The 144,179-nt window shown below is 34.7% G+C and overlaps 12 protein-coding genes across 12 annotated transcripts; 6 read left to right on the top strand and 6 right to left on the bottom strand.

Moving 5' to 3' along the window:
• The first annotated feature begins 56,154 nt into the window (after window positions 1-56,154).
• Window positions 56,155-74,595, top strand: LOC107190439 (CCR4-NOT transcription complex subunit 6-like). The gene is made up of 7 exons (XM_015579237.1): window positions 56,155-56,218; window positions 66,514-66,826; window positions 67,657-67,808; window positions 73,312-73,542; window positions 73,857-74,034; window positions 74,109-74,248; window positions 74,366-74,595. The coding sequence occupies exons 2-7, from the start codon at window positions 66,528-66,530 to the stop codon at window positions 74,440-74,442; spliced, it is 1,077 nt and encodes a 358-aa protein (XP_015434723.1). The 5' UTR covers window positions 56,155-56,218; window positions 66,514-66,527; the 3' UTR covers window positions 74,443-74,595.
• On the top strand, window positions 71,622-72,655 carry LOC107190437 (protein YIPF5 homolog). Its single transcript, XM_015579236.1, has 2 exons — window positions 71,622-71,968; window positions 72,039-72,655. The coding sequence occupies exons 1-2, from the start codon at window positions 71,746-71,748 to the stop codon at window positions 72,596-72,598; spliced, it is 783 nt and encodes a 260-aa protein (XP_015434722.1). The 5' UTR covers window positions 71,622-71,745; the 3' UTR covers window positions 72,599-72,655.
• A 6,218-nt stretch (window positions 74,596-80,813) lies between the features above and the next one.
• LOC107190453 (28S ribosomal protein S24, mitochondrial) lies at window positions 80,814-81,658 on the bottom strand. Its single transcript, XM_015579254.1, has 3 exons — window positions 81,478-81,658; window positions 81,201-81,381; window positions 80,814-81,103 (listed from the first exon to the last, which is right to left on the bottom strand). Exons 1-3 carry the CDS (start codon window positions 81,502-81,504, stop codon window positions 80,814-80,816), a joined length of 498 nt encoding a protein of 165 aa, XP_015434740.1. The 5' UTR covers window positions 81,505-81,658.
• A 1,258-nt stretch (window positions 81,659-82,916) lies between these two features.
• Window positions 82,917-84,145, bottom strand: LOC107190454 (probable small nuclear ribonucleoprotein Sm D1). Its single transcript, XM_015579255.1, has 4 exons — window positions 84,049-84,145; window positions 83,812-83,888; window positions 83,180-83,377; window positions 82,917-83,093 (listed from the first exon to the last, which is right to left on the bottom strand). The coding sequence occupies exons 1-4, from the start codon at window positions 84,060-84,062 to the stop codon at window positions 83,011-83,013; spliced, it is 372 nt and encodes a 123-aa protein (XP_015434741.1). The 5' UTR covers window positions 84,063-84,145; the 3' UTR covers window positions 82,917-83,010.
• Window positions 84,146-85,426: 1,281 nt separating this feature from the next.
• On the bottom strand, window positions 85,427-86,858 carry LOC107190431 (probable malonyl-CoA-acyl carrier protein transacylase, mitochondrial). The gene is made up of 3 exons (XM_015579228.1): window positions 86,837-86,858; window positions 86,068-86,767; window positions 85,427-85,995 (listed from the first exon to the last, which is right to left on the bottom strand). Exons 1-3 carry the CDS (start codon window positions 86,856-86,858, stop codon window positions 85,554-85,556), a joined length of 1,164 nt encoding a protein of 387 aa, XP_015434714.1. The 3' UTR covers window positions 85,427-85,553.
• A 1,409-nt stretch (window positions 86,859-88,267) lies between these two features.
• LOC107190449 (ER lumen protein-retaining receptor) lies at window positions 88,268-89,287 on the top strand. The gene is made up of 3 exons (XM_015579249.1): window positions 88,268-88,472; window positions 88,582-88,771; window positions 88,852-89,287. The coding sequence occupies exons 1-3, from the start codon at window positions 88,382-88,384 to the stop codon at window positions 89,207-89,209; spliced, it is 639 nt and encodes a 212-aa protein (XP_015434735.1). The 5' UTR covers window positions 88,268-88,381; the 3' UTR covers window positions 89,210-89,287.
• A 324-nt stretch (window positions 89,288-89,611) lies between these two features.
• LOC107190451 (DNA polymerase subunit gamma-2, mitochondrial) lies at window positions 89,612-90,741 on the bottom strand. The gene is made up of 2 exons (XM_015579251.1): window positions 90,189-90,741; window positions 89,612-90,106 (listed from the first exon to the last, which is right to left on the bottom strand). Exons 1-2 carry the CDS (start codon window positions 90,729-90,731, stop codon window positions 89,678-89,680), a joined length of 972 nt encoding a protein of 323 aa, XP_015434737.1. The 5' UTR covers window positions 90,732-90,741; the 3' UTR covers window positions 89,612-89,677.
• Window positions 90,742-98,089: 7,348 nt separating this feature from the next.
• On the bottom strand, window positions 98,090-99,109 carry LOC107190429 (TWiK family of potassium channels protein 18). The gene has a single exon (XM_015579227.1). It carries the CDS (start codon window positions 99,107-99,109, stop codon window positions 98,090-98,092), a length of 1,020 nt encoding a protein of 339 aa, XP_015434713.1.
• A 3,663-nt stretch (window positions 99,110-102,772) lies between these two features.
• LOC107190460 (putative carbonic anhydrase 3) lies at window positions 102,773-107,781 on the top strand. The gene is made up of 5 exons (XM_015579261.1): window positions 102,773-102,839; window positions 103,449-103,604; window positions 103,716-103,939; window positions 105,054-105,287; window positions 107,556-107,781. Exons 1-5 carry the CDS (start codon window positions 102,773-102,775, stop codon window positions 107,739-107,741), a joined length of 867 nt encoding a protein of 288 aa, XP_015434747.1. The 3' UTR covers window positions 107,742-107,781.
• A 2,461-nt stretch (window positions 107,782-110,242) lies between these two features.
• On the top strand, window positions 110,243-113,689 carry LOC107190428. The gene is made up of 4 exons (XM_015579226.1): window positions 110,243-110,994; window positions 112,679-112,778; window positions 112,864-112,968; window positions 113,624-113,689. Exons 1-4 carry the CDS (start codon window positions 110,243-110,245, stop codon window positions 113,687-113,689), a joined length of 1,023 nt encoding a protein of 340 aa, XP_015434712.1.
• A 3,167-nt stretch (window positions 113,690-116,856) lies between these two features.
• On the top strand, window positions 116,857-120,193 carry LOC107190427 (odorant receptor 85b-like). The gene is made up of 5 exons (XM_015579225.1): window positions 116,857-117,545; window positions 119,086-119,185; window positions 119,262-119,366; window positions 119,901-120,056; window positions 120,137-120,193. Exons 1-5 carry the CDS (start codon window positions 116,857-116,859, stop codon window positions 120,191-120,193), a joined length of 1,107 nt encoding a protein of 368 aa, XP_015434711.1.
• Window positions 120,194-123,671: 3,478 nt separating this feature from the next.
• On the bottom strand, window positions 123,672-137,864 carry LOC107190426 (anosmin-1). The gene is made up of 8 exons (XM_015579224.1): window positions 137,766-137,864; window positions 135,433-135,627; window positions 130,294-130,486; window positions 128,961-129,269; window positions 126,384-126,580; window positions 125,105-125,249; window positions 124,783-124,997; window positions 123,672-123,908 (listed from the first exon to the last, which is right to left on the bottom strand). The coding sequence occupies exons 1-8, from the start codon at window positions 137,862-137,864 to the stop codon at window positions 123,672-123,674; spliced, it is 1,590 nt and encodes a 529-aa protein (XP_015434710.1).
• Window positions 137,865-144,179: the final 6,315 nt, after the last annotated feature.

Raw genomic sequence — 144,179 nt, 5'->3', positions numbered from 1 at the left:
ATACGATGCTTGATCAGTAAAACTGGAAGGTTGATCTTGCGATTGGATTTTAGTTAGCTTCGAATGGATACAAAATTCATTTGGCAGTTGCAACATTACAGATTACATATATTTTCCATGAACTATACTGCTCAAAAGAATTAGGGGGTCGCTAATGTAGGCGATCCTATTGCACCCACCAAACGGAAAAAACAAAACAAGTGCTATAGGTTTGCTAAATTGATATCTTTTCTGCACAACACCAACACTATTGACACCTAGTTATATTTGTATAGGAAATTTTTCGGGATTATACGTCATATTAACGAACTAGACGACTGTAACACATAATCTTCTAATTAGTTTGAGCAGTGTATAATGTCTTTTGAATCAAAATCTAAAACGAGTATTTTTCCTACGTGATACAGGTGCTTGGACGCATGTATCACCCAGGAACCTTTTGAACTCCTGTTCCAGGAACATCTAACAGAACAAACGCCTGCACGCCTAAGATAGGCGTGGCCAGGCAATAGTACGCTCATGATTTATCTGGTGTACCATCTCGAACATGATTTTCTGCGATATCGCGTCTCTATCGACCGGGAAGCATTTTCTTCAATGGCGTGACGGAAAGAGCAGTTACACGTCGCATTAATGTAGGTAAATTCAATGACGGCTTGGTGAACAGGCCTTCATTTTTATTCGATCGTTAAAATCGTTAAAAATCAAGAAACGAAACTCTTCGACTACAAACCACTCGGAAGCAAGACACTCGCTGTGTACTATCTTACGATGTTCTTTGATAATAATTTAAACAACATTCAAATGTTTGTATAAATTTTATAAAATTTAACTGTATTTATCCCAGAAGAATAGTAATTTCTGAACTTCTTGTTACAACGAATAAAGAACGCCTAAAGGTGCTGTTCGCAGTCAAAGGCTTAATGAATGTCGATCTCATATACCTTTGCGTGTTTTGCAGAGTACACTATATATATATATATATTTCTTTTACATTATTCGAACATTTACATACATACACAACTGGTAAGAGAAGGCCTGATGTATTGCATACTCCCTGATGAATTACTTTTTTTTATTAACTTTTACCGGTAGGTGTAATAATTATTATTCTTCGCATTGCTTTTTATTACGTAACATAAAATTTCATTTGAAATTTTCGATTTAATAAAGATCGTAGTTTCGAGTAGCGGTGTTTGTAAAATTGCCTTTTTGACTTCACCTCGGCACATGCAGCCCCTTAATTGGAACAGTAGCGTGCGCTCGTTTGCGCATAGTTCTCCCATCGGAATCGGCAGATTCCGATGAATCGTGTGTGATACCGCGCCGCGGTGTAATTAACGATTTGCCCGGTGCGTGAACGTTTTCAGTGATTAGAATTGAGTCGTATAAAAGAGACGAGAGACGTCCTTACCCGGCCAACAGATTTATCGAGGGGAGCAACTTAACCCCGGGCAAGCTGGAAATTAAATTTAGTTTCAGTGCTTGCTGGAATTCAATCTCGATACGTGTGTTAATTAGCGCCTGTTATCGTTCGTAACTCGGCCATGCGTTACACGGAACGGATTCTTTAGCTCTTCGATTAGATATGCATACTATATTATATACTGTAAAGCGATGCGACGTATGTATTTGATGAAATTTGTTGCTTTACCATTTTTTTCTTTTTTTTTCATAAATGGTAATTTTGCGGAGACAACGTTTGGACGATTAAATAATTAGTCGGAAATCGTTTTAAAAACATGTGAGCTTTAAGCATATCGTACTTTGTGGTAGTTTTAAACTACTTTAAATATCTATGCCCACTTTTCTAGTCGAAAAAATCCTGTACTTTGTGATACTATCTACAATTGAAAGGAAACATGTATTGACTGTATTATGTTTATTAAAGTAATGAACATTATTAAACGATGTTTTTTTTGTTTAAATTTAAGCCTCTTATATAGTAATCGAATGAGTGGCGAAACTATGCGCTTTATTACGGAAAGAGGATTATTTGATAACAGGATTACGGAAAGAATTCCACGGTGTAATTAAATTCAACAAGGGAATGGCATCGTCCAGTTATTCTATTTTATTGAGTGTTTACATTGAATATCACACATAAAATGAGATATATTTTATGACTGATTGATAATTCGTCGTTTATAGGTTTTTAAATGATAATTAATTTTAGTAAATTGAATAGTTTAAGAAAATTTTAAATCACGATCAATTTAATGGAGAGTTCCATTATAATTTTAAGAAATGAAGAAACAATTCCGTTTACTCTAAGACTACGGATGTCTATGCAAATATAGATCGTTCTTGTCTATTCTACAAAAACTGGCGTGAAACAGAAATTTCTTTACTATGTTAAGAATTCTGTTAAATCCCAAGTACAATGAAGATCTCATCAAACTTCATTACATGTGTTTGTATACTGAGTTTGAAATAATCATGTACGGTATAAATGAATAAAATCCGCAGTCCAACGTACTTATAACGCTATAGATTGACTATTCTATACCGTTGATTAGTAATAATCACGATTGTCTCGTTTTATGTTTCAGGTACGTCCATAATCTCAATGGAACTACACAAGTACACAGACTCGTTGTCTTCTATGAGGTACGTGTCTCTTCCTCTTAATTGATCAGACACCGCGTTGTCGTAATTATAAGCGTGTATGCGGTATATTTGAATGTATTTCACGAAGCAATTAAGACGAGAAGTACGGAAATGCAATAAGAAGCACAAATCTCGATGATCTATGGAACTAAAAGATTAAGGCACTAGAAGCTAGAGAACTGGATGAGTATCGAATTAGGCTTCCAGGTAATTAGAGCAAAAAAAGGTTAACAGAATATGGACATAGAAAACTAGGAAATTATTCTATTAGGATCTGAAAGAACAAGAAACAGGAGAACAAAGTAAACTATAGATCAGAAAAAAGATTAAATATCTATATAAAGCAAGAAACTCTTATAGTAGAGGCAGGGGACTAACGAAGCTAGAATAAAAAACGGTTCCAAAGCAACGTAGTATATGTTAGGTAGCACGGTGTAGCCAAAGATGGCGATGGAATTTGATCAATAACCCTGTAAACAACTCAATGAGATCTTCTAGACAATCAACACGAATTCCCTGCTATCCAGCTCGGTACATCCTTTGTCTACCCAGCAAATGACGTTCGTTTACCTTGGACGTCATTTGGTGTATCAGCCCAAAGATCGTCTTGTCTGTACGATACCGTAAAAATAGATGCATTCCGACAACTGTGATGACATCGCTCTCGGTGGAGCCCCTAAGGCGCGGATAGAATACATCCCTCGATGAAACTACACGCACAATAGCGGCCCGGCGTTGCTACATCCTCGTCATACAGCTTACAAGATCTCTGGGGAGGAACTCGGTCGGGGAGGTAGATGAGCGATGACCGCGAACAATGAACGAACTTCTTCGTGTTTCTCGACCGTCGTGGATCGATGGTCGTTTTCTTTGCTTGCTCCGGTGAGTTGTGAAGTCCTTTGTAGTTCGAATTAGTATTTCGAACGTTTCTGTTATATGTATTTTGTACGGCTATGTCCAGTGAAGAGTTTCTCGGTAATTTTTGTTATGGTACTTTGGATTTTTGTGAATTTCAAGATTAATACTATACACTACACACTTTATGTATCCGGGCAGCTAAATTTCAGATACAATATGTTAGTATGAATAATATTTTTAATACATGAAGGTTTTGTTTTTGCTAGTTACAAGTAAAGCTTCTAGCTAGCTTATTGTTAGTTTAGAATTTTCAGCATTATTTGCAAAAATACAAATTCTTGAAAAATCAGTTACTTTATTAAAGATTTCTTGTTGCTGACAATGGAATGCACATGAAATAAACATTTTTTAAACAAATGTAAGCCATCGTATCTAGAGTCTATTGATAATAGTTCCCCGTTTTTATATCAATCGTTCTTCTTTCGATCTTCTGATAACGATCGCTTAGACTCTGAAACTCAACGCCTGGGTCATGCTTTTCTGTTTTAAGTGACTGCTATTCGTCCAAATCTATAGAAATACTAAATTCCAATCAGAATGTGAGGCAAGGTAATATTAGAACAGAAGTTGAAAAAAGCGTCTGAGAAACTTATTCCTTTTATATCAAATTTATATTGTGGCTTTAATTTATTTTATCGTCGAGAAATTCGACTTTTGCTAGGAATGTGGCAAAAAAATTGTAGAAAACGAGAGAAACTATTTCAAGTGAGAGATGCTGTAGCAATTGTAAATTTCGACGGAGAAATGACCAATGCTTATATCTTATATTAGGTTACGGTGTTACCTTTTCGTTCAACTTGTTTGTAGTGTTCTTATCGATATTATTTGTTAATAAGCATTGGTCATGCTGTTCTATAACAATTGAATATACGTATTTTAACACGTTGAGTGCAGAATCGATTTTGTTGACTGTTCCGTTCAAGCCACGTAATACTACTCTCTACACAACTAGTTGTACAATAATACAAGTAAACGTCGAAAATTGCGTCACTAATTGCACAAAAAAGTGGAAGAGTGTCTGAGGTCAGAGATTTCACAAGAAATGTTACGACGACAATGCGAAACGATTTGGAAAGAGGAGTGCTAGAAGTTGGACTATGAAAGCGACAACATTTTGTAATAATTCTGATGGAAAATCTCATCCCTGCTTGAGATATTTCAACAAGCTTCATCAAAGAACTACTGCAACATTGTGTAGTATTCATTAATTTGTTGCGTGGGCGCGGCATGATATCCAGCAATAAGAAAGCAGAATTTATAAAATGAACAATTATTTATTCTAGAGGAGTACTTACCTTTGACACGTCAACAATATTACTAAAAATGAGGCGATATTTCTACCGTTTTCATAGTGTTACCATTTTTATTTTTAAATACCAAGGTATTATTTCTTACATTTCATGGTGTCAATCACCGATGACCGAAGAGGCCTGAGTCGAAAGTTTACCGTTCTCCATCGGTGACCGACACGGCATTTAACATGTTAATCAGATAGAGATTGATATTTATAACATAAGTTTCAGCAAACATATAAATATACTTTTGACCGGTAATAGTACGTACCTACGTTCATTCTTCGTTCGTTTTTTTTTAAACAGTCTGCGTACGCCCGACGTGTGCTTCACAGAAACTTTTTCTCCGAAAAATCGAACAGTTTTCCTTGAAACGAAACAGAAAAAACGCAGAAACAATGGCGATACATCAAGCGACGTTAAAGTCACGGCAGCATGAAATGCTCGATGTATACGTATTCGAGAATCGGGACAGAATCATTCAAAGTTTCCTCCAAAGTACAATTGCGGCAGATGGTTGGACTTCAACGAACATCCAGGCCGGAAATAGACGACGGGTGGGTGAACGACTTGGGCTAAATGGGACTGGCAGTCGATATTCGCGTTCACGGAAAAAGGGAAAACTTGATATTTTCTTTTTTCCCCTCGAGAGGCGAAAATCGACAGGTTCTATGCAGTATACACCTATTATTATTTTCTCGCGGAGTTAGGTTTTAATAAAATGTCTTCAATTTATATCCGATGTTCAGTTTCATGTTATTACATATAACATATAATGATAAGAACGAACCAGCGATACGATCGAATAGGGGATAATTCTTTATAGAAAAACACATCGTACAGTCTGTGCCACAAGAATGTGTACACCAGAACTTTTAAACGGCTAATAGCAACACCATTTAAGCTAGAATAATGCTCTTTTGTTTAATGTCTATGCAAGTGGACATTTTATACAATGAGTACTAAATATCTCAAGCATTATGAAGCAGTGTTTCTCATTGATAATGCGAATGGATCACAATTACCCTTCAGACAAGCTGCAGAGGCACTTAGGAAGTCAACGGCATTCGTCCAGAAGTGAGCACAGCCTTGTAAAGAAGTTGGACCCACGCACTGTTACTAAACGATGCAGTGATCATTCGCATTTTTCAACGAACCCTTACTCCAACATTACGCCAAGCTCAGGCTCAGCTTCGTAAGAATAGCGTAGACATTGGAATAGACACCATCAGATGCCGTTTGCATGGATTGAAAATGAATTATCGCCCAACAATTGAAAAAAGCATGTCGCAAAACGACTGGCAGGGACACAAGAAAATTTGACCGAAGATTTTGGCAACGTAATCTGCTTGGCCGAAGCTTCCTTCTAGGCATGGACAGTCTTGAGAAAGGCCTGATCATTTCCAGGTGGCAGGGTCGTGCAACGCATAGTTACGCATCCGAACAAAATGCATGTTTGGGAGTGTTTCTGCAAGCGTAGCTTTGGTATTCTTTTCCTCCTTACCGGCCATCTGAATACTAAAAAGGCGTGTCAAATGTATCAGAAGTGCTTGTTGAAGTCTGCTGAGAAATAGTGTAGCCAAGACAAGAGCAACTAGAAACTTCAAAAAGACACCGACCCAAAGCATCGCAACTGTCTTTGTACAGAGTCGAAAACGCAAAATTGCATCACTACGATGGATTGGCCAGCATCGTTTCCAAATGCGAATCCCTTCGAGAATGTTGGATCCTACTTGAAGTTTAAACTCAAGGGAAATGCCATCTACACGATCAAGTAACTATCGTCCAGAATTCTAAAGCTGTGGCACCCCCTACTTTGCGAATACGCAGAAAAACTCGTGGGAAATGTGCGAATAATGTGGCAGGCAATTATCGACAATGAAGGCGAGTGGCCTCACTACTAGGTAGTTGTACCTACAGTACCTTTTTAAGTGTACTTTGAAGTACAAAAGTTCTTTTTTTCCTAGGTCGTGTATTATAGAAATACTGCTGTACACTTTTTGTGGAACTGACTTTGAGAATTATGTTTCGTCGACATTTAGTTTCAATAATTTATGTGTTTACAGAAATAAAATCTTCAGAATATTGCAATATTTATTAGACGAGCAACGATAGCTATATTTCTATTAACAACATGAATTATTAAAAGAAATCACATTACACATTTACTAATCCAGAAATATGAGTTCTAAAAAAATATATAAAGCGTTAAAAAAAGTCTGAAACCGTTAGGTTATACATTAAATATATCTCGCATTTATAGTTCTACAAAATTCCTGACAATCTGTTCGAGACTTCTCGTGTACCTTGTACCACATATTTCGTTACATCAAGGGACGAAACATGAAAGCAAAGTCGAGGATCGATACGTTCTGTGCTATGAACCCATTATTACTTTCCCGTGGCATTTTAATAAAAGTCTTTAACCTTTATCTACCATCGAATTTGATGTTAACACAAGATAAAAACTCGTGATAAAACCGACAGGATTGAAAATAGAGCCTTCCTTTCGACAAAATTTAATTAACAAAAAATTCACTTTTTTCATTTGTGGAAATCATTATTTGAACATATTTTTATAGAATACTTACATATATAGGGACAAAAAGAAAAATACTATACAAAAACGTTAATTTTACTTCAAGTTATATACGTAAAATGTAGGCATAATAACTGCAATGGTTTTAAGGACAGCAAAAAATTAAAAAGTTTATCTTATTTTGTATCACTACAACAATGAATCAATCTGATTGTTGTAATAATAACAGTCGTAAATAAAGCAAACTTTTAAAAAGTCGCTCTCCTGACGCTTATATTTATCGATGGGTGTATGTGAATAAGTATGACATTGCAGGATTACTGTCGCGTCCGTCCGCGTGGATTTCTCTTTCGAATCCGCCTGGAGTTGTAAATTCCAGGCTCGACCGTCGTGGTACGCGTCCGGTTGCGACTGTTGCCCGCCAAATTAATATTAGGCAACTGTTTCAATTTCTCTAGTGAGAAAAACGAATAATTGCTCGACCGTTGGAGCTGGCGAATCGTGATGCGAATGTTGTCGAATGATTGTTCGATTGCGAGTTAATGCGAATGAATTGAGTCCGTGTGACTCTTGTCGAACGAGTGTGTTTTGCGAACGAGTGATTCTAATGAATGTTTTCCGACTGAATGAATCTTTTCGACTGTCTTCGAGTTTCGTGTGACGTCGCGCTTCCTCAAAGTTCCATGAAGGCGTGACCAAAACTCGCCTCCTTATTGGTGATGCCCTGAAGGGGAAGGCAAATTTCTCGGGTTTTCCACGCGACGCGGAGGTGGAATACCTCTCCTTCAGGGCGAAGCGGACGTCAGGAAAATATCGCGCACGTGGTCGCGGTGCGAGTTGACCGCGACGAATTTTCGAGTCTCTCAACGGTAGGGTTTTATGACTATATTGTCTGCGAGTCAGCGCGCCCCGGTAAGGCCCGGCGCGGATGGGTCCCAGGTTACCGAGCGCATGTGGCAGACTGCAGACCAAATGTTCGCTTCTTTTGTATATTATTCTCTTTGTGTTAACGAAATTAAAATTGCTTGAATAAAGGAAATGAAATAATAAAAAGTAACGGTATCGTCTGACTGTATAACCGGCGTTTCGGTCTACGACGGAACAATTACGAAAAGTTATAAAAATTATTAATAATTAGGTTAAATTATACAAATACTAACATAATAATTCTTGTTTTATACAATCACGATTTTCTTGAGATTATCTTCCCTGATAACTTGCTACAACCAGGGTAAGTTTCGCAACCAGTGAATGGTGGTGATTGTTTAGAGGCGAAATTAATAAGTTAACGTAAGGTTGGAAGGTAATGCATTCAAAAGTACACAGACGATTAAAAAGAGGAAACCATGGTTGTAAACGCAAAAGTGGAACCACAACAATACCAGTAGCCTGATTATTCATAATATTTTGTAATATTCTGATTATTCCAACAAAAAGAGGAAAAGCAAATAATTTTAGACCCTTCCAATTGATTGTAAATGCGCCAATTGCAAAGGCATCTGGATCTCTCTCCCATGCGGAATATAAACGGCATTTTGCGTTGGCTCGTGACGCAAATAAATCGATTGAAGGCTTACCAAGTTGATTAATTAGCTTCCTATATGCGTAATCCTCCAATTGCCACTCGGTATCTATATTTCTTATACGTGATTCGCAGTCAGCTTCAATATTCTCTCGAGAAGGTATGTAAGAGGTATAAATCCAAATCCTCCTTCACTCACACCAGCTTCAAATTTCCTTTGCAAGTTTACGAAGAAGGGGGTATTGTGTACCACCTATCTTATTTATATAGGCCCTTGCCGTTGAGTTATCTACTCTAAAGAGTATTTCACATTCCAGAAGATCTGACGCGAAACACTTTAAGGCTAAACCAGATGCTATTATCTCGAATGCATTAATATGCAAACACTGTTAATCTCTTTTCCAGAAACCGTGAGCTCGTTTACCTTTCGGTGTAAGCTCCCCATCCGGTCAAAGATGCTTCTGAGAAAATCTCCCTTACATAATTTACAGATCTAACTTTTCAAGGCGATGAAGGTAATTTTTGTTGCCACCATTGTAAATCTTCAGTTATATACTTAGGCCGCATCGTACAACGTCTGCTACTGGATTCCTGTCCCTCTAGATCACCCTGTAAGAAAAAAGGAATTGAGAGAATTGATTTCATGAAGACTGGTGTTTAGCATCCGTTTCTTTATTTTAATTCGTTTGTTAATATTTCGAAACGTCGGTTTTGGTTTACCTCTCGGGTAAGCTCAACCGTAAACACATATCGATTCTAGACTTATCTCTCGTATAAGTTCGACCGTATTAAATAATATCGGCTTTCGTGCTGTCACGCATAACCTCAACCGTCAATCATTCTTAACATGTTCGCTGTTAGCCGAGTGTCACACGTATATCGCAAAGTTCACAGTCGACGCGGCCTCGCAGCGTCTGCGGACGAGTTAACCCAGATATAGAAAAAATAAAAGGTCTTCATAAACTTACTGTCAGAGAGATCCAGTGTCACTGCAGACCCTGAATCTTCCGATAAAGTAACCGAATGAACTTCTTTATTAATATTGTTAACGATTATGTCGTTGGTTTGGGCCATTAGAGGTTGTGTTGGCTCAGCAGCCTGTCTTAAACGGTCTTTCAACTTTTATAGTATCCTTCATAGTTTCTCATTCTCCTTATCAGCACTCCTACAACTTCGTGACCTCTTTCTCTTTGATTTTCCCATAATTAAAAGACCAGAAATTAGAAATACCAGGAAACAAATTACTCTAGCCTGTGGCATCTTGGGCATGAAGAAATGCTATGACGAGATCACAACAGTGCCACCTCCATAAAACAAAAAAAAAATATTTAAACTCTAAAATGGTGGCATAAGTAGGCTGGAGTAGTGGAACTACAACTGTAATCTCGAGGACGAGACACGACGTATAATTAATATTAGTCTAATTTAGTGCTTACAGTTTCTATTTATCGTAAGCACAAATACTGCACAATGTTTTCAGAAACAAAACTGATCGAAACAAATTTATTCTGCATTTTCAATTTCTTTTTCCATGAAAAATCAAACCCATTCATTTGTACCACTACTGTATAAACATCATGTACAAGTACTCAAAATAGCCGTTAGAAGTTGAAAAGAAAACGTAAAAGCATCGTATTTTCGATGTAAATATTTCCGTGTTGCATTAAAGTGTAGCGAGTTTAACAAAAAACGCATCCAGTGTGCACAACATGGTGGCAAAGTGGACTACTAACGAGTTGTTTGGTGGAACATGAATTCGTTTCTCTTGCCGTTACACCGTTTCTCCCGTCTTTCGTTGTCGCTTTGCATATCTTGAAAGCAACGTAAGTGGTACTAAAACGCGGTTCAAGACAACCCACTGCGAACTATGAAATACATCAAACAGCAGAGAGACATTGTTTTCATACAACGTTTCCACTGTGGCGCGCCAAGCACGGCTGACGTCATTCCGTGTGTTATTTCTGGCAAAATTTTAATACTGTCATGAAATTTAAATTCTATTTGTGAAAATGAGATTCAACGTTAAACTTGGACACGGGCGGAACGGGAGCGGATGTCGACAGAGAGTTTCTCGAAGAGCGGAAACCAGTGTCTTTCGACGGCATTTAACTATTATTCGAAGCGACGATTTGTGTCGCCGTCAGGGCCGTATACTGGAGATTGATATCCCGGCTGTACCGACAAATAGCCACAATTCGTCCCTTGAAAACCGTAATACGCATCCGCTTGGTTGCCTGCCGTGGTTCATGTGCTCTCCGGTTTCATGCGTACAAGCGTATTGGTGCATACATTTCGTACACGTGCACGCTGGGTGGAGGTCTACAGGCTGTCCCATAATAGATGTGAACCACTTTCGGAAATTTGACGTTTACCAGTTTCAACTTGAAGATATTTCGTGGATTTACTGTATTAATTCCGAGGTATCTTTCTTTGTCAATTTAGAAATGCAAAAAAACAATATATTCCAAATAAACATTGATTAGAGAACAATGTTCCAGGAGATTGTAATTATAGTTCTGTGGCCCTAATATAGACAGGGGTTACTATAACATATAATTTAACATATAATTTAACATATAATTTAATATATAATTTTAGATGTTTATGCGCATGTACTATAATACTTTAAGTACTTTTAAGTTTTACATTTGCTCAACATCAAGCTCGTATTTATGTGTAAATATACATAGACTTCGACAAAGAGTCTCACATGCTGGTGCACGCGTTTGAATGTACCTTCTGGGTGGTAAAACGCAATTACCATAAGTCGTGAAATATGACTTCATGATGACGCGACCGTACGACAAATGGAACAGCATGTCCCCATAATGGCGACCGAAATTGCTACCCCTCAGTTTGATCTCCACGTTGATGTCATTCGCGTCTTGTAATTAAAGGATTCATGACAAATAAAGCATTTTTAGGTAGATTGAAAATAGAGCTTTAGTAATACATATTTACATTGGTCGTAGGATATCCTCCAAGTTATAAGTGCATTTTTGTACATGATCACTGAAGAAAAGGTAGCTGCGTGACGAGACGAAGTAATTAATATATTCACAGTATCTCAATAATTTGTCTTATTACAAGAATAAAGTGTCTATAGTTGACCTCACAGTAAAAATTAGCATTTAGTAAGGACGTTTATGTTATAGGAAAAAAAGAAATTAATATTGCTAAGCGACTGCTTTGACCAACTAAGCTCCCAGGCTGTCGGTGATTCTTCTTCTCCTAAGCACATAACCTATACAGATATGGTTGCCACGTTCTGCCGTTTATAGGGTTTGTATGGCATTGCTAGCAATACCTAATCTGCTAAAAACACTGTCATAGTGAAGTAACTGACATTTGTTCCAGATCTAGCAATTCCTGAATAAAAATTCCTGAGGTTATATTCGAATCCAAATCCAAGAATTGGTAACATACTATATTTCTTCTCTTAATAACAATAGGAGTCTACGTTTGTATTACAATATAACTTCAAATAAATGCACAACGGTTGTTCCACCAGCTGAGCTGCCAATCTACCAATCAAAAGCTCAGGCTAAGGTGCCATAGCGTATTTCTGTAAGTGTATGTTAAAAGCACGAATCAAATAAGTCGTTCGTTTCTTAATTTATGTTCGTATCGAGGGGAGGCATTGAGTACATTCTCATGTAACGGAAAATGGACACAGCTTAGTGGACCGCGGTTAATTATTCCGGCTAGCCAGCCAAACATTGCCGCTGCGTGGCGAGCATTAATTAATTCGATACACTCGATAGGAATACACGCAATTGTGGTGGATTCGCGTCAGATATGATCGTGGTCGGGAAACACGCGAGGTGCTCTAAATACCGACGTTGCAACTTCTTCGGGCTTGCTCGATGCTGACTGATTACATCGAACGTCTTCAAGACCTTCCAATGCTGAAACCCACAATACTTAGAAGTGTTTACAAAATAATTGTAACTTTTATATTCTCTAATAATTATTCTCACATTATTTACTGTATGAAAAAATGATGAAGCATAGTATCTGTTAGGATAAAAGAAACATGTTTGTTAATCTGTTTTCAACCTTACATTTTTAACTGCAATGCTATGTTGTCAGCTTAGAACCTTTTTAGACAAAAATGAATTCAATGATGTCCTATAATTGTTGGAGATAAATGTAGATGAAATAATAACACGAGAAATTTTTATGAACGACACTGCTTTATTGTGCAAATCAAGCCTCCCTTATGTTTCATTTTAGTGCTACCTAAAATAATTCTCATCCTATACATCTATGTCGTCGTATCCGATTGTTTTATTAAACCTCATAACAGTAGATTAGGAATCGGTTTAGACTATTTGTGAAACGAAGAGTAGAGGATACACCGATCTACGTAAGCACTGTCAACCATTCAGACAAAGCCTAAAACGATATTTCTCCTAAAAATTTTAAATACTACGATATTACCTATACTTACTTTAATAACATATTATACGCCATCGGTGAATTAACCTTTCTTTTTACTCCTAAAATGATAATATGTAGATGGAATCTAATATAAATGATAAAAAGATGGAAATATAGAATTCCATTGAAAAATTCAAGTCGGTATTTAATAACAGAACAATAAAACCATCTATTTTATTCCAAATTGATTTCGTGTTTTCTATATCCTATTTACGTACAAAATATTTCAAAAATGCTTAAATAATTCCCATATACATTCTATAAGATCTGAAAAGCTTATATGCTGGGTCAAGCATGTCACTGTAGTGTTCAAAGATAACTACCAATGCGTTAAAGTCATTTCACCATTGCGTCCTCTCCAACATCACAGCCACTAGAATATCATAAAAAGATCTTCAGAACGCGTACACGTGGAATTTACCACCTTCGAGAAGTTTTTCGGGCATGAAACGATGAAAGGGAGATAGAATACGACGACCGCCATTACGAAAGTGCCACCACGATATTCCTGTGCTGGAAAGCGTCACTCGTGTGTCCTTTACGACCGCGGAAAACTCATATTTGCAAAATGGTTCCTCCGTCACGTTTTATCCGCACGCTCCATAAAGCACACCGCAAATCATCGAAACAGCTGCGGGCTCCCTTCTTTTCTTCTTACGCTGTTCTTTTTTAGTAGTCAGCTTAGGATTTGATATCGACAGAAATGCATGGGATTTTTTTTAATCAAATGACTAGCGAATCTTCAAATGTCTTTTTGCAATCTTGTTAACTCTCGCCCAGCAAACTCTGAATCCATTTTCACCCATACAGACTGTTTATGTCATAACATGTTATGTCACAGTCGTAATGTATTTTGGTTTACATCGCTAAATATCACACACAGTTATAACCGTCGACCTGATCTCCCCCCTCCCTATCACCGACTATACGATAAACCAAAATGTTTGCGTCAGAAAGATGTCTACTCTAGTCAATATTCATCATCGCAGTGAAGAACCGAAAACCCACAATGGTTTACACTTTGTATTGGCAGTGATAATAAATGTAACCAAAAGTACGACAACTGCCCCATATGTATATTTGTACTATGTAGGGATATCAGTAACTTTGCAGAATGAGGCTGCCATTTTGTTTTACGAAGTCACACTGTGAAGACGATCAATTTACAGAGTAAAGTGAAGTGTTCTTTATTGAATTCCAGAATCTTATTTTAGTACTTGGTTTTATACCATTTAATTGAGTTTGTTTTTTAAATAATGGAAAATCTGAATTTCGATATTGAACAGTTTTGAACGGAACTAGGTTGGAAAACAAGTGATCATCTTACTTACAACTCCTATCTGGCTTCTTCAGAACTTTTTCTTTTTCCTGCGTTAAAAAGAACAATTATGGATAATTTACTGGAGAATCACCTATACCTGTAAAACAGGCTGCTGTAAACTAGTTCAGTTCAAATTATGCTTTCTTCTGCCAGTATGATTTGGAGAGGTGGAAATATAGAATGCAAAAGTGTATTGATAATGGAGGATCATATGTGGAAACATACATCTCTTCTGATTTATACTGTGTTTTTTATTAAAATTTTCCACGAACTTTTTACAATCTCCACGTATAGATGCAATAAATAAAATTTGTATTTTATGCGTTGGCTATAATAATAAATATACCAAGAATAAAAAAGAATGAATTTGTAAAAGTAAACGATGGTAATAAATAAAGAATTTGCAAATACATTGACGCAAAAGACCAGTCAAAAACTTGATATTAAAATGCAATTTAAGGGAAGACCACTGTGAAACTTACAAAAAAATCGATTTCTTTCAAATGCATTTTCTTAAAGTTTAACTAATCCGAAAATTTCAATTCAATATTCGAAGAATTTACAAAGATACAGTGCATTTGGATTACATAAATAATTTCGTCAATCTTTAAATGCGTTTTTTTCGAAACTATCAATTATTAATCAATCGACTTGAAATTTTAACATGATTCTTAAAACAAGATTACCTTCAGTTGCACGTACGAATTTTGTGATCAAAAATAAATTTTGGGAAGTACACTCAAAAAACTGTCCATTTTTTCCATATTTTCGAAAGTTTGTATTCTATAGCGCGCCACTTGTACAACCATAATTTTCCTTAAAAATCCATATATGTAATGGAAACTAATCTCATATAGTTTATAAACATTTTTTCACATTTGATTTTAGGGCTGTTATTTCAAAGTTACACATCCCGCCAGCTACCTATGTTTTTTCATGAGGGGTCTAGAAGATTACTCGTATATTAAAGTTTCTGCATAGTTTTCTATTAATTCTGTTTTTTTTTAAATCTGTTAAGACATTGTATTAAAACTATGTAATAAACGTTTTATATGAAGACTGTAGATTATTCCTGAAAAAAATTCTTGAAGAAGGCTTATTTTTCCGGCCGTCACAGTGGTGTTCCCCCTTAATGAATTTCAGATTTAGATCTGAATGAGCCGGAGTCCGTCGTTCGTATCGCCAAGGAGGTACGCCGATGGAGGGTTAATATGCGCGATAAAAATATTAACGTAGGATGCGTTACTTCGTCTACCCTGTCTCTGAATTGTGACAGATCACCTTTGTCTCCCTATTGAATCTATGCAAATCGACCTTGACAGAAAGATGCAAGATCATTCTTTGATGATCTCCAGGCCCATCATTATCTTGCACGCTGTATTTATATCTTAATTTACGTGACAATGCGCCCACACTTTTTGTATGCAAAGTAGACACGGGGCGAGATACGGTAATGGCGACTTATGTGGTTCCATGCAGGGCCTCGCGTTCGTGTACAATAGGACTGTGGTAGGTAGGCGTTCGTTAGGGTGTTCAATGGCACCCACATTGTTTCCTCGAACCACTGCAAAACAATGTGCGGCTGTTTTATATACTTCATCAGCCACTTCCTTGTGGTTCTACATGCTTCTGGGACGTCTTTCCCGTAATGCGCAAATCGCGATGATAAGTAACTGGAACTTGTACCCAGACCATACCTAAAGCAGATTAAATCTAAACCGAACCTAATATAGACATAATCCAAATATAGCCTACACATACCGAAACTATACTTAACGTGGACTTAACTTGAACTTAAACTAGATATAACTTAAAGATTCCTCCGATTATAATGTGATTCTGTCGCTAGTGGCCTCAAAGACAGTAGCCGCCACCATCGACGTTATAATCTGCTAATCGGTCAACACCACGACATCAAAGGCCTCTTGGCATAACTTTTGTTTGGACCTGTCAATTACGTTAAATACTAAAGTTAATTATTAAGGTAGAGCATTAATCTGAGTTAAATTCGGTCAGCTCTTCCACATTCATTGAAAGATGGACTATTTAGTAACGATAACATTCAGCGAAAAGGTGGCAGCTAAAAGTGTCTTCGAAGAGTCATTTTCAAATTCGGTATAATAATTATCTAATAAATATAGCAGGAATATACCACTTATAACTTTCAGTGAAAAACGTGTATAGAGTCTGTGTAATCTTACTTCGCCTAATAAAATTCGTATAATGTTCAATATTATATCATGTGCCGGTAATAAAGCGGCAATTCATGTGCAACAACTTAATATTTCAAGCCCCGAAACGAAGGAAGATCCCTTAACTTTAAACTATACCTACATAACGTCATTACTTTCTTTATAAACTAAATACAGTAGACTTGCGTCAAAGTAACGGTAGAAACCAGCTCAGTCACACACATATACGCACCCCACTATCGGTCCCTTTCTACAACCAGAGTTCTGATCCAATTGGTGGATCGACCGAACTGCCACGAGATCGTGCGTGCCCATTAGCTCACGTTAAACTAACGTTTCCAGAAAAAAACCCGCCTCGAGAGCCCCGGCAGCGCTACTTTAACGCGAGTCTACTGTATTTAAATAGTTTCAGGAAACTTAGAGGTATAATAAACAATTCCATAGCAGCAGATTATTTATCGTATATAAAACCGTGATGTGTAGTTTTTAAGAGTAATTTGATAATCAGAAAAATGAAATACTTGTCATTTTCTAACGCGACGTAAGTGAGCACGAATTCATTCGTACGAATAAATTCACCGGCGAACAGATAAAAAGATCTGCGTGCGTTGGCCTCGTATTTGCACTTCGATGTTCGCCGCTCTGGAAGAGCATTCCTGGTCGACTTGTATATACGCACCGCGTAAGAATAATAATCACCGGGGGAATAATAACACTTGGCTCGGACGATAACGCTCTCTTTCTCTCGCTTCGAACCCCCGCTGAGATTGCTTGCGGTGAAGTTGCACGCAATTGCTCGCGTATCACTTGACGAACTGCATACTGCATCGTAATAATTATCTCGGAAGATCGCGTGAGCACTCTTGTAATACATAGAGCTGTTAGAGCCCTCGGCAAAAGCGAGTCGAGGATCGCTTGGATCGAATACCCGGGCCGACTGTTCAGTACTTTCGAGTAGCTGGAACAAATTCGATCTGATGGAATTATTTGAATTAACTTGAGATACATTGTGTGTAGCGGTATCACTAAGCTAAAGTCCCTAGGCAACTATTAGTGTTGCGTGTGGGAATAACCCTAGCAACGTCGCGTATTACATATTAAATGTAATTTATTAATTACGTAATATCGATAAGAATTGTATTACCAGGACAGTTTCTTACTCCCCGAACACAGTTCTAAAAGCTATTATTTTACTACTCTCTAAATTAAATCGCACCAAAGTCAAAATTCAATCGAGAAAATGTGTTCACCCAGCTGTAGGTTGTAGTACACGTCACCTGTCGAGTCTAATTAGTTCAAACAATGTTGTAATAAGAACCATAATTGAGAATCGAAGATCAGTTTTGGGTTAGGTAGACCTGAATGGCGTAGTGGAGTTAAATAGACTTTACACTATTGTAGAAACTAGAAGTTACTAAGGACATTTTTCCATAAACAACGTAGATCGAATATATACCTACCTCCACTGCAGGAGTGCGCGACCATTTAAAATAAAATATAATAAAAATTTCAAATATATTTTAATATTTATTATTTTAAGTCTTCTGTTCAACCCGCATTAGGTGTTAGAATTAGATTTTCGCCGACAAAAGCTTTTAATTATTTGTTTTGTTACAGAAATAAAATCTTTAAAAGATGGCAGTATTTGCTGAAAGAAACAGCAGGAGACATGTTTCTGTTAACATGAGCCATTGAAAGAAAAGTACAAACTTCCAACACAATCTCTAGTCCCAAAAGGATATGAGTTTTTAATCGCATATAATGCAATGGCCTGACCGGGTTTTTCTAAAGAAAATATAGGCATCATAAAAGTTTGGAACCATTAGAATATATTAAGTCTACCGATAAGTAATTCTCTATTTTAAGTGGACGGTTTAATTTTTATGAAATCAAAATCTGTGCCGCTGCAGTAATATTCATCCCCATCCTCGAACAGCCCCCAAATTAAAAAAAAGTAAAGACCGCAAAATGTAATAGATTTATACTGTAACATCAGTTTATTAAATGAAATGGCGAGTTACTTATTTGTACACTTCCTACATTAAATATACTCTCATCGACAGTGACAGTTTCACGTGTCCAACCAGGTGCCCCAAAACTGGCCTCAGTTTCCTGACTTTTCGGATACCTTCTATTATACGCATATGTATTTCGTCACATCACAGCATGAACTATGAAATCGTTCACTTTATTTGATTAAAACTCTATTCTGATGCACGCTCTACCATCTACTTAATTATTACTGCGTGACCTTTCCATGAATCGTTGCACTCGCATCCTCTTCCTCGTCGGTCCGCGCGTGATGCACATGTGCATCTGCATATCGGATTACATGAACCTAAGAAGAAGAAAACGGGCCGAGAGGCGCGCATAGAGAAGGCAATTGCTCGCATAAATATGTAACGTTCAGGATATTTTGCGTTCACGCGTAATTGGCCGACTGAATCACCGGTGGTTTTCACTGCATACACCGTGCTGGGCGGCCATCTTGATTTGCAACGGGCGTTTGTAGGCGCGCCGCGGAAAATTTTTTACAATTCACGGTGTAATTTCAGAATTCTGGCCGCGAAAATAGCCGCACATTATTCATTTATTACATAATACATACTGCATAATATTGAGTCACTTCAAAAGATGCAATAGGTTTTGCTTTAAAAGAGAAGACCAATAATAAATTTAAATACAATCTAATCATTATTTTATAATATACATAATGATTGTTTTATAACATAGATATACAGTTGCAATAGAATTTTTTATTTTAAGAAATATATTTTAGGAATATTATTGTTTAGTGAATTTATCTAATTAAATTATATTAGCTAATTTACAGTTTACCACAGAGCTTAATTTAAATTTTATTTAAAACAGTAAATCACACTTAATCGTGTTCATTTTTGTTCTAAGCAACAATTCACTGTGTTACATTGACATCGGCACATAATATATTAATACTATTGTTTATTGTTCCCACAAAACCGTGGCGATCACATCATCTGCCGACAATCCATCAAACCTTTTGTACTGACACAATAGATAGCACTTTCCAACGCGCTTCGCTACGACCACTTTAATTTTTACAAGAATAGAATCAACAAACGTGTAAATAGCTCGTTTACAAAACCGTTTCGATTCTGATGGTTTTTGTGTCGATTAAAGATTTTCTTCTGTACGGTAAATTACAATCATTATAACTTCGAAGTCTGAAAGCAACATTTATTATGCAACGACCTAATACTTACGGCAACTCAAGAATTATTTTATATACTCATCATTTATTTATAATAAAAGTAATAGAGATAATCGCAATATATCGAATTTAACGCACAAAATTTCTAACATAAAATATAAATGACAAGAAATTCCGTCCATGAAATTGTACTAGCATTCAAATTAGCCAATCCATAAATCTATCTCCGGCACAATACACTCAGGAATACAATCAACGAGTTATTAAAAGGGATAGAACGGATGGGGGAACGTGTACGGAAAGAAAAATATGCTGGCGAAGCTTCCTTCTTTTTTTTCTCTTTGAACAGAAAGTTCCGTGAATCGAGTCTCACTTTAAAGAAGAATCTTAACGAGTACCTCTCGACAGAATTGTCCGCCGGTTCCAATTATACTTTTCGCTAAAGCCATGCTCGCGGAAGGGCGTCACGGTACGCTAGACCCGTAACGGAAGTCCCGTAACGGATGCAGTTTGAATCTTTCCCAACCGAATTATACGGTGTCCTGGAGACGGAAGGATTACGCTGAAATCCGAGAGGACATTCTGACTTGGTGTACGGGAGCGTCAGTCGAGTCATCTACTTTAAATGAATGGCACAGACCAGATAGGGAGAAGAGACGAGAACAGGGAGAAGAAAAAAAATGCAAGATCGCCTGTCAGCTTCCGTTTTTAATTTTACGGGCAGTCCCATAATATATGAGCAGAAATTAATCCAACAAGAATACCAAAAAGAATGTTTCGATACATATTTGGGTCTGTTTGAATATGTTCATAAGTAAACTACTTGAAATAGGTTTTATTTTTGCAAACAGAGTATTTATATATGAGAAATCTCTCGACCGCCATCTTGGTTTCCTGTCTATCAAAACATTCGCAGATTTTTTTAGAGATTCCAGTGCATAGCCTCGTCAACTGAAATATTGACATATCTAATTATCTCTGTTGAAATATTCTAAAGTCCACTTCTGTTTCTTAATTACGGATCGCGATGTCAACGTGAGTCCAGCGTGAAAATCATAAATAATCGATGCCAGACTTCCCTCCCTCGACAAATATCAATTCACCATATTGTTAAAATGGCAGACGTTCACCGGAACGCTCTTTCGTCCTCGAATTTTCACTTAGCAGCCACTCGTCACGCCACTCCAATTATTCGCGAGCATTTCGTTTGAATGGAACCCGATATACAGGTTATTTCAAAACGCACGTTTACATGTATCTGTAGACGATATAATGAAAAAGTGAGAGTGAATAAGATTTCAGGTATTCATGGGAATTTGTATTTAAACAAAAATAAACTAAAATTAAACCAAGACCTGTATTTCTCATTTTTATTGGTCTTCTTAGACTAAAAATATTATAAAAACCGTTTTAGATTTTGCTACAGTTTTGAGTTTAACGTATTATGCACATTTATTTATCCTATAGATGTGTGAGCATCTGCATCTGCACATGACTTTCTCGATATTTTCTAATTTTTTTGGATTTTAAGACATGTGTCTTTTTGATTAGACAACGTATATCTTTTTCTGTATAATGGTGCAATAACAACACAGTACGATGTTCGATAGTGCAAAATATGTCTCCCTCGTAAAGTGCCAACAATTTTATCTCTCCTTTCTTGTATAACGTTCCATCCTACATAATCAGTACTGCAGTTTGTCGACCAATAACAAACTCGTAAAATCATGTATGTACATGTAATCCACCCAGTCTTTTGTATTCACGTGTAGAATACATTAATGTTGAATGAACAAATTTTATTCTACACTTTTGATTTGTTTTTGCATAAGGAAACGTCTTCCCCCTTGCTTGTAACATCCTTTCGACCGCACCCTATATAATGTAAATGCAGCAGTATTGTAACTATACATGACGTGGCTCGTAGTGCTAAAGTAAGTCGAATGTGTAAAGTTCTTTTTATACGAGACTTTCTTTCCAAGAAAACTATGTTTCAAACTTCACCCGATACAGATATGTACATCTAACCACTGATGGCACTGATACTGCTTACCTTGAGTAGAAACAGTAAGTAAGGGACAGACAGAATGTGAATATTTACATTCTGTTTACGTATTCTCGAAAACGAAGCCTCATATAAGAAAGCTTCATTTTAAATGTTTGATTTATTTTTGCACGAGGAATCATTCTGTCTCCGTATGTATTCTGTATCATTGCGATCACATCTAACTTAACCTTTATCCGTTCCTCATTAACTCAGTTTAATTTCTCCCTCGGTATCAGATTCATATAATGGTAAAAAATTAATATAACGAAGAGATAGATAGTTACATTTAAATATTTTTTACAATGACATAACAGTATAACTCAATTTTTTAGGAGAAAAATATGTAAAATGTATACGAAGGACGAGTGAAGGTTAAAATAGTCGATAGACTATTTTATTTATTTCCGTGTATTTTTGCAGGACATATCCACAGACAATTTTAGCCAAGATCACGAAGGAGTTTTATGGAGTATTTAGACAAGCTAGATCAAGATTAGCAAAAATGGGCCATTTCAAATTACTAATGCAACATTAAGAAAATGAAAAAAGGAAAAAACCAAAATATCAAAATAAAAAGTACTTACTGTTAACAACATGCTGCATTGAAATTGTAAATTATCATCTCTTCCGCAATAGAAAAATTACAACTCGACTAAAACTTGGACCAAACGTTTCTATAGCCCCAAAAGTAAGATGTCCGGACATGATCGAGATTCATTTATTTACCAACATTTTTCCAATTCTAACAACCATCTCCGAACACGCCTGCAAGGTCCATGAGTACGAATAATAAAGATAGTTTTCTATTTTTGTCACAAAGACAAAACTGTGGAATGGTTTGGATTCCCAATCAGTTTTTTCAGAAAAGTCTTATCATAAGTATTAGGACACATATCAAGTGTGCAATAAACTTGAATAAACACGAAGAAAGTATTAATGATCTCCAATAAATATCATTCAGAGGCTATCAAAATACGATCCACTATGTTTACACTAATGTTAGCTAACGGAATTAGTGCAAAATCTGTAATGTTTAGTATCACATTTTCATAAAATACAGTAAGTATTCCAATACATGAGAACGAGAGTGTACTATCATTAAAAAATGTCAATGTATCACCTTACTTTACCTCTTATCCTTCCCACCGAAAGTTGGAACGTTCAGACCCAAGTACTAACAGTACCAAAACCTACAATGTTAATTCCAATTCACCTACGTTCCCATTACTCTGGACCATTAAAACGGAAGCTTCCCCGTCGTCTATTTCAAAAATTGGCCAACGACCTGTAGTCTACCTTGACGTTGCAAACCCAGTTACGACATATCCAGGTCCCATTTCCGTAGGTGATCCTGCCTGGTCAGCAGGATCGCCATCGGTGCCATTCGTCCCGTAATTAAAAGTAGAGTAGAAGTCCGCTCTAAGACGACGTGTATCCACCCTGTGGTAAATCACCCGATCGTCACCCCCGAGGAAAACCTTCACACGGTCCGGTGGCCCTTCCAAGATTCCGTTCAGACCGCGAAGGAACAAGCAACGGGGATGAGGTTTATCGGTGATCAGGGTACACGGGGGCTGGGTAAGGCGAACTTGCGAGGGGCGGCGATACGAGTTTCTCGCCTCGCAAATCGAATCGATCGTATCGATCGGGGAAAGAAGGGCGATTCGGTTAAGCGGCGCTGGTAGTTAACAGGGAGGGTCCGATGTAATTCATCGATCGGGCACTCTCGACGTTGCTACGGACGCCGAGATATCGATAGCCCTTGGAACGTTGTTCGTGGACAGGGGCTCCACCAGCGGCGGACAGCTTTACGACCGTCTGAAATACCATTACAAGCCACACCGATACAACACCCGTGTCGTGGCTGTCCTTCTCGTACTGTTCGGGAACCACACCGATTCTCTATTCAACGGGGCTAGGATAATTCTTCGCGCCCTTACAATATCAAGTCTCTGCGCATTGCACCGTGGAGAACTCCGTCGGGCCGTTTATCTGTACGCTCGTCGTGTGTCTCACGAATTTAGTGCGGTTTTCCAGGATACCGTTGGCCCGCGGCTGTACGAATGCCTGGTAGTGGACAGTTGTTACTGTTTTTCGGTGAAATATGGACGCTGGTAACAGTGCACGGTGAACAAGTATGTATTACCAATGTGGGTGCAAAGTACTTTAAGGAGATACACCATCCTGAGGTGTGTAAAAATAGGAAAAGTTTGGGAATTGTTTTCATAGGTAATTACTGAATCAGAAGTGTCAAGTTTTCAGAGGATGTAAATGCTGTTTTCTGTTTTATTCTCCAAGTTTCAGAAAGTAAAAATATTACAAAGTGGCGAAGTTATTCGCTAATTCCGGAACCTTTTCTGATAGACCATCGATTGCTGGCCACGTTCGGCGTCAAGGATTGGAACGCCTGAAAGAAAATGTACTTTTTGATTTATAGACAAGAATTTATTACCTAGAATGTAGCACACGATTTTTCAAAAATTTTAATAATCATTGAAATGGCTGCAGCTTGAAGGTGAAAAACTTCTTTTTTACAAAAAAGTAAATTTTAAACGTTTTCACAAAATTAAATATTTGATATATCAACAAATATAAACTATGTTCAGGGTAGATTGGTTTAAAATGATTGCCACTGTTCTCCTGTCTATACGTTTTTAAGAAGTCTATATATTTTTTCAAGATAATAACTTTGTAATTTAATTATTACTAATCGTATATGACCGTGTCAAAGAAAACATTGAAAATTACCTGATTGTCGAATTCAGACTTGTTTTATACATCTGCAAAATATTATCAGAAATTTAACATTAATTTTCAGTGTTATAAACAACTCTGCGGACGGTTGTTTTAAATAAATGTCTACCGATCCAACGATGTAAATTCACCCTTAAAAGCCACGACATGTAATTGTTGTTACAACCTGTACATTATATTTATTCGATATTTCAACTCGATTAAGCAACTAGTTTCCGGGAAGTCGACAGTCGATTTAAAAAATGCAGTTACGAACAAAAGCGACTTTAGAGCTTGCAGTGTAATTCAATCAAAGTTTCGGATACTAAATTGTGAAAGTTTAATTCACTATTCCAGGTGTGCACACAGTGATTCTTCTTCTGATTTAAACAACTCTTTCTCAGCTGTTTCCTCTTTTGCGCGAACAATTCTGTCTTCCATCAGTTCCCTTAATTGTCTCTGAATTTTTTTTCCCACGTTGAAGAGTACCCTTTTAATGCGATCGATAATATAGAAATTAACCGACCCGAGGACAAAGAACTTTTGAAACAATAAACAGTTTGATTAATTTCGAATCTTCCGAACTACAGTTTTCGTCGAAATGAAAATCAATATTATTACTTAAAATCGTATAAAACACGTTCTATCGAAAGTAAGCAAACATCCGCAAATTTTTTAACGATGGTGCGTGTCGTATTACCTTACAGCCGAAGAAGTAATCAGTTTGTCGTTCCAAAGAAAAACGAAAATTAATCGGAATTCTAGTTCCCCGTGTAATCGAAGAAGCGATCCCGAAACGAAATGATATCGTAAAGCCAGTAAACCAACAGAAACGCGCAGAGAGGGAATTAATTATCCGCTAGGGGAGAATACCAGATTTCGCGTCTTGGATAAATCCCCGCTGCGTTATTAAATCGTTTTTTCCTGGCTGAAAGAAGAGCCCGCTTATCGATTAAATTTATCTTCTTTCCATTCCGCTTGCATGGGAAACCAAGCGACTCGTTAGGAGAGGAGTGACCTACGAGACCGACGTACACACGCACCAGATGCGCCATTCAACCTTCCGAGCACGTCCTGTAATGAGAACGTATTACGAGCCGTAATAAAATCTATCGTTATCGCGGGGACCAGCGATACGAATGCTGGTGGATAGGGAGGCTAATACATCGCGTCGAGAGGAATCGATAGAGAAGCGGACGTACGGGCAGAGGAACGAAAAGAATTCAAAGGCGCGCGCGCGCTCTTTTAGTGGAATCTGTAATGGCGCTTCGACGCGCTCTCCAACGGGCCGGATATCCGATACAATGGAATCTTCTTGCATCGCTTGATCGTTCTGAAACGGAATTTGAATACTGAAACGGAGAATTTTTATTTCAGCATTTGAACAGGATTTTCTTTTGAATTTCACGGCTTACAAAACTACAGGGTGTAAGAAAAATGTTGGAGGACCCGGAAATGGGAAACTCGGGAGGTGATTTGACACAAGTTTTTCCTTAGCAAAATTGTTATCCGAGGCTTCGTTAACGAGATATTAACGGAAAACCCCGACCAATCAGAGGGCGAGTCTGCCAGCCGAGTTCCCGCGGTAATCTTGGCTACCAATCGCAACGCGTAGCCAACGTTACCGCGGGAACTCGGCTGTCAAACTCGCGCTCTGATTGGTCGGGGTTCTTCTTTAATATCTTGTAAACAAGGCCTCGGATAACATTTTTGCTAAGGAAAAAGTTGTTTCAAATCACCTCACGAGTCTCCCATTTTCGGGTCCTCCAACATTTTTGTTACACCCTGTATATTTTGTTAAAAGGACTCGTCTATAATGTCTTTAAAATGGTCCATAAACGATACGATTTATCGTACAACTAATTGTACAACATAAGTGGTTTAGACCGTTTGGAAGACAGTTGCAAACGTTTGTGGCGCGGTTGTACTTAAAGTCTGTATACTAAAAATCTTTCGATCTGTCTTTGCAACTGTCTGTGCAACTTGTCGTACAACTTGAAATACGATAGATCACATCGTCTGTGGACCGTTTAAGAAACATGAGATTTTTTCTATCATTTCTCCAAATATTTTCTGACGATCTGTCAAGCCTGGCTGTCAGCACCATGGGATTTAGGAAGGTTCTGCGATAAGGCACTTGCCTGGATTGGGGATCAAGATAACAAGAAGGCTTTTGGCGACTACGTAACAGGAAAGGCATACGTGAATGTATCATTAAGGACGTCACATCTGCGAAGTCTTTATTTTCATACAAAATATTAGATTATTGCATAATAAACGTTGGTTTGAATTCCAGAGTTTGAGCTATTAGACCTGACCTTGAACAGGAATTTTTTAATCGAAAAAAGATCCTTTTGAATCGACAGATTTTTATTAACGAGTTACCTAGTAATCATTTGTAAGTGGACGAAATGAAAAGCGCGTTGAAAAACGACATTTATTATGCAACAACCTAATAAAGTCAATGTCCTTATTTCTAATCATGTAACAGTTTTGCTGTCGCAGTAATTGATTTTTATTAGTTATTTATACAACAATCGACAAAAGAACTTATTAGATATAAAATTTAAACCTCCCTTTACAATTTAATGTAAATTGGAAGTGCCAAAACCAAACTTTGGCGAACAGTATTAAAGATTCCATAAGTTTATTTAGTAAAAACGCAGCGTGTCCACATTTAACTCACGATCGCAACGGAACCGCTCAAATCACGTTTCTTTACGACGGATACACTTATTTTAAATTTATTTCTATTAAAATGATGCCATCTATTGAACAACGGCCTGTATCATTTTGTACGAAAATACTGAACGAATTTAATCAATTTTTTGTATAACTAATTTATAATTTAACTTGTTATATTAAATAACAAACATACGTACTGAGCATAAATCGGCACGTGATTAGAAATAGGGACATTGACCTTACATTTCAGACCATATTATTCCATAACGAAGATATTATTCCTTTGTACATCATCTTGCAATATCAACGAAAGAATTTCGTATTACGATCGAAAGAAGAACCGGAACCGATTATTCTTTGAGGGATCATTAAAGCCTATCTCTGTTACGTAATCAAAAGGACCGTCGGCAGGGGAGCTAGCTGAATCAGCCTGTGCGTGGAGAACACGCGTGCACAGTCGACTCAACCTCACCCTTCGACCAGCCGCCGTAACCACACCAGCATACAATGGCTGATTAAGCCGCTTCGAACCGTTTACAATGTCCACGGGCTGCCACTCGGCGTTAGTTTCAATCGAACGAGCCGACGACCGGATCGACCGGTTGCATCGCCGTCATTCCATCACCAGACACACGCGGACGCCTACGATGTGCATTCGAACCAACGAAGGCTATTCTGTCGTTTTTTTTATTTCGACAGTCTTGAATCTGTTTCAAACATGGACTGATTGGTGATCGTCGAGCACTGTTCAGTGGCGGTCAACGGACGAGCGTTCACACTTTGGCGCGTAAGTTCGATGTAAAGGGTAGTTCTAAATTTCTATCACAGAAGAACCATATTAATACTTTGCACTCGGAATTTTCTAATGCCCCATACATTTTGTCCCTTCAGAGGGGACAATCGAGTGCAGAGGGTTAAACGTTTTATCCCCATTTAGAACAATTTCTTACGAGCTTTTATCTCCGCGACTACAGAGGCAACAGTACCTACACGAATAAGATTCCATTTAACCTAACTCTTTCATATCGACTTTCTAGCCAGTGGAATCATGCTCGAAGTGAACTTAGTGATCCTTTAAATAGTATATTTATGTGAACAGTATGTTTATTTCTACATTTCTTCAATGATACGTGATAAAAAGAATGTGCCAAGTTGTCAGACGAGGAACCCGAGGCTGTCTAAAACATTGCAATTCACTGCTCTTAAGCCAAGCGTTTGGAGGAGTACGCCACAAAGAACTCGGGGAGGGAGGGCAACACAACTCAGCAAATACAGACCGGAGTTCCGAGCAATGGACCTAACTCTCCGATTAAATAAATCCCAGGCCCCTTTCAGTCCGCTCGAACCGGAAACAAAGGTCTGGTCGAAGTGTCGTGGAGTCGTTGGTGGGGCGGCGGCCGAGGATGCATTCAAAGAGGATTTCATCCGGCAGTCTCGGACGATTCGTATCCGACGCGTAATTAAATTCAGCTAAAACAATAGCCGTGGAGGGCGTCGCAGAGAAAGCCGATTTGGAGCGGTAACTGGCCGGCAAGGCTATCGTCGCAAGGAACAACGAAAGAAGGGGGAGGAGGACGGTAAAGGACGGAAGGGGCGGTACAGAGAAAAGGAAAAATAAGAGGGACAGAGAGAAAGGAGAAAGAGGGAGATGTCCTGACGCAACGCGAGGCAAGAACAATGCCAACCCGTGGCAATGGATTAAATGCCTCAGGATAGCAGCAACGGTATTTGCGAGGTCTCTGGCAATGGAATTGCTCCTCTGATGGACGCGAAACGGCTTTTGCATTACCCACATTCGCGTGTGTTGTCGCTTTCACGAACGACCGCGAAACAAAGAGGATAAAGAGGAATCTATAAAAATTCAAATCTCTAAATTCATTTTTTCTTACTGTTACGAGGACATTAAGGTTTACATATACTGTCTGTCTAGTAAGAGCGTGAACAGTAAAATGTTTAGCTGGATGGAGCTCTCATAAAAATTCCGATGAATTTAGGTAGCCTGACGCATTGTAGGTAAAATTTTAGTGATTATCCGACCTTTGTAAGGAAACGACGTTTTCAAGTATAAATACTGTATACGCGACACGTTTCGAAGCAGTATTCTTAAAAAGGAACGTTTGGGCAAACGAAAATATCGACCTGAATTGAGAAAATGTAATCTTTTCTGGTGAAGCTTCTTTTTGGATGCGAATTTCTGTTAATCGTGTTTGGTCAACTTCGTTAAAAGAGAAAATGCCATGAAACACAAACACCCTGCAAAGGTGCACGTTTAGGGGGTGCTTTTCGAAACAGGTATTTGGGAATTTTTCGCTATTTACGGGTAACATGAAGGTAATCAAAATGATAAAAACAGAGCTTTATTATGGTCAGCTGAGAAATGGTTTGGAAGGAAAAATCGATATTGCAAGAGGATAATGATGTGAAACCCATGTGCGTGCAAAGTCGATTCTTCATCATAGACTTATTAGCATTAGAGACAGTGAATTCTTAGTAGATGAAGAAAATGAAAAATGATTGGCTTATGTGAGGATATTTAATTCGAACTGATAATTGTGAATAAGAAATTGTTTGCAGTTCAGTGTTAGACGGAAATTGATTAAGTATGTAACATTAAATGCTTGGGTCTGTATTATCAGTGTAAGTGAAGTTGAAGTAGCTACATATTAACCCCTACGTCACGAGCTAAGAGGAGCCGGGTGAGGAGAAGAGTGCTCGTACACGAGCAGATCCTGCAAGGAAAGGATGCATAGTGGTCACTTGACTTATTGGGCGCCGTTCAGCCAGCGAAGGTGCCATAAAACTTAGCTTGTCATCTTTTTGTAACGATAGCAGTTACACAAGGAAAAGTGGAGTGTCAGCTGCTTCGGAAGTATCGAAATCTGGTAAGCAGACTATAAACGACATACAAATAAGCCTTCCTCGCAACTGCTTATATATCCGTTTTCAGAACGGAACAACAAATGAACATGAATTGTATAAATTAATTGGACGGCGTGGATGTACGGCTAAACAAATTTTCAAACACAGATAACCCCCATATAACAGTGTTTAGGTTGTTAAAAATGACTGTTTCATGCGAATTCATATTTAACGAAACTAAGACCTAATATATACATATACATATACAGAAAACAGGGTTAAATTAAAACTAACAAAACTACACTATTCTACGCAATTCAAACAGTGTTATAAAAATACCGTGTTATTCTAGGGTTTTCCCAATCGTCAAGCCCCGTTAAAGCGAAATCGTGTTATAGGAATGCTGTCTTATACGGAGTTCGCTTGTAGTAATCTTCATATGATTCGAAAAAAGAGACCATTGATTTAAAAATACATTAAATAAAAATAATAAAAATAAGTTTCCGTCTAGAAATTCCGAATTGAATAATAGAAAGTTTGAAGAACAGTGCTCGATAGTTGAGCATTCGTGTAACAGACGTTCGGTTAAGGGAGGCCGTACTGTAATTAAGTCGAAATTGTTAGCAGGGTGTAGGTATATAATTTTTATTGCACGCAGCTCGCGGCGACAGTTGAGCAACGCGGTATCGCGTTACCGATAGTCTGGCCACATTCATTTCCGCTGGGTGTTTGACGACTTGGGCAAATCAAACACACCATCGACAGCTGTGAACGTTCTAGCTAGCGTAAATGGTGTCGATCCTGTCGAAACATTCTCGATTTCTCTGTCGGGATACGTATGCAATATATAGTCCAACGAGAAAGACAGTTATTGTGGGCGTTCGAATCGATATTACATACAACTGCACGAAAATCAAGCGATTTCAGTTACCGACAATTATTAAAAATCGTTAAATTAACTTGCAAAACTTTACACTTGTGGAAAGAGCCTTTCAAGAAACCACCCTGTATCTGAAACGGATCCAGAAAAGAAGGCAGAAATATAATTCTCAAAGCAGAGTACAGTTTACGAAAACTATTCGCTCTGCAAAAATCACGAACGTTCCAGTTTTATATGTATAAAATAAACGAACGACCACGATAACGAATTCGAAGATGGGGAAAATGGGTCGATTCGATCGGATAAAGAGATACGTTTCACCGTGTTGGCCAACATAGTGCTGTTTTAATCTCGGACATGGAATCAGGCTGTTTTACGCGAAGGATATTACAGTAAAGGCGTTTGGGGGGGGGGGGGGTCGTTACTGGTGATGCTCGTATCGTGGAGGTTAACGATTTAATTCCTGCATTATACATGAAAGTTCTTACCTGTCCTTTATTTTATCTGTTCATTCATCAACCCATATCACCCAGTGTTACATGTACATGACATACGTAACTGTAATCACAATGTTAACTGGTCCAAAGAATTTACCGTTTAGAACCTAATGTGTCGATATCAAAGGGTTTCGTTGGGTATCATTTCAGTGGCTCAAAGACTAAGCGACAAACGTTTGCGAGCCCCAGACCCATCGACGTTACGGCGAGATTAATAAATAATCATTACGCGGCAATAAATAGCCCAGATGTCCTGCGAACCAATCGCGTTACGGGTATCCGTAATTATTAATGGGGAGTAGCCACGGTGCACGCTGAAGACCGCACGTGGAGCATCAAGTGCGACCAATGCAGTCGGGGATCGTCACGGGCACCGAGCTTTCAGCTGATCGAGGATTTATGATTTCGCTGCCCGGCCCGAGTTGCAGCTGCATCGCAGCATTATTCGCGAACTGTTACATCTATATACTGGGTGAACCACGCGGCCTGTCCACCGTTATTATTTCTGTAGCTTGGTAAAGCCGATGACATATTTCACGTTGCTTCGGAAAGTGACGTCGATGTACCTTAGAATGGAAATGGGCCAAATTTTAAATTAGTTTTGAAAAAATAATGTTTGGAAATTATAGAACTCCGTGTCCTGCAAACTGAAATACACGGCTTGTCCGGATAGTTTCCGGAATAACTGAATAAATACATTAATTTTGCACATAAACAAAGTTAATAACATTTGAACGCTATAGACTGTACATAAACGGTTATTAAGTTCTGTCACAAATCGACGAATGGCCAGAAAGATTAAGAGCTTGTATAAAAGCAATAGGTGACATTTTGAATAATTTATATAAATATTTTTACGTGAACAATGGTAGAATATCTTCCAATAAATTGTTTTTCCTACACATTGTTATACTCTTGTTAATTGTCAATACCGTATGCGACAGAACTTATTACCTGACTATGTAAATTGAAAGGAGAGACGTTTATTGTAAAAATTCCACCTTCAAAGACCTAGGTAAGCATTCCATTTTACAATGAAATAATCAAATGATTGCTCTAAAGAATCTAACGAATACGACCGAATCTATTCAGAAGTAGATAAGTGGTTATTTCTATATAGCATCGCACCGATACACACTTCGAAAATAGTGAGCCAATTTTTTGATAAAAAACAGGTCAAACATTTTGCATCCACCCTATTCGCCGGATTTAGCTCCAGCAGACTTCTATTTATTCCCAAAAGTCGAATTTCCGATGAAGGGAAAACGATATGAGTCCATTTTCAACATTCATAGAACCATAACGAACTGTTCAAAGAGCTTAACAAAAAATTATTTTCCTAGGGCTTCTGAAAAGCGTTTGAAACGCTGCAAACTGTGTATTGAAAGGAAAAGCGGTAATTAGTGTAGTTTACCTTTTTCGATAGGAGGGCACATATTTATGAGCAGCAGTGTATATGTGTCCAACAAATGACATTGGTAAGGCATGTAGTCGCGCATATGCGTCAAATAAAATGTCCCTATCGGATAATGTCTGGGTAAATTATAGTAAATGATGCAACGATTCAGATGCACCTTACTAATTGCAAAGATTCTTTGTAATGTACCCTATACTCTGTGCAACATATAATGAAATCTTTATTTTGGTCTTCTGTTTTACAAAATTATATATGTATGTTGCACAGAGTATAGGGTACATTACAAAGAATCTTTGTAATTATGTAGTAACGTGCATCCGAATCGTTTGCAGCAATCGTTCCTGTAAAAGAGTATCATGTTTAAATTTCTGTTCCCAGCGAATAATTACTAATTATTTTTTACTCGATCTTTATATACATGGATGTTTTCTGTCAGCTGACATTAAGTGAGACTTTATTGTTGCACAAACGCGTTATTCCTTTTATAGAAGCTTTAAATGTCCACTACTAAGGAAATTGCCCTCGTTTATGGACGCAACGGAATAATTTAAGGAATTCGGGTGCAATTTGGTCCAGCATTTTCCAGAAACAAGAATCCACGCTTGCAAATCGTAAGCATAAATTGTACCCGGGACGACGAAACGAACCACGCTGGTAAATTATTGGATACTCGTAAACGTCGCTGCAGTTGCTCGGAAAAATCGACGGTGGCTCTCGCGTTTTGAAGCATTTCGTTCCACCCTCCATTCCCTCCCCTCCTCTTCCCGAGAGTTTTTCCCGATTTTCCTATTCCTGCCCGTTTTTTGTCTTCTTTTTCCACGCCAGCCGAGTCGCCAAGAGCTCGACACGATAGGTGGTATCGATTATCTATGACCGAAGAGACTCCACCCTGGCGCGATGCCATTAATGTCCGGGAAATCGTTGTCAGTTCGTGACAGGGGGGACGTCGCTTGGTTCAAGAAAAAGAATCCAACGTCCGTCGCTTTGTATCCCGACCCTTCGTTATGCAAATGTCAGACTATACCCCGATACGCCAATCATTCGATCGACCAGAGAAGGGGCAGGTGTGGGGGGGGGGGGGGTAATGTGAACTAAATTTTTGTTTCTTTTCTCTTTTTCTTTTTTTAAATACTTATCTGGTAAACCTATTCGCGTATTCCTCTCGATGTCGTGAATTCCTCGTGCGTATTCACGGATAACGAGTAATTATTGGTATACGCATGAATCGTAACATTTTCGAATGACAAAAAGACACGGGGTTTGTTTACATAAGCGTAGCTACGGGGGGCAGGGGAGAACACTTGGCCCCCCTGGACGGTAAATCGTGGCTTTTGCCCCACCCTACAAGAAAAAAAATTGGATTTTGCCCCCCCCCCCTCACCCTCCCGTCCCAGAGTTACCAAATTTTTGCGTAATATTCAATATTGCAGTAATTTGTAACACGACTAACAGCCTCTGTTAACAAAACGCATACATTTTCAACGATTTATGACTTTGAAAACAAAATATAGCGTGTCTGGCTACGTACAGGCTTTTTCACTGTGGCAGTCGATGTGTTAATATTATTGCCCCCCCCCCCCGACTGATAACCTGGCTACGCCAATGCTGGTTGATTGTTCGAAATGGATTGCGATGGATTTATTCATTGTAGAAAAACTTCGATGTCTGTGAAATCTGCGAAGTAAGTAATAGTAGTGATTATGATTAAACTAAGTAGCAGATGTCCTTTTAGCATTTTTTTTTACTGTGGATCGACGTGAGTGAACAAGAGAAGCACGTATTAGGTACCTGAAAAGTTCGTGCGATTTTTCTGTTGGTAGTGAAGTCAGGTCGAATTTCGTGCAGTAATTTGCAAATGTAATGCATAAAGTTGGTTTCAGCAGAAATTTTGATCTATGTATACCTACTCTGTAGTCTGCAATTGTTTTAATACTCCGTTGTGTATGTAAGATTGAAGATGGATAGCAAATAGTTAAAAATTCGTGCTTTTATACTCTATGATTTTAAACTTGGAAGTACAGCAGCGTATGCAGCAAAACGCATTTATATTATGTGTGGAGAAAGTTCTGCTAGTGTAGGACAGCATAAAAATGGTTTAAGCGGTTTAAGGAAGGTAAAGTCGCTAGACGACGAACCGCATTCTTGACGGCCATCTGTTATCAAAGATGAAGAATTGTGTGAATATATGCTTTCAAATCCATGGAAAAGATGTGCAGATATCGTAGAAGTATTCCAATGTGTAGAATTTACGGCAAGAAAGCGACTTCTCTCGCTTGGTTTCCATGTAACATTGGATAGATGGATCGTTTGATATCCACATGGACTTTTTTCGGTACCTAATATTTGTTGCGCGTTCTTCTAACATGGTATTTCCATTAAAGAAATTAATATACGTTCATAACGTTCCCCCAGCAATGATACTGTAGTAATAAGATTTATTTTTATAATTGAACGACCGTCGTATACTTTTATCCCAAATCAATCTGCTCTTTTCACTTAACGTTAGTCATTAAAAACATCTCTACGGAATCCTGCAAAGTTAACTTTCGCCGATATGACGTCCATTCTTTCCTCTAACACCCAATGAATACGTAAATTCTAATACATAGTAATTGATACATTTCATTTTTTTTATTTCATTTAGAATATATATTTTTTATTTACTAGTAAAAACAATAGGTAAGACAGTACATGAACTATTATAAAAATAACCTAAAACATTGGTCCGTCGTTTCAACAAATAACTAGCATTAAAGATCATCAGGTTAGCTTTAGGGGTTAAATCATCAACCCACTTACCATTAACCCTTCAATGACGGATCATCTGATAGTCGACCTTATGGCGGGTATGCCCGTTTAAATTCCACCTGAACAGTTAAAGGTTAAACACGGACTGTTGTAAAATATATATTTCATATAATATTCCGTCAATAATGTACAAACAGGACTCCCCAGCAAACCAATCATTAAAGATTCGTGGCTTCCACAGCCCGACATCATACCAGCTAACACTATTGAGGATCTCGGGTGCAGGCCTGTCCTCCCATCAAGAATTGAATAGCAGAGTGATATCAATGTATTTCTTGTGGTGGTTCACCATTGAAGTATATTCTGCTATCTGACCAATTAAAATCTCTGGTAGGTGACTATTGAACTAGGACACACCAACATCAGATTGTCATTCGACCCTTGGTAAAGCTATCTGCAATGCTTGCGAAACGTTTAATTACTTAACGCTCCTCAATCGCGATAATTGTAGCAACCAAATCCCTTGGGTCCCCATTTACAATCATACAGTGCTCCAAAGTGATTAATCTCGTCATTGACCCAAAGACCCTGTCCTTTATCTACATATAGGTACTCGCCCGTACTGTTATAGAAAAACAAGTAAACTTGAAAAATCATTATTAGGAAATGAGTAAAACTGTTAGCAACTTTTATTTAGTTTAGATCCTTGGACTACATTCATATATTCAACTTACAAGGGAAGGAACGGAAGTGTACCCCTCCGATTTTGATGAAACTTCGTATGTCTATTGAACAGTCAAAAATAAGGAATACGTATTTTTTTATATCGGCTGAGACGCGACTTTGAGGAGTGAAACCACCGCTCGAAGTTTCAACCCGAATGTACTATCTCGAAAACCAGAGGAGATACATGAAAACTTCTAATGGATGAGGTTTGCGGTTTTCTATGTAGAATAATATGGTGCTAACAAATTTTTCAAAATATAATTTGTTTATAACAAAGAAATTTCGGATTGAAACTTCGAGAGGTGGTTTCACCCCTTAAAGCATCGCCCGATTGGCCGCATCGCGTGGCGTAAACGGGAAGGTTATCAAAATCAACTCGGCATTTAACATGTTAATTCATTATTTCCCTGTAATTCTTGCAAATAGTTAATGATATAAACGTCGAATACATGTACCTCCATATACAGGGTGACCCGTTTGAAGTGTTACATGCAACTATCTCCTAAACTATTTGATATAGAAAAAAATGTTTCAAGCGAAGTCTATTTTGGTTTCAAGGGGGACATCTTGTGGTGATCACAGATCTTATCTAGGTGGACGTGTCTTCGTGATTTCAAGATGACTGTCGTTCTTCTAAATAGAACCACATATTTTCGAAACACCAGCATATTATAGGTAGATGACTTCGCCATGGAACAGACTACACGTCTATCCGAATAAAAATACATGGTTCCCTTAAAAAAGAAACAAAGGTCACCCTGAAATTTCGAAAGAACTTCCACCTATTTAAATAAGATTGTGACCACCCCAAGATATCCTTGAAACCAAGTAAGCTTCGCTTGAACCTTCTTTTCAGAAACAAATATTTTACGATATAATTCCATGTACCATTTCAAATGGGTCACCCTGTATATTTTGTCTAATATAATGTCACAAAATTAGTAAAAGTTACATAATCTGGATCAACTATCACGTTTTGTACGATACCAGGCAGGTGTCCTACGTATGGACAGGGGTGGCTACGCAACTGTTCCCCCAACTATCAAGGTTACATGATGAATGGATTAAAATCCAATTTTAATTATCCGTCTCAGCCAGATTAACATATTTAGGCGGTAAGGAAATTACTTCCGAGTTTGTTTCACGGCACGGAGGAGAAGTGGATGGCAGTAATGCCGCGCGAGGCAGCCTGTAGGGTTCGAGGTGATTTTAAATGAGAGGTGCCTGGCAAATGTGCCGAACAGGCCGCGGATCTCGCCATATAGAAGGAGAGAGGCATACACAGGAGGCGCGTCAGGTGTTATATTCTGGCTTGACGTAATCTAATGGATGGAGGTCAGTCGGGGTGAAGCCGAAACAAGTCCGCGACCGCGGGTGGTACGCACACGGAACGCGGAAATACCGGGTAACTTCCTCGTTCGGATGAAAGAACAACTCCGGTCGCACCGAGTTCGGGAACTTTATGATATTTGCATGTTGTTCCGCGGGATGAAACCGCCACCTCTTGCCCGCGGAAATTTCAAACGGCGAACTGGGTTGGCGGATGAGGAAAGGCTGGGAACCGTCTTTCGCTGGCATCGATCTGTTGCAGCTGGTGATTCATTCTACTCTCTGAGGAATTAAATAATTATTAAATACGTTTCGCTAAAACGTGCATACGGTCAACGCACTTCCTATGGAAATAGAAATGTTAATGACAGGGAAATTTCACCAGAGTAGCGAGCCGAGGTCCGACCTACGACCTTTTGTTCCCAAGCTTGTCATTAGTAGTCGACGATGACTATAACCTGGGATTCTTTGACAGCTAAAAAACATATACAAGGCAATCGCCAATTTTTAACTAATTTATTGCTTTAACCGACGGTTGATTTCCAGAAATTCCACGTCTACGTCGGGAAGGAGAAATTTAGTAGGGGAGACCGGGGGAGGAAGTAACAGTTTTTAGTTTTCATGAAATAAAAATATCTATATTTTAACTAGAAATTTAATGTTAGTTTATAGTAATAGGTTGGGGATTCAAGATTACTTCTATCGCGATGTAGTGTTTTGAGATTAATTGTTTAAAATATTATGGCGTGAAAATTGATCGAGCCGAATCGTTACTTTTTGTCCCACCTTGGGTTAAGAAGTAACAACGGTAGACTGCACTCAGTAGTAGCATACTTTTCGAACTTTTTAGAAGACAAACTGTTCTATCCAACCTTGCGCCTGTGTACATTTTGCCATGTTACTGGAATTCTTTCATACGAACATACTTAATTACAGAGACATAATCTCTGACGCTTGTGATATAAAAGAAGCGTTCATCTTCGAGACATCACTTCAATTCATTCAATAACCTGAAGCAACAAATTTTTACAGATTTGTGAGTATGGTCAGTGTTTTCAATTGAATTAGAGTAAATAAAAAATATTTAAAACTTGAGGAAATGGAGGTTCTCAAAGGGAAAAGAAAAAAAATCAATTTTTCGCTAAAATGTTCATGTTTGACGCTTAAAACAATACCTTAGAAGTGGGATGAAAGATAGAATTCTGATGGAATCGTTAATCGCACGTCAGCATGGTGCTATTTTGATGGAATCGTTAATCGCACGTCAAGATGGTGCTCTTTTAATGGGATCGTTAATGGCACGTCAATATGGTGCTATTTTGAAGGAAAGACGTCAACATTCGCCGAAAAACTTTGGCGTTTAGAAAAATACCTTATATTGTTATTGCAATACTTCAAAGATCCTATTTTAGTTTAAATAGAGGTATTTACGCACGTTACACGATGCATAGAATTCTGATGGAATCGTTAATGCCATGTAGCTGGCTATAATGGACATCATGTCGGGAGTAAAGAGAGAACCGTGAAGAATGTTGCATACAAGGGAAAAGGAACGAACGAACGAAGAAAAAAGAAAGGAGAACGTGCGCTCACCGTAAACAAGTTGGGGTCACGGAAACGGCGAGAGAGGAATTATTCATTGACTTTACAAACAAGTTGTTGCACGGCAATTTGTTGTCAGTAAAATGCCACATACTGCAAAAAGCTTCTGTTTGCTCTGCATACAAAGAGCAGTGCTCACGTTCGCACTGAAAATATTGATACACAAGCACATAGAAGTAGTAAAACTATTCTGCATCAAAGAGTTCCGAACTGGTATTCTGGTAACATTATTGAAAACGTTGAACTAACGTTCGTTATTTTCAACCGTTGAAACAGTTTTTTGGACTTTTTTAAGCCCAGATTACCATTAATATTGTTAACATGTGGATTGTGCTGAATAATTACCGTCTTAATTTTTTATTATTTTTATATCCGACCGTAGTAAATACTTACAACGTAGGTTTCTACCTCGATAAAAATAATATTTTTCTAAAACATTACGTGTCTTCTTTCAGTCGTAATTTTTACGAATAATAATCAGTAGGTAATAACGTAAGTTACAGGGTAGCTTAGTGATCCTCGATTAACAGCCAAGGAATGGAATTACACCATCATGACAGCGGATACTAGTCTGTGCAAGAACAGGAAATGTTTAATGCAAGCCATACCACAATCATGTTGCAACGAGTAAGATACCATGGTTTTGATATTCCACCGTCATCTTGATCTATTTTGTACAACAAGGATGAACAGAACGTTGCAACGTGTCAATTACATGACTTACTACCGGTACCTATGTTGCTAGAATGCGCAGTAGCTGAAGACCACACGCGATTTAAAGGAATGTAATATGTAGCGATGAAACTGCAACACCTTTGTGTGCAAACATTTTAGCAAGACGAGAATGTTCAGCTTCCTATCTCTCTGGATTTTAAGAATAAAATATAACATTGGTTGTCGAACACTAAACGTACATTGTTTTTGAAGCTTTGTTATCTTGAGGATATTACAAAGCACTTAATTATCGAAGAATTTACAATTATCTGAAATTTAAATAAACACTCGAGTAGTGTTTTACAATACTAGAACCCTATTACAAAATGCTCACAAATTACAAAACGTTCACCTGTCCATGATAGAAGATCGATACCAGCGCTTGAATGAACTCAATTTTCCACGGTGTCCATAATCCGTACGAAGTAATCACGGGGCGACCGACAAAACGATCCATCATACGGACTCGAAAAAGACGTTGCTTGTGCGTGCGTGTGGCCGGTGTCTTACAGTGTATCCTTCCCAGATAATTACTTCCACGGTGGAAATGGCTAATTGTAAAAGGAGGAAGAAGAGAGATAGACGGTTTTATCAATCGGTGATATCAAGTCACAAAACCGGGCTAGCTGAAAAACAAGTAACTAGTAACGAGCTTTAATGAGCCGAGCCTCGATTGCTCGACACTTCCATCACCGTGTCATTTCGGTTTGTAATTACATACACGTGTTTGATATTGATACAAGGGTCTACAGGTACATAGTATCAGTAGTCCTACAAATGAACATACAAGGTTTGATAAACAAATACCCGAACTAGTACTTAAACCCTTCATTTATAAAAAATTGTTTTACATAAAAAATTATCACCTTCGACATAATTCTTTATTGCAACTATATACCGCTGTCAATACCTTTTTAATTCTGAAAATATTGCTCTTCGTTCATTTTGGAAGTTGAAGATCTATCAACTTCTATCCTTTTTACAACGCCTAACAATTTCAAACGTGCGGTCTATTGTATAGATTTACCGCATTGTGGTCGTCTTTCAGGAAATACCTTGTTATACTATTTTTTGCGGTTCGAAGGTACAATGTACCACGTATACGTTTACGACTGAAAATTATTTATTAGTCTATCCGAACTACTTGCAAAATAATTTATTTGATTTGACAAAAAATAAACTTACTTCTGAGTTATTGTTAACATACGCAGAGTCACAGCTGGGCCTCGGGGGGGGGGGGGGGAATACCGAAATTCCCCCCTCCCGGGAGAAACGAACTGAACTAAACTAAACTAAACTAAATTAAACTAAACTAAACTAAACTAAACTAAACTAAACTATTGTTAACATACAGGCCAACGAGGTATCACGTTTTAGTTGTTCTGTTTTACTTAATTGATTATTGTCTAAATTAGTATAATTCAATTTGATAATTAAATTATCGTGTTAACCAAACTCTGTGTATAGTTCGTTAATTGAACATTCAGGCGAATGTGGGAAGGCAGATGAAAATAATAATAATACGTGCACAATGTGCTGAACAGTAATAAAACAATTTAAATAATTTATTATTTTCAAATTATTTTTTTATTTTCTGCTTTAAGCCATTTTTGCCAAAGTCAAAAGTGAGATTGTGACTAATCCCCCCATCACCTACTATGAAGCTACGTCCATAGTTATTTTATATCATATCTCGTATTTTCATCTATCCCGTGCTGTGATACAACCACCTTTCTACCACCTATTTTTTGTACGAACCACTCGCTACGAGGACAAAAAGTTCACTATTTATGAGACTGCTCTCGAAAGGGTCGATCCACTTCCAGAACGAGGTCTATGGCATGCCAGAGCACCTTATTATCTGAAAATCCAGGATATCTTCGGATAGATATCCCTTCTGGTTATACATATAGGCCTGCCTTTTTATTGATCCTCCGCTTCGCTGTTACCCACGGTTCCTATTTTCAGTGGGCACGGAGGTGTGCTGGCCTGGGTCATGGCGCGGGCGTTGAAATTTAATCAAATGCAACTGATCAAGGTTTTAATTTAACCAGCGCAATTTAGACGAGTGCAATTCATTTCAACGGGGCGGTTTAAATAACGTTCATAGCTCCCGCAATCCAGCTTTTGCCGTTTGTGTACACGTAAAGCACGGCGTTGAATTTTAATTTATAATCAGAGTTTACAAAGTTATAATTACTAAGGTAAAAACTGTGCTTTTGGACATGTCAATGTATTTTGAAACATTCACGTACAAAGTCAAAGGGATCGTAATTCTTAAACTGAAAAGTGTAGTTTTGGCTCGGGCAGTTATGATTACTGAGAAAGAAATTGTATTTACAGTTACTGACAGAAATACTCGCTCATCTTGTATATGTAATATATTTTACGTGTTTAATCAATATGAAAGTTAGAAGTATTAATTGTATACAGGCACACCCAAAATAGCTTCGAGTCCTGGATATGAGGGGTTCCTGGGACGATTTGAAACAACTTTTTCCTTAGCAAAAATGTTATCCGACACTTTGTTAACGAGATATTAACGAAAAACTCCGGCCGAGATTCCACGGTGGCGTTCGCAGACTCGTGGTCTGATTGGTCGGGGTTTTTCGTTAATATCTCGTTAACAAAGCCTCTGATAACATTTTTGCTAAGGAAAAAGTTGTTTCAAATCGTCCCAGGAACCCCTCATTTCCGGGAGTCGAAGCTATTTTGGGACACCCTGTATAGTAGCTGATTCGTATAATGTAGTACTTTATATTAAGATACATTTAACCGTTAACTGGTTTCCGAGATGAACTTTTTTCGTATAATGAAATCCTAAACCTTTTAAGGTCCATTGAATTTTACTTTCACTGTCACCACCTACCGGAGAATTTCTGAAGCTCTAAGTGTTCGAGACCATGAATTGACAGTAAGTTGCACAGTATTTCCTAAACAATAACGAAAAATAATACTCAGGTGGTTATTAAAAGTGTAAAAAAACAAACGGCAAATTATTCATCTCTGAGACGAGTCGTCTGTAAGGATTAATTGCGAAATTGCACACTGTTTACTTAGAACAAGTATTATCAGTAGACATAATAAAAAAACGTACACAAAAATATGCGTCCAAAGTAAATATTTATTTTAAACAACCTAATGTACAATAATCCCCGCCATATTATTATAAGTTTTAATCTGTTATGCATACATTAAAGTAGTTTCTTTCGTGAAATTCGGTACGTATCATTTTCTACCATTGTCACAAATAACAGTATTTTTCCAAGTAAAGTGCGTATAATTTCTAAGTGGAATGCATTCTAATCCAAAGTGCGTGTGTTAATCGAGGTTTATATCACTATAAACCATAACTGTTAATTTGAACTGTAACATTAGTTGTACACATTATATGTGTAACATGCGCCGCGCATATGGAATGGGCCGATTACTTCTGCGAATAACTGTATAGCTTCACCAATGTGTATTTCATTTTCATTTCGCACACATACACTGACGTTCCAAAGCAATGCACGCACGCTGACTTTGTCGGAATCTGCAAAACTTTTAAGTTCATAATATTATAATAATGTATTTGCAGCCTACGATTAGGGTTGGTACTAGTGAGTTAAATATTTAGTTGGGGGTCGCTGTTTGTAAAAAAGTTATTATCAGAAGATATTTAATATCGTACTTTAGTAGTATTGATAAGTAAAATGACCGACGATCTTGACCTTGACATATGGTGTCAAGGTCACCCTCCTGAGTGACCTTCAGAAAATATCAATTATCAAATATTGTTTATTAAAAAGTTGTTAGAAGAACATTGATACCTTTGTCTTGAACTGTCTCTAACCAACTCTAAATGACTTTTTTTCTTAAACTATGTCTAATGAACTCTGAAGTATTGTACTGATCGTAATCGGGTAGAGATAGTTAAAAAAGAGTAACTTTTTCTTATAATAACTCCCCCAAAACAACAGACTAGGTTTTACTTAAAGTGGTGTACCTGAGACTGATTCTAAAGCGGTGAAGAGGCCAAACTTCCAAATAATTATCCACCTAAACTTTCCTTGATAATAACTTCTTTACAAATGGCAACCCTCAACTAAAACCTTCGCAACACTACTCAGAGTGATGACCTTGACAACATATAGAAAAACTATCGAAATCGGAGGTGGGACCCTTATAGTAAATATTCACCATTAGTGATAAATGATACATAAACATAGGAACCAAAATTAAGAGTTGTCATCGTTTGCTATGCATTTTGTAGTACTTGTGCAATACTTTGGAACACGAATCTAGGTACGGTCTGAAACATTGTAACGACTGGTTTGAAAAGTCCTTTCTCGAAAATCGCTAACCTATTCCAACGTTCAATCGATCGGGATCGTGGTTTGACGAGCTCAAGTTTCAAGAACCGACGGCGATACAAGAGAGTGCTGGAAGAGTTCTGAAAGGCGAGTACTACGGAAATAAACATCGTATCCGTACACTTTTTCCTCCATTTTCGGTCAGGCTTTCGTTCCACTTTGAAGAGCCCGACGACACGATAAATCGGCGAGCGGCGCGGGGCGTGGGGTTTCGAGATGGAGCACGTGCTGGAAGGAGGCTCCGGGGCTTGAAGGGAATGGCATCGGAGCGAGCCATTTGCATTGAAGTATTCGGAAAGGAGGTGTGCGCGGAGAGATGTTGCCTTTGTGAGGCGCCGTTATATTGTTCCTGGGGCCCCCTTGACATCGAACCCCAAGTGTTTCGCGTGCTACAAGCCTTTCACAGTTTCGAGCATCCATGCGTGTCCGCCACCGCGTACTCGTGAAAATGCACACTAATACGCGCCTTAGACGGCACATTTCACCAACAATGCCGCTGAAAATCATACGAGTGCTGTACTTAAGGACAACGCTGGTTACTACGCACTCCCTTACGCCCTTTGGTGTTTAATATACAGGACGGGGAGTGTAATCCGTGTCCGACTATGATGTAGAGGGAAGCAGGATTCTCGATGTGCAGCCCAAATTGAAAAAGGTGAAACAGGAAAATACGGACGGTACGAGACAACAGAGAGCACTAGTGTGGTTGCGGAACACAGTTAACCCTCCATTGTCACACCTAGTTTTTCAAACGTAGTTGTCACACGGGGTCAAATTGAACCAAGCCAATATTCAATCAGCTACTGTTTTAAAACTATTTGCTAAATTAAATCGCAAAAAGTTCTGAGATGAAGTTTGAACATTGTGGATTATATTTTCATGGTTAAAAATTAACATTGGAAGTTGAATCATGTTTAAAAAAATTCTTGAAGGAAACAAAATTTTGAAAAAAAGGTTTTTTTTAGAAATTATTTTTTAACTAATTATTTTACTAATTATTTTTTCATGCGTGTTGTTTACAGTCGTTGGCAGCTCGCGATATACACGGTGTGCTATTTTTTGTTTTCCACAATAATTATATACCTTCAAATTCCTGTAGCGAAAAACAGTGTAATCGCTGAAACAGATACCGTGCCACTGTCAGTGTTTATTGGAAGTAGAATTAGTCGCCAGTGGGCGGACACATCAGTCAGTCATATTCAGAAGCACGCGTGCTCAGCGAAGTTTCAAATTGTATTTCCCCGTAAACCAAGCTTCGCACGAAAAAATTTTACTACACATTTTTCCTTTGTTTTTTTTTTCATTTGGAATCACCGTTCTTTTCATTTATATTGCGAATTGCGCCATGTATACCGAGTGGGCCAGAATTCAGAGTATAATCACGATTGGAATGATTCTACAATCTGTGTAAAAAATATATGAAGAATAATAATAAAACAATAAATATTTATAGAATAAAGCGAGGCTCTGTGTAGAATAGAATCAAATTTGAAAATTTATCAGATACGCCGCCACTTGAGTGTCAATTTTTTGATTTATATAATGACTTCTGTATATAAAAATCAAATGTCTGTCTATTCCTGTCTCTGCACATGTTTTACAGTTTTTTACGCATTTGAAACAATTTAATGACGATTAAAGATAAAAAATTAAACTTTTCTGTGAGAAATACATCTTCTTTCATTGCTAGTTTTGATTCTGCTTCTATGAACTTTTATGAAAAATTGATAATAGCGTTTCGTAATTAAGGTTTTAAAGTGACTATACAATTTACGTCAGATTATAATGTAGATTATTTTTCAAACAGGAACCAAAACACCTTTTTTAGAGGGGGGAAGCAAAATTTGGCCCCCTTACCCTACCGTATCTTTCGCACTTTCTATATCTCGGTAAATGTCTAGGTAATAACTGATAGTAACCTCGTATTAATTACTTTGGAAAGATGACGTATTTCATAATGACTAAGTGCGAATGTTCATGCAAATTTCGATTTCCATAGACTCTTTGAGAGAGACCATGATCAAAGAAAAATCTGCTCCCCCAATTAAAAGTTTCATCCGGACACGGCTTTTATTTCATTGTGCTTTACCTACTCGAATGTGGAATAAATGCATACAATTCGACATTTAATGATCACACACTTTACCTACCAACATATAAAAGTATAATAATTGTAACGTAACATTAAGAATAAGAGGCATTATAAAAGCACCGTAAGTTATGCAAGATAATCGCATCGATGCGGAACATAGTCCTCAGAAATGGATGTTTATAATCCAATCGAACCATTCTGTATCGATATAGATTCGTTTCTTGAGAAATCGTTCGTCTTGCTGTCTTATGGGAAAATGGATCCATGCAAGAAGAGAAAACTTAGGGGCCCTGGAAAGTTTATTAGTACATTTCGGGTTTGTTTCACCGATGAACGAGGGGTCGAAGGGAGACGAAGGGACGGAAATGGAAGCATACTCTTACTTTAAAACTAATCCGAGTTGCTGACAGTTCTAGCAGAAGAAAGCTTCTCTTTCCACGCCTAGAAGATTGCGAAAACTTTTCTGATTTAGCCACTAACCGACGGTAAGCCAGCCGATTATTGTCCGCCGAACATCATTACTGCTTGATTATTCCTGAATAGAATAAAACGATTTCGAGTACACTTCTAGAACTCGTCTCAGTCACTCCCACGTGAGTTCTATGTTCGATGTCGAGCGTTCACGAAATGTCGGATGTTGTCTTCTTAATAAATTGTTGCATAATGAATCTCGTTTTCGGACTGTTAGATTATAATGATCATAACTAGACTGCGGATTTTATGCATTTATAGATTATCCAGTCCTGTAAAAGTCAATACATTCAAAAGATTCTCTTTTTATTTCGAATCTACTGGAACCCTTAACAGAGTAAATATATTTTTAGTTGCCTCCAATTTCGAGAAATTAATCCATAAAATTCTGTATTTGCATAAATGTCCGTAGTCTAATCATAACTTACTGTTCCATCTGTTCAACTGGTAAGTATTATACAGTATACACAGATAAAAAGAATTTTGAACAGTAAAAATTGCTAAAAACGTGCTAGGTACTGCAACGTATAATCCCATAAACTTTGAAGTCGCGCGCGACTGGCCTATCGCGATTAGCCGCGGCTTGACATTGCAGTTGCGCGATTAGTCACATGTGGATATAAGGCCTAAAACAGCTCTGTACAGTATCGATCAAAAGTACCGTATCATGGTACTTATCAAAAGTAAGTAATCACCTTTCGGTTGTTTCAGTATAACTTCGTTCAGACTGTATGGATCCCTATCAAATCATAATATATTTTGATATAAGTTATTAAATAAATGACTTTTCGTAAAGGTTATAAAGGCAGGAATTTATAAAAAGAATAATTTTATTTATAATAGAATCATCAAAATAAGTTAACCTAAGTGGTAAACATCGAGTCACAGAGTGTCGAGTCGAGTGACAGTCGGGATACATATTGTATCAAAACCCTTGGCATCGATCACAGTTTAATAGTGCCTGGGCATGAAGTCGATGAGTGCATCGATTGTCGACTGAGGGATTTTCTTCCACCTTCATCTTTCTTTTTTTCAATCTTCTTCGAAAATTATGGTGTACTTTATCAAACCTCAATACACACCATGTACATGGTATACATACCACTAGGTGTCTACTGTAAAATTTAGACCATCTTCGATTAACTTTGATGAAAGTTACGCTCAAAAAACCTATAAATAAGATATACTTCTGGCCGGTACTGTGTATGTAAGTGTACTGTAACGAAACAGTATCTTCATACATTTACAATTATTTACCATTCTTGCAGAATATTTATTTGCCCGTAATCGACTGTTTCGCGTTAAGTCCCGTTATCGTCTGGTCCAGGTCACATTTCACCGCGACCTGTATCGTAAACCGACGTTCACGATTGTTCCAAAGGATGATTCTTATCGGCCAGGGTGTGGTTCCGTGCTCTGGCAATTAGAGGTACTGGGATTTGCAATTAGTACTTGTCGCACTTGCGTTCCGCGCGTGCGTTAGGCATGCTCGAAACTAACGTTCGTGTTCACCTACGCGTTGAACCAGTGACGAGTTTTTAAACGGTCGATAGTAATTCCTGGCTGCCACTTGGAAGTCGCCTTTTACGACGACGGCGCCGCCTGGATCGGCTTTAGGGAAATGGGATTCGCACATCCGTGACGGAATCTTGGCTCACCGTCACTAAATTTCCGAGCTTCTCGGTTCCACAAGTCTTTGACAAATAAAAGAACACGACCTAATATTCTTTCAGCACAGGACACATAAAGCTTTATTTATAACTCCTTTTTTCTGACTAACACTTGCATGAAAACGTGTCTTTCAACCTTTTTTCAATATTTTCACAATCAAATGTTCCAGGTACAATTTGTGCCTTGTTATTTGATATTGGAGCTGTTCATTTGTAGAAGCGATTAACTTTGTACAATTTTGAAAAGTTAAACACCAATCGAGTGCTTTAAAGAAATTCTAAATATTTCTCTATAAAAAATTATGCAATTTTTCTGTCGAATGTTATTCTTATGGTTTAATTTACCGAATAAAGCTCGAGGGCTTTAATCTTTTTGTTTCGACAATGGTCGCCGAGAAAGTGCATTTGATATATTTGCAATAGAGCTCTTGCAAGTTCTTGTTTGGAAGCACTGAAATCATATTACTTTAAAGTTGTCGACATAGAAAAATGCTTGATCACATCTGAATATACAAAGACAAGTTACTATATGTATGCAATCGATACTTCCAACTGTACGAAATTATGACGAGTGACTGTAGTCATACTTATTGTTAGTAGCAGAAAGGTCAACTATTTTATGGCATTTTTGTTCAAGTAATTGTGAAAACAATTATTACAAAATTTTGTTTAATGTTTCGTACACCCTGTACGTACGATTCGATAGATTGAAAGGTATCATATAAACACCGTAACGGAACATAATAAAAATGTCAAAAATAAACAGATTATGAATAATCGCTCCTTACGTCAAAACGTTTGGAATATTACAACAAAACGGGCAATATACGGCGAGCAAAATGAGTGTAAACAAATTACATCAACTCCCCGTCAACTATACCGAACCGATCATTTGCAATAAATCGTTCGTCGTGAATGTTATTGATCTCCTCCCGGTATCTTTCGATCATGATAATTGTAACTGTATGCCACCGGCAAGATAAATCGAGTTATCCGTTTCTGTTTCGCTATATTCAATCTCACGACGGGAATTTATTGCTCCATATCTCGATAAAACTGGCCACTAGACGAAGTCGTTGCTTTTCCCTCGATATTGCAGCTCCTCCATTCGATTTCGACGCCTGCAGCTTGCAAACATTGACGAAGGATGTTTCGAGAACATAAAACTCCAATGAACTCGCTGAAAAAATTATGAATACTATATTACTCCTTTTTCTTTAAGGATCTATAGCGATGGTTAGCAAAGCGATTGGTTTTCGATAACACTGATTTTCAGAGAAGATCCGTTCGTCGGTCAATTCGTGAAACATAATGTATAAATTAGTGTAATATTAATGGAATTTGCATTTGTATAATTTATATTTAAGTGTTATATGGGTAGATATACAGGATGTTCGATAACAGACGTCAGAAATTTAAAGGGGTGATTCTAGATTTCAAATTGAGATGAAAATCAAGAATAACGAAATTGCGTTGCCGATTTACTAATTGCTGACTGAATTACTAATTGCTAAAAATATGGGTGATGAACGGCTGACGCGAAGGCTTAAAGTTGGATTTGTCAAAAACAATGGAATGACATGAGAAACAAATATAGGTCGCAATTTGTTTAAACGCAGACTCACGCGCCTAAGGCTTGCAAGAAGTCACGCCTTTGGACTACTGTCGAGCGCTCGTTAATTTGGGTCAGTCACCGTATCAGTGCCGTATTCATTTAGATGGTATGATTTTGATACCGGTATTATGCCATTAAAGCTATACCGAAGCCGATATATTACCGAAAACCAAAATAAATACCGGTATTTTTTCGGTTTCTATAAGGGTCGGCCGTATACAGAGTGTAACAAAAATGTTGTCCGACCCGGAAATGGGGCACTCGGGAGGTGAATTGGAACAAGTTTTTCCTTAGCAACAATGTTATCCGAGGCTTTGTTAACGAGATATTAACGAAAAAACCCAACCAATTAGAGCGCGAGTCTGCCAGCCGAGTTCCCGCGGTAACACTGCCTACCAGTCGCAGCGCGTAGCCACCGCTAGCGCGGGAACTCAACTGGCAAACTCGCGCTCTGATTGGTCGGGATTTTTCGTTAATATCTCGTTAACAAAGCCTCGGATAACATTGTTGCTAAGGAAAAACTTGTTCCAATTCACCCCCCGAATGCCCCATTTCCGGGTCGGACAACATTTTTGTTACACCCTGTATAGGGTTATATGCATAGGGCGAAAGTTCAACCGAAAATACCGGTATTTTATGTTTCGGTAGAAGTCCCTGAATTAAAAATATCCACTTACATCGTGGCCGAAGTCGTAACATATGACGGCACGCGATACTGCAGTCGTTTTTTTTTTAAACTTTATAGAAGCTTAAGTACAAATCGATGTGTGAACATTAAACCTGTCTGCTTAATAATTCTCAAGGAACTATCAAAATGCATTTCATCGAATTATCAAGTATAGAATAATCCCTTTATAAGGATATACAGTACTGAACAAATGAATTTGGACACAGACGTTCTTTTTCTTCGTTGTTATGGTGCTGTTACACAAGTTCTGGCCGCCCCAGGAATGTTTACTATTAGTCCGACGGTAGCTTTCGTAAAAGTTACACAGAGATACCTGATTATTACAAAATATAACATAAGTTTTATCTAATGTAGTTGGGCTTTTCATATAGAAGCATAAATTGTAGTCTGCAACGTGAGTTGTATGAGAACATCATATTATATCTTCATTTCATCCATTCTAGAATGGTGCGAGGCAAGAGTATGCCAAAAATTAACAAAGAAAATTCATGGATGACTTCAATAGAGCGTCAATATTCATAGTTTCTGGATGTGTGGATATCTTTAAATAAACTGTATATTTAACAAACAAAAAATTTATTCAACTTTGCCCCTTTTTGCATAAACGACCTACGTCAACTGATAGTCGAATGACCCAACATAATCACTAATCACCACCAGATAACAGAACTGTTTAGTGTTATGCATTGCTATTCAAGAACGCACGCATTCCGAAACCCTACCATAAATCCTTCGAAAGCCAAATAGCACCAGGCCACCCGCCTTCGAAACCGCTCAAAACACGCTTACATGTGCTACTTTCTGATCTGTTGTCTACCATGTATGACATTTTCGTCCTTCGAGCGAAACCCAACGAACATTTCTTTAGTTTAACCGCGATTGTCATCGAGAACAACTCGTCGCGAACAGAGAATAGTGTTTCTTACTATAGTTTTTAATTTAATTCAATAATTTTAGATTTCAATTCACTCGTTGTGCTTTTTAATTTAAAGTAAAAATTTTTTATTTTCATTTTGGCGGTTTAATGATTCTTGTTATTACGTGTGTAGTGTGTAGTACACTGTGTATGCTGCTTTGTGTATTATATTTACATTTGCCCAAATAACTAGATAACGAAGCCTCTAACGCAATTTCGTTATTCTTGATTTTTTTCTTAATATGTTACATATTTTATAATCTGGCCATGTACAAATATATTTCCTCAATTCGATTTTAATTCAGGCCCAATTAAATTTAAATAATAGTACTGCAGTAGTTTATTGAACAGTGCACGAAGGTTAAACATTACACATACACGTGTCTCAGGTATACGACACAGGTATAATAATATTAATAACTGTGCAATATTAACATACACTGAAAGTAATAACTAGACTGCGTATTTTATGCATTTATAGCCTATAGGTGTCTGTAAAATGCAATGAAGGATAAAAGTTTCGTCAGATGCAACGAGTTTTCTATTTTCTTTCGAATCTAATAAAATACTTAAAGGAAAAAAGAACTTCCTACTTTTGTTTTTGTCTTTATGGAGAACCTTCTAAAATGTGATTTTGCATAAAAATACGCAGTCTAGTAATAACTAATATCTTTTATAAAGAAAAAGATTACGAATGGAGATTATCAAAGATTCGTATCGTCACAGTCACGTGATATTATAAAATTTTGTGGGTTATAAGCTCGATATTCAACGTTAATGTTGATAACTAGACTGCGGATTTTTATGCAGAATTGAAATTTTCTAAAGTAATTTAGAAAGACAGGAGCAAATATAAGAGTTTCGTTTTCCTCTTAAGTATCTTATTGGATTCAAAAATAAAATAGAAAACTCGTTGGATCCAATGAAAGTTTTGTCTTCTATTGTATTTCACAGAGCCTTATAGGCTGTAAATTGTATAAAATCCTAGTCTAGTCGTAACAAAGGAACTGACATTCGTTAAACTAATTATCGCGAGTTCCCGTAAGTGAGGCCCATCAGAACAAGCAGGTGTAATGAACTAATTTAATGAACGTTTTCGCAACGGTATCCTTTTGCCATCCTCCATCGTTCTGCAATTGTAATAACCCAGTCAGCACGATCGACTATCTACCGCCGGTAATATCACTGCTACGTTGCACCGTCAGTGCCGCTGATTAGGCTGGCTCAGGTGTAACATTAGCAAAGCCTTGTATCTTGTAGCGTTCGGTTCACACTGCTTTTTATTATATGTAGTCCCTGTACAATCTTTCACGTCATGATCAATCACCATGATGTATTTCAACGTGACTGTTCGTTGTACGAACCACATTTATTATATAATTCAGCAGAATTAGTTGAAAACATGGTAATTTAAATTTAAAAATACGATAAACAGTCGTTGCTGTCTCTAGAAGAAAATTAAAAAAGTAATTCAGAAACAAATTATTCGTGTTATTAATCTATAGACTGCGGATTTTATGCATTTATAGCCTATAGAACTCCGTAAAATACAATGAAACACAAAACATTCATCAGATGCAAAGAATTTTTTATTCCACGCTTAACCCAAAAAAACTAATTACAAGTTTCGGGTCTGTCAAATAATTAATTTAAAAAAAATACTTAAGTGAAGAAAGTAAATCGTACTTTTATTTTTGTCCATAAGAATTACTTTATGAAATGTAATTTTGCATAAAACTCCGCAGTCTATTAATCCCCATGCGTTGAAATCTCCGAACGTTCTACCCTTTGTGTCCCACACGTATTCTAGTTACGTCGATGTAGTGTCAATGGAGAACATTAAGTATATCACCGTAGAATTACTGAAAAATTATTTCAGGTCAGATAATATTATTTATCATCTGAATAATATGCGCACACTATTAAGACGATTTCCTTCAAATAATACCGAAAATTGCTGTGTACAAAGACTCGACTGCAACGGAGAGCGTTCACGGACCCCCGGAAATGGCGGTAACAATCCAGAAATCCTGAGACGTGACTCAACTCTGACACAAATGGCGGTACATTAGATAAGTGGCAGAAGTAAAGTACGCCGGGACGCAAAGGTAATCAGAATTAACAATTCAAAGCCCTCGACGTCGTCGCGAGCTACGGAACGAGTTGAAGACTGCCAAGAGTGCTCCCGCCATCGCCTCCTTACACCCGGGATCCCGCCAGTTGACAGAGTTCGCTGGTAATCTTCTAGTTGGGACCCGGTTTTAACCAACCTACCTTCGTGCACGTGCAACTCGGAACTTGTAATTTGTTCGCGCTGTCATTCGACGCGTTTCGTTTGCTAAATTCACACCGCGTTCCACCGTCGCGACCTCCAACTGCCTTCGTTCGAGCTCAGGAAAACTTTCAAAACGTTTCGTTCGAATTTCCAGGTAAATCAGTATTTGATTTTAGGGGATGTTCCTAGGCAGGTTATATAGTTTTGTTATTTGGATAGTTAAGATGACATTCGCGATATTTGAAAATTCAAGATCGGAGAACTAGTTTCGAAGTGTCTTCGTAAATGTACTAATTTAATTAATTATTTGCACAAGTACTTTCGTATTTCGTGACTATACTACCTTGTAATTAAATCATTAGTACCATTATACATAGTATCATGGGCGTAGCCAGGTTATCAGTCGGGAGGGGGGGCAAAATATTTACAGTGAAAAAGGCTGTACGTAGCCAGACACTCTTTATTTTGTTTTTAAAGTCACAAATCGGTGAAAATGTATATGTTTTGTGAATAGAGGCTGTTGGTCGTGTTTCAAATTATACTGCAATATTAAATATTACGCAAAAAATTTATAACTCTGGGAAGGGAGGGGGGAAATCCAATTTTTGTCTTGTAAGTTGGGGCTAAAGCCACTTTTTTCCATCCCTTGGCTACGCCCATGTATTTAACCCTTAATTACAGACTACTCGTCTCACAATCAGAAACGAATTTGAATTTTTCTGTCACTAGTACAGCCTGGCGGAGAATTTTATAAGCCGTAGCGTTTGAGTACCTTCAATTGACAATAAGTGACACTATATTTTCAAAACGGAAATGAAAAATAACATTCAGTTGGTTATTAAAAGTGTTGCAAAGTAATCGTTGTCGGATTATTCATTTATGAGAAGGGTCGTCTGTAGTTAAAGGTTAAGTACCATGTAATAAACATTCTTTAATATACATATTATATTCATTAACTATCAAATTATCTTTCTCCGTTAGATGTGTTTCACATGCGTTTTGAATAAATGTTATTGTAGAATATAAAATGAAGGATAGAACAATAAATTTGCCACGTATAAGTCAATTATATTTATTGTGACTCTTTACATATTTAGTACATGAAATGAAACGTTTATAGGCAGAATACATAGTACAATTTTTGTTTGAACGGTCATAGATGATGCTGTACTTAGTTTAAGTGTTGTTATTAGTCAAATAATTTATTGAAATCACTCTGATCGCTCAAAGTTATTTTCACTCTGATCCCTCAGAGGTAAATAGTTCAGACATTGTGAACTCATACCTCGTACTGAAGACTTGTAAAGTGTTGAGAAATAATGAAAGAATGAAATTGTATACAAAATAGTTATTCTTCTCGTTACGTAACAAACTTTCCTCTCGGAAGTTGTAGGTTCGGTCGATAAAGTTTGAAACCAATAAAACTTCTCAGTATAGGTGATTGGTTTTCAAATGTAAGGACTGTAAATTATTTACTGCTCTATAAAATCTCGCTTTGACAACCTAACTGCGTGATCTTATAAAGAAAATGCTTTATGATATAGGTGAGACATAATCCGTAGATTTCTCCGATGAGTCACGCGACTTCATGCTTATGGATCTTAAGATCACAGTCTCGATCAGTCAGACTCTACTTTGTCCATCGAAGATCCGATGAAACGATTGGCATTGTACAGCGAAAATAACAAAATGACATTGTCGTATTCATATTTATTCTACAACTGGCCATTCTCCAGTACGACCATGACCCAAAGGTTAAATATCAATACTCTACTGATGATTGTTTTATGTTTTTGCTTGCAGTTACTGCAAATCATCCACCCCAGAGACCATGGATACCGTTGACGAGACCGAACAGGACGAGGCCAACATGTAAGTAAAATAAATACGATTCTCTCTAGAAATCCAAATCTCTTTGATATTCAAATCTTATTTAATGTAGCCATCGACGTGAGTTATAGACTGTGCGAACAAAGTTAGTGAAATAGGTCTTCGATTGGGAAGACTATTTATTGACTCAATAGATAGGTTCAATATTGTATTGTAATGTATTCAGTTACTGTTACTGGAAACATATTGAGCAACCCGAAAATGCGTTCGACGGTCGGAAATAATTTATTACCTCTGCGCCCTATAACATAGCTGTTAAATCGAAATTCAAGATTAAACGGAATTATAAATTGCCGAACAATGCGTAATTTGTAATGATGGGGACATGAACTAGCTTCTTTAGCAGGGTATCTTGAGCTTATGTTAAAGGAAACGTGTCAAACGTAAAATGTGTCGTTATTTGGTGAACTAGTGGCGGGGTGCAAAAAGAATAAGATCCTATCCTCTTTGGTGGAGTGAAGTGGATACTACAATTATTTAGTAAGTTTGGTTTTCACTAAAAAAAAACATGGATGGCCATGGTAAAATTTATTTAAGCGATGATCAAATTACAAAATATAATCCACTAATGATCATTCTCGATCTAACATAAAACTCGTTGAAAGTCTGAACAGTAAAATATGCAAAACCTCAGATAACATGTGCTGTGTGCATTATTACTAAATACTATTTTGTAATATGCGTGAATATACAGAATTTCATCAATTAAGGAACATTAGTAAAATCTGATAACGTTTTTCGTTTTCTTTTAATCTAATAAAACGTTTCATAAAGAACGTAAACTTCTGTTTAATGTTAATTTTCATAAATTCCGTTTCAATAATTTGATTTTGCATAAATATCCACGATCTAATGCTGACAGACTGCATACTGGATATGCAAGAAATGCCACATCTATGAAAACATCATTTTTTATCAAACAGAATTTAATGTAAATATTGTGTGCTTCATAACATCGAATACGCACGAGCGTTCGTGATATTCAAAGGATCAAAGAGACCAAGAACGGATACAACATATGTTTTGCAATTACTCGGCTCCGCGTGGAATACGCAGAAACTGAAACTGATACTTGTGTATGGAACTATCGTAACTAATTATTTAATACTGACTTTCTTACGCACGTATTTTAATTAAAACATGTAATTAATTCTTATACTTTCCGCGCATAATAATGAACTACTACACATGCGTTTTGTAATTATGAGGAACATACAAGTTTATCAATTTTATTCGTAATTATAAAACATTTTACAAAGATTTCTATATTAAGAATAATTTGATACACTGTACGTTCCTATTAACACAGTAACTATCGAAATTTTTAACATTAGAACCATGTCGTGATGAACTGCATTTGTCTAATTAAATGTTTGTTATTAACACTAGAACTACCAAACAAATCAAAATGACTTATCTGTACTGTCTTATAACGGAGATTAAAATATTATAACAATAAGTTTTCTCAGATCTTTTAGAACTTTTATTACGATATAAAAGTGAAGGAATTAGTTAATTACACATTTATAAATTGTTAAAAGTTTGTAATCTATATCGACCGATCGAATAGTTCTTATGTTAACAATACAAATATTTATATGTTAACTTACACACTTATTCTTTAAATCATGACTCTACTATTAATTATATTTACAAGTTTGTAAATGTTACTGACAAAAGCTAAAAGTTTCTTCACATAATATGTATAATGTCGTTGATCACGAGTGACTGCTATAGCAGCCAACATATTAAATATTCCAATATTAAATAACACGTATTGAAATAATCAATAATAATCTATGGCTAATGCAGATAATAATCTATCTTATGAATAAAATTTCACCCATAAAAATATAGAAAAATCGAAAACTACGAACAACAAGTAAAATGTTAGAACTCTTTATAATTTATACGGTGACGGATTTAGACGGGTCTTAATGCTTCAACAGTTACTAAAGAATATCATAAACAAGAACATTAAAGGAAAAATATTGTATTTCAAATTGTTTTCATACTCTTCTGACATCTAGTGATGAAGTCCGCAATGCAGCGGACTCCCCAACAAAGTTAAAATAGTCTTCTGTATTTTGTACCGATTCCCAAACTCTGTTGTCGAAAAAAACTAAATCGACCAATCGAGTTACCGGGCCAACAGTAAAATCCTGATCTTTCAATTGTCGAGTGACTACTTTAATCAGTTGATTATAAACCCGTTAACGATTCTCCTATAAATTCACATAATCGAAACAAATATGGCTGCCGTACTCGACCGCTTACATTACATACACATCGCTCATTTGCTACAATAACGACATAACTCAAAAATCAAGATTTTAAAGAAAACTAGTTTCAATGTTTTGATCGCTGTAATTTTGTACGATCATCATATGGACATGCTGACTGCCACACTTTATTTCGTTTTCTAACCTTCATTTGTCCCTCATTTCCCGAACTTAATTTATGCCTCAGTGTTAAATTGACACAGTGGTGAAAAATTAATATAACGAAGAGATAAACAGTTAAATTTGCAATTTCTAATAAATAAAGTCACGAAGTTTCAGCTAAATTTACCTACACGTGACAGAATGACATCATTTCTTAAGGAAGAAATGTGTCAAATTGACACGAGGATAAGGGTTAAGTCATAAATCGTCCAAAATATATGCGTTTAATTAATAAAGACTGTTGGTCTCGTTTTAAATTATACTGCAATATTAATTTTACGCAAAACTTTTGTAACGGTATTTAAATAATCAGCCTCTTTGCAAAATTGTTATTTGTTAAAGTCACTGTTCCGATGTGGTAAGTCTTGAAAGTTCACTTACAGGATTCGACCGATGAAAAATACCAACAACTGCTTTTCTGTGCTATAATAACTCACAAACTGAAAATTTTCAATTATGTTATTGTTGCAGCAAATGGGCGATAGGATCCAAAAAAATTCAAACGAAAAATATTGTAAAGATAACCGTTTCGATCATCGTACAATCGTTCGATAGAAGCTGCAGACAAATAATCCAAGAAAGAAAGTTTATCAACCCCTTGCCCTATAACATCGAGTCAGACTCGTGTTGACGATTTCAAAATCGATTCAACAAAGAAGGATATTATTCGGTTTTCCTTGAGTCGAAGTGAAATGAGACGTTACTGGTATTAATATTTAATTTTTACAGTAAAAATACAGTTGCGTTAAGTACAGAATTCCTTTCGTTTCTGGGGAACTATTGACAACAATGTAATCCTGAAGTCTGCAGACGTGAAGAAAATCGTAGGGCAAGGAGTTAATGCCATCTCGACCGGAGATTGGTAAATATTAACGGGCCTTCAGGTAGTTTCTATGAATAAAGTGACAGAACGACGCCTAATTGCGTGTTCTAATAAAAGCCACGTAATCCACGGATGAAATTAAACAAATATTAGCCGGTGGCGGATAGGAAGCGCCCAGAGGGGAACCATATTACAGAGGATAAAACGGCAGCGTTAATAAATGTCCCGCGAGACAAGGTGACGTAGCCTGCCTCAACAACGAACACCTTGACCATTGGTCAACGCCGAGCCACCGGACCAAGCGAGTTTCGCTCTCTGGAGATGGTTATACAACGCCATCTGAACAGATTTATTGCGCAACATGAAGAAAGAGGTAGAAAACGGTACAACTGTGAACGGAATAAGAAAAGGCACAGACCAGTCTACCACCAACAGAATGAAAAAAGGGGCTATTGTCAGATCTTTCTATGCTACGACGGAGAGAATCAATCATTTCATTATGGATTACGCTATTCAGTATTTTATTTTATGTTCCTTCTCCTTCCGCGTTTTCTTCCTCTTGATCCGTGTACAGTTAGCAGTATAATTGAACAAATAACGATAGATGTCACTCCTGTTATTATTTATGATAATCTACAAGGTGGTCCGTTATTAATGGTATTAGATTGGTACAAAATAAATGGCCGGTCACTAAAGATGACGTAAACTGCTACTTGTAAGTCACGAGTGATTCGGTCACAGTCGTTCCCAATCGCGGTGATTTTTCACAGTAATTCGTGATTTTTCATGATCGTCTTTGACTGATGGAAAATATAACAACAGTTTTTTGCACGCATGAACATATTTTTGAAACTAATGAATTTATAAACAAAAGTAGAGGTTCGGAAAATTACAACAAATTTTTCTTTTAATTAAACATATTAAATAATAATAAATACAAATAAAGACTTATGTTTTTTGGTCAGTTAATACAACAATTATGCAATAATGTCCGTGTCATTTCTGAAAGTATCAATAGTTCGGTCTTTTACTCTAAGGTAAAGTAGCATAATATGAGACCTTTCCTAATATGAGACCCCAGCCTATCTCCGTTGCGAAGAAGTCTTGAACGTTGCAAACACCTTAAAAAATGCACTACAAGGAAACGCGTAAAAAGTGATAGTTCATCTGATCAAACCTGATGAATGTGAAGAAGACATTGTTCTGAACAATCAGATTGACGACGAAGGAAGTTATGATGCAGAATCCTTGTTTTGTACAGGACTTTATTCTTCAGATGTACATGATGACCAATGGGTTCAGTGTATCAAATGTTACAGCAATTAATTTTTATAGCCAATGTGTGAAAAAAGACAGAAAAAATAAGTTTTGACAATATGAAACCAGGGTGTCATATTAGACGACCAGTTTTTGAATACATCTTTTTGCATACTTTTCACTTTTATTTTATTATAATAGAACTCTATCTGTTTTGTTATAATTTCTAATATGTCGTAAAAGTGTACAGATCTTATATTTAAAACGTGTATCATATTTCAATAAACGTATTTTTAATCGACAATTATGCGTGCTTAAAAAAATGGTTCTCATATACGGCTACTTTACTCTGCCTTAAGTGAACTTGAGGTAGTACGTTCATCAGTTCACAAAAAAGCTCATCACGAACAGCAAACACTACTTTCTCCGAACTAATAACGACTAACGAGACCAACAATAAATTAGGGATACACTTGTGATTACACCTTTCTACCAACAACGAGAATGCGTTAACAAGCGTGCATTGGTGTTGCGGCCTTAACGATCGGCTCGACGAACGAAAGTAAAGCCAAGTCGTGTCATTAATGAAAATCCGACAATCGCGCCAGTCAGTAACGATGAAAGTGACAATAGTAATGGTTACGGCTTGAATAGTCATTCTAATATGAGTCTAATTGTATCGCGGGGGCAAACGTCGGGAACGATAATGACGCATAATTACCGTCTACCAAAGAAGCTGCCCGGCACGTCTGACCATGCACGGTCCATAATGATTATGATTGTCAGGGGCGTCACGAGTGCCGCAAGAAGTAATTTGCACGGTCCTGCTGGCATGGTCGTTAGTCCCATTCCGCGTTACTGCACGTATCAACCCATCACGAGCAACGGATTTCAAATAATTCCACGCGTTCCCTGGGTCGGGTCGGAGGATAGGAAAAAGGGCAGCCAGCGGTATTGTAACGGTGCGGCAACGGTTGAAAAATAATATATTAGGTGACGGCGAAAATGCTGTCGATACCAAGTCACGAAACATAACGACCGTCTAACAGACTTTTATTGTCTACGCTACTAATTGTACCAACGAGCAATCCATTTTTTTTACGGCCGACCAAAATTGAAAATCCAATATTCTAATTTATTAAGAAATTCGGCAATAATCTGGATTTATTAGGATATTTGGCGACAACCCTAATTTAATAGGATTATAAACCCAATTATGTTAGATTTAATTATTATGAACCCAATTATATTAGATTTAATTATTATAAAGCTAATGTATTTATTTAAAACTTGTTAATTTAGTTTACCTTTTATTTCATTTTTTTTTTCACTGTAACTGGTAACTGATTAAAGTGTGTCGTACAGACGACTTCGACGGGCCGCAAGTAAATAATTTGCAGACCGTGGATTGCTCATCACTGATCTACACCATCTGAGGCGCGTAAAGTACAACTGATTACTTTGGAAAAGAGGAATATGAAGAAACTGTTACGTGTGAAGTATTTTTGGGAGGGTTCACAGATATGGTTAGTTTGTCTTTTTTAAGGGTAGTTCGCGTACAGTAATATAGGAAAATTTATTTGAAACTCTTCGAATATTTTGAAGTTTTCGAAGATTAGTAAACTGTTTTGAATCATCCTTGTATGATTAACACCAATTGGTGTTATTGTCATTGTGGGAGAATTAAGCTGCATTACGTTGCAGTTGTAGGAGTGATTCATTTAACTAGTAGATATCCTAGAAGGCCGCTTTTTAATTATTTTTATCGGTATCATTATGATAATGTTTACCCTGTTTTTATTAACTTCTACTACGATTTCTGACGTCGTCACACATCTACTTCGTCTATTCAGTGTTTTCATATATCAGTTTTCTTGTATCAGTTTATCATTTGTTTCAATTTAATAACTGCATACTGCACTGTTGCTTTTATAATTAAAAAATACTACATTTTCCTTTTGCTATAATGCCAATTATTGGTATTAATTATATTCAATGATATTCATATTGCAATAACGATAAGAGACTCTAGGCCAGATTCTGCAAGTATCAAAATACTCATTTAGTTTCTTTCTATAGTTTAAATAATCTCATGCACCGAGCATTATAAAAGATTAAAAGATTAAAGCGGTTGAAGACTCTTGGCCAGATTCTTTAGGTGTCTAAATACTTAGTTAGTTTCTTTCTGCAGCTTTAATTAATCTTAAGCAGAAAATACAAGATAAAAGGTGTACAAATTGTAAAGGACTCTTGGCCAGATTCTTCAAGTATCTAAACACTCATTTAGTTTCGTTCTGTAGTTTTAATTAATTTTGAGCACAAAGTACAAGATTGAAAGATTAAACACGACTGAAAACTCTTGGTCAGATTCTCCAGGTATCTAAATATGTACTTATTTAGTTTCTTTTTGCAATTTTAATTAATCGTAAACACAATATGCAAGATCGAAAACTATATAATGATTTTATAATTATGAAATGCAGTTACAATACAGAATATTTTTACGAACATCTAAAAGTTCGGTTACGTGCCATTGATAAATGACACCTTTTAATTTTCTGCTACGTGTGATCAAACTTATGAGCGTAGTTGTACTGTATCTACATTACGGATTTTCTGCATTCGTATTGGGTCGTTAATGTAAAATGTCTCTTTTATAAATTGGTAGACTATTTGGTTACATTTATACGAATGAAAATCAACATCTATGGATTAAAATTGTTGACTCGCCGTAGGTCCAGAAATCCGATTCTGCATCAGCCGTCGACGACGGTTGAACAAGCTTATCCGGTTCCTGTCAGGCGCAGATTTTAATCCTTGAATCGCGGAAGATCGTTTCTTTCGTCCCGTATTCAACGCGTGGGTGTTTTTGTAGCGCGATTCGCGTAGAAAGCGGTTGTCAATGGCAGCCACAGGAACCGTGAAAACCGGTAACTCCCATTCACGGATACGGGGGCAGCGTTTCTGAGTCCCCGACCTGCCACACGAGCCCGAACCAGTTTCAGAAAATCTGGACAGGTTACTTAATTACGTAAGCCACCTGCCAGTTTTATCCGTTGCCCGATTTAATTTAGTATTCTGCATTTATAGGGTGGTTCTACAAAAAGTAATGTCGGATTTCTGCAGTAGATGATAGTTTTTCTTTTTTTCTTTCTGTACAAACCACTGCTCCTAACTAGCAAAATGTTTACACTCCCGCTGAAAAGTATTAAGACATTTATCAAATAGGGGGAGTTCCCCTAGTGACGGATGCTTAAATTTTTTCTTAAATAAATAAAAAGAAATAATGTTTTAATCTTTTTATTCTGTATTATTTATAAGTTAACAATATTAGAATTCCAAATAAAGGAACAATATAATCAACATTATGATAATAGTTAACTTAAATGAACGTTCAACTTTGATTGTCGCATGATGCAACACTCTCGCTTTAGCGCGATACACACGAGAGCACACGTGATAGAGTGGACAATCGCGAGCGTTCAAAAACGATCGGTGGCCCGACTGACTAATTGACAGCAGTGTGGCCAACTTCACATTTTGTTGACATTCGTATCAACGAAAACGCATATTAAAACACGATATTAAATCGAAAGAACATTTTGAAAAGAGATTTTAAAACAAAAATGGCGTAAAATGTCACCAGATTTTAAACAGATCGCAAGCTGTTATTCATGAAAAGAGTGTAATCCTACAGAATATTAATTGCAATATTAATAAATTAATGATAGTCTATGGATACTTTTGTCTTGATTAAATGTTACCATTCTACGTATTTTCAATTTTTATGAGTTACACAGTGCTGCAGTTAACTTTTCTTTCTTTATATTTGTTACTACTACCTAATGGTAGTGTATAATGTGGGATCATATGTGTGTCAATGTAATTGATAATGTAAAAAATACAGTTTTCTTTATTTTCCTATTCTTACTGTACAATTATCAATATATAAATAAATATCAATATCAATATAAAACAATTAATATAACAAACGTAATACTCGGACACTTAGGGTAAAGGTACCTAATACCGCCACTCGTTATATCTCGCAAAGCAAGCACTTTTAATAATTAAAGAAGGAGACGTATTTTAGTAAATCTTAATAATGTAAAACTTTATTGGACTGTGACAATGTTACATAACATTCGGAGAAAGTAAGTCTAAAAATCTGTCAGTGCATGAATATCTAGTAAAAGTATCTAACTAATTATGTACTTAAGGAATGTAATCGATTCAAACATTTTTCCTGATCGAAATAACGTTTTATCAGTATGCGTGTTCTCAATACCGCCAACGTTTAGTGTTCCCAATTTCGACTTTTTTCCAATACGAAATTTTCGGAGCAACCGAAATTAACTTTGTTTGCCCAATATATACATCCAAACGTAAAAAGTAAAATATTTTAAAATCCTCTTTCTATATTTATTTAATAAACACATTTTTTAAATCAAATCCTAATAAAAAAAACAGTCTCTATTAACAAAACGCATACATTTTCACCGGTTTATGACTTTAAAAACAAAATATAGTGTGTCTGGCTACATACAGCCTTTTTCACTGTGGCAGTCGACGTGTTAATATTTTGCCCCCCCCCCCTCCCCCCTGACTGATAACCTGGCTACGCCCATGTCTGTGTATACATTGAATAGTTTCGAAGCAAATACCAAGTCAAGTTAAGTGAATCACCCTATATATTTACAGACATTCACAGTCGCAATAATGATAAAAGGTTCTTCATCAGTTTCCACCAACTGTCGAAATACTTACGAACCGCAGTGGAAATTCGATACCAGCGGCGACAGATTGTGAACGATTCAATCCCCGTTTAGCAGTAACGTTTCGACAAATTCAGGTCATTGTGCAAAAATTTTAGCCGATGGTCTACGCGCGGGACAATCGATGGCGACAGTATCGGGATTAAACGAGATGGTTTAGTCAAGAGCTATCGTGATTCTCTTGGCGAGGATTTCCGTATATTGCTTTTACCAATGCGCTCGAACTAATTTCAACGCTGGTTCGCGATAGACGGCCGAGTTAAAGCTGTAAATCAGTGGTCCTATTACTGCGAACGGTTGCTAGGAGCCGGGAGCAACTTGCCTGTAGAGAGTGTAAATAATTGAGCTGCGGTATCTGCCGCAATCCAATAAAGTATACAGGTACTGAAGTAAGTAGGGGCTGCACTGTGCATCGACGCCTGTTTCTCGAAAAATAGGGGCACCCGAATTAGTGTGCGAAAAATACCACTGAACTCGAATTCGACTTGCGAAAGTATTAACACCATCGATTGCCACAGTGAAAAAGGTTGTACGTAGCCAGACACCCTTTATTTTGTTTTTAGAGTCATAAATCGTTGAAATTGTATGCGTTTTGTTAATAAAGGCTGTTGGTCGTGTTTCAAATTATACTGCAACATTTAATATTACGCAAAAATTTTGTAACTCTGTGAAGGGTGGGGGGGGGAGGGAAGTCAAAATCTAATTTTTTTTTATAGGGTGGGGCAAAAGCCAGTTTTTTCCGTCCAGGAGGGGCAAGTCCCCCGCCCCCTCCTTGCCTCCCTCAGCTACGCCCATGCCTCTGATTCATGTGTCTTTTATTAAAATTTTCAGCGAACTTTTTGATATACCCACGTAAAAAAAAAAACGTATCAGGATAAATAACGACACAGTTTACATAGTATTACCATACACTCTTCCAAACTGTAATAAATGTCGTTGTTACACTTCTTGTTTACCAAGTAATATTTGTTTCTACAGGTATATTTACAGTAATGTGTTACAACGTGTTGTGCGACAAATACGCAACCCGGCAAATGTACGGTTACTGCCCCAGCTGGGCCCTGGACTGGGAGTACCGGAAAAAAGGGATTCTGGACGAGATTCGACATTACGCCGCGGATATCATTAGCCTGCAGGAGGTGGAGACAGATCAGTTCTACAATTTCTTCCTGCCTGAGCTCAAGCACGAGGGTTACGATGGAATCTTTTCCCCGAAGTCGCGAGCAAAAACAATGGCGGAGAATGACCGGAAATACGTCGATGGTTGCGCCATCTTCTATCGAACAGCCAAGTATGTGTGCAATATTCAAATAAAGTTTCTTTGCATTAACAATAACAAATTAATGTAATTTCGCGACAATACCTGTCTAAATGTGATACTGTAAGTACTATCACATAGGGTGTTCTGTAGCTTATGGTACAAACGGAAAGATAAAAAGTAAGTTGAAAATATAGAATAATATTTTTTCATAACTCGCTTCATTTTCGCAGTAATTGAGATATGAAAAACTCTTATCGTAAATTATCGACATTTTCACGTGGAACCACTATCTTCCCATTTGTATCGACAGTTGCGGAGCAACATGTATACATATACTGTTACAGATATAATAATTGGTAAGACTACTTATAATTGTGGAAGTTGTCATCATCTTAAAAGCAACGCGTGTTGCAGTTAGTCACAGCATTGTCAGTCAGCATTTAAGAAATTTTTTACTCCGAAATAAGAAGTTTGTCCTCCTGATTAGTATTTCCACGAGAGTATTCCCGCGAATCCTTGTCCAGCATCATTTAAACATCTACTAGTGACTTTGATTTAATCTTGTTTACGGATTCGGGAACGTAAGAGGGACGATGGGGAGTAATACATAGATATTCGATGAAGAATATATTTCCCAACATTAGCTGCCGGTCATATCAAAATGAAAGCCTTCTATGTAGCGCACGTAATACGGCACTCTGTGAATTGCCACACAAAAATACTCTAACTGCCCTAATCGCGACGTTTCTTTCACAATGACAGACCCAATTGCAAATTTTATTTAAAAACGACTTTTTCAAAACAAAAACTGACTGTGAGTCACTTTGAATCAATGGTTTTTTCTTCCTTTTTTTCGATAGATTTACCTTGATAAAGGAGCATTTAGTCGAATTCAATCAATTAGCAATGGCCAACGCGGAGGGCTCTGACAATATGCTGAATAGAGTGATGCCCAAGGACAACATTGGACTTGCTGCTCTGCTTAGGACAAAAGAAGCTGCTTGGGACAACGGTAAGTAACGTGATCTGTTAAGATTATAGTAGAACTAATTTAAGTAGTTGTGCTGTAATTTTATATTAACACTGTAGTTTGCATGTGTGAACCAAATTGTTAGAATTCATTTTAATTTTAACAATTCTATTCTTTATCATTAAACTGGGAATGCGCGTGCAAATTCACATTTTTATAGGATAAATTGAAGAAAACAAAAATCAGATAGATGTACAAGGTGGACCAGGACGGTTGGTACAACCGAAAAGGAGATTATTATATACGCAAAAATAAATCGAAAATGTAAAATAAAATTGTTTGGTATGATATTTCCTTTCCGAAATAATTGAATTCGAAAATCTTCTTGACTAGTATGTACGTCTGTTCATTACATTCCGTTTCTACTTACAGTTAGCACGAATGACGTATGTACGCGTTAAATGAATTTTCAAAATTGATTATCTCGGAAACGAAGTATCGAACAAATAATTTTATTCTACATTTTCGGCTAATTTTTGCATCTAGAATAACCTGTCCGCTTGTACCACCCCTCCTGACCCACCCTGTACATTCTTTCTTGGTCTTACAATTACTTTTATATCTTATTGGGACTTTGCAGAAGTCTAGATCAATTTATAATGTACAGCAACATGGGATAAAAATAAAAAATAATAATACATAATAGAAGGAAACTAAATAATCTACTTTCTATAACAATTTGTTTTTTTTTAATGCTAACAAAATCGTATCTAGATTTTTGCGTTAATCTAATAGGTCATATATGTATAAAATGTAAAAATCGTTGAAATTCTTGTTTTGAGAATTTTAAAAGCTCTACGTATGTACTTTATAATTGTAAAAGAACAATAATGACTTTCATACATTTAAGCGACCATTGATTTGCCATCAATTTAATAAAGTGACTCATATCTTTCTTCTCCAACTATGGAGATCTAATACATTTGTTACAGTACCAACGCGCCAATAATATTTTTAGTCTTCCCTGTAACATCTCCAGTCATTAATTTCCCAGCAAGCAGAGAAAAAAAAATTTGCAAAGATGTATGTATCTCGCGTTTCAATAACGATTGGCCACCGTGATTGTGCGTTCGGAACATTCTAACAAGAAGATTGTCGTTGCTCGAGTAAGCATATTAAAGAAGAAATGATACAGGAGCGTCTAAATTACAAAACTAGTCAGGGAAATGAACGTGGCCGGCTCGTTGAGAATCGAGGGGACCACTTAATTAATTGCAAGTGATGCTTGGCGAAGAGCACGTATTCGAAACGTCTGAAGGAGAGATGGAGTGGCGTGAGTTCGTAGACCAGATATACAAGAGCAGTCATATAATTCATGCTGGACTGCCAATCCTATCGCGCGTACCAATCTACCAGACGTCCCTCCATGTGTCACTTGGTCCCCTCATTTTTTTCCAGAGCATATTAACTTGCATCTCAGGATGCAACCACATGAGTGCATTACAACGTGGGTTTGCCACTCTAAATCTTTCCTTTTCCTTTTTCTCTCGTTACTTCAACATTTAACGGTACGCACAGCTGGGTAAAATATATTGAGCTATCCCATAAATAATGCCAAATTTTGAAGATATGCTTTAAATGAACAAACAATTATTATACTTTAATTTTAATCTAAAATGTATTTGCCATTATTTTTTACAACATCGTCCCATCTTAATTAAAAATATTTAATACCCAGGCTATAAAAATTCGTCGACTGGGTGCTAAAAAATCAATCCAGCTCCCTTCAAGCATCATTCTCTGAATAAAACAGTTTCCCACGAATATGCAATAACGGCAAAATATTGCATATGTAATCTGACCAAATCGCAAAAACCTTATGGGATGACCCAATTAATGTGCCAATATACAAATAATGACCCAATTGTAGATACTCTATTTTATTTTAAATCCCGCGTGTAAGTATGAAAATGAAATAGTTTCTTCGTTGCATGAAGTTTTTAAGATAAATAGTATTTAAAAATGATATTTATTTGAACTACAATGAAAATAGTGCTTTTGAATATTTAATGTTCTTTTGAAATATTTTACGTATTTTATTCTGCGTATTTTTTCCTATATTCAGTTTATTCATAACGTTCGACTAATTTTGCTGAAAATAATGATGTACACTCAATACCATAAGTGTTTTTCTTATGTTTTGTTATGTCATTTCCTAGTTTTCTATGTTCTAATACCATTTCTAACCTCAGGTTATTAATAAAAATATTGTATTTGCGCAAATTTTGCTTCCTATTTAAAATATTATTTTATTTGAGTCTAATACATAGCATCTGTTATTTACAATCGTATTGGAAATATTTTTTCTCTAAATTTTACGTTAGTATATCGTTGGAACAATAGATTTAAGGATGGATATGAAACAAGGAGGAAAAATCATAATTTTTTGTTGTTAATACAATATTTTCCGTATATTGTTAAACAGTAGGATACATGTTTTTAAATATACTTTCGTTCTGTTACAAATAAAATTTTTAATTTATTTACAAAGATATCTCGCAAAAGTCAGAGATTAATAAAAACTGTTATTCTTTAAAGTTGCACTTTATTGAAATCATTAAAATTCTGTTAACTTCGAAATGTTTCGAATTTATGAGATCGTGTTAAAAAAATCACATCCAAAAACAAACTATATTGAAAATAGATTAAAGAATTCTCATTCTTCCATAGAAACTTTATGATAAAAAAAAACTTTCAAAAACCATATGTTCCATAATAGAATAAGTTAAAGATCGATTTAACCATCCTCTGCATAAAATTGTCTTTCAAATTAATGGACAGCGACTGTCCATGGAAAACTTCTTATATGTATATCTAATAGAATACCAAATATATCTAACAGAATACGAAATATATTCAGATTTATCTTTATGAAACTGTAAGCCAAAATGCATTATAGTTTTATTTTAAACAGTATAATAATCACTTTCAAGGTTGATACAATCAACTATCGATCCAAGAATTTACACTGTTCTACAAACTTCTTCGTATTTCTCACATGACATATTATTTATACACATTGAAAGAAATTGATTAATAATTAACATAATATAGATCTGCCCTGTATCTTGTTTGTGGTAATAACTGGTGAAATTGTCCACAGCGACACTACGATAAAATACCCAAGCTACTAACCAATTAGTACATCGTCTTCGATGCTAGATGACGCTACAATACATTGTCGACACCATGAAAGGGCCTCCTGCCATGCTTCTATCACTTGGTATTCAGAATTATTGAAATTTATGGCAAATTAACATTCGATTTAACATTTGTTTCAGTACTTGAAATAAATTTACCAAGTGGTAGAAGACTTTTCTTCTACGTCGCTTTTTCCTCTAGCGGAAGCCGAGTTTGCTCGTAAGAGTACATTGACGTGCATACGTATTGAGTAGCCAGCGTTTCCAAAGCTTTTCCAAAAAATTTGAATACTTTGTAAAATAGGTAGATATAAATAATAAATAAAATAAATGAGTAAAACTAAGTGTTAACAAAAACAGCAAACATTTATTCTCAAATGTTAATTACCCATTTAAAACAAAACAGATAAAAATAATTTTTCACGGAACACATTCAATTTCCGTAGAACATTGGTGTTCCGCGGAACATACTTAGTTTTGAAAACGCTAAATTAAAATTCAATGCGTATAGGGAGTAGTAAAGGGAAGGGAGTAATGTATGTGAGAATGCTACATCATGCTTTCGTTCGTATGAGTGGTAGATTAGGTGGTGTGCACGTGCACAAATCGTATCAGTGATATAGCTCTATATGATGTCACTTGTTCCTACGATAGGGAATTCTGCCTGCTTCTGGCATCCTGGCAACGCTGTTCATTGGTGTTATTACTAATGACAACTGTATTTACCAGTGATTATATCTAAATTAGAAAAACAGGAAAATTGCTAATTAATTATAAAAATGTCTGGCTATACTGGTCAAGACAATTACTGGGGCCAACCAGTCCAAGGACAATATAATTTCGAACCCTCTGATTTTGGTCAATCTAACCAACAACTCGAATTCCAAACGTACAGTGACCAACAAACTGAGAATTATTCCTCGTACAATCAAAAACCCTTTCTTAACCACACTCAAAATGCGTACAGTGGTGATATGTTCAATCAAGATGATTTTACAAAAGGTAACCAATCAAATAAAAATGAATACACGTAAATACCTACCTTTTTATAACAATAAATATGAAAGTGTAGGTTCGAATGGATATGTAGATGAAGAGGATGAACCACCGCTCTTGGAAGAACTGGGTATCGACCCCAAACGAATATTGCAAAAAACATTGGCTGTATTAAATCCATTTCATAAAAGAGGAGAGCTCGATGATGCAAACTATCTACTTCAAGATTCTGATCTGGCTGGTCCAGTTGCGTTCTGCTTAATATTTGCTGCATGTCTTTCATTAGCAGACTCAACAGCTAACTTCAGTTATGTTTATGGTTTAGCAGTGACATCTTGTATATTCATGTATATTCTTCTATCGTTAATGAGCCGTAGAAACAATATCACATTTTCTTCTATAGCATCTGTTTTGGGATACTGTCTATTACCTGTAGTAGTTCTTGCTAGTTCCAGTATTTTTATTACGTTGAGAGGCCCTGTGGGATCAATTCTTGCCTTGTTGGCAGTCATTTGGGCAACTCTTTCAGCATCTAGATTGCTTATTGCTATATGTGGAGAAGAAAATCAACGTCCCCTTATCGCTTACCCTTGTATTCTTCTTTATGGTGCTTTCACATTGATAGTAGTATTCTAACATTCAGTAAATTTATGTACATTTGTGTAAAGGAAAACTACATTTTATTAACCATTCCTTGTACAAGGCAAAATTGTCCTTCAAAATTGTTAATTTATGTAACAAGTCTTTTTATATTTATTTTGTAAAAAAATTCTAAATGCTCATCTTTTGAGCCACCGATCCTGTTAGTATTTTTCTGTATATTATCAACATATTTCATGTATTGTGTCTGAAATAACCATATGAGTAATTTACTCAACTGTTTTCTATAATTTCTAAATAAAGTGTGTTATCAGACTTTGTTTGTGTTTTCTTTTTTAATTAATCCTTCATGCCTGCATTAACTTTTATCATTGCATATGGTAATTATTAATGATGTGATCAAGCGCACCATTAATAATTAACTATTGCCATAATGATGTACAACAAATTGTAATATTATTACCTTAAGTATAATGGGTTTATAATAGTTTAAAACTAAAAATTGTACATAGGGTGAGGAAGTCGTCAAACTATAGTTTGTCTATTCTTACACTTTTTTTAACACAACATAAACGATTTCTCTAAAAGTTTATATATAAGAATTTGTTGAACTAAACTAAAATATATTCGTCCCTATTTTTTAGATATAAACATTTTAAGTAATAGGATTTACATACTATTATTTATTAAAGTCTTATCAAAAATATAAGATTGGTTTTTTGTTGTAAAATATAAATTCTTTTTTTCAGGCCTGCCATCTGATCCAGCACAAGTTCAACAACCAATTTTAGTTTGCACAGCACACATCCACTGGGATCCAGAATTTTGTGATGTTAAATTAATCCAAACAATGATGCTCAGTAATGAATTACGTTCCATTTTGGACCAAGCTGGCCAGTCTTTTAGACTTGGTCACAAGCCTGACTCTTCCAATGTTCAACTATTACTTTGTGGTGACTTCAATTCCTTACCTGATTCTGGTAAAAATTTATAAAAATATCCTTAATATAATCTTTGATTTAAGGTGCTTTGTATACTTTTAACAATATAAATTTTAGCCAGACATATGTAGAAAGGCCCCTTTTTAAGTGTTATTGTGTGTTCAAAATTGTTCTTTATATATTCATTAAGAATGCAATGTAAATAATCTAAGAATACAAATAGATAACTAGGAAAATATTAAGCAATGTTACTTGCATATGCAGTACCTTAATGTATAAGAGTAAGAACAATGTAATTTATAAACATTGCATTTGAAAATTCTAAATGTATATTGATATTTATTACAATATAGGTGTAATCGAGTTTCTTACATCGGGACGAGTAGCGGCTGACCACCGTGACTTTAAAGACTTAGCTTATAAATCATGCTTACAAAAGATCTCCGGTTGCGATAAACCTAATGAATTCACCCACTCTTTTAAACTTGCATCTGCCTATAGTGAAGACATCATGCCCTATACTAATTACACGTAAGTTCTACACTAATAAGTCAAGAATATATTTGTATACATAATTTTATATTGTGTAATGTTCAATTTTACAGATTCGATTTCAAAGGCATAATAGATTACATTTTCTACTCAAAGCAAAGTATGGTACCATTAGGACTTTTGGGTCCTTTGAGCGCGGATTGGTTTAGAGAACATAAAGTGGTCGGGTGTCCACATCCTCATGTTCCATCTGGTACATCCATTAATCTTTATAAGATTATATATTATCTGTGAAACTACAAAAAAATTGTTAAAACAAAAAACAGTATGACTTATTAATTTATAATCATATTTTGTACTTCTGTTTCAGATCATTTTCCACTGTTGGTAGAACTAGAAATGACACCAACAGTAGGAACAAGCAATGGATTGATCTCACGAAGGTAGCAGCCGCTGCGTTCTAGGCCCAAGTAACAATAAGGAAATAAACAATAATAAGAAAAAAATCTCCATCACATTTTTCTCTTACTTCTGGCTCTAGCAATATCACTCGCAGTCAACGACTATTCTAATGGCAAATATTACAAATACTCCATATTACCGCACATTCAACAAATTATCAGATATTGATGAATAATTCTAATGACCAGGTGAAGGGAGTCGTGTTGTAATGCGTTTAGCCCATGTATAGTGTATTGCATTTTTAAGACTTAACTTTCCCATATTAAGAGTATCGTAACCTTTATCACCATCGTAATATGTAGATACCTATTTTCCTACAAAAAAATATTCCGATCAAGCCTCTGTGATATTGACATTAACAATTGGAACAATTTCACATATTTATTAACAAGTTAGTATCTACTAGATGAAACCCCTAATCTCTTCCTAAATGTCATTACAACATTCTCCAAGCCAATTTTTTGATAAGAATGCTGCCATCCAACAAGAAATTGTATTTTTAAACAAAACAAAAACAAAAAATAATGAAAACATACACGCTATACTGGGCTGTGCGAAGTGATTGGAGTTGACTTAACAATTTCAATGCAAGTACAAATCTGTTCTTATTGGCCACGTATATTGATAATGATAATGTTATATAAAGAAATAGATGATATTGTAGTGAGTGTATTTGTAAGTATGATAATGTAATGATGTTCATCAATCATAGCATCGTGAAAATCAGTTAATATTCACTTATTAGATTTTGTTCCAGTTATTAATATATACCATACTAATTTACTACTTGTTAATTCAGTTGCACTGGACAATTACTGGTTTTCTTGTACTTATTTTTTAAATGCATATGAAATTCTGTTTTTGTCTCTATAAAATTCTAATTGACATTTAATTACCTGTAACATTTATTAATCTGCACTATATTAAGAGTTTTCATTATAGAAAGATTAACGTAATAGATGTAGTTTGATTTAAAAACACATAAACAAAGATATCAATGTAATATCTTTTACATTGATATATTACTCACAGAAATTTTATTTCCGTAATCATTAATTATATTAAACCCATTATATTAATAAGAAAACATCTAATTTTGTTTGTACCAGAAATGATTTGATGTTTTCTTTTAAATTTTAAAGGCACTTATTTAGATTAGTCATTTATTAGATTTTTTGTCGAATTACTTAAATAACAAAGACAATATTGCAATAAATATTTTTCTATGTTAATATTGCATGCGTAATATGGTAACTGTCACATAAGTTTATTATACATTTCAAATTTTTATGGTATTTTTCTGATAGTACTGTGAGTTTTACATATTTTACTTTTGCTTAATTAAAATATTCATTTTTATTTTTTTACTATTGCTAAAACAAAACATTTATACAGAAGAGTAATATTTCACAAGATGTAAAAAAATTAAATGGGTGCTTTATTTACAATAGTGTTTCTAGATGTCTTTCAAATAAGGCGACCATACATTACAGATACTTGATTGTACATAATAAATGTGATTGGAATAAAATGAGCCTATGTTCCATTTATATTTGGCAAAAACAACAACTGAATTATACAGGTAGTATGCAATTAGTTTATCAAAGTCATGTGTGTAGTAAATGTTGTATAAAGTAGATAATTACATTCTAGTTTTAATTAATGAGAATAGAAATGGCAGTGTCTATTTGTATATGCATTAATGGATTATCCATAAACCATATTATCACTCAATCAAATGAACAATGGATACACAAAATATACTACAACGGTTACTCATAATTTGGGGCCTAAATTGAAATTATACATTATACTTTGTGGTTTTTAAAAATTAATGTCTTAATTCTTTTTACAGTACATGTACCTTTTTTAACATCAATTAGTAATATAATACTAGATGTTAACGCTTCATGTGACAAAATCTTTTCAAGAGCTGAACAGTGAGTAGTTTCAAATTCATACATTTTCTTTTTTTTTTAATTAATTCATTTAATATAATAGGACAAATTAATTGTTGTATTGTAATTGTTTCTCACATAATATGAAATTTCTTAAAATAAAATAAAAATTAGAATTATCAATGATTTTTATATGATATTACGTATTAAGTTTAGAATTTAAACACTTTTTAATCCTGACAATACCTCTACGTTTTTTACAGCAAGGCAGTAACATTATTTTTACATTTTACTACATTTAATTCTTTGTAAAAATAATGTTTGAAAGTTTCATTTAAAAAACTGTACTTTGCTATTTTTGATGGATAAAACAAATAGCATCAATGTATAAAAACAGGTTGTATTGGGATACAATGCACAGCATTTGAACACATTTTTTAAGAGTTTCCATACATAACTTTTTATTATATTTTATCAACAAAGTATGAGTGCTTATAAAATTAATTGTAATTTAAATATTTTAATGTATAAATAGACGACTATATTTCATTTGGAAAATATTAGAGGAATAATATAAATTATTTAAATATTTTCTATACTAAATCCAATCAAAGCAGTTTATTTCAAATGTTAACAAACCAAGCACGTAACACCTTTATCACCCTGTTCGAACAAGTATCAAAGCATTATACAACAAAATGCGTTCTCGTGCATTTTGGCACACAAAGTTTGTGCCATAGTATTCAAAATAACTTTGACAAATAGAAGCTCGAGAAGATTAATGATTAATATAACCATTTAGCTTAGACTTCATATGTGTACTGTATTCTGAACACAGTGGTTCTCAATGTCAACGTTCCTTTCAATGATTGACTTAGTTTTAATACTAAGGACATCAATTTAAAACATCATTGATTCAGTTCTTTTCAATCTGTGTATGTATGATTAAACTAAAAAGGAATGATAAAATAAACATAAATTTTAAATTGATTTAATTATAACATGTGTCTCATCTAAATACTAAGCCGGTTCTTTATTGTTTTGCCACAACAAAAACGAACTTGAGAACTACTGTTCTTTAGTGTGATAACAACACTTTTGCTAATGTAAATTCATATAAACTGTAATACGAAGTACACTGTAAAAAGCAACAAAGATTTAATCCTTTCCTATATTAAAGATAATGTTTCTTTTCTACAAAATAAATATAGGAATAGTTTTAGAAATGTCTTACACTGTATTCAACACATTCTTAACAATGTTCGATGAATTCTCATAAAAATTTAGTTATTCACATTCAATTTATAAATATGTTTCAATATTATACAAAATTTACATAATGTGATATTTTGTATAATGCATCAATGAGAATATTTTAGAAACATCCCTGAAGGGCAAGAAAATATCATATCAATGCTTAACAAATCTAAGTTACATGCATATTAGGTGCATTCATGTGTGAGAAAATGTCAAGTTCAACTTTTTATTGCTTAGTCAAATGAAACAGTATTAATACTTAATAAAATACTTGTGATAGGAAAAAATACATAAGACTATAAACGAAGACAGTCTAACAAATGTTTATAAACATTCAGATTAGTTTCTATAATATCATTTTCTACAATTTCATCTCTCTATACACAAAAAAATTGTTAGTACCAATAAATATCCTTTCTTACCGATTTAGAACAAATCAATTTACTCTAGTCAACTAGTGCTATATTAAAATTATATTATTAGATATCGTAATTAATATTTCAGTATATCTATGTTTGTATATTATAACTGATGGCAAATAGAATTGTTTAGAGAATGAAATGATCATACAAGTATGACAATAAATGGAGTACTTAGATAGAACCACCGATTTAGATAAACATTTTACTTTAATAACTGGATAATGCCAGTTTCATTTAACTAATTTTTATAACAGTCTCGACTACATACATCTCAACTCACTAGAAAGTGTATTTTTGTGCTTCAATTGATTGCCTGTATAAATTCCTTATCGCATAAAGTAATATATTAGGTACATAAAAAAAATATTTTTAAAAATGTATACTTTTTAGCAATAAATTTCAATGATTTTTACAAAGATATGTATTAAAAAGACATTCAAGTATTTTATTTTACAATTTAATTATGGCATGTTACAAACAGAATCATTCCATGTTCATGAAAAGACGAATAATACAGTAACAATTTCATTTTAAGGTGTCCTTTTAAGTTTGCGATAAGTACTTCCTTGAAAAATCGTGTTAAATTTTATGATAAAAAGAAGGATTGATAATGTTCCAAAAAAATTAAATACTTGTTTAGTATTATCAAAATAAGAGTAGTGTTTTTCGAATTTCAAATGCAATTGTATCATGAGAATTCATCGAACTACTACAAAATTCTTTCAATTCAAATTTAATAATTCTATGTCACTAAAGAAATGAATCTGTCAAAAGTAGTTTGATCAATCTTTAAGTATTGTTAAAATACCAGCATCGTTTCTAACTATGTTAATTCTCAATCTTCTGAGCCTCTCCATTATGTAGAAAATTTAATGTTAGGTTTAGATTAGTTGATGATAGGTGAATATTTTTATGTGATTAAATATTGATTGTCAATTCTAGGTAAAGAAGCAATCATCAAGTTATGTTGTTTAAAATGTTTAGTACGTCGTCTACACTTTGATCGATTATATGTTGTAGATGCCTGTACTTTGTAATTCTGGGAATACTACATAGTTTAAGGGTATATACGTAAATAATATGCACTGTATGCGCAGTACTGTGTAGAATTGTATTGCTGTTTAAAATAAGTTATATAAAACGATAATTTATGTGTTATCAGAATATACTGTTTACTTATTTGAAAATACACTTCGAATACAGAATATATCATACAGTGTAATCAGTGACACCAAAAAAATAATTTTCTAACATATTTTAGCAGTAAAGGATAATCCTTATTATAAAATAAACAGAACATTTGCAGATGTATTAATATAATTTTGTTTATTATGTCCACTTTCATTTTGAACAATAATTACAGTTTTCAGTAAATAGACACTTTTATGTATCATTGTTTACAGATACTCCCATTACACTAAGTAAAATGTAATACTTAATATAAATCCAAAGACAATTGGTGAAAATAACAATAGTTGTTTACTGAAATATACTGCAATGGACTACCAATGTTTTTTACATTCTACACAGTTTGGCGCTACAATGTACATTTTTGACTTCCATGGATAAGAATGTAATAGTAGAGTAAAATAAGACAAGCACAGCACATTTCAGCCTGTACTTTTATAAAAACATGATCAAAAAATTGTAAACATTGCAACATAATTCTTGCGTCCGTCATAAAGATAATTACATCTCGGTGTTAATATTGTAAATTCAATCAGATTTCGTGTATGCTTTTGGACATTCTTTATTTGCGTAGTGGAAATGTTGGAATCGAGAATTATTTAATAAAATTTTCTCTTTTTAGTTTTCTAAAACAAAATATGTTTCAACACATAAAATTTTGTTAGAAAATGTACATCTATGAATTTGCTTAAATATCTTCTGAACTTTTAATTATTAAATATTTTGACGAAAGCATATGAAGTATACAACATTGTTATGAATTTACAGATTTTATTCATACTTTTATAGTGTTTTAATTGTTGCAATAATTTTAATGTCTGGCATATCATAAACTTTTTTCTCAGTACAATAAATCATAGTTTATTAATTACAGATGATTCCTCATTACTGTACACTTATATAAATACTCAAAGATTTATGGAAAGTACAAATAAGTAACAACACGGTCCTGATTGAATATTGAAAACAAGAGTTGTAAGGACATAATGAAGGAGAGAATGTGTTTAGTAGAATATATAAAAAAGTTTGAATGCTCTATCAGTCTGCACTTAAATACCCTTTTTATTTAAACACCTGTTTTCAAGCGACATGTAATTTACTTTTTATTGAAAATGCAATGATTGTATATGGGCTGCGTTTGAGTCATGATTGAATGTAACAATTTATTAACTAACGTAAAATAAATTGAAAATATTAAAGAAGCAGAATTATTGTGTATTTCTATGATTTATCTGTCTATAATTGTATTAGAAGTAAGTTTCAATAAATAATGACTCTAAAGTTAGTCACTGTATATATGTACATATTTTACCACTACTAACATAAAAATGAAAATGTTTTGAAGTTAAATTTCTATAAATACTTACATTTTTGCAAAAAAATAACAGGAGATAAAACAAAAGGTTTAATGTAAGTTATATCTGATATCCCCTGTATTTAATTGCTTAAGATCTTTAAGGTATTCAGTTGAAAATGTTACATAATAGCAGAATGTAACCACTATTATTGTTGTAATACGTTTATTTACATTATTATAATTTAAATATAACTGTATTCAAGGATATATATATACATATACAAGTATACCTATTTATATTACTTTGTATACAACGTCTTCTTTTTCTTGTACGGTTACAATTTCCATTTTAACTGGGCAATGCAGCCAATAACTTAATAGTTCTTCACAATAGCCCATTAAGTAATACATTTTAATGGCTGTAATCCTTCGTATAACAATAACAGCAATTCTGATTACATTATGTTGTCGTTTAATAATTACCTCATTTAAAACTAAATTATGCCATGTTCCATTTATAAAATTCCGTATAAATATATCCTCCACAGCAGATTCTGATGGTCTATTACCATCTTTTACATTAGCTAGAGAGAAAATATAAAAAGTAATTTAATATATTATATAAGCTAAATTCAAAATATTGTAATGAAACCACAGCTGAAAGAAATTTTGTTCACATACAAGTATTCCAAGAATTCCAAGACTTTCTAGCAACAATATAATGAGGAGGATTTGCCATTTCATATGTTAATGATTGAGGTTTTTTTGGTATAGGCCTGTAACGCCCAGCCTGTGTTTTATTATGTACTCCGCTAATATGAATGTATCTTTTTAAAGGGCAATCTTGCTTAATCGTCAACATCTGAAAAGAAGTTGAATATTTTTTTAATGTTTACAGTAACCGCAAGGGAGGTTATGTTACAAAAAAAAGCACAATTAATACTGTACATATACGTACAGCACGCATATATGACGTTACACTCATTTTTTTTACGTTGATATTTATTAGAAACAGACACAATTGTATTTAATTCAATATAGAAGAATTAGATACACCGGATTTGAATATGTACCACTTTTCATCCATACACAACAGATATACCAACAGTTTAAAATAAAACTACGAAAGTTTTGCATTCCACACTTGTCTCTCGAAAGTAGTTTTCAGAAGTCCTGAAGGTCCTGAAAAACAAGCTATGTGAAGTTAGCCGGACACTTTACTTTCTAACTTTTCATTATACCTAATCACATGGTGGTCGTTTGGTGGTTATTGGTGACCTAATTTGAACATTTGGTGGTCATTAATTAATGCAAGGGATGTAAAACATCGTACCTCTGCAGCACGGCAAGCATCGAAGGCTGGGATTGGATGAGAAATGGATACAGGGGTATTTGTAGGTTTGTTGGGTATGTACCCAATCAAATGTTTGTAAGGTATATAGAAAATTTAAATAACGGTTTTTTCAATCATTTACATATACTTATTTTAAACGAAAAGTTTCTTCGTAAAATGATTATATTTTTAAAAAAAGTTCCCTGTCCTTACCCATGTAGAACCCAGTAAGCAAACTGACGGCAGAATAACGTCAGATGACAGCAACAACTAGCAGGCCGGACCAGAAGCTTCCACCATTTGAAAATGTATATTAGAAATTCGTTAAATTCAAATTTTAAATTGTATATTGATTTTATAATTTTATCATAACAACGTTATTCACCTTATAAACATTTATGTAAATAATTATTCAATCTATATGAAGCATTCAAACCTAAAAGACTTGTATAGATTATTTTATAAAACCATATAACCTAATATTAACACTCTCATAGCAACTATTTTCACAATCGATGTACTTAATGTGTTTTCGTTTTATATTATTTAGAGGTTGAATTTGAAACTTGAATTGAATGATTTTTAGTGAAAAATTATTAGTAAGTCATTATATTGCACAAATAAATATGAAAGAAACTTTTTATTCAAATAAATGACAGTTCCTTATGAAACCTAAATTTTTATGACTGAATTCATAATTACTTAAAAATTAATAGTTTCAAGTTTTTGTAGATCGCCAATCGAAAACATACATAATTTCATTTTATATCAACCTTTCAAATGTATGAATGGACACTAATAGTTTTTCTTTGTCATATTTTATAGTTGGTTTGCACACTGAACTCGAATGTATCATTATCGATAAAAAATTTGTTTCCGGTTTATAAATTTTTCTGTATTATAGCGCTAATGAAGATATAATTTAATGCGGCAAAAATTAGATTCGTTTAAATTCATGACATATTAATTTTAGTAAAGCCACATTTTTACGAAGTTACAAAAAGAGAGCATAATACGAAATACTGACATTAAGTTACAAAATCAGTACAATTTATTCAGTTGTGTCAATGTTATGTAGTAGTACATTACGTAAATATAAATCTTTTTTTTTAAATGGGCCAAAGTTTAATTAGATATTTTTAATTAAAACATGTGTAACTATCGTCTGCCTCTTCCTCTACCACGCCCACCACGACCACCTCTAGTACCACGTCCACCTCGTCCTCTGCCACGTGCGGCTCCTAAAAATAATCCAGCTCAATAAATGTAAGTTTATGTGTACTTATACATTCAAAATTGTAACAAAATTGTTTAGTATTATTCAAACCTCTTGCAGCTTCTTTTTTCTTAGCTTTGGCTTTTGGTGTGTCATCTATGAGTAATGTTTCAAGTGGTAATGAATCTGGCAGTATATAATATCTTATATTATTGCCTCGTAAACTTAAAGTGTCTAATTGTATAGGATCTCTATTTTTTATAGTCATTTTAACTGTTTTTAAATGTGTGTTCATTGCCACATCCACTCCTTAAAGAAAATATTATAAAATTTTAATTAAAAAAATATACTCACTTTATACTTTATTAGTGATTAAATGCTGCTATAAATGTATACAAAAGTCATTAAGGTAAAACCAATATCTTACTTATGTTGTTAAACGTACGAGTTGAGTAATTCATGCACATAGCACTTAATTATATTTAACTTATGCAATTACAGTTATTAATTACTGTAATAGTTACAAAATTAATTCATATTTGATACATTGGTATTATAATGTTCTCACAATCCCGAGTCTTAATAACATTGTATATTGAAGAATAAATTGCAAGATATGCACTAATTTGCTTCCAAATTGATTAATATTGTACTAACTTTTAAATATTTAATACATATTTCCAAAATAATTAAAATTGTATACATGTATATATAGTTGCACTGTGTAGGTTATATTGACATACCGGTAATAGTGCCGTGTACTTGAGTTCCATTCTTTAATTCTATTGTTACAGTCTCATGACTGAGTTTCATCAAAAATCTGAAATTATTCATTGCTATTAGAAAATTAAGATAGACTTGAAGGCGGGATAACATACTACATAATCGATTGTTATTATGAGTCATTGATCTGTTCACATATACTCTTGTATATACATATTTAAAAGAATAAATTTATTATATTTTTTAATTCTACATACCTTACTAGCTTCATATTACTATTATTTCAGAAACTTGTAATTCCGGCTTGTATCATAACCTCTCTTACCTATTAAACGCGTACAACGCTTGTACACAATAACGTGTTCCAAAATACATCGTTAAGAGAACAAGTTGTTACTATTCTGACAAACTTTATTCAGCATATTTGATTCGTTGAATACAGCCCCGAACAAAATAGTTAGCCACTCTACATTTGCCCCTGCCTTCCAGAAGACTATATGAAAAATAGCATTCCCATCTATGCTACGATGTTCTGTGGCGTGAAGCCGCACAAAATCGTAAAATTATTTTACCGTTTCAAGCCCTAAATTGACTAAGAAATTTAAGTTACATTTATTAAATAGTATAGAAATTGTTTATCCATACTACACTCTAAGCTATACATAAAATACATAAATTGTATTTATACGTGTATTATAATCATGGTATACAAGTATCCAGAATCTAGTCAGCTAACTCTACATAGGCAGATTTTGTCCAACGTCTGTTATAAGCTTTTGTAACCAGAATAGCTAGAGATTTAATGCAGGGTCTACTATGAACAATCTGCCGTCAATCTGCTGCACGATTCTGTCAGCAGGCTCTATCTGGCAAAACCCAAACGAAATGTGAAAACAGATGGCTATGGATTTGTAGACAGATGTTGTCAATATCAGCTGCAAATCGGCGCGCAAATTGTTTATAGGGAGCTTATTTTTAAATACTTATGTTAATAATCATAATTTATTTTCTACGATAATTTAATGTGAAGTGATAGAAGACCATGCGGTAAATGAAATTCTGACAATACTTGAATCACGCTCAGTGTTTCTTACAAGTAGAAGTAGCGTGAAATACAATAGAACATATAGAACACATACAAATAGAACATGCGTGAAACCGAATTTTCAAACTTAATTTCTTTCAAAACTAAGCGTTACCTTAGAAAACGATATTTTACGTTTTCGATTTATTTTTTAATAAAATACCACCACCTTCTGGGTTTATATCACTACTATAGCAGACCCTGTATAAAACGGTGAAGATGACAATGAAAGTACTTACTAAAAAGAAAATGCTTTATACCGCTATTTATTTAAATTTTATGAACGCTATTATATTTGATACTATTGTAAATATTAACTTTTTTGAACTCGTACTTAACTTTAATTAAAAAATTCACTAATTCCATACTATCATTGAAGTTTATACTTATTCTATAATTGAGATTCTACATTTATTTATGGTACAGTTGAAGGACTTAGCGAAAAAACTCCGTTAAAATATACTAGACTTTTGAGGAAATAGTTTTATAGCAATATAATACAAAATACAAATTTATTCCCTTGTTTTATATTTTAACAAAAGCTGCATCGTATACATTATGAGTAAATATGAAACTTTATACTTGATTTGAATGTAAGATTCCATATTTATGTACAAATGTATTAAGTTTAAAGAACTTATAAAAGTAATATGTACAGTTTGATAATATGATATTGAATCAAATTACAATGCACGACTGTGATGCTTTCAAATTAATCAACTTTAAAATGGTTCTCATTCTTCCTGTTGATCCTACATCATAAGTTTTTGGAAATGGGGTATCTGGTGGCCTGTTATATATAGATTGCATACATTGTTCCCATTTGATTGGTGAAATAATTTGTTTTAATATATATTTTTTCATGAATCTTAAATTCGTATATGGTTGAGCTTTGTAATTTGAATATACTTGACACCTTGGTTCATTAATCGAAACAGAATTTAACATTTCCGAAATAGACTTCAAAGAAGGTTGCATTAATGGTGTGTGGAACGCTCCTGATACTGGTAATCTAGTTACATTTGAGAAACCCAATTCTTTCTGGTTATTTTCAATATACTGTAATGCTTCTATATTTCCTGCTAATATTTTCCTCTCTGTATGCATAAAAATTGCAACGCTGAAATAAGTAAATTACACTTGTATCTTACATATTTATACTTACTATGTAAATTGTATAAAATTATTTTACCTGCACACTGGTTCTTGAACACCCATCTCTATTGCCCATTGTTTTGCATCTGTACAAGCCTTATGAAGTTGTGCTTTTGGCGTGCATGTTACAGACAACATTCCTTGAGGTACTCTGTCAGAAGCAAATTGCATAGCTTTGCCTCTGACGCAAACTAATCTAATTCCATCTTCAAATGTTATAGCACCAGAGAGAATTAAAGCAGTTATTTCACCTACACTGTAACCTGCTGTGGCAATACAAGTGTTAAATGCATTTGGGTTTCTTTCACGAAGTTTTTCTAAGGCAGCCAATGATGAAACTACTGTGGCAGCTTGATTGAATTCAGTTCTATCAAGTTTCTCTTGAGGCCCATTTAAGCAAATCTTTAATAAATCATAATTAAGTATCTCATTTGCAATTTCAAAAAGATCTCTAGCATCAGGTATATGTATATATTGTTTGATCATGCCAACTTTAATTGTACCCTGTCCAGGAAACAATAGAACACAGGTATCTTTTGGATCTATTCGTGGTTTTTTTTCTTCTATTGGACTCTTTACGTCTGCAGGATACGGTGTAGTTGCCCACTCATTATTGTTTATATCTTTGTATGTTGCAGATTCATTAAGAAGTTGTTCAATGTGTTTTGTGTTGTAGACAGATTCATCATTTGTTACAAATTCATCTGTTGATTCAGATTTGTTATCTTGATCGTTACCTACATTACTGGAGAATTTAGTGTAATGTCCTAACCAAAAACGGTTTGGCAAAGAAACAAATATTTTACCGAATAACGTTCGTTGAAGCATATTTATTGATCTTAACGAAGTTCAAAAATTTGTAAAACGAACTTATAAAGTAACATAAGTTATGTGTGAATTTCGTTCATTAACAACAACCTATAACTCACTTGTGAAGCAATATGTACACTGCCACAATTTGTGGGTAAAACTCGTGAGCAAATAGAATGTATAACTTAAATTAAATTTTTGAAATTAATTATTACAGGTATATAGTTCAAATAATTAATTAATACTTTAACATAACGTGATGATATATTTAAATAATTTTAATATTTTACAAATCTATAAAATTGTATCTAGAATTTTCTGTTTTTCCAATATTCTAGTATTCTAGTATATACAATAACAATATTGTAAGAAATTATGCAGCATTCGTTTAATATCTACTTCAGCCTACTTGTTCTTAGCGTCAACATTGGTCAACATCAGTCAATATTAGACATGGCGTGAACTGCTACTTGTGAATCACTCGTGATTGGATCATGTTCGTTCCCAATCACGGTGATTTTTCACAGTGATTCGTAATTTCTCGTGATCGTTTCTGATTGGTGGAGAAACCTAACAGTTCTTTACACGCGACACATAATCTGTATATTTTATATTAACGACATCAAATCAAAAATTCGAGTTATATCGTATAAAGTGAAGGAATAATTAGAAACAATGAAGAATAATGAATAAATTAATGATTATAAATTATAATCTACATGTTACCTAGCAAATCATTCTTTTAGAATTTCTTATTTTTTCTACTGATTTTTACAAACACAAAGAGTAATTTCGTTTTTAAATGTTTAATTAAACATTTAAAAACGAAAGTTTTTAGCGAGTAATTAAACGTTTATCTGTTTAAAGATCAAAGACTTATGATCGCAGTGAGCAAATTCACTCAAGATAAAAAAATCGCAATCACAGTCGTGAATGAAGTTAAATCACGACCGTTATCGTGATTCGGCGATCACTGTGATAAATCACCGTTAGTGATTTTGCACGCCATCTCTAGTCAACATCAAGTATTCAGGCACTGGTAAATAATTGCTTGAATGCTTTTCAATTATCGCATTGTTACTAGAACTATGTCCCTAGTAGCTCATTCTCTTATAGGCGATTAAAATATTTTGGCGCTTATATATTTCAAATAATCAAAATAATGAATGACAGATTATTCTTAACGCAAAGCGTAAGTGAATAGGAAAAATTATAAAAAATAATTGGTAAAAATGCATCAAACGCTTTATTAAACCTTTATTTTTTTTTTCTTATATATGTTTACTACATTTCTTATTAATACTTTGTTTGTAGAAATAATATTGACTCAAAAATAGCATACGTTCACATCTACTATAATTTTGTTACAAACATTTCAGAACAGTAAAGATATAGTATCTCAAAACGGGGTTGATCGGTCGGCCATCTGCTGATGTTGCAGCCAAAGCCACGTCATATTTTGTACAATTTTGTATGCTTTGCGAGTTAGGTCTGTGAGGTTTTTACTTTCTTAGAAAAATTATCTTTGAATAACTGAAAACATGAATATATTTCGACTATTAGGCGATTTATCGCATATTCTTGCGATCATAATTCTTCTGCTCAAAATATGGAAAACACGGAGCTGTGCCGGTATTTGATACTAATATTATTTACACCTTTACTATATAGATATTAATGCATACCTTTTTGACCAGTGAATATTTCTTTCCACAATAGCCAATTTTTCTTAATCTTACAGGTATTAGCGGCAAATCACAGATTTTATTTGCAACTGTATATACAATGCGTTACCTAGATCTGGTGACAACATACATTTCAGCATATAACACATTTATGAAAGTCATTTTCATTGCAACTTCCTATGCTACAGTGTTTTTAATTTATGTAAAATGTAAAGCAACGTATGATCATAATCATGATACATTTAGGTATGTTTTTATAATTACTTAGTGTTAGACTCACTTTTTATTGTATTGTATGTATATTTCAACTTATTAATTGCTTTCAGAATCGAGTTTTTAATTCTGCCTACATTAGTATTGGCATTATTAATTAATCATGAATTTACTATTATGGAAGTTCTATGGACATTCAGCATTTATTTGGAATCTGTAGCAATATTGCCACAATTATTTTTGGTGTCGAAAACAGGAGAAGCAGAAAGCATTACCAGTCACTACCTCTTTGCTTTGGGATCGTATAGAGGACTTTATTTGTTAAATTGGCTCTATCGCTTTTATGCAGAAGACCATTACGATTTAATTGCTATAATTGCTGGTTTAGTACAAACAGTTCTTTATTGTGACTTTTTCTACCTCTACATTACCAAAGTCCTCAAAGGAAAGAAATTACAATTACCTGCTTAGCTGTTTACAAGTATTATTATTTGAAATAATTTAAGCGCTAATCGAAGTGGTACCATATTAATTGAGTTTATATAAATTTTGGCAATACCTAAATGATTAAGAAATGCTGTTGTATGAAGTGTACATTTTATTACGTACGCAGCATTCCAGTTTCTTGTACTTTCGCTAATCGTCAATATGTGTAACTTTTCATCTTAATTTCATATGGTTACATTTACTTTTTGGAATGTCGTTCTTATTGATTTAATAACATACTGAATTTTAAAAAAATACTATGACAGAATAAAGTAGCTGCGTATTTCACAGATTAGTGATTAATATATCAAATACAAAACTGAAACAAAATTCATTACTGTTTCTAGTTTGTTATATTCCTTATTAATTAAAACAACATTTGTGCTAATAATATATTTTAAAAGCTCAATACAAAAGTTTTATTAATACAAAATATTCAACCATATTGATTGGTTAACAATGCATTATGATATATTTTACTAAATCAGTTATGTGAATTGCTTGACTGAGAGTTGTTGATCTGTTTGTTACATATATAATGCCATTTTCAAGACTAGTCCTGTCAACTAAAACTATAAAGGGGACCAAGCACATATTTACAACTTCTTCTGAACTGGTTAATATAGTATTCAGGCCCTTTTTTCTTAGCATATTATTTAAGTAAAGTACAAAGCGATTTAAATCATCGTTCCCAACAGTGGCTTCATTCTTCGACTTTTTTATATGAATCGCGACTTTGTGTGGTGCTAGTTTAGGATGTATATGCATTTTAGCTGTTTCATTTATGTCATAAGCATCACAAAGTAATGCTAAGCAACCCCAATCTAGAGACACTACATGTTCGACCATTTGTATGTCGGCAAGACCTTTTTTAATATCAATCTGAAAATAAAATATTCCATGTAAACGATTTTTATTTTTAAACATTCATAAATTAACAGTTAAAAAAGAAGAAAGAAGTCACCTGCTGCAATAAATTTTGAATGTTAGTATGGTAAGTTATTCTTTCCACTGTAATGGTACCAAATGGAAATTGTCCTTCTATGTCGATGAAATCAAAATTTTCTGTTTTCTTTGGTTCTGTAATTTTGAATCTAGAAGGATACTGAGCTAATTTACGCCACCAAATTTTACGTTCCTTCTGCAGTTTATGATATGAGTCTTTAGCTTCTGTATTATTGTGAAAAATAGCTACTTCTGCAATTTTGTGATTTTCTACCTCAATATCCATTGGTTGAATACTTTTATTCCAAGAATTGTTTGAATCTTTTAGTGTAGCTAATCCAAATGGAATTTCACCTATTGGACTTTTAGTTAACAAATTTAGGGTGCTAGTAGACTTTTCTGACAAGAATATATTATATAATGACATTGTAATGCAATGTAAAAACCAATGTTCTTCAAGGTTTCTTAATAACATTCTACCTTGAGGTCCATACATAAAACCATGATCTGTGAAGTTAATAAAATTTGTACTTATTTCTTTTAAAATACGTGTTACAGTCATGTTTTTTTAATACTGTTTAAAGGCGCTACAAAATATTCTTCTTCTAAAACAGCAGCATTCTTGATAACAGTATTTTTAGTATTAGTCTTTACAATATCATCTCGTAAAGGAATTAATTGTTCTTCAAATGGAGTGTACATAGGTTCTATTGTTTGATTAATTTTTGCAGTTCGTATACATTCCGTAAAATTAATCGCTGCTTCTAATACACAAGTACTCTGTCCGCACTTGAAATCAAGCAAAGATAATTTCTCAATTTTATGAACCGTTGCTTCTTTTATACTTTTTTCATGTAGTTGTTTTCTTTTATTTAAACTTGATACACAATAGTAACGAGAAAATAAATTTAAGAATAATATTGAACTAGTACTCTTCAGTCCTTGTGTATAGCGAAAAATTTCCATTTGTGTATCTATGTATTATTTACGATACAACTAGTTATCGAATATTTAAGCATTCATATTTTAAATACTTTATCGGATAACTTATTTTTTTTACTATGATTAGTAATAAACTAATTGTTGATAATACGTAGGTTAGAGCACGGTTGTATACACAGGTCCGGAACTCTCGTGGTGGGAGTGATCCCGTAGGGAAGTACGAAAGTTTCGTGAATTTTACATTGACCACACAGCGCTGCAATCGTATTTACACTAATGCACAAACTCAGCTTCCGCTAGGGGAAAAAGTATCGTGGGGTAAGGGCCTTTTACCACTTGATAAATTTATTTCAAGTGTTGAAATAAATGTTATATTATGTTTTAAAACTAAGATTAGGCGCATGCGCCCTGATGCGCTATAGCACGGTCACGCACGGTCGTAACCATAGGCCGGAAACTCCCGTGGTGAGGGTGTTCTCTTAAAGACGCCAAGTGTACTTTCAAACTTTGACACGAAGAGAGGGCACTACGGTCTTATGGTTCAGTCTTGAACCTAGAAATGGGACCATGCTTTCCGTCTTCTCATTTCTAGGTACATGAGTTCAGTCGCGCCATAGATATACAGGATGTTGGAGGAAAAATAAGACGAAAATCAAGAGTAACGAAATTGCGACAAATGCTTCGTTTGTTAGTTATGTATTTAAAAATGGCCCTAAATGATGGCAATCCACATGCCACGGGCTGTCACCGAGACAGGGCTGATAAGGCGCGTACAGTAATAACTAAAGGCTCAAGACTCAACGACATGTAGGAAAAGTAGGTAGAATAGCTATCTACTTACCCGGTAGAAGATGTCAATAACTTGTGGCGGCGGTATTTGATTCGAATTCACTTGTATCGCATTAACCCTAATTACTCGATAAAATTCGCAGGAAATGTAAATATCTTCTTACGAATATCATCCAGTAACGAAGGTTAATACACCCCCCCCCCTGGTTGTTACGTGTAGCAATTGTCCTGTCCACGAATTCCTATGAAATTAATCCATTTCTGCATGTACACCACAGAAGTCCGCGAAAAATGTCCACACACACACTGCAATTGTCCCGACCGCGAAAAATGTTCACACACTGCGCGATTAATTAGACCCCTGCTCGGTTCCTCCGTTGCGTTTACCACCGCCTACATTACACAAAACAAAACAGCACAATAATTCATTTATAACTACTATTTGTACTAATTTTTAACCTACAATAATTAAGTTACACTATTTGTAATAACCACGTATTCAACTACTAAATAATTACTACGCAATCGCTAAAGAAACTAAAACTTAGTTTTCCGAACATAAACTCTATTTGCTCGAAAATGCAAGGGGCTCCGTTTGAAAAGGACAACTGTAAATGTTGAACCGATCCTCCCTCGTTAGGATCGATGTGGCGTAGTAAGTCGATCCCCACTCTTCTATGGTCAATACTGTTTTGGAAGGAAAAGCTGCATAAGGAAAGTGTTTTGGAGGTCGCGTTTCTTTCCGCATTATTGTTACAGACAACATCTGCACTTTTTTGTATACCACTCGGGGCCACTCGGCGACGATGCCGAGGGTGTGCGAGTCTGGACATGATAAAGTCTTTTGTTTTCTGCAGTGCGACGACCCGCAGCTCACCTGTACTTGTTGCTGAATTGACGAAGACCTTGCTCCGTCGGCCAACCGCAAGCTGCTAGTGTCATTCATACGTGAACGAGTTTTATTAACCCAAGGAAACTAAATGTGGTGGGCTTCATATTCATCAATATGTCTAACATTAAGATACTTAGCTTGTATAGGATAATTGGAAATAATGGATAAATAAAAAATAAAATGAATAGGATAGGTATATACAAGGTACGCTCGATGATGGGAGCAGTCTACTACGGTCGGCTGACGGAGACGGCTTGTTTATACAATACTTGAAACGGAGCGCCCCACTGTTTTTAACTGTTCATTGTGAACATAATTTAATTAATTTCTGTTTAAAAAGCACCTTATTTTTTAAAAACATGACCACGCGGAGTCAACAACCCGTATGAAAAGTTATCACTAAAAATCGGAAACATTTCGCAGCGGTATTGTCATTCCTCGGCATTCGCATCTCCGCACTTCGTTTTCCTTTTACACATGTATACACGCAGCCATCTCTGTCCCTTCGACTGCTGCTGTTACGATTGATCCTAGATTACGATACGAATATTCTAAAACCAGGAAAAAAAGGTATTGTCCTTTCAAGAGAAGCGTCGAGCGAGGAACGATTAGCGTCAACCATGTTAGATCGTTCCGTCCTGTTGGACCTAATAAAACGCCCAATTTCGAGAACTGACTGCATCGCTCGTTCGGAAATTGCGGCAAGGGTCGCGGTGTATAATGACATTGTCCTGCTTCACGAGGTGCTGCACGATGATTCAAACGAGTGCATGTGTTAATTGCTTTTCTCTCGAAGCTTTGCTCGATAGGACAATATCTTTATTCCTGAAACATTCAATATTGACTTAATGTATGTTTTATGTGCTATGTGTATTTTATTACCACTTCGATCTTACTCCAACTGTTTGAAGTTCTTGTACCCGCATAAGAATATGCAATAAACAAGAATCATATAAAACGTATATTAGAATGGAATTAAGATGAAATTTGTCGCACTTGCATTACGATACATGAACAAACTACAAAAATAAAATGAAGAAAATTGTGAAACACATATATTCCGTGTAACATGAATCATTTCTAGCTTGGAGGTAGCATTCGACGTTAAAGGTTCTTTTTACAAGTTAATTTTAAGAGGGACAGCCGGAAACATAATAAGCAAAGTCTTCGTCGATGGCAGCAACACGTACAGGTAATCCGCGGGTGGTCGCACTGCAGAAGACAAAAGACTTTATAATGTCCAGACTCGCACACCCTCGGCATCGTCGTTGAGTGGTCCCGAGTGGCGTACAAAATAAATATAGATGTTGCTGTAACAATAATGCGGCAAGAAACGCGACCTTCAAAACTGTTTCCTCGTGCAGCTTTTCCTTCCAAAACAGTATTGACCATAGAAGAGTGGGGATCGACTTACTATGCCACATAGATCCTAACGAGGGAGGATCGGTTCAACATTTACAGTTGTCCTTTCCAAACGGAGCCCCTTGCATTTTCGAGCAAATCCAATTCATGTTCGGAAAACTAAGTTTTACGTAGTAATTATTTAATAGTTGAATACGTGGTTATTATAAATAGTGTAAATTAATTATTGTAGCTGTTATTTTTATGTAACGTGTGCAATGGTAAACGCAACGGAGGAACCGAGCGCGTGTCTAATTAATCGCGCAGTGTGTGAACATTTTTCGCGGTCGAGACAATTGTAGTGTGTGCATGTGGACATTTTTCGCGGACTTCTGTGGTGTACATGCATGTGTGGATTAATGTTATAGGAATTCGTGGACAGGACAATTGCTATACGTGACAACCAGGGGGAGGGGGGGTATTAACCTTCGCTACTCGAGAATATTCGTAAGAAGATATTAAATTTCCTGTGAATTTTATCGAGTAATCAGGGTTAATGCGATACAAGTGGATTCGAATTAAATACCGCCGCCACAAGTTATTGATACCTTCTATCGGGTAAGTAGATAGCTATTCTACCTACTTTTCCTGCACGTCGTTGAGTCTTTCGAGTGACTGTACGTCCCTTACTAACCGTGCTCCGCTGACACTCCGTGTGTGCGAATTGCCATCATTTTGGACAATTTTTAAACGCTTATAACTAACAAAGGAAGCATTTGTCGCAATTTCGTTATTCTTGATTTTCGTCTTAGTTTGCCTCAAAGAGTCACCCCTTAAATTTTTTCCCATTAATACTCGAATATCCTGTATATCGTTTGTACCGACTGTATGTATATCTTCAAAAATTACTATCTAATGCGTCTTGAATTTTAAGAAATACGATTTAAGAGTACTGCGAGTAGTATTTTAATTGCTCTACTTTCAACGGGCGAATCGTTTTCAAAATTATTTAAATAAATATTACACAGTTCAAATTGAGCATTAAGATTACGTATTCCTCACTGTATACTCTTATTTGTAGATAGTTTTGAAGCTTTTATCTTTGAACAAAATTTATGAAAAGAAAAATGGAATTTCATTTCTTCAGTTTAGTGTAGTTTTACTCTTCCATATTGAATGAAATACAAGAATTCACAGGTTATAGATTTCTTAGTTTTCGAATCATTAGCACATAACAGCTTTAGTGATATATTTTGTATGTCAATCGTTGTAAATCTATATATATCGCTCAGTTACAATTCTTTAATTTGCATTACCACTTATAGTCTTTAAATTTTTTCATAGCAAATATGTAATGTCAACGACAGATACGGTAATCATATTAACGTTATGTGAATAAGAAGGATTACTGATGGGTTCGGCGTTGGCACTCAATTCTACACCTGAATAATCGATTCCTTTTCCTCGCACGATAAATTATACCTTTTAAAACAATATTGTATCTACAAATTACAAAAATAAATCGAAAACATATGCTGAAATTGTTTTTTCATTCAAGACTTCGATTTCGAGAGATTGGTGTTTGAAAAGTTGATAAATTCGCATGTTATTTAATCAAATTTCATCAACGTGTCTGTATTTTTCTGTCAATCTCTATTTGTTGTATGCAAAAGTAATGGCCGCCGTGTTTAAATCGATATTCTGAATTTATTTTATTTTATTTCATCATGAGTGAAGTCAGTTTCTGCTAGAAAAAGTACAGAAACTTACAGAAATGGTTAATGAAAAAATGGCCATTACATTTGTATACGTTTGCATAATACGTATTGTAAACACTAATGACTAGACTGCGGATGTTTATGCAAAATCACAATTTTAAGAATTAATTTATAAACGTAAAAATGAGATAGACATTTATTTCCTGCACTAGATATCTTGTTATGTTGACAATAATATATAAATATTACATTTTAAAAATTATTACATTTTACATATTAAAATTTCTTATAAATGTATAAACATCTGCAGTTGACTAATGACAATGAAGGTATGTGCATAAGATGAATTTTCTAAGTCGGTTTTTTCAAAAATTAAATTCGACTCCAAAAACTATTTGTTCTAAATTTCAATTTATTTTTGCATGAAGAATCAGTTCATATGTATTGGTGTCATCAATTCTGTCATATCTGTTCATTGGTGATGTTGACAACATTGAATTGGAATTTTTTATATATGATGAATTGATGAAGATAGCTGATAGAAGAGACAAAATGTACAAAAATTCAGCCGGTATATTAAGACACATAGTTTTAAGCTTACAATTCATTGATATGAAAAACGGTTCCTGTCACAATAATGGCGGTATGTCTCGTCACGTGATCGACCGAACGAATTGGTCTATTTTACACCGGACGAAAGCACACCTGCTTACAGTAATTCAAATGCTGGGAAGTGAAATGCTGTACTAAATTCCCGTACTCTCAAATAGCTGCAAATTTTACTAAATACTAATTCTCTTTGAAAGTAACACAATAGTGAGGCAGAATTTAGAATATATCGATTTTCGAAAGATTATATGGGTTTATTGTAATGGGGCCCCAATCTTGTACATTTAGAAATAGTAGAAATATTTCTATTTTACTTTTCGCATCCGTTGATACCAAATATTATTTAATTTACTCAGTTTGAAAACTTTTTGAAATACAAAATAACGCGATGTAAATAACTGAAATTAATGTAAAAGTTTGTCAATTCTTTTAAAAGCATTAAAACTGTTTGTAACTTAATCTCATATCTTTGTTCAGATTCAGATTCCCAAATAGTTCCCCCTTAAATAATATCTCTGAGTCAAGTTAAAAAAACATGTTTAATATCCTCTCTCCCACGAAAAATTACTTCTTTCCGTAATGTTTGTATATAAGAATTCTTCAAATTCTTGCGACTTCGTTGTCTTATTGAATTTTGGTATGAAATCTTTGACACATTTTGAAATAATAAATTTAACCAAAGTGTGGTAAAAAAATTCAGATATATTTCAATCCCGTAAAATACACAAGAATACTTCTTACAGTTTTGACTTTCGAACAAACAGAAAGAAGAGCAACTGTTTCGGATAGCGATCTCGGCTTCGATGAATTTTAAATAAATTTAATCATCTCCAGAATATTGTGACTTTACATTTTTCATAATTGACAATAACTGCAGAAATTAGGTCAACTGGGTCTGAGTTGACAATAGATCGCACATATGATATTTCCGGGTTCACTGTTCGTACAGTTTAAGGAGCGCTACAAAATCTGACATTCTTCACAGAGTCCTCTAAAATATTAAATCAGTATAATCTCGACTTTATTTTTACATTCACTACAATAATAAATGCACCTGCTTACAAATAAATGCTATAAATGCTCCTATTTTAATTAGAAAAATGTGAACATCCAATACTGTATTATATCTAGGAAATTGAGTGAGGTATTACAACGAATAAAGTGATATTCCTTTAAAAAGTTAAGTGTAAATTCTGTGATTGCAAGGCAAAACGATATAAGTTACAAGTTCATATAACTTGTAAGTCTGGTATAAGTTATAAATTACATTTCAGATATTGACGTCCATCGTTTCGAAGCATAATTAACTGTGAAAATCAATATACCAGTGTAGCAAAAAACAAGTTTCATGTGAAGAAATTCTATTTTATGTTTTCGACCAATTTTTATACGAATAATCACACCAGAGTTATGGCTTATATAAAATTGTGCGAACGAATCATAGCAGGTAACTTTTTTGTCTAAATTCGTCAGACCAGAATGTCCTCAAATGATTGTGATCTTATCTCAAAAGGAAACGGCTTTATTTCCGTCTACTAACAAAAATTCGATCGATTAAAGCAGAACTGAACATTTTTCGAAAGAATAGCTTCTGTCATTTTGCCTTACAACTGAAGAATTACTGTGTACTCAGTCCACTATTTCTGACCCACAACAAGTCTCTATCTGATAATGAGCGGCGTCAACGATCTGAATAAATTGCTCCTTCAGTTCCCTCGCTTTCACGTAGACGTCCTCCTTCATCAGATCGTAGCACATCGCGATCAGTCCCATGCCGAGCAACAGGTAAACAAAATTAATAATCAGTTTCGTCTGACTATCAGTGGTCAGGTCACCGTGCGTCCAACCAGGTACGAGATCTCCCATTCCAATTTTACACAACGATGTCACGCAGAAATAAGCACTGTCCAAGTAGTCCCATCCTTCCCACTCCGCGAACATAATCGAACCACCTAAGACGTATCCAAAGATCACCCATAGGCAGGCTGTAGATGGTACGGTGATCCTCTGGCCGGGCTTCTTCTTGCCGGTGCATTCGTGCAGCCACGTGTACAACCATCGGAACGTCTGGGCCAGTACTTTGCCCATGTTTAGAAAGTACAGCACGTAAAGGGGAATCCCCAGAACCGCGTATATGACGGTGACTCCCTTGCCCCAGGCGGTTTGGGGCACCAGAGTCCCGTAGCCGATCATCGTGAAGACGGAAAGACAAAACATCATCGCGGCTGGGAAGGACCAAAGATCAGTGGACGTCAGACCGCTGCAGTTCTCCTTTTTGTAGCTACCGGTGAAGTTCTCCTGGTAGTCTCGTAGTATTTCATTGGACAATACGTAGAACGTCGTTTTGTTGAACACGTTCACCGTCTGATTGCTGGCGGTGCTGAACCACAGTTGGTCCGCGCATCGTTTCCTAATTAATTCCCGAACGCATACCGTGGTGGACGGAAGCTGAGCTTGAGACTCGATTATCGTGAAACCGAACGCTCCTATTATTGCGTAACCAACGACGAGTCCACCGACGCCCACTTGGGTGCACATGAAAGCGACCAGTTTCCGGCAATAATCTTTAATTCGTTCCCTTGGATCCGGATCGGTCGATGTCGACGATGAATCCCGGCTTCTCAGAGAGGATCTTATTGGGACACGCATGACGATTCGTGGACGAGACGAGAATCAGGCTTGTGGGTACTTGAACCACATGGAACTTCACGTTCGGTGATACTAAACTTTCGAGCCGCTTTTCTATTTCTGTCGGACGATGCTTCGTCTTACCCTCTATCCTTTTCTCCTTCCCCTTGTCATTCTCTCTTTGTCCCGCTGCCGTTCCCGTTCGCCTCTTGCCCGAGGTCAACATTGTAAATAGATTATATTTACAATTATTATTATCCAATTGCGGGATTATCATTGAACGTAATGCCCTCCAATTTGTATTTGTTTGGGTTGAAATGGAATGACGTTTGAGGTTTAAAGTAATGCTGCCGAGAATTCGCCTATTTAAATTAATTGTACTTGTCATATCATATATGTATATGATGTAAACAGAATATTACAGAGATTAGAGTAATACTTAGAATTTTTCTGTGCACAAGTAAATCCAGTAACTCGCGAATCTGTATGTTTTAGGTGCGAATATTTGGGTTCACGGTTACTTTAAGATCATAAAGTTTGAATAATTTAATTAGCTACAGAAGGTATCATGCTCCATTTAAAAAAATCACGGAGGTCGAGCAATTCGAGAATATCATGACACTCATAAAAAATTAGTTTTCATTATATGTATAATTATATTTTCCTGTAATAGAAAAAGCTGAAGAACTTTATTATGATTGAAAGGCGAGAAAACTCTATATTTACTAGTGAAACTAGTAACATGCTTTTCGAACGATAGTTAAATATAGTACTTAATAAAGCCATAAATTATACTTTCTTGAAAATGCGACTTGCGTCAATTTGCTTTGCAATCTGGGCCTTATCGACCATATTGAATTTGATTCATTGCAGAAACTAGTCTAAGTGTTGCTCGGATAATCCTCCTCGTGCTTAGACGTCTAAAAATATCTGAATATTCTCATTGAGACGAGTTCACCCGCTGGGATTTTGCAGCCTATCTTTTGGTCACTAAAACATTTCAGTGAATATTTTTTTATAATTTTCCGTATGATCCAATTTGAGAACAAGAATAATGGATGTTCGACATTCTTTACTAGATATGAGGGGAAATTCCTTGGAGTTTAGTGGTAGCATTCTGCTTTCGTTTTCGTTTGAAAATACGTTGATTTTCTTACGATGGAGCTCGCAAAGACGGAGAAATAGTTTTAACTGACAAAATGATGGAAAATATTTCGATATTAGTAAATTCTAGAAAAACCGGATACGTCCACAAAACGTATCAAAGACATCAGAAAGTATGGGATTTGTAAATGTATCTTCAAACCAATTAGATTAGCCCGTCTGGGTTAGGTACTGTACCACGTTTAAGCAAAAAATTTTTATCCTAGCGTTAATTGGACAAATAAACTACAAATACTTGTCCAAATTCACATGTTTATGCAATACTTTGTGAAAGATGGAAACAAATATATTTGATTCTCTATGTTAATAGGTCTATTCTATTAGATTTGAATATAAATATGGATAAGATTAGAGTCCGTCTGGAACGGTTTATATTATACGTTTAAATCTACATCGTCCTATTAACAAGAAAGCTATCTAAGCACTTAGATATTCAACTGTATCACCTTTAAGTTCCAATAATTTTAATTTTTCAGAAAATTTAGATCCATAATACTGTTAAAAAACCCATAATTGTAAAGTCCCCCAAATGTAGGAATTTTTTTCTTCTCTTAACTACTTTCCTGGGCTCAGAATAAAATAGAAAACTCATTGCATCTGACGGAAGTTTATGGTTTTATTGTATTTCACATAGTTCTATAGGCTATAATTGCATTACGTTCATAGTCTACTCATAACTATTTCTCAACAATCCGTGTCATTTTTACAAAACAGAATGTCCGTAAGATGTTTCTAATTTAAACTGTACCGTTGTATTTTTAACCCTTAATCGATAGAAGACGAGATCATTTGTTTTTCGTATATGACTCTATTATCTTCTAATAATTATTCACCCTGTAATTAATTTACCGTCATATTACTCTATCGAAATACACCATAACACCTGTATGACCGCGTAGAACATCATGTTCGAATCAGCTGCAGGCCAATAGAAATTATTTTCATTCATTTTTCATTGCGCCTGTATGGGTGTTCATTATCAAAAAGTTAGTTGGCCAAGGGGTCAAAGGAATAGCGATTTGCTCATTGGTGGCTCTTAATGGGAATGGTAACTACAATGCATCGACTACGTTGCACAAACTAAATCCCGTGCAGTAGGGTCTCGCGTAATCTCGGGGTTAGCCAGTTAGATTCGCGTCGCGTACACCAGTTATATGCTTATCGTCATCACGTACGCATCATCGGATGATCGTAAGCTGTGACAGTTCTGTACGGTGGTGTCGTGATGAAGAGTTTGTACATCATTTTTAGTACTATCATAGGTAAGAAGTACTCTTGTTTGTTCATTTCGTCGATTTTCCGTCGTGTTTCCATTGGAAGGTAAATTTAAAAAGTTCAAAGTTCAGGTTCAAATATTATCGTCTGCTCGTATGCCTCTTTTTAATAAAGCATATACATATCTAAATAATCCTCTAGTCGAATAGACGTTAGAGTACGCTATCTGCAATCATTATCTGTTATAAAAAAAATCCTCTTTGCTACTCGTGAATTTTGACTTTAGAGAAATTTTTCCGTTACGTCGCCCCTGTGAACATACTTCATTCCAGACTAATTCCCTTATTCGGTAAAATAATTATTGTCTACGCTAAATATTCAATTTATTCTTTATACCGTGCCGTAAGAAATATATACTAATTACAGCGTGAAGTTTGGAGCGAAGTACGAAAAGTTCAGAAGTATTTATGTTTGAACAGAACTAAATGTACGAGATCGTTCAAAATGGCGAGGAACAAAAGCATTTTATCTGTTTTACGAAAGGTTTGGCTTTGTAGTTTTGGTTTTAGATCGCCTCGTTATTTTTCTTTTAAACAATACACCTGACAGCCATATGAATATTTCAAAGTAATCAGAGACAGTTCTACGTAATCCCTGGTCAGCAGCCGGAAGCGTGTATTATGTTCATTAAAATCTGCGGGTCGTTCGAATTGTTCACAGGTCGTGTATAAAGCGGCAATTTAGAAACTGTTGGTGTTACTCTGGGCCGCCGATTGTATACTAATTTAGAATATTTCGAGGTACCACAAAACGTTTCTCGGTATTTTTTTTCCATTTTTTAATGCGGAATATGTGTGGGTCGAAACGCGACAAGAACGCGGCAAATGCGAACGTTCTGATTGAAAATGATTGTTATCAGCATTTTCTTTAATAAAAACTAACAGTACTTGGTTACATTCTTGACTGAATTTTTCTGTCTCGTCATTTAACGAAGAATTTTGTGAATCTTGAAATTCTTTATCTAGTTTTTACAGTTTCAAATTCTCAGTGCAATGCTCTTTTTTTTTCAGATTTTAACATAAAATTGTGTAAAGATAAATTAACGTGAAATATTAATTTTGTAGAAATTTTTTAGATAGATTTAAGTATCTAGCCGTAATTTATAACTGATAGATGTTTGACAGATGAAAAGTCAATCTGGCTGTTCAAATTCAATCATAAAGTAGACTTTGTCCATAACGTTTAAGTGTTATGTTTAAATTTGCATTTGTCTATTGAAATTTACTTTAATTCGGTTTAGAAGTAATGGAATTTGTTTCAGGTTTATACGATGTTACGCGAGCGGATGATTGGGCGTATTCGGGTGATCATGGTAATCTCCATATTTTACCGTATAATTTAAATTTAAGTAAATAACAATCTAAGGTTGAATTAGATAAAATTAAATTAATTATTTCAAGAATATTAATATATAACAATTTTTTACTTTTTTTTAATTTAAACTAAATAATGTTTACAAATTTTTACGTGAAACTTTTATTCCTTCCGATTTCTTATAACAAAAATCTTAAAAAAATGTTGCGACATTGTTAAAAGAATAGGTAAAATCATTTGGAGGTTCGTCGAATATAATAGTACCGGATAAAACTATAACAACTTGTGCGTAATAATTCTTTGAAGATTAATTTCTTTAGCATTTTCTCTATTAATTAATGAAGAGTATGGATTACCTTAAACGTATATTTTCTTAAATATTAATAATCCTAATAAAACCCTTCCTTAATTAATATAGAAAATGCTAAAGAAATGGATCTTTAAAGGGTTATTAGGGTCCAATTATTATGATTTTGTATGGCACTATATGCATAAAGAATTTTCATTGAAAATATAAAGAAGCGATAACATTTATATTCCTTTTAAAAATGCAGCTACTAGGAAATGCCAAAAATAAGTAATCGATGTGTCCTTATCTTTCATTTAGGCCCGACGCATTGGCCAGGATTATGCGCAATAGGGAAGAAACAGTCACCAGTAAATATAATTTCCGAAGATACCATAAAAACTGATCTCGGTGCCCTAAAATTCATAAGATATGATTTCGCGTTCTCTGGAACGGTCACTAACAATGGCCACTCGGGTAGGCGCTAAACAGAGTAGTAACATATAAATTTTAATTTTAATTCGTCGATGAATAGAATTGAGCGTGTGGTGCAACTTTTTAGATATTTTACGTTCCTTTTTTCTTTAGTACAAATACAATTGGACGGTGTACCTATCCACTTGGAAGGAGGAGATTTACCATCCACATATATATTGGAACAACTACATTTTCACTGGCCAGCTGAGCACACCGTAGATGGTACTCGTGCTGTACTGGAACTGCATTTCGTTCACTACGACAACCAATACGAGAATGTAACTGTAGCGTCACAGCACGAGAATGGTATTGCTGTTGTTGCCACGTTATTTAAGGTACGCACATTTTAACAAAATTTCGATTTTATTTCAGCCTCTTAAACGGTATGGTTCATCACTGAACGTGCAGTCTATAGTGGCATGAATTTATCACCTTTTGGAGTATACGTCATTCCACGCCAAGCGAATCACTTTTGTACATGATGTCTGGGATTTTGCTCAAAATGAAATATGTTATAACCCATGTGAAAATAAGGGGAGTGGGAGTTAAGTCATCATTTCGCTGGTTTCGAAATTGTTTGAAAAATACTGAGCTTGAAATTAGGTGATTTTCATTAATTTTTAAGAAAACTACTTTCACAAAAGAATTTTTATCTCCGCAACTGTTAAAGATACAAACTTGATTTTTTTTTCATTATAAATGTAAAGAATCGTTCTTCTTGACTAATTTTTTGTTTTGTACGTAAAGTTACTTTTGTTTTGCAAATTTCATTTCATATTCTATGATCTTAAAAAATTGAATAACCCCCCCTCCCAAGTTTGCTATGGACTATAACAAATTAGAATTTGTGCAAAATCTCAAACGTCTTGTACAAAAGTGATCCGCGTGGTGTGGAATGACCTGTAATGCTGTGTACGTCGTAACCATTACTTGAATTAAATTTTACACATTACGAGAAATGTAGGTAAAATTATACATTCCGAACGCTGTTATTCCGAAAGAATTAAAGGAATTCAAATAATGTTTTTTTCTGAAGGATTATTTAAAAAAAATTTTATAATGCGAATATGCTGCAATTCCTGCTACATATGTATTGGTCATGACTCATATACATGTACGACAGAACCGCTTAAAAGGTTAAAATTTTGTTTCTAGTAAAATAATAGAACTTAATTAATATGTACCCTAATTTTATTAATACAATCCTTTTTTATTGATTTTCTTTATATTCGTCGATGCTTCAAACACCGCTGAAATTTAAATCAACTTTACCTTTAGGATTTGAATTTAACTGTTGGGATTTGAATGTGATTTACTAAATTCGAATTACTGAGAAATGGTCAGATATATTTAAATTGATGAAAGAAATACCCACTATATCATAGTCATGAAATATTGTTTTAAAGATGAAGTAAAATATTATTGATACGAGAGGGGGCACTGTTACAGCTGCATCACGTAGATAATATGGATCTAATGCCTATTGTGAAAGCAACGGAATTAGTGTCAAAATGGGTTGGAAAGAGTACAGCAATGATGAGGTCAAAGCTGATTCCCTTTCTACTCTTGCCAAAGGATCATACAACGTATTATCGTTACGATGGATCATTGACTACTCCACAATGTCGAGAGTCCGTAATGTGGATGATTCTCACTGAAAAACTTACGATATCAGAGCAACAGGTCAGTTCAAACATGAAGTGATTCTTCATTTGACAAGCACACTTATCTTAAGATACCTATCTGAAGATATATAGGGTGGGGTTTTTGCAAAGTTTTTACTTTGACCATATGGAATTATCTCTGTTATTTTTAGAGATACCAGAAAACTTTATTTATAACAGTCGTACGACATCGTGGAAATAATTTGTTTGTGGGTGAAGGGTTTTCGGAGATTTTAAGATCACCTTTATTTCTTTTTTAAATGGCACGCTATACATTTTTATTCCTGTTAGAATAGTGGATCTTTAGATGATTTCAATGACCAATAGCACAAGGTCATCCAGTATTAAATAATTGAGTAAAAGGTCGACTCTTGTGTCATAAGTAAACTCAGGATACAATGCATTCTTTTTAAAACTTTCATCAAGTACACTGAGTTTGCCATTTTATTCTGACCCAATAAGATACTTAACAGAAACAAGAAATTCCTATATTTTCTCTTGTCTTTACGAATTACTTTAGAAAATATCATATTGCATAAAAATTCGCCGTCTCGTCACAGGAGGTGCTCGAAGTGGTATCTGTTTATATCGACAGAACATTGCAATTAGTGAATTACTCAAGACCGTACACACTTCTTATCACTTCCGGATTGATTCCATCGCATGTTGCGATGATTCCTTGCTTCGTATCTGCTGACGTTGTCGGCTTTTCCTGGTACACAATATTGTTTAATGTTCCCCAAATGCAGAAATCAAGAGCTGTTATCTCGGGAAAATGAGCTGGCCACGAAATTGCCCGACCATGTCCTATTCATCGATTCGGTAAAAACCTATTCAGTGTAGCTCTTCCTTATCCTGTACCAGGGAAAACCAACAACGCTGGAAGATATGACAAAAAATCATTGCAGCATGTGATAGAATCAATCCGACAGTGATAAGAAGAGTACTGGCTTCAGCAATTCCGCAATAGCAATGTTCCGTCGATGCAAACGGAAACAACTTCGAAGAATATATCATATTTTTGGGAACATGTTTCTAGTGACAAATACATTCTTTCCATCAAAATTTTTCTATAAGGATACAGACACGTATGAGTAGTATCTGAAATTTTTGTTTTTCAGTTTTTATTTAAAAACATATTGTGGTTGGGAATATATCATGGCGTATAGTATACCATGGACATTTCTGAAACAAAGTTTGAACAATGGAATATGAAATAAATCTTAGTGGTTTATCGTTCGAAGAAGTATTGTTTTGTTTGATTGAAGAGTAACGAAACGACGACACTTTAAAGCAAATATTTCATTGTTTTGCACGAACATTGCCGTCTATTTACGTGTAAGTCAGATAAAAATTAACATATCGAAAAAATCCTACGTCGGACGGTAAATAACTTAGATTTATTTAATATTCCATTATTGAAATTTTGTTTCAGAATTCTGCTCACGACCGCCATATTTGTTTTTAAAGAAAAATTGGTCTATCTTTATAGAAAACTTTTGATCGAAAAAAATGTTTTTGTCACTTAAAAATAAATTCCCAGAAATGCGGTATTTTTTTAACAAAGCAAGGTAGTCTGGCTTTTTAATATCGAAGGCCCTTGTATTATATATTGTTAAAATCGTCTAAATAACTATTAATCAACTAGGAATAAAAAAAGCAAGCATGCCGTTTAAAACGTGGCGGTGACCTTGGAATTTCCAAACACTCTCCACGCACAAAAGAATTATTACTGGCATGTTATGGCATTCTCGGTAATGTACAACTTTTGTAAACAATGTTTCTTCGTAAATCACGGAGATATTCCAGCTGGTCAAAGTTATTGCTCTATCCTGTACGTATGTTGTATATAAAAATGTCTTGTGTTCAATTAATCAATACTTAATGTAATATTATTGATCTTACTTAATAATTTTTAAACAAACTTCGAAGAATAATTAAATAAAAATAATATCTCTTACGTACTGACTTATCTACGAATTGCTTATTTTGAAGGACAGAATAATCCATTTACACTTCAAATTTGAGTTTTTTTTTATTTGAACGCAACTATCTACAATCACTATGCAAGTTATAATTGCCTTCATTTCTCACTTAATCTGAAAACTTAACTCGAGACTTTGTTTATAAAGAAAATCTTATTTTGAAAAAATTGCAGTCGTATCATTTTGGAACAGGCGATTCGTACATGTCGTAATATATTTATACATATTTCATTCAGTTATAAACATGTAGGCCGAGGACCGATGGTAATGAATTCGATATACCACTTTTCTTTAATTTGCAGTTAAATATTTTCAAACATATTGGGACAAGCAACGGCATCTTGGATATGAATTACAGACCAACTCAGATACTCGGGGAGAGAAAAGTTTATCACCACCTGGAAGGATATTCCTCCGTTACATGTCCTTCTTCCAATTTATTTCTCACATTGTTTAGTTTTCTGTTTATTAAAGTATTATTCTCGTAATAAACCTTATCCACGTATTAAATTCCTTTACATTTTTGTATCGAGTCCTCACCAAGTTGTTTTCAGTTGTATTTAGAAAAATGATGTTAGAAGTATAATTTGTATAGAAACGTAGCCTTTGTTTTTTGTAGCTCGTGAGTATACTTGACAGATATTTAAAGAAAGGACATGTTATATAACTGGTGATTAAAGACATTGTCATTTCTTTTTTATTTAAATGTTCCATTTTTTCTTTGCACTGTTTCACCACGTAAATGATTTTCGTTCCTTTTTTTATCATATTTACTTTGATTATCAGTAGCAAAGATTCGATACTGACGCCGTAATCGTTGTTGTTCTTGTCATCGAAACTATTTCGAACGTTGATACGCAACATGTATTTTCTTTAAAGGTGGCATATTAAGATTCGGTATCTGAAAGCAATGCAATAATTTAGTATATTTTCTGAAGAATAGGCATCTTGATCAGTAAAAAATTGATTCTAAAAATGTGTATATTGGAATTAAGAATTTTTAAATCAATCTATATGAATCAAGATAAATTAGTGGTTAAAAAGATGGAACACCTTGTGTATACATATAATAGATAGAATAAATGGAACTCGTATATTTTACATACTTTAATGAAAATCGACAGAACATAATAATGTTCAGTGATCAATCATGTAGGTATTCGCAGCTCGCTGAAGTTGTTTGCACGACTCACTTTAATCTTCTGAAGTGAAAACAATTAAATTAAAGACATACCAAATGTCAAAATCAAGAAACAAATTTTAACACGTTGACTGCCACAGTGGAAAAGGCAGTGCATAGCCAGACACACTTTATTTCGTTTTTGAATCATAAATCTTTGAAAATATATGCTTTTGATTAATAGAGATTGCTTGTCTTGTTTTAAATTATACTGTGATATTAATCTTATGTCAAAATTTTGTAGACGTATATAAATAATCCAGCATGTTTGCAATGTTACAACTACGAGTTATCTCGTAGCTGGCAGTCAACGTGTTAACTGAAGAATTGAAATTTTTTAGTCATCTGTTCACTGTAAATTCATATTTCCACGATCACGTTCAGATTCAAATTTATTTATTATTGGACTATGTATACGAAGGATAACACGATTTTCTAAGCTTTGTTAAAAGAACAAAGAGCACAGTATTTTAACGAATTCGTAATTATTACCTATAACCACGATGGACGACGAATGAGACCGCGTCAAGAAAATTCTTTGGAAAATAATTAGCACATCGATGGCTGCTTTCAATTATCCGAGTGTGATGTGCAGGTTTCCACGTACTAGACTATGACTGGACAGAGATCTCCGATTCTCTAGTGCTATGGTGCTCTAAAATGAATAAATTATCTTTCTTCGTGTCCACAAGAAGAAAAGTTTATATTCAAACGGAATACAGAATGGTTTGTTCTTTCCATAATTGTTTATTTATCGGTGGAGAACTTCATCATTAAATTCTTTGGGATCTTTGAAGAATCAATAAGATAATTTATTCTCGTATGAGGCTTGCTTGGGTATCGCAAAGTCATGATTAAAGAGAAACATGGGGATCAGTAATAATACGACAAATGATCGATAATTGCAGTGAAAAAAACTTCTGTAGTCTGTGCGCACACTCTCAATATAACGAAGAATTTCTGTCGTTGGGGGAAAATACGGGTAAATTAGGGGGGTAATAAAGGGACACGGATCGTGGATGGAATGATAAATAGTAGTGATCAGATGCCTTCGGTCAGCGGTACGATATTCAGGTTCGTATTTGAATGCGCAGGGACAAGTGAAATGAACAGTGACAATTAAAATAGAAAGTGTTTCAATTAACCTTTTAATCGGTGTAAGGAAAAACGAAAGGTTTTCTTATTTTTTCTTGGTGATAATCTAATATGACATTATTCGGAAAGAATGATAATTCAACGAAACAAGTCTTAAATACACGTAAAAGGCGACTTGGACGATACTATAAAGAAGGGTGACAGTGACATGCTTTGTAATAAAATTTTAACACACAGGATTAAGTTTTCGTATTTAAGTTACAATTGCGAAACCGAAATTGTAATTGACCGTTTGCTAGTAAAATTTAAATTCACAGTTGAAAGTTAAAGTAAAATTTGAAACAAAAAACTTAAATTTGACAAGACAGACTTAATTTGTTATATTATTAATTATAATAATGAATGTATACATTATATCATAATGTATTAATTTTTGAAAGTAGGATATTAATAGTCTATGATCTTCTTATCTGTTCGCAAGGTTTCTATTCAAGATTTATTGTACGTTTATACATCAATAATATTTTCAACAGGGTGATGGTCTCGTACACTAACGGATAATCAAAGTTCTACTGATCAAGTATCTGTCAATAACATATGATTGCACTCATTGTAAATTGTAATAGATGTAAAATCTCTTAAATACGCTGTGTGCTGTCCTCGTGCATAGAAAAGCTTCGAGTGGTTAAACGTTCACGAAAGGGAATACCGAACATGAGTATGAATTTTCAAAAGTTGAATAATTTGAATATTCTTGGAAATATAGTATCGGCGAACATGCTACCGATGACAGGCGAGAAAACTAAAATGCCTACCGTTTTGAAACTGTACGTGTTAGTGGTTTGGACGTTCTCTATGATATACTTCATCACTATACTCTACGGTTTATTAAAAGTGCCAAAAGATAAAGTATTGAAGGGTGGTGCGATAAACATGGTGGTTATGTTTGAAAACTTGTTCTTGATGCTTCACTTCTATAATAATAAGAAAGTGCTCAGACAATTGATTAGAACGCTGAACAGTGTTCTTACCATACCCGACGAAATACTCAGAACTGTTACCACTAAGACAGTGATGATACTGCAGAAAGCAATGAAAACATACATTATATTCTCTATAAGTGCACTTATCTTTTGGATGCCGATACCAGTCATGGAAGCATTTCACCGAAATCAGTTCTACTATGAGGATTATCAACTGCCGATGGCTGTGTCGAAGGAACCATTTTCGACCCAAATTTTTGTCGCCGGTAGTGTTTTTCAATTTTTTGGCGCCGTGTATAGCCTCATACGAAAACTTAGCCTTGATTTGTACAGTATGCATATAATCCTTTTGATGACTGCTCAGTACAAGTATTTGAATAAGAAATTTACATCTGCACTTGCTAGCGATCCTGTTCCTGGAAATGAGAATCAATTCAGACGGGAACTGGGAGGTTTGATTCGACATCATAGAATCGTACTTCGGTAAGTATGAAATTAAATTGTGGATTCTTTTGATCATATAAGCAACACGAGTTGAATATTTCATTATAAATCAAATAACATTGTTGCTCTATATCGACCACTGACAAGGGAACTTTGATAACCACAAAATTCCAATTTTTTTTTTAAATTTGCAGGTTGTTAGTGGATCTTAATGGATATATTAAGCAAATTTCATTTTTTGATATTTTTGGGTTCTGCAGGATAGAAACACCTTTTCACCGTTGTGCACTGTTCAATAAATTTGTGCATTACTATTCTTTGAATTAAATCGGGTTAGAATAAAAATGGAATTAAGGAAATATATTTGCCGATCGCTAGATTATAATGTATATGAGCTATTGGTGTGAAAATTTTTGTAATAAAAAATATAATTAAAAATTAATCGAGCAGTGCACGAATGTTAAAGGTTAACGTGTGTTTTCCTATTTTCTTGCATATTTTAAAAACTAGATTATTGATAAAAATTGTTGTGAAGAAAATTTAATAGCTTTTCATACTCTATAAAACTGTGGAATAAAATTATTAAAAATTTGTTGATTTATATATTTACTGAAACAAAAAAAAGTTAACAATTTCATTATACAGTTTTATACAGTATAAAAATCCATTAAACATTCATTGTAACATTTAAAATTTACCATAGTTTTCAAGATATATGGGAAACTAGGAAAATACACGTTACCATTTTCACCCTGAAGAATCAATAAGTAGGTAAAACAGGGAATTGCCTGATAATTCAATGGAACTCATCTATAAACTTGTAAAGTTTAAAAAGAAATCGGAATTTTCGGGTTACTGAAACTCATTTGTTAGTGGCTTCTACTTGAACTGAGAATTCTGTGATCGATACGAAGTTTGATTGACACGCTGAAGAGGAAAGCGCAGCGAACATTTACAAATTTTCAACTACTAAAACATTCAGCTGAAAGGTTTTAGACTTTCTCGACTTGGATTGGACGGAAATTTGAAACTGTTCCGAGTTCTTGCGGAAATAATCCAAGTCCTTACGTTTCCAACGGGTTTTGCAGATTTTGTAGTTCAATCGATTTTGATGAAACTGGAACACTTTACTGAGGACTTAGTATAATAACGTCTTAGAGCAGCGAATGAAAATTTCAACTAGCTGTTAGAACTTCGGAAATTTAAGCGCTTACATAGTTGAAATGATTCAAGTACCGTCTCTTCTCGTGTCTTTGGAACATTGTTGGTCTGATCCAGTGATGTGTGTGGTCCATTTTGTATCATGGTGGTGAAATATCTCTTGTATAAGTACTCTTCTATTTATTCATATTCATGTGCCTCATATTTATTACCTTTCAATGAAATTTTTCGTATCGTGCATATGCAATACAGTGGTCAATCATTTGTTCACGTCATCAATCGATTCCGCTAAAACAAGTTCATGTGACTTTTGCTCTGACATAGCAACATAGAAATTTTGTATCTACAGCAAAAGAGGCCTGATCTGTGAAATACTCAAAAACTATATTTTATAAAATAAGTTGGATTATTGAACTTTTAGATTCAAAAGTGAACACCAAATCAATATGTATGCAGTTCATATTTAATCCCCTGTAAAATTGATCATTTTTACATATGTGCATTCAACATTTTCTGCTGCATGATGTCTGCAAAGGCTGAAATACTTGTATGTGTGTTACAGGATGACTGCTTTATTGAAACAAGTATTTTCCCTAAACGTCACATTGCTCTACGTAACCAACGTTTTTCGTCTCTGCTTTTTAAGTTTTATGATTGCAACGGTATATAGCACGATAGAATTCTAGAGTTCCGCGATTTTGGTCGTCCACTTATGTTATATCTACTTATATTTATTTATTATTCCAGGCCTCCGAAGAATCGCTTGTGGCATGCTTGGTTATAATCTACACAATTGGTGCACTGATGCAGCTATACATGTTCTGCTTTTGTGTTCAACAATTAGTGGAGACGGTAAGTTTTCGTAATTACTCTATGCCCTAGATGCTGCTACGAAGTTCGTTCTAATAATGTTATAAATCGTTAGATCGCTTCGTATGTTAAAAGAATATATATAGTTCATTTGTATTCACATTAGAACTTCTTAGAACAAGATACGTAATTTGAATAGGGAATAATTCTTCTTTCAAAAATAATTTCTGAAGAAAGGCACATTGATTTGGCACAGAGTATAGACTTTAAAATTTCGCTTGATCGTGTTGCCATATAGGGGTACATACCTTTGGCATCGTTAAAAAGAACGATTTTTAAGAATTTATTCCAGAAAAACTACTGGATTCATTTTTTCTTAAAAGGGAGACGATATAGATTATTTAACAGATTGTCGAAGTTGTATATAAACTAGTAATTCCTGCACACACGCGCAGATCAAAGATCTGTACTGTCTGCGTGATTCAGATGCCCATAGTGATCCGACTTGAAAATGAATGGAATTTTATTAAACTTTGTTGTATTCGTTGTGACCCGTCGAAGGCCGATTTTAACATTTTCAAAAATTGACATAATCACGCTATTTTAAAGAAAAGTGACATTTTACGTAAAAATTTGCTTTTTTATTAGTGAATAAAAAAACCTGACAAATTAAGAAATCAAAAAAATGACTCGACAGGTCGAAGATAGTCCCAAAGAAAAAGATTTTCAGCAAAAGGTGCTATTTGAAGACTTTGAGATTTAGTATAGCGCTTCACTTGCAAGAATAAAGGTGTACTATTAAAGAGGGGCTTTATGGCTAGGCTTATTGCTGTTCACAACAAAATAGACCAATTGAAGCTTAATCACATGATGAAGTATGCCGCCATTGTTGTTGTGACGGGGTCCACTTTTAACGTAAATGAATGGCCCGATAAAGTGCTTAGCTAAGATTAAGCTGTACTAGAGATTTTATTATATTATAGTAACAGTATCATTGAGTTTACATTGATGTGTATTATTGAGGTTTACAATGCGTACAATCTGTGGCTACTATTCTACTTAGAAATTCAGTAATGTTTTTAATATTTCAACTTGTAATTTATTAAATTAGAGTACAACGATGATGGACGACGTGTTTCATCAAAAGTGGTACCTGTATGACGTCCCAGTACAGCGTTCAATCGCATTGATGATTTTGGCTACTAAATTAGACTGTAAATTATCACGGTATCGGACTTTAGATTTGACAATACCATCCTTTATGTCGGTGAGATCTTATTAAATATGTATAATTTCCTCTATATACACATTACTTAATTGAATTCTTTCTATATAATATGTTGAATGTTTTAGATTATAAATCAAGCGTATTCAGTATGCCTGTTATTCTTAAAAACCAGGCAAGTTTGATATATATATATATATATATATATATATATTTTGTTGCGTCGCAGTCTTCGACGTGATTGCTTCAACGCTTCAGTACTTCATCCGCCGAACTAACTTTGTGCGTGTAATTGATGAAATAAAATAAACTATAATGGACTGTATTTACTGTCAAGAAATGGTGCAGAAATACGAGTATAAGTAAACTAGATTATAGACTGTTTCGATTTGATGTCTATGATTTGAATGTTTTTCTAAAGCCAATCGCAATTCTTCCATTATTGATGGAAAAAATACAGGTAAACGAGTTGTTGACTTGATAGTGGGAGATGTACCATTTTTAAGGAGGGATATTCGTGTAACAGCTCTAAAAGTAAGTGATTTTTGCGAATTTTTTAAAGGAAACTACTGATAAAATAAGAATAAACGATATATATATATATATAAATTATAAAATATTATGCAAGTCTTGTGGTCTTTTCGACGATGTAACCATTGCTGTAGCATTCGTTACAGTCACCAGACTACAGAGGCTAAGAAATTTACTTAAAGTTAGATAGTTTTGTCTGGGATTATGCCTATTGGGAATGAAAAATATGAAAAATTAGAAAAGTTATGTGATTTAAAAAAAAATTAAGTTTCTTCAGTGGATAAGTTATGTTTACACTGTTTAAAAAAATATTATAAATCAGAAATAAAATAAAAATTAACGGTATAATCTTTGGAGAAATGTATTACGAATTGAATGGGCTTCACGTGAAATTGATCAGTCGATCAGTTTTTTAGTTATCCTGGAATGGCACAAAGATCTGTTACACATAATTAAACTGCGGATTTTTATGCAAAATCAAAGTTTTTAAAGTAATTTATAAAGACAGGAACAATCGTAGAAATTTATTTTCCCTCTTAAATGTCTTATTGGATTCAGAATAAAATAGAAAACTCGTTGGATCTGATGAAAGTTTTGTTTTTTATTGTATTTCACAGAGTCTTATAGGCTATAAATGCATAAAATCCGCAGTCTACACATAATTTATCGGAATGATGAGGGTAAAAGTAAACATTGTATTGAATATTTAAAAAAAAAAATGAAAAACACACCACAAATTCCAGTTAATGTCAGTGAAAATACTTTTTTTATAAGTAATCGAAAGATTGGTAATGTAAATTGAATCACCTGACATTTATGTATCAAACGGTCCCGTTCGCAAAGGCTTAATGATCAAGTGGAAGTCAAATTCCAAAAGCCACAGATAAATTTTAACTGAAAAATAAACACCTTTAGTCACACATTAACTGAAAATTCATGTTTCAACGATTACGTTTGGACTCGAATTCAATTGTTACTAGATATGTGTACGAACGATTACGAAATTTTCTTGATAGTGTTAGGAGACTGAAGAACGCAATGTTGTTACTGACAAATTGTTACTGACAGACGCGTCACAGAAAACTCACTTTTATTACAGTAGCTCAAATTGAAATTGTGGAACGGCGTTATGAACGACACCGCACCAAAATACTTTTTTTCTAACATGCAGTTTTCTACGTATTAAACTGAGGCTGGACAAAGTTAAGTTCTGAGGTGCTTCGGTACTTGGGCGCTCTAAAAGTAACAAATTACTTCTGTTTTCTATCGACAAGAAAGAAAGTTTAAACTCAAACAGAATGCAGAATGATTTGTTCTTTTCATAAATGATTATTTATCGGTAGATTACTTTTCTTTGGATACATCATGTATTTCTTGGCGGACGTTCGAGAACCAATAACGATAATTTATTCTCATATGAGGTCGCTTTGTGTATCGCAAAGTCATGATTAGAGAGCAACATAGCGACCAGTAATTGCACGACAAATGATCGATAATTGGGGTGAAACAACTTCAGTAGTCTTTGCGCGTACTCTGAATATAACAAAATACGACGGTTGTTGGGGGAAATGCAGGTGAACTAATAAAGGGACGGGGATCGTGGATGGAATGATAAGTTGTAGTGGTCGGATGTCTGCGGTCAGCGATACAATATCCAGGTTCCACATCTAAATGCCAAAGGAAGAGCAAGATGAATAGTGGCAAATAAAACGGGCAGTATTTTTATTAACTCTTTAATCGGCATAAGTGAAAACGAAAAGTTTTATTGTCTTCCATTCGTGATAATATTGATATGGAGAATAATACTGGAAAGTGGGAATGACTGGATGAAACGTCAAATAGTAAGCAGACATAGGGAGAGATAGGAACTGGATAATACTATAATTCATAGATCGTAAAAGATGGAAATACGTTTTAATTCGCAATTAAATCTAAAATAAAAAGTATCAACAGTGAAGTTACAATTCAAATTGATCACTAAATTAAAATTTGTAGGGTCAATTTCATCGGATAAATTCTATTAGATGACTGTTATTAAAAATGTGGTGTCTGTGACCTTTCTGAGTAAAAAATCATCGAGTTGGTAAAAGTTCGTGAAGGAACGTACCAACATGAATACGCATTTTCAAAAATTTAATTATCTGAACGTCTGTGTCAACGTATTTTCTGCGAATATGCTGCCTACGACGAGCGAGAAAATCAGAACGCCAGGAATTATGAAATTTTACGTGTTATTTGTATGGACGATTGTGCTTGCATGTCTTTCTGCCACTCTGTACGGCATGGTACACGTACCGAACGATAAAATGTTGAAAGACAGTACGGTGTACACGATGGTGTCGTTCGAATCTATTCTCTTGGTCGTGTATTTGCATAACCAGAAAAAATCACTCAGAAGATTGATCGAAACGTTGAACTGTCTTTTTGACATAGACGATAAGACGATCAGGATTGCCACCACGCGGTTAGTGACGCCATTCGAGAAACCGATGAAAATTTATGTAATTGCCAGTGTTGGTGCAGTGATCGTCTGGACGTTTCTACCACTGATGGAAATATTTCACCGAAATCAGTTCTACTATGAGGATTATCAGATACCAATGGGTGTATCGAGAGAACCATTCTCGACTGGCATTTTCATTGGAGGCATTGCTTTTCAAATTGTCGGCTGCATGTACACCACAGTTCGAAAAGCTAGTGTGGACATTTACACCATGCATATAATCCTTCTGATGACTGCTCAGTACAAGTACTTGAATATGAAATTTACATCAGCACTAGCTAGATATCCTGTTCCTGGAGATGAGGATATAATCAGACAGGAATTGGGAGGTTTGGTTCAACATCATAAAATAGTACTTCGGTAAGTATGGATTCGAAATATTGTTTCTTTTCATGATATAAGTAACATGAATCGATATTGGATTATCATTTTGTTTAAAACCATCAATATAGGAAACGTTTTTTATAATCACTAGCAATCTATATGGTTGCTAACTCTATTTCGATCACTTACAGTTGGTGATTACTGGTTGAAATAAGCATTCTCTTACATAACATGAAAGTTTATTGACGTGTTGAAACCGAAGGTATATCGAACACTTTTGAAGTTTCAACTACTAGAACACCTAGATAAATGTTTTTAGATTTCCTTGGCGTATAATGGACGGGATTTTTAAATTGTTCCTAGTTATTGCAAAAGTAATCCTTGTTTCATCGATTTCAACCTATTCTGAAGATTTTATAGTTTGATCGATGTTGATTTAAGTGGAATACTTTATTAAGGAATCAGTATAAGCACGCCTTGAAGTAAGGAATGGAAATCAATGGAGTTTAGAAAATTGGTTAATTGTCCTACTTCAACACCTAGTTGAAATGTTCCAAGTATCATCACTTTTCGGATCTTTGAAACATTCAAACGTCTGATACATTGATATAAGCGTGGATGGAATGTGGAATATTTTCTGAGATTAAGACCGTTTTTTCAATTTCGAAAATTTTACTATAGTAAGGCAGACTAAGTTTAGAGTGGAATATGAAAATTACTGGAATTTACAATTTTATGAACAAATGTTTGGGTAGCTGACGCTCTGCACATATTCAATGTGTTTTTTACTGTTACGTTTCGCTAAAATTTTATCTCCGCCATCTTACCTTATAGTGGTGAAATATCTCACTTGTTTCCTTGCTTATCACAGATTATTATGACGTGTCAGAACTTTCATTGCAATGAGTGACTATCGGACACACAGAGTTTTATGCTTACAGTATTTTAATTCAATAAATCTTCGCGCTGAATTCGAATTTCAGTAAGGTTTTCGCGCTGAATTCGAATTTCGTGCACAGTGCAGTAAAAATAACTGGAACATTTTTTCTTCAAATTGCAGGTTAATATTTTAGGGACATATTTTATACGTATAAAACACAAAAATGCATAATAATATCAACCTTTTTATCTATAACAGTGTTTGTTACCTTGAAGATAAACTGCCCAAAAGAAAGCCACTTCTCTTTTTTTTAAATTCGTAGCACAATCATCAAGTAAAGTATATGTATTATACATATAGTGTACCAATAAGTAATCCTAGTAGTAATGGTCCAATAAGTAAACTGATAATAAGTGTAAACGTAAAACATCTTTCCACTCTTTTCTTCATTCCAAATAAGTACTGAATCTGGCAAAATATAGTGAATTACTTATTGGTACACTTATATAATACAAGAGATCGATTTTCATATAATTTTCTTATGATGCGGATTACATTTAAAGCGGAACGATCGATATGTATTAAATTTGCTGCAAATCCAGAATTCCCTGCAAAAGTTAACGTTATTCTGATGTGTACAAAATTTTCTACCAAATGATACCTGCGAAAACTTTAAAACATGTGCATGTGTTACAGGATATCAAACATATTGAAGAATGTATTTACTCCAAATGTCGCGCTACTCTACATAAACAACGTATTTCGCTTCTGCTTTTTAACTCTTATGCTCGTAATGGTATATACCACGATGTAACGCCAATATTCCGTTGATTCCAGTCGTTTACTCTTATTACCACTGCTTATTATTCCAGAACAACGAAGGACCATATGTGACAATGTGTGTTGTTTCATACACAATTGGTGCACTGATACAACTATACATGTTCTGTTTCTGTATTCAACAATTACTGGAGTCGGTAAAGTTTTAATCCCTAATTTTAACGTAGGAGCCGCTAACGTATTGTAATCCATAAAATATACATCCAAAATATACACTGTTTGGTGATAAAACCCTGTCACAACAACCATAGTGATGTACACTCTCGTTCATAAGTATTAGAACACTTATCGAATATACAGTCAATGTTACAAGGCATTACGAAATTACTGAAAATTGAAATAAATATTGTAAAAAGAGTGGTTAAAATATATAATTTTTACGAAGCATCATATTTTTTCACAACCTGAATATAAAATCAATTATACATCCAAATGCATCACAGTATTAATTTGCCGTTCCTTGAAATGGATAACAACTGCAGTTGGTGTATAATCCTTCCTTTTTTTCATTTAATACCGTAAAAATCAAGTAAGAATTGTAAAAGTTTGATTTTGTGGGTTGAATGTTGAATCGCGATTCTCTTGTCCTGTACAAAGGCACGTGGCAATGCTGTGACGGGATTTATCTTTTATCATGGTTTATGGTTTTAACTAATAATTTATTAAATTAGAGTACAACGATGATGGACGATGTATTTCATGGAAAGTGGTACCTCCGTGATGTCTCATTGCAGCGTACGATTATGATGATGACTATGACTGATAAATTAGGCTGCAAATTATCGCGGATTCGGAATATAAACTTGACTTTACCATCTTTTATGTCGGTGAGGCCTTTTTAAATGTATGTTTTTCTCTCTATATATATATAATAAATCCTCTATATATAATATATTGAATGTTTTAGATTTTAAATCAAGCGTACTCGGTATGCCTGTTATTTTTAAAATCCAGGCAAAGTTAAAATGTACTAGCAAAACAGTATGTAGTAATTCCATTTCTTTAGCAGAACAATTTAGACGGTATAGTATAAGTAGTTTGATAATGAAATAAAAAAGAAAGTAAAAGAAAACAGTGTAATTTTCGTGAATTTCAGCTTTCTTAACACTAAGACTGACATTACAATTATATGTATAGAGGCGACACAATTTTTACTTCAAGTGAAAAATATTAATAAAGGAAACGTAATTGTGTGGCGGTGGCTGATTTAAGTTAGATTTTGTTTATTTTAGTTGCTAACTAACTGCGCTTAACATTTCTTATTCACAATTAGTCACATTCACACTATTATGCCCTGATTTATAAAAGCTAAAATTAAACAGAAGTCTACATCCTCTATTAATAGTTTATTGGATTAACCCTTATTCGGTCAGGGTGAGTCTAATAGACTGACACCAATACATTTTGTACGTACATATAACTCATTTAATTCTAATTATACCCTATATAAATAAGTTATCAAAGAGTTGAGAGTATTCTTACAAATTTATCCTAAAAACAAAGTATAATCTTTATTCAAATCGTACGATATACTCATATATTCCATTGGTTTCCGACTGTCTCTCGACCGTACATAAATAGACTGCTCGGATAAGGGTTACGACTAAAATCGAATAAAAAAAAATTTCATTATTTTTTCAATGTTTAAGTTCACTTCAAGATCATAAGTTAGACATATTTGAATGCACTTTAACATGTGCTACATGATGCAATAAAAAAAAGTACATGCTGTCTGGCACAAAGTACCGCCGACCTAAAAAAATGTTAATGAAGTGATAAAAAAAATGTTCCATGTGCGATACTTTCCTATTGAAACCATTTAAACTGTGTTTGAAACATTTCCTATATCATTAAAATTAAAGAAGATATTTAGATCTTCGGTTTTGACGGTCTTAGATGGGACACCGCGTATGTACAGGGTGTTTCTGCCACGGTAGTTCAACTTGAAAGGATGCGATTCAACATGCAAAAATAAGTAAAAAATGTAGAATAACATATTTTCATATGATGCTTCGTTTTCGAGAGAAATAAATTTGAAAATTTGTTGGATACGCGTGCAACGTGCAACTGAATACTAGTGAATAGGACTTAGCTACTACGTCTGTTCATTGCATTTTGTTTCTACTTATTGTCACTATGAATACATACATTACATACGCGTTAGTGATTCTTAAAAATAGATTATCTTGGAAATAAAGGATCGTACAAGAAAATGTTATTCTACATTTTCGACTTATTTTTGTATGTAGAATCATATCATTTCGGGTTGTACCAGTATTTCGCAAACACCCTGTATATGTATACTCTATATGAGGAACTATACTCATACCACAAACGGAATCCTGTGCAATAAGGTCCCGTGTAATCTCGGGGTTAACCAATTAGATTCGCGTTACGTATACCAATAATATGCTTATCTTGATCGCATCAGACACGCATCATCGGATGATCGTAAGCCCGACAGCTTCGTACGGTGGTTTCGTGATGAAGAGTTTGTACATCATTTCTAGTACTATCTTAGGTAAGAAAATGAGCTTGCTCCATCATTCCGTCAATTTTCTGTCGTGTTTCCATCAGAAGGTAAAATAAAAAGGGGATGAGCTGTAAGACTATCTGCTTATTCAGGGTGAATCACGAAAAACAGAACATCAAAGTATCTCTATTAAAACTGAAGATAGGAGAAAATATCAAAGAAGAAATCTGTACGGTTCAAACGGGCAAATATGGCAATACAAACAGATTTTCTGTTTCACCCTATCTTCAAAGATATTTAAAATAGTTCACGATGCTTTACGGATGCTATGACCTTGAAATGACCTTGGACTCATTGTCAGATACTTGGGTTCGATTAACGGAAACATTAACACTTTGTGATGATATTTCCTCCTATATTTAATTCTAGCAGAGATATTCAGTTGTTCTACTTCTCGTGATTCACTCTGTACATTCCTTATCGTATAAACAAATAAACAATTAAAAAAAATTCTGCACATCTAGGAAAGTAAACTTCGATTTTAGAAAAATTGTTTCGTTAGATCGACTCTAAAAATATATTGCATTCTGGAATAATTCTCTCACTAGATAAAATAATTATTAGTTACAATGTTTAATTTATTTAATCATTGTGTAATTTAATTTATTACGGAATGAAATTTAAAACGAAGTACAAGAAATCTACAACTACCTATGTTTCAGCAGAACTAAATGTACGAAATAAGTACACAATTTCGAGTAACAAAAATATTTCTTCCATTTAATGAAAATTTATATTGATAAAAGGAGTAGTATATTATTTCGATGAAATATTATTTTAATGTTTATAATTATTTTACATAACTTCGATGTAATGATCCTTGTAAAATCTACGGAATTAGGGTTTAAAAAATATTACCTCTAAGAAGTATTACCCTTCCTACACTTACGACATGACGTATTACGAGATGATTCTTACTGAAAAATTTCCGTGATCAGGCAACAAGTAAGTTCAATCATTCATAAAAAGATTCTTTATTTGACAAGTAAGTTTATCTTAAAGGTACTTGTCTAACTTTAATATAATATAGTTTAACTTGTCTAGCTTAAACCTAAGTGTACCTTCTATATAAAAGGCCCTACATTCGATTATTCAATACTTAATATAATCTTATTAAATCTAATCAATCTTTTTTTTTGTATCTTTTAAGCGAATAATAAGTTTAATCAATGAGAATTATGAAAACGTGAATAATGTCCTCTCTGCACTGTGACATATGAATCGCTTATTTCGAAAGCAAAAGAAGTCCATTTACACTTGAAATTTGAGATTTACTTTGGAAATCGAATTTAATCCTTAGAATTTCAATTTAAACAGAACTATCCACAATCACATACCACCCAAAAAAAAGAATTCCGTTTATCTCTATTATTCAGTAAACTGAGAACCGTTATTTTTGAATTTTATCCATAAGAAAACTTAGCCTGCAAAAAATATACTATTGTTAGGTTCAAAATTAGCGATTCATACATATTGTAAAACCAATGAACACATCTCATTAAGGCTGAAGCATTTAATGCAAATCTCAATGAAAATGAAATTAATATATATCCTTTCTATAATTTTCAGTTATATGTTTTAAGAAAGACTGGACAAGTAATTGTACTTTGAACTAGAATTGCTAACCAATCTAAGCTGTCACAAACAGAAAAATTTATGATCACTTGAACGAGTATTTTTCTACCATATCACGTGCGTCCAATGTATTTTCACCTTATTTAATTTTTTGTTCCTTAAATTATCGTTCTCGTAATAAACAAATAGCGTATGTTAAATTCCTTCTTATTTTTGTATCGAGTCTTCGTCATACACAGGTAAATTATATTAAAAGTAAAGTGCATATAAAAATATGGCCTCTATTTGTCGCATCTCGTGATCATCATTAAAGTACATTTAAAGAAAGTGTATGTTATATCACAAAGAATTCGGGATACTGTCGTTTCTTTCTCGGTGATTTAGTTTTGCATTGCATTGTTTTCCCGCGTGAATGCTTTTTGTCATTCCGATCTGATTCATTCTGACATCCGGTAGCGAAAAACTCGATACTAACGCCGTGCTCCTTGTTGTTCTCGCCGTCGAAAATATTACGAACGTTAACACTGTACATGCACTCCTTTCGTAGGTGCCGTATGTCGAGATGCGGTGTCTGAAAGCAATAGAATAATTGAATATATTTTCTGAAGAATACATCTCACAAGAGAAGTTACCCAGATGTTAGATTTCTTTTGAGAAGTTTGTCATAAGCAGCTCTGAAAATGCATATAAATAACTTTCTTTTTATAATTTTCGTTGATTTTTTTAGGCTTTTTGGTTACATGTAAATAAAATGACTGGAAAAAGAACAAAAACATTAACACGGGGCCCAAGTCTATGTTCTGAGACATGCAAGTCCAGTTCCCCAGTCTGCTTGTGCATAAGATGAAAGGTTACCCAATCAACGGCGTGGACACTTCGGTCGAGGTGAACAAAAACCCAATGTTGAGGATTTCTTTTTTCATCAGTTATTTTATTTATATGTACCGAGCAAAACTTGAAAAGTAAACAAAAGTATAAAAGAAAGTTATTTTTTCTATTTTCAGAGTTGTTTATGACAAACTTTGACACCATTTTTCTGGAAGATACTGAAATTTTCCGGGCGAGTGATACTAATCTCAGTTCTTAGTAGGTTGAGTCCTGCAACGTACAACAATTATTTTTTCAAAACTAATTTAACATCTGCCCTGATAACCAGTTGTGTACAAGTTTCAAGAAAATTGCCAACAATAAATGACAAAAGTTGTCTAAAAACCATAGGTAATAATAATACCTGCGTCACTTTCCAGAAGGTGTTTTAATTTATTTTAAGTACTTCTAAGTAGTTTAACTGTTAAAACAATTAGTATCTTGTAAAATTTACAGACCAATTTCTGCCTTAACGTGCAAATGGTGACTATTCTTATCAATTTTCATTCATAAAAGTGTAATCAAGAATGCCAATTAATAAAAGCAATATTTCATTCGGAACGACGTAATAATAATACCTGCGTCACTTTCCAGAAGGTCTGCTTCTGTTGGAGGTGTTTTTCATGAGATGATGGACAGGACTCCTCTCTCCAAGAAACGTTGTACGCTTTCACTTCATGGTGTGATGGCCAAACCAACCGTGCCCTGATCTCTCCGCATTGACAAGTCATACGTCGCAATTGAAGGCTGGCTTGATACGGCTCGCACCTGCGAGAACGTCTCTCTCGGTCGGCTTCAATGAAAGGGCACTTCTTCGTTTGTTATCCTGATTATTAAGCTCGGTAGAGATGTATACCAGTAGATTTGGGAATAATTGCCACGAGTTTCTTACTGTCTTACCGTATACCATGTAGTCCGTGCTGTTGAAGACTTTCGAAGCTTTTCTAGACACCAACCGCCGACCTCCGTACAACGCGACTGCCTGCACCTGAAGGAAGTACTGACAGTCCGGTTCCAAAGTCTTTAGCTCGTAACAGTTCTTATCCTGAAAATCAAAACAAAAGACTGAAAGAAAATGAAAATAAAGACTGTATTGGTTGAATTCAAATTCGGACTTCGAACAATTAGATTCCAATTGAATTCCCAATTTCAAGTGCAACTTTCGATTTTAACGTTCAACGGATAATAGATTTCAAATTGAATAATGTAAATATTATATTGGATGTTAAGAAATTCACATGTAAATTCATAGTTCAATTATTGTATGGGGTGGGCAAGAAGTTTGTACGGTTTTTAAGTTGATTGATATAGCCAAATTGATGCAAATGGTTTTCTACGCTTGATTTTGATACTTGGAAACTTCGTGCGATTTCCTGCGTTTTGTAACGAGAATTAATGTCGATTAAATATTTCGTTTCGTCGTAAATCTCCTGCGGTCGGGCAGAGAGTGGTGCTTCTTGGAGCGAAAAATCCTCGGAATGAAATTTCGCAAACCACATCTGGTACACGCATTCTTCGATGGCATTCTATCCTTGCAGCTTGCATAACTTTTTACAGGTCGGCGACACGTTTATTCGTTTTTTCAAATAAAACAGCAAAATATACAGAAAATGTTCCTTTTCGATGTCCATCTTTAAAATTATCCCGAGATTATAAAACAAACTCAATCTTAAAAGTTTTTGATTAAAATGTACGGTTAGATGTTAGCTATCAAATAACCATGTGCTTTCAAGATTTGAAATAAACTTACTTGTGTCTTAATCCTTGTGTAGACAACCGGGTATCCAGGTACCCATTTCTAAATTTCATTTCACAATTTTTTATGTTCGTCTAAAACAGCACTTGGTAGATTATAGGAAGGGAAAATAAAGAGTTTCGGAAAAGTATGAAAGTAAAATTATTTATGTTTACCTAATCTGTCAGAATAAGGATATTCCGATTGGTCAATAACCGTGAATATTTTGGTTGCTCAGACAAGAGTTAAAGCGGCTGAAAACAATGGTTGCCAAAACCGTACGAACTTTTTGGTCAATGCAATATTTACATTTGAATCTAATTATGATTGAACCGTGTGCTCGTAGGCTGATTTAATTTTCTTTATTGTTGTTCGAAGACCAAAGAATGAAATGTTTTAGTAAATTCGTTGGTGTAACACGACCATGCGTCGCTGAAAACTTACTTTCAGTATAGTTCTGTGATAAACAAGAATGGAATTGTTGGTCGGACCATGAACGAGACGGCTCCAAAATACTTTATAGAAGGTAATTGGCACATCTGAGGCTGGTTTCACCCATCTGAGCGTGACACGCAATTTTCCACCTATTAGACGCGCGCCGGATAACGTTAAGTTCTGCGGTTCTTTGGGACTTCGGGGCTCTAAAAACAACAAAGTTTCTTTTTTTGAAAATCGATGACGAAGAAAGTTTAAACTGAAATGGAGTATAAGGCTCTACATATCGGTAGGTTACTGTATTCTTAGTGCATCGTGAACTTCTTTGTCGACTTCGAAGTACTAATAACGATAATTTATTGTCATACGAGGCTCCCTTGTGTATCACCAGACCACGATAAAAGAGAAACACAGGGACCAGTAAGTACACGGTAAATAATGAATAATTGGAGTGAAAAAAAATGTATGTAGCTATTGTGGGGAGCGTAATGAATACGGCTAAAGTAAGAAGAAATGAAGGTAAATTGACAAAAGGACGCGAAAATTAAATTAGAAATAGAAGTGACTAGTTGCCTTTGATAGATGGTGCAATACACAATACCGTTCAAAAATTTGGAAGCAGTCATATTTTTTAATTAAACAAATGATCCTTTAGTAATACGTCGAAAGTAATCGCCTGTAAACCAAGTTTATTGCACATTTTGACTAGTTTGCATAGAAAATTTCTTTTCCTAACATCATTTCTCAAAAAATTTTTATCTGGTCGAATACTCTTGCTTGTGTGCGTGTTCTTATTATAGTGTGTATCCTACTCAACATTGGGTGTAGTTTAAAGCAGAAAGGGAAATTTTTATAAAGAATATTTTAAGAAGTTAAGACATTAAATGTCCAAAATCTGTTTACAAAAATAATTTTACATACAAAACAAAAAATTAGTTACAAATAACAGTCGTTTACGATTAAAAGGAAAGAATCAGGTTCTTATCTTTAATAGTTACTCGGATAAAACTTCGTTTGTGATTGCAATTTTCGTAAAAATCGGTGAAAATTGCCAATTTTGAGGGTTTGCATTTTTTAAACAATTTCGAAACCAGCAAAATGATGACTTGAACCCCCTCTACTTTCACATGAAGTATAAAATATTTCAAATTGTGTAAAATCCCAGAGATCGTGTACAAAAGTGATCCGCTTGGCTTAAGTGACCCATACAGCTTTTAATTCTCTAACAGAATATATGTATATTAAACATGTACTAAAGTTTTAAGTTGTGGTTAAAAAATAATAAATATAAAATAAATCAAAAGTATGGTAACTTCTTTGTCCGTTACTGTACGTATAAAAATGTTCTACTGCATGATGCCTGCAATAGCTGGAATATTTGAACGTGTGTTAGCTCGGTTATTTTATCGAAGCAAGTATTTTTCCGAAACGGTGCAGTGCTCTACATAAACAACGTTTTTCAGCTCCGCTTATTCAGTTTTACGCTCTTAGCAGTATATACCACAATAAAATTCCAGAGTTCCACAATTTTATTGACGCATAAAGACGGCATAACTGTCATTCCAGAGAAAAAAGTTTAATGTCTAGCTTGAAATGATAAATGATACGAATGTTTGTGGTGCTTATCAGATTCGATAAAGTTAAATTAAAGTGTGCAACGGAAAATATCAGTATACATATATCATGGGAATTTTTATGAATATTGGTTTGGTAGTTAATATGTTAAATGGCAATTAGCGTACTACAATGTTCTATTTGATACTACAGTCATGTTCTAAGGTCTCCGTACATCCTCGTCCAAGAGTATTAAGCCACTTACGGAAAAGTAAGTAAACTTGAAAAATCATTAGAAAATTGTTAAAACCATTAACAATTATTATCTAATTTGGATATTTGGAGTTTGAAGAATTCATACATTCAATGTTACAATAAAAATTTCATCAATTATGTATAATAAAATACAATTTTCTTCTCGCCTATTATATCCACCGTAATTCTCAATAACTGCTTTAACTAATTTTACCATTTGTCTTATTGGTCTATGTATTGTATCTGTTATTTAGTTCCATATAAGTAGTAAATGATATAGAATGATTCAGATTCAAATTTTGGACAGACCTCTCGAATTTTTCAGAATTTTTTAAAACCAGCAATTTTATTCTCCTATTACTTATGAATAGACTGCGGAAGTGTATGCAAATTCCCAATTTGAAATACTAATATCTAAAAATTAAAACGGAGCAGAATTTCGAATTCTGTATCAGAGGATTAATTATGTTAGTAATAATACATATATAGTGTTCAACTTTATTAAAACCTTTATTTTATAGCATTTTCCAAGTTAAGGGATACTATAAATACATAAACATTCCCAGTCTACTTATGCACGGAGGTGTATATTCGGAGCAATTCCAAACCAATACGGCGGGACTTCCTTCATTCACTTTTTCTTTTCATCATGCAATGAAACGTCGTATATCTACTATAAGATCACAGAACCGAGGGAAGGAGCATAGGTATCCGAATTTCAGAGTTTAACGCATATAGCTGAGAATACGCATCGCAAAAATTATCGTATAGTTTTACCTTTTGTTTTGAAGGGCCTGGAGGGTTGAGAATATCCTCGGGAACCATTCCCGTTAATGGCTGCCACACGAAATTGATACCAATGTCCAGTTTTCAGTCGACCATGAAGTGCCGCGTGCGATTTCGTCGAAACATGTCGGACTGTCCAAGAACTTAATCTGGATTCCAAGTATCTTGGACCTAGTAAATGTCGTTCTTCCACCAAATATCTCACGTCTTCGCCGGGTTCTTTAGAATCTCGCCAAGTCAGCACAACGAAATTACTCTTTTGTTGTCTGATTTGCAGGCGTTCAGGAATGGCCGGCAAGTCTGTGAAACATAAGGTTGTTAAAAAAAGAACTACTATTTTAATATACAGACCACCCCCGTATAACCTGGCATTCCCATAACACGATTTCACTCTAATATTTTTAGAGAATTGAGGAAACCCTCGAATAACACGGTATTTATACAACACGGTTTCGTTTTAACCAGGGTCTGAACCCGGTATAATTTTGATACCGGTATTATGCCATCAAAGCTATACGGAAACCGATATATTACTGAAAACCGAAAAAAGTACCGGTATTTTTTCGATTTCTATGAGGGTAGGGCTTATATAGGGTTATATAGGGCGAAGATACTACCGAAAATATCGGTACAATACTTGTAAAAAGCGACCTTTATTATTTTTCTTCGCGATTCCGACCAATCGCAACTTTTTCAAATTTTTTTGCACATAATTTAGTAAACCAATTTTCCTAACTTCACAAAAGAATTTCTGTCACTTTGACCAATTTTAAAAAAGTTCTGTTTTAAAGGATGCGCGAATACTTCGGTTACCCACTGTATGTATGGAAATTGAATAAAGACACTCAGAACGCGGTTTATAAACACTGAGGTAAACATTGCATGCGATGATAGAAGCCAGTAAGTCAATCATGATGCTAACATACAAAAATATTTATACCTTAGAAACGATTGACCTTTCGACCTATGCTTACTGAAGCTTTTTTAATTAGTACAGTGTGTCCTATATACCCTATAAATATTGAATGACTTTTTGAAAACCCGGTATATATTGTACCTTGTTGTTTCAAAATCAAAAATATCGATATTAAACCCACCTATTCGTCTGTATTTTTTATTTTTTTTTTTCGGGAGGGAATACTTGAATTTTCTACACGAACACACCGAGTTACTACTTTACTGCCAGTGAAGTTACGGATCCTCGCTAGTCAAATATTAATCGGTGTGACAGAATTTGTCACACTTTTAAAATTAGAGTTGCACCGGTGCAACACTGGGCGTTAAAGGGTTAACGAAGATGTTGATAACATAATTGAGTGTATACCAGTTCTGTTGTCCAAACCGAGAGGATGCATACAAGTGACACCGCAGTCGTGTTTGCAGCACTTGGCTAAATCCGGGCAGCGGGAATCGTCGACGCAGGCTACTAAACAAGCAGCTTCAAACGGTGACATGGACGCCTGGTCGGGGCAGTAACCAGGTTTCGTATAATTAGAATCCAAGCAAGTTTCCATACACTAAAACAAAATAAATAATAAGAAAATAGATAACATTCAAATAATAAAGTAAACGAAATACAGCGAGGTTGTGTCGCGATAATTTGTTTATTTCTTCTTTTCTACTAGTATTTTTTATTTCATTTAGTCCAGTTGCTAAATAACTGGGCGTACCGTTTCTTACTATGTATCGGCAATACACGCATATGCGTCTAGGTGATTTAAAATCACTGATATTTATCGGACGTGTACAATATTACGGTGATTAATACATTGGATCAAAACTGTATGTACATACCAACTATCATATGCGCCCTTATTTTTGAAAGTGGTACGAGTCAAATTTTGATAAAAATCAGTTAAAGCTAGTTTTAACTACACCTGGATAGCTGCTTTTTATATTTTTAATAATAATATCAGTACAGTACAATATTCTCATGAATTAGTCAAAAGAAGCATTTTTTAACTGGTGTAAGTATATTTGTAACAATGACTCAATTCATGTAACATATTATCGTATCGTGTCAGCGGTCCCATCCACCCACATTATTGATGTAGGACAATACAAATGTTGGGCTCAGGAGTATAGAAGGACGCATTGTTTGGATCAAGGAGTCAGTCTGCAGACAACGCTTCAGGAAACCTGACAAGTAAGAATTGCATTCAGATGTGACACTTTTACTATTAATCTATTAACACATTTTCTGTTATATCCTGTCTAAGTCGAATAAAAAACTTAAAAAGTGGTATACATATACAGTATCAGACAAATAAATTCAGGCACAAACATTTTTGTTTGTTTGTTGTTATGGTGATGTTACAACAGTTCTACTGTGCGGAGTGTTTACTATTAGTTCGACACTAGCGTTCATAAAAGTTACAAGAATACACTTACATATTATGAAATATAAAATAAGGTTTGCCTATTGTATATGTAGCTGGACGAATGTGTTCGGGCATTTCATTTACAAGCATGAATTATAATCTGAAATATCAGTTTTATGAAAACATTATATTATATCTTTCCTCTATCCATTCTAAATAGTATAAGGCAAAATTTTGCCAAAAACGAAAACAACAATTAGGAATAATAGGCGTTAATTATTTAATGTAACATCAATGGTGTCCCTAAATGAAATACCACAGCAAATGATGTTTGTATGTGATGCATAAAATGGACATCAAATTGGAATTTAAATTTAATGTTAATCCATTATGGGCACATATTTAGTTTTACCATGCAGAGATAACTTAGGAATCGGTTGGCGACATTGAATTAAATCACAAATCAAATTAAAGGACCCATGAACTAGCTGCCCTGATAACCAGTTGTGTACAAGTTTAAAGCAAATTGCCAGCAATAAATAACAAAAGTTGTTAGAAAACCATAGCCATCTGTTTTCGCATTTGACTTAGGTTTTGCAGGTAACGCTAGCTGACAAAACGGCAAAGCAAATCGGCAACATTACTTATGTTAAATTGAAGGCAAAACCCAAACAAGGTTTGCGCAAGCCAATTTGCTGTAAATTTTGCTGTGAATTTGCTGCCTATATTGCTGCCAATGTACACGCAAGGTGTTTATAGCAAATCTTGCATCAAACTTGTAGCCATAACTTTATAACAGGCAGTGGACAAAATTTGGCTTTGCACAAGTTTGGCTGACTGGATGGTAGCGAATGAATTAATATGACTCACACTAGCGTTACGAACAACGACTTCTACCGAAACGTAAAATACCGGTAGTACACCGGTGTTTTCGGTTGTACCTTCGCCCTATATAAGCCCTACTCTTATAGAAACCGAAAAAATACCGGTATTTATTTCGGTTTGCGGTAACATATCGGTTCCTGTATAATTTTGATAGAATAATACCGGTTTCAAAATCATACCAGTTTAAGTCCCTGGTCACGAACAGGCTGATGACTAAACTGTGAATTACCGTAAAGCAATCATCATTACAAATTTTCGAAGTTATCATCGTGAAACACTTTCGAGAGTATGAAAGTCTGATCAACTTATCGACAATAAGTTGCTATTATGTATTGCTTTGAAGTACGCTGAAGCGTGTCACGCGTAATAACTCTTTGAAAATGTATTGAAATTGACGAACCAGGACGAAGAAAACTTTATCTTCCGTATGTTTGGAATTTGCAGTCTTCCTTCCAAAGCATTGTTTATAAATATTTTATAAGTAGTATATGATGAAGCATCTGCATACGGAAGGTAGCAAATGTTTTAAAACCGCTTTTACATTGGTATGGATCGACTGGCAACATGCTATATAACAATGTTTTTTTAATTTTCTTTGATATTTACCGACACTTGATGGATAACATACAACTGACTATATAACACGAAAAATGTTATTTAACATAATGTTATACATATAATATTCTTTTGGTCTTTTTAACAAGTTATATAACTTCGGTATATAGTTTGGACCCGGTTTAATACATGTCAAATATTTGTCGACGATTACAGTCCACGTTGGTAGTAATCGTTAAGAATGTCAGAATATCGAAGAAGTTTGATAAAGTTATGTAATTGCCGAGGGAGTGGCAACTATTATCTAACGGAGCCTCTACCCCTTTCAACAATTTTTTTTCATTTTCAAAGCGTGGTAACTTCATTAAATGATAAATGTACCAGGAATTCCAGCGACGCCAATTATTTTTTGCCATGTGATGAATTGTCATAAAGAAGGGAAGTCACGCAGTAAATGCCGACGTAATTTCAAGCCGCGGCCACGCCGCTCGACTTTTAAGATCCGAGTCGGAAATTTTACGATATTGTACTTTAACAACCTGTTTGCATGATAGGGTCATGTATGTATAATATAATGGACGAAGATTTCAGCCCGGCATAGCTGTTAGGAAAATTACGACACAAATTAATTGGGTCGTACTCTATCGAACAAACAATCAACGTACGTCCCTAATATGGTAAAAACCACTACGAAGTACGGCTGTAGACTTTCTAGTTTGTTAAATCGGAGCAAATTATTAATTCTTCAATGGTTACAGTGTTCTACGAAATAAATGCAAGAGATATGAAATAAACGCAAAAGGATATTTTATGAAGCAATTTATACAGACAAGAACGAGAGTAGGAATTTATTCTTACTTTAAGTATCCTGTTGGATTAAGAATAAAATAGAATACTCGTTGTTTCTGATTGAAAGTTTTGTCTTTTATGTGTTTCACAGAGTCGTACAGACTATAGGTAAATGAACAAAATCCGCAGTCTAATCACTACTTTTTCGAAAAATACAATCAATACAACGGTTATTATCCCAATTTTGATTATTAGGACACTGAACATTCCAAATATTAATTATTGAAGCAAAGAACGTGTCATGAAAGTTTTATGAAAGAATTAGTTTGAAAGCAGCACGGGAGAATAGACCATCTATTCTTAAGTGTGCTTAAAGTTTATTATGCAACGAGTTAATCAACAGTAGAATGATTTGAAATACGTAAAGATAATCCAGGATATAAAATCGTGGACGTATTGTTGCGTCTATTTTTGTTGAAGAAATAATGATATAATTGAAGAAATGGTGGTTAGGTTCAAGTGTACGGTCTTCTATCTATGCAATACTGCCCTCCTTAGTTAAAATGTCATATATAACAAATTACCGTTTTTCAAGATTATTCGAAATATTTGGAGCCCCATATGCTTTTAACTTTTTAGTTAACGCTAGAAGTTTGAAATGATTTTACGAATTTATATTGTCCTATGTAACATCTACTAACTTAGTCCTAAGTTATGGATTTTCGAGAATAATCGGTGTTCTACTGTATTCCTTTTGAGCGCAAACGTTGATGGTACCAATATATCCGTTCACTGCAATCGACACGCAAAAAACCCCGCCATTTTCTTATTTAAGTAGCTTGAAACAGGCATGGGAAAACTCAAAGCATCGTATTCTTAAAGCAAGTGAAATCGTCTTCTTTATGAAATCACAAAAATGGGGTGGTTTCATTTCAGATCGAAAACTTTGGTTACATGGAATTAGGTGGTGAGTAACTAAAAAAAAAGACGTAGGGGAGCATTTGTTTCCATGATCAGAATAGACCATGTATCCCATGCAGGTTGCACGAAATCGCAGGAGAGAAAGAGCGTGGGCAAATTAACATTTTTCGAAGTTCCATTTACTGTCGTGACGAACCTCGTAAATTGTCGAGCGTGAGGACGATTCAAGTGAACGCGAATTCAGGGACAGTCGTATAATTAATCAAAGTCGGACGAAAGTGCACAAAACCTCGCCACTCGAGTGAATCACCGGTACGCTCGGTTCTGTGACTTGAAACGACATCGAGGCACTCCAGGGATCCTGGTGTCCATCGGAGAACCAGTTTATACGGGCGACGTTAACGAGTGCCAAATTGCCCATCAATATTTAAAATTGACCACTACACGATCAAAATTTTGCATAGCGTTTTCAAGGACATGCACAACCTGGAACATTTTGCAAACGGTCCCCGGGCTCCGTTTCGTTGCACACGACACCCGGGTGGCACAGTGACGTCTTACTTTCTTACGAAATCAGTGAAAAGGTTATCTCGTGGTATATTGCGTGACGAGAACGAAAAAATGGCACACAGTATACGTTTAAGTACATTGTAATTTAATACTGAACAGAATGGGCGAAAATATTCGAATTCAGATTCGAAGGGCCAAATTCAAAATAACATGTAAATTTTGGCGGGTAAATTCAAAATGAAATAGTGAATTGATGGTTAAAACTCGGTAGTAGGAATTCATATTCAATTTGAAATTTCAGTGGTAATATTCAATTGGAAATCTAGTCCGCAGACCACACATAATAATATACATCGGACAAATTGATAACAAGAAGACACTCGCGTTCCCACAAAATAATAATTTGTAGGACTACAGAATAATAATTTGTAAGACCATTGATCTACATGGTTTATTACGATGATAATCTAGAGTATAGTTACCTCATCCGTATAATTTCTTCCGCAACGGGCATCACATCTGGCCACTCTGATGGCGTCATATTCTTCGATGTAATTCGTCCAGGATGCCAGACATCCTGGCAAAAGTAACCACCAAGGCCACCATTCTACACAAGAATTCAGCGGGATTAAATAACCGAACAAGTGAATGAAATTCAGACTCTTAGGTTCCGAGAGCTACATGATTCTAAATCACAATGATCGGTTGTAAATATAACTGGTTGAACAAAAATACCGTTGTATTAAATAAATTATTTTATGTGGAGATTCGTTAACGAGAAATATCACTTTGGTAATTAATTAAGTTTACATTACGTGAATCGTTCACGCTTGAAAATTGTTTTTTACAGCATGACGTAATGACATATGAATATGGGTAATATTTATTTAATGCGACCCAAGTAGAAGATTAATTATTCTTTCATCGATGAAAATGTCACTGGCGAGCAATAGACCCGGTTCTGGATCACGCACTCGGTCGGCGTGCTCGAACGATACGCGTGATTAATGCGCTAAACTTTACTGGCACGGTTCTTGCCTCGCGTTAGATTTTCTGCGTGCAAGTCGAAACATTGGTCCGTTGGTTTATTACAAGATTACTCAATTCGCAACACGCTACCATAATATCCTTGGTCGCCAGACAAAAACATACGAAATAACTATTAAAGTATTATTTAAAATGATAGAGTACTCTATTCTATTATTATGTTACCCTTTAATTTCTTCCTATTTATCTCTTTACCCTGAATAAATGATAGGTTTAGTTTCAATTTCAATTTATATTTTCACCGTACAGACACAAGTTTGAGTTGTACTTACGTAGTCAAATCGATACTCAAATTCCGACAGATAAACTCGAATGTATATTTCGATTTTAGTGAATTACCTTGAATTCATGTTAAAATTGTAGCAGTTGAATTATAATCTTACTGTCCATAGTCGAGTTCAAATATGAATATAAATTTCAAAGGTTAAACTCAACTAGTTTAACGATTATATCTTGAAATTTCAAGAAAGAAATGTATCATTAACGATGGACACTCCATATTGAATATTCTATTATTTAATATTTTTTATACATTTCAATGTCTTCAGCTTGTATTATAATAATATATCATATCCATTGTTTTAATTGGACTCGTACTCCGACATAAAATAAAATACTTCTTTAAATCGGTACATGTAAACAATAAACAGATTGAAATAATTAATTATTTCCAATATTATTTTTTCTTTGTTCTTTTAAATACGCTAAGTACGCTAATCACCCAAAGCTTCTTATATCGCAACGATTACGAATTTATCAGTATTAAAAGAGGATATTTTACCTCTTTTATATGTTAATATATAGTCTTTCATATACCTTAACTAAACACAAAGTATGCATGGAACAAAATAATTGAGGCCCATTCACATGGATACACTTTATACTGTTTCATCGTTGTTACGAACAAATTCCAAAAATAAATTACCGATATAAACGTACAAGTTCTATTAACAGTTTACATTTAATTTTCCGATTTTTAAACTAATTCGAATAATGTGTTAGATCGTTGCACATAAAATATCGGCTTTTCTAAAGACATTTTATATTTTCTTCAATTCCAAACAATTTTATCACTTAACGTAATGTTAATCTACGTTCCACAACGCAATATATACGTATGTTCGTGTAATTATTCAAAAAAACCTAAATTCTTGATACTGAAACGGTTAAATGTCAAACTACCTTTCTGCTTATTGCATTCTTGACGTCCTGACTTAAAACTTTCAAGTGTAGGAAAATACACAGAGACATTATCAGCATCTGTTTGAAATTATTCTAAATACTGTCAAGTAGTTGTACTGTTAAACCAAATAGTGTCCGCAAAACGTAACACACCAATCTCTAACGTAACATGTACACGACGACTACAGTGTACAATATTTATTCACGAAAAAGCGTAACCGTATATACCAATAAATAATAGCGACATTTCACATGCAACGACCCGTAACAGCTAACTACCGTACGTACTTTTCAGAATGTCAGATCGTGGAGGATGAACGCGCGATTTGACAGCGTGCAGCCTACGGCCACCAAGCGGCGACATATCTGGGGTGGGGCGGGGTGGCAAAAGGACTTCCGTGTGTTCGAAAACGAAGAGGAAACGGGAATCAGCAACGCCGGAAGCGTGGCGTATCCACCCAGACGTGATTCCTACGGTGTCCAAAAGAAGCGTCGGATATTTCTCGCGCGATTGAATTGCACGGGAACCGGCTAAATCGGAGACGGAACGATCGCGGCGAACCGTTCGAACTGGGATCGAGCTTACTTTTCTGCGCGGGTCGATCCTCTCCTGGTTCGCTGGCACTTCTCCTACTACCTCCGACCCACGCCATTCGTTTCCACCACCCTGCTGGCTGCTACCCATCGCAATGATCGAATCATTAAGTTCAGAAGGGGTCCTGCCTGCGCGCACAGTGGGCAATTTTAACGGTCTACCTGCAGAAACATCCGAAAAAGGCAAATATTTTAACACTAGAATCGCTGACGATAAACGCCTATCTATTTCGATCGGTCGACAACCATGACTAATTTTGGAAAATTTACAAATTTATTTCATTGTAATATATAAATTTATTTTCTTTTTTCATTTTATTTCACTTTCATATTGTAATTAAAGTTGGAAAAGATCGGAGTAAATGTATTGCTATAATATTTTAATCGTCGTTCTAAGTGGACAGCGGATGTTTATGCATTTATAGCGTCCCCTGACTTGCAAGACATAGCAAAATTAACATTCCGATAAAATTTAATATGATTTACGCATTATTATTAACATATTAAAATTCCTAGTATGGAAAAGAAATTTCTATGGAATTTTGTATTTTCTATATTAATATAAAAAATTATAAATTTGCATAAACATCGGCTGTCTAGTTATAAGAATGATAAAATGACTTTTGCTCGATAGTTGCAGTGTTAATATTTAAAATAAAGATTACGACTCTTGTAGAAGTTAGATTCGTTAGTAAAGATCTATTAGATATGAAGGCGATATTGTAAATTATAACGAACGTTTGTCCTCATTGTCGGGAATATACGGTGTGTCCCAGATTTTAAAGAAAAAATAAAACATGAAAAATATTAAATTATTTGATTATTCAACATTTTCAATTAATTGCCGCATTTCTCCGTGTGCAGTGGAAATGATAAAACAATCGAATTAGTTACCATAGCCTCGTTTCGGTCTTCGTGTATTTTAATAAACTCAATCTGAATTTTTTACTTCATGAATCAAGCATGAAATTCCAGTTTCAAACATTTTATACTTTTGTTAGGGACAAACAGCGGGCTTTGCGTATCTCAGAAATGAAGGAAATGGCAACAAGTTTTCTGGTAAAAAAATTTTAAACTTTACTTCATTTGCTTCTTAATTTAAATAATACCGTTTCTATACTGCGTTTAAAGAATTTATCAGGTTTCGTGGAAATTCTTTTTGGAAAATGTGTTCGTAACACATAGTTATAAAATATTTCACGTAATGCTATTCTACAGAATCAAATATCACGTATCACTGATTTCGTAATCTATTCAATTTTAAGTTGATTTGTATAGTTAAAATAAATTAATAAGAAGAATTCACGATTCATTCCTTCAGGTGTATAAATGCAATCGAAACATATTCTTATTGATCGTGGTGAGCAATTCTGTACCACGAAATAAAGAAAAAGTGCAAATTAACTTTTGTAGGAAACGAGTGTGATTTTTTCACAAATAAAACAATTTAAATTGACACAAAAAGTATGTATGATACGAATAATTTCCTGCTTAATCCTGATATACTAGAGAGAAATTCAATGAAGTATTTCTCATCATTTGCATAATATTACTCTTCCTTGTTTACATAAGTATATTGCGAAACGAAAGTTTCTTTTCTCCATTTTCTTCCAGTAAATCAGGGCTGGCCTGGAAATATTTTGACCTTAGGTATTACGTATTTAATTCCAAAATACACTCCGCCAAAAAAAAAAATAAAACGCAAGACCATGAAACCTGATAAATAAGAAATTATTCGTCCGAATACGTGTGTCTGGAATACCAATAAGTATGTTAAAATAAAGTAAAGTATTATAAAATAGATTAAGTTTAGTATATTTATATATATATATATATATTTTTTTTAATATTTATATGTAGTAAACCTTTACGATTACGTACATTTTCAGTATAAATAATAATTATAATTATTAGAAATATATTTAAAGTAAAATATGTAGATTGCGGAACAAAACTTCCTTTTATCCATTTTCTTCCAGTAAATCAGGGCCGATGACCGGAAATTTTTCGACCTTACTATGTACGCGATTGAAAAATTACTTCCTTACACTACGTCGAGGAAAAAAATACGCAAGAACACGAAAGCTGATAAATAAGACGAAATTATTCGTCCGAATACGTGTGTCTACGCGCTCGTTGGGAATTGATGGCCGAGGCTGCCGCGCAGGTATTGCAAGCAACCTGTGTGGCATGAGAACGGGGCCCTCTCTTCTCACATAATGAACGACTTCGAAGAACGGTAGTGGCATTGACCTGAATCTATTAGGGCTTTGGTTTGGCGGTATTATAACTGGCCGTGAATCAATCCCTTACTTAGCAACATTCGCGGACCACACGAAACTCCGTATGGCTCATTATGCCGGTCCTTGTTTCGCCGGCGCTTCGAGTGCCAGTCAACGCAGAACTTCATTCTTCTTTCTCTTCCGTCCCTCCCACGTTCGTTCACGGCCCTTATAAACAATACATATTAAAGATAATCAATAATTACGTAGGATTATCGTGAACTTCGATAGTTGTTCGAATTTAACATTGACTTTCGAGAGAAACGTCTTTTGGATTCTGTCGGTTTTTAACACGTTGAATGCACCACAGTTTTTGCTCTTGGATCAGTATCGTAAGATCGTTTGTTTAGGTCTTTGTTATGAACAATATAAGTATTTACACGTTGATTTGAACATTCTGTATTTGTATTATTACTCTGCTAGCAATTATATTTATAAAATGTTAAATGTTCCTGTTTAGAATTTCAATGGTCCTTCGTGTAATTTATTAGTAGAACTACCAACCAAGTCAAAATGACTTGTCAGAACACTCTTACAACGATGATTAAAATGTTATAACCATACATTTTTTCAGATCTTTTGTCATTTTTATTACGATATGAAAGTGAAGAAATTAGTCAATTTATACATGTGTAAATTTTCAACAATTTTTCATGTCTATTGACCGATCGAAATAGATATGCATTTATCGTTGGTAGATCAAGTGTTAATGGCACCGGTCATCGTGTTTAGCATGGCAGTAAATGTGTTAAACGGCATGGTTTTAAACGTAGATGTAAAATAGGTGTTCAAAGCAGAGTTGGGCACAATTTTATTCGAATAATGCATAATGAGGACCAGTAGAGTCTAAGAGAGTCATTCTGACCTTTACACGGTTAATGAGATTAAATCATTGTTTTCCAAGTGTCAATTCAGTCAAGAAGATTATTATTATAACATTTGGAATTTCCACGTTTAGTCATTTAAAAATGGTGAAGTACTTTTTTTTATCTTTTATTCGTTATTCGAAACTCTTTATCCAGATAATGAATTTGCCCGTCTCTGGTTCTAACATAATCAACGGATGGTGAATCGGCTGTTACACCTGTAATGGTGATTCTTTTGGAGTCATTCTGCATTGTTCTAAGCTTTAAGACTAGAACTGACAGCATTTAATAAATCAGGGTAAATCAAAGTATGTAATATGAATGTTAATGTCTATAGTATATTGTAATACAATATAACAAAATATAGTATGGTATAAAATCTATAATACATTAAAGGTCAACAGAAATTCTGACGAACGCATCACTTTGATTTCAGTAATTGTAGGATATGAAATCTGGAACCCGTCGCGGCGTTTTGCAGGTTTGGTATTTCTCGTGTTCAGAAAATTTATTTATCGTAAATCGAAAACTGCCATTACTATAAAAGATGAAATTCTTGAAAATAACTGAATTTTTACAGTTATTTCGTACTTAAAATGCATTGGACTCTTCAAAATTTGAAAACTTTCATTGTAAGGTTACTGAAGAGTATTCATGAGATCAACATAAAATTATCAATCATTACTAAGTACATTTAAGGAAGTTAGTTGAATTTTATTGTCGTTCGTTATTCATTTTGATACACTTTAATCAATTTTCGAGTAGTTTAATAGCGTAAGTACATAAATGATAAACTACAGGTGACTTCTACTAAGGACATTTGTTTATAAAAATACAATTAAATATACTAAACAGTAACATTTGCTGTTTTAGGTGTAACAATCTGATATAATATTATAAATGTGTCTTAGATAATATGTTATATAAATATGTTGAAAAAATTAGCAAGATTAAGATTTTACACAACTGCAAAAGTGAATCACACAGTGTGTTATAAATTGATTTCTTTGGCTTCATGTTTATTTTTACTTTTCAAATAAAAACAAGTAACTAATTGTATAGTTCATTTGATTTTTGCCGTTGGGCTTATGAGGATGAAGTTATCATGTGCACACAACAACAGTAAGAAACATTGAACATTGTGTTTAATCGCGTTAGAATAATTAAATGGTAATAAAAAGAAGTGTTAAAAGTAATTCTTATTTATTCTCTAGTGATCTATTAAGAACTGCAAGTTTGGTGTTTGATTACAAAAAAGGAGATGATCCATCCTTAGAAAACAGTTTGTAAATTTTTAGCGAAGCCATTTTGGGTATGCACATTCATTGTGTTATTTTTCTTTGCATTTGTCGGTATCGAATTGTTTTGTGTAATAAAGTCGGTTTAACTAATTAATGGTGGATTCTATGTATCTTTAGGATAGGAGATCATAAATTATATCACCTAACAATTTTAATAAAATTGAGGGAACTTTTTATTTTAGTTTTAATCAAATAAAATCCTTAATGGTAGATATAATGTTCTATTTAATTCCAATTTTTGTAAATTACGCTCTAAAAAGGTAAATTAGTATACACACTGTACTTTATTAATTATCGACATAGGTAGCAAAGTTGAAAAATTGTAGAAAGCTCATTAAATTACTAAATATATTAATTTTCAATTCTAGACTTAATATTTATTCAAGTAAATTGATTTATAATAAATTCAGGCTCAAATACGCGTGGATATTTTTAATTGAAATTGAAATTCCAATAGTGAAATCCACATTCATGTTCCAAATTAATATTCCCAGAAATTAATGAAACGATATAAAAAGAAGAATAATCGTTACAGTAAATTACTTCAGGTGGAAATGTTAGATGAATCACTCTGTATAACAGTCATCAAGTGTATGTCACTGCTATGGACGATGCCTAGCTTTTAACCTAGTAACATCGTAGAAAAATTCTTCATCGTTGATGAGAAATCCAGGCAACTAACTCTTTATGGGAACTTTATCGTGCAGGATGAAGTCACATATGTTCACTATCGTGTGAATATTTTTGGCCGATGATGGACCACATAAATACCTGCAATTAAATATGGCGATCTAGGGACCCGTATTTAAGTTTATAATTTTAGCTTTAGTTCTAATAAAATTATTCATGTACTTGTCAATTTAATCTAATTAAATGCAATATAATTTTGAATGTACAAATCCTTTAATATTTAGAATTCCAGTAAAAGTTATTTTAAGGTTATTCTGATTATACATTTTGAATGACTCGCTTCAATTTATCTTCTTTGCAGATACAAGAATAAAAAACATTAAAAGTAACGAAAAAAATAACATAAAATAATAACTCGTTGTTCCATTGTTTTTAATAACATTTAATTAGTAAACTTACAAAATGAAATGTGAAAAATGATTAACATCGTTTAGTTGCCTTCTTAAATACCTTCATTTTTGAATGGATACAAATCAATTCATGTTCCATAAGTATTGGATACATTTCTTTGCATTTGAACTACATACCTTAATTTCTTCAATATCTATCTATCCTTTACATATATGTACTTTATTTACCCCACACATAATGAACAATAAATCTAGAAGTTTTAGTCAACACAAAAATACAAATCGTACAAATGAAAAATTAATAAGACAACATTGCTATTCCCTAAGTGGCCCATGTCTGATTCGGTTAATGGTGGTTCTACTTACAATAAAAATCACGATTTTTACATCCCTTTGGTTTTCAACACATTTTTCAAAGTCTCATCCGTTGAGTTTTGACGTATCATGGAGAAAGGATAATACTAATATTGACGCAGAAGATCTTCAGGATATCAGGCACCGGGATGAAATATTTTTCTACCGACGGTGCCGTCGCAGACTGCGTGGCACCTATCCACCAGTCTCTCGTATTTCACGGAACCTCCGTTTCCTGCCAAGCTCACGTTCGTATTACACCGACGAGCAACTTGTTTCCCAGGACAGCCGTGATTCCAGCCGAAAATCAGCCTGAAAAAGGAAACTAAACAATGACCGTGACTAACCGGTGCGGCTGTACGACCCCCAAAAAGGGAAGCCTTTAGGAAACGAGGGGGAGTTCCTCTCTTCAGCCACTTTCACGCTCCTCATTTCTCTCTTTCTCTGTTTTCTTAGGCGGACCTAGGACTGATTTATGATAATTATCAGTCATTTATGAAATAACGGCGTTCGATCCGATTCGAAACGACAAGATTGTGAATTTATATATCTGGCATGAAAAT

Source organism: Dufourea novaeangliae, unplaced genomic scaffold, assembly GCF_001272555.1.
Source record: "Dufourea novaeangliae isolate 0120121106 unplaced genomic scaffold, ASM127255v1 scaffold199, whole genome shotgun sequence".
In the NCBI taxonomy this organism is placed as follows: Eukaryota; Metazoa; Arthropoda; class Insecta; order Hymenoptera; family Halictidae; genus Dufourea; species Dufourea novaeangliae.
The sequence above is the reverse complement of the archived record's forward strand: the minus strand, read 5'-3'. Positions and strand labels throughout refer to the sequence as shown.

Bases quoted from the DNA above. Each gene is read 5' to 3' on its own strand.
- LOC107190439 (XM_015579237.1), top strand. From the start codon at position 66,528: ATGTGTTACAACGTGTTGTGCGACAAATACGCAACCCGGCAAATGTAC. The intron at 74,035-74,108 runs GTAAGTTCTACA...TCAATTTTACAG, and splicing joins ATGCCCTATACTAATTACAC to ATTCGATTTCAAAGGCATAA. The intron at 74,249-74,365 runs GTACATCCATTA...CTTCTGTTTCAG, and splicing joins ACATCCTCATGTTCCATCTG to ATCATTTTCCACTGTTGGTA.
- LOC107190437 (XM_015579236.1), top strand. From the start codon at position 71,746: ATGTCTGGCTATACTGGTCAAGACAATTACTGGGGCCAACCAGTCCAA. The intron at 71,969-72,038 runs GTAACCAATCAA...ATGAAAGTGTAG, and splicing joins TCAAGATGATTTTACAAAAG to GTTCGAATGGATATGTAGAT.
- LOC107190453 (XM_015579254.1), bottom strand. From the start codon at position 81,504: ATGAGTGTAACGTCATATATGCGTGCT. The intron at 81,382-81,477 runs GTACGTATATGT...ACTTCTTTTCAG, and splicing joins TAACGTCATATATGCGTGCT to ATGTTGACGATTAAGCAAGA. The intron at 81,104-81,200 runs GTATGTGAACAA...TTTTCTCTCTAG, and splicing joins TTGGAATTCTTGGAATACTT to CTAATGTAAAAGATGGTAAT.
- LOC107190454 (XM_015579255.1), bottom strand. The intron at 83,378-83,811 runs GTATGTCAATAT...ATTTTCTTTAAG, and splicing joins AGTACACGGCACTATTACCG to GAGTGGATGTGGCAATGAAC. The intron at 83,094-83,179 runs GTTTGAATAATA...GATTATTTTTAG, and splicing joins GAAAAAAGAAGCTGCAAGAG to GAGCCGCACGTGGCAGAGGA.
- LOC107190431 (XM_015579228.1), bottom strand. From the start codon at position 86,858: ATGCTTCAACGAACGTTATTCG. The intron at 86,768-86,836 runs GTAAAATATTTG...CCAGTAATGTAG, and splicing joins GCTTCAACGAACGTTATTCG to GTAACGATCAAGATAACAAA. The intron at 85,996-86,067 runs GTAAAATAATTT...TACTTATTTCAG, and splicing joins GTTCAAGAACCAGTGTGCAG to CGTTGCAATTTTTATGCATA.
- LOC107190449 (XM_015579249.1), top strand. From the start codon at position 88,382: ATGAATATATTTCGACTATTAGGCGATTTATCGCATATTCTTGCGATC. The intron at 88,473-88,581 runs GTATTTGATACT...TTAATCTTACAG, and splicing joins GAAAACACGGAGCTGTGCCG to GTATTAGCGGCAAATCACAG. The intron at 88,772-88,851 runs GTATGTTTTTAT...AATTGCTTTCAG, and splicing joins CATAATCATGATACATTTAG to AATCGAGTTTTTAATTCTGC.
- LOC107190451 (XM_015579251.1), bottom strand. From the start codon at position 90,731: ATGACTGTAACACGTATTTTAAAAGAAATAAGTACAAATTTTATTAAC. The intron at 90,107-90,188 runs GTGACTTCTTTC...TTTTATTTTCAG, and splicing joins TTCAAAATTTATTGCAGCAG to ATTGATATTAAAAAAGGTCT.
- LOC107190429 (XM_015579227.1), bottom strand. From the start codon at position 99,109: ATGCGTGTCCCAATAAGATCCTCTCTGAGAAGCCGGGATTCATCGTCG.
- LOC107190460 (XM_015579261.1), top strand. From the start codon at position 102,773: ATGGAATTTGTTTCAGGTTTATACGATGTTACGCGAGCGGATGATTGG. The intron at 103,605-103,715 runs GTAGGCGCTAAA...TTTTTTCTTTAG, and splicing joins CACTAACAATGGCCACTCGG to TACAAATACAATTGGACGGT. The intron at 105,288-107,555 runs GTCAGTTCAAAC...TTTAATTTGCAG, and splicing joins TTACGATATCAGAGCAACAG to TTAAATATTTTCAAACATAT.
- LOC107190428 (XM_015579226.1), top strand. From the start codon at position 110,243: ATGAGTATGAATTTTCAAAAGTTGAATAATTTGAATATTCTTGGAAAT. The intron at 110,995-112,678 runs GTAAGTATGAAA...TGTGTGTTACAG, and splicing joins CATCATAGAATCGTACTTCG to GATGACTGCTTTATTGAAAC. The intron at 112,779-112,863 runs GTATATAGCACG...TTATTATTCCAG, and splicing joins TAAGTTTTATGATTGCAACG to GCCTCCGAAGAATCGCTTGT.
- LOC107190427 (XM_015579225.1), top strand. From the start codon at position 116,857: ATGCTGCCTACGACGAGCGAGAAAATCAGAACGCCAGGAATTATGAAA. The intron at 119,186-119,261 runs GTATATACCACG...TTATTATTCCAG, and splicing joins TAACTCTTATGCTCGTAATG to AACAACGAAGGACCATATGT. The intron at 120,057-120,136 runs GTGAGGCCTTTT...TGAATGTTTTAG, and splicing joins CTTTACCATCTTTTATGTCG to ATTTTAAATCAAGCGTACTC.
- LOC107190426 (XM_015579224.1), bottom strand. From the start codon at position 137,864: ATGGGTAGCAGCCAGCAGGGTGGTGGAAACGAATGGCGTGGGTCGGAG. The intron at 130,487-135,432 runs GTAACTATACTC...ATTTTGTTTTAG, and splicing joins GAAGAAATTATACGGATGAG to TGTATGGAAACTTGCTTGGA. The intron at 124,998-125,104 runs GTAAGACAGTAA...CTTTCATTGAAG, and splicing joins CACGGACTACATGGTATACG to CCGACCGAGAGAGACGTTCT.